General features: G+C 42.4%; 3 protein-coding genes across 9 annotated transcripts; 2 read left to right on the top strand and 1 right to left on the bottom strand.

Moving 5' to 3' along the window:
* The first annotated feature begins 512 nt into the window (after positions 1-512).
* On the top strand, positions 513-7,572 carry cyp1b1 (cytochrome P450, family 1, subfamily B, polypeptide 1). 4 transcript variants are annotated; one of them, XR_012929346.1, is made up of 4 exons: positions 3,127-3,511; positions 3,687-4,728; positions 5,458-6,489; positions 6,564-7,572. XR_012929346.1 is itself a non-coding variant. In XM_076050056.1 (3 exons), exons 2-3 carry the CDS (start codon positions 3,698-3,700, stop codon positions 6,062-6,064), a joined length of 1,638 nt encoding a protein of 545 aa, XP_075906171.1. In that variant the 5' UTR covers positions 513-635; positions 3,687-3,697; the 3' UTR covers positions 6,065-6,556. The 4 variants fall into 4 exon arrangements, 3 of the variants coding, with proteins under 3 accessions (XP_075906171.1, XP_075906170.1, XP_075906169.1); XM_076050056.1 differs by lacking the exons at positions 3,127-3,511; positions 6,564-7,572 and adding an exon at positions 513-635 and having other exon boundaries at positions 5,458-6,556; XM_076050055.1 differs by lacking the exons at positions 3,127-3,511; positions 6,564-7,572 and adding an exon at positions 573-684 and having other exon boundaries at positions 5,458-6,557.
* A 3,372-nt stretch (positions 7,573-10,944) lies between these two features.
* On the bottom strand, positions 10,945-43,598 carry rmdn2 (regulator of microtubule dynamics 2). Of its 3 annotated transcripts, none has more exons than XM_076050047.1 (11): positions 43,368-43,598; positions 38,026-38,447; positions 27,086-27,263; positions 26,864-26,966; positions 25,552-25,612; positions 16,396-16,471; positions 15,718-15,795; positions 14,288-14,386; positions 13,764-13,817; positions 12,737-12,817; positions 10,945-12,632 (listed from the first exon to the last, which is right to left on the bottom strand). In XM_076050047.1, exons 2-11 carry the CDS (start codon positions 38,436-38,438, stop codon positions 12,564-12,566), a joined length of 1,212 nt encoding a protein of 403 aa, XP_075906162.1. In that variant the 5' UTR covers positions 38,439-38,447; positions 43,368-43,598; the 3' UTR covers positions 10,945-12,563. The 3 variants fall into 3 exon arrangements, with proteins under 3 accessions (XP_075906162.1, XP_075906163.1, XP_075906161.1); XM_076050048.1 differs by lacking the exon at positions 43,368-43,598 and adding an exon at positions 41,203-41,328; XM_076050046.1 differs by lacking the exon at positions 43,368-43,598 and adding an exon at positions 40,069-40,320.
* Positions 43,599-62,251: 18,653 nt separating this feature from the next.
* cdc42ep3 (CDC42 effector protein (Rho GTPase binding) 3) lies at positions 62,252-69,168 on the top strand. Of its 2 annotated transcripts, none has more exons than XM_076050072.1 (2): positions 62,252-62,570; positions 67,376-69,168. In XM_076050072.1, exon 2 carries the CDS (start codon positions 67,610-67,612, stop codon positions 68,666-68,668), a length of 1,059 nt encoding a protein of 352 aa, XP_075906187.1. In that variant the 5' UTR covers positions 62,252-62,570; positions 67,376-67,609; the 3' UTR covers positions 68,669-69,168. The 2 variants fall into 2 exon arrangements, with proteins under 2 accessions (XP_075906187.1, XP_075906188.1); XM_076050073.1 differs by lacking the exon at positions 62,252-62,570 and adding an exon at positions 66,125-66,470.
* Positions 69,169-121,896: the final 52,728 nt, after the last annotated feature.

Genomic DNA, 121,896 nt, shown 5'->3' with positions numbered 1-121,896 from the left:
GTCTCAGCATCCAAATGAAAACAAATGTGGGCTTAATGGCTTCTTACACAGGAACATAAATCCTTGTATTTTGTTTTTTGAATTTTGATACTGAATGTATTAAAAAAAACAATGTCTCAGTGACAATACAATGTTGTACAAAACGTTGCCAACAATGGCTTAAATGTTTCTAGCTTAATAAAGTAATGAAAAAAATACCAAATAAATAAATAAATTAGTAAATGAATAAATAAATTTAACTTTTTTTTTAAGATCACAATCCCATTAGATTGTCATTCATATTCATATTGTATTAATGATAATTTACAATTTTACAAACAAAAAACATATTTAAAGGTGACGTTACAAATTAAATGACTCATTTCAAAAGAATATGTTATCCTTTAATATATATCTATAGCGTGCCTTGCAATACATAAACATATAAAAACAATAAGCTAATAAAAAGCCGACGGGACCTCCCGGGGTTTAGTTTACAGTCTGCATCCTATCAGTAGGCCAGCACCAGTTGCTCGCTCACCAGCTTGTCTCCACCCTCCTGTGTCCATTGAGGGTTCGAGAAAGAAGTTCACACTGTGTCACCTTGGAATAGGACCATTAAGGGACGGCAGCCAGGGTTCCCAGTTATTGTTTGGGTGTACTTTTCCAGTAATAATTTGGCATCTGATCCAGAAATTCAAGCAGGTTGGTGTCTAATTTATATAGCAGCCAGGTAATCACTCATAGTAATGTGTTGATTTTTTTTTTTTAACTAAATAATTTTCTGTTCTTAATGTCTACTGAAGCCAATTTTCTTCTTTAAACCGTTTTTGAATTTTTTTTTTTTTTTTTTTTTTTTTAGGTAAAAAGGTTTGTAACTGTAGTAGAAACTACTAGAAAATAAATGTTATATCCACGTGAGAAGATTGAAATAATGAATAATAATTATTAATAATTAATGCATAATGTCAAATATTGTTGCTACTATGTTCCACAATATATAGACATATTTTTGACACAAATCCACAAATGCACGCACATACAGAGATGGAGCCAAAGAGACGTTTGAAATAAAAGAAAAAGAGAGAGGTCTAGAAAGAGCGGCTGAGGGTCAGGGGACATCATCGGGTTTTTGCTCCGCCGCTGTCCGCGGTGCTGAAGCCATGCTGCCAGAACCCCCTGAACCACACCAGAACCGGAGCCGAGTTGGGCAGGAGAGTCTAGGCAGTGCACACAGAGACACCGCCGTAGGAAACCTAACCCGAAGCCACGGGAAAACAGCGCAATGAGCAGGTCTGACTGTGACTGCAAAGGCGCGGATGACGGATGTGGGAGGCTGCGATTCTAATCCAGCCTCGCCCCGGAGGCACCTAACGTTCAAATATGTCGGAAAATAACTCAGTTGATCAAGCTTTCGTCGCGCAGACTGGGAGCTTTTATTCTTATTGTGATTCTCATTATTGATTGTGATGTATTATTATATCTATTTTTTTCTTTTTTTTTTTAGAGAGAGAGGAGAGTCGACAAGTAGATCGTAGGGAATTAGTGGGTTCACCTCCTCCTGGTGGCTTGATAGAAAAGCGCACCCGCAAAGTGCAACTACGGCATCCGACACTGCAGGGTAACGATCACAAATAACACATCTCGCGTAATAATAAATCCGTGCAGCAACTTAAGTCAGCACTGCCGATGCAGGCAAGCAGTAACGACCAAATGGAATTCAATCAAAAGCAAAACGAGCACTTCACTGAGATGCACAGATATTTTTTGGGGAAATATAATTCACATTTCATAAAATCTAATTTCAAACAAAAACAAATGTTTAAATCTGACAAAAATTATGATTTCAATGTGGACTAGTAAAAGCTGCTTTCGTCAACGGCAGTCGACGAAATTGTGTCCCTGATGGATTTTACCTGGATGCAATGGGTTGTAACGTCACCCTCAGGTGTTTTCAGTCCTGATTGAACTACATAAGGTGAACCAATTGCATAACGTTTTTTTTTTTTTTTAAAGTCATGTTTTCATTCTTAGAAAGCTTCTAAAGTTTCTTGCTGGTTTCTAGCGAAACAGAGGGGAAATAATTCGAATGAATCGTCAAGATTGCATTTATGCATAATCTTGGACGTGCCTCTCTATTGATTTGGGAAGTGTGGTTCCTGTTTGGAAAGCTACAATTGGTCATATAAAAAGGTCATGTGTTAAAATGATGTGTTTTGAAACGTTCGTTTGATACATCTCAACTTTGTCTTCGTTTAACAGTTTAAACGTGGACGTGGTGGGAGCAACACGCTGAAACAAAATGTGACGATGTCATGAATAAAACGCCAGAGTGCTTTAGGCTCTTTTCAAAGGCAACTAGTTGGAAAAAAAAATAATTTCTTAAAGACAACTCAAAAATGAAATATTTTTCTTTAAAAACTGTTTATTTTTTACGGGAATACAACGACAATTAAAATAAAGAAAATACAATGACACTTCCAAATTCATCATTTTTATTATTATTATTATTATTATTATTATTATTATTATTATTCATAATAATAACATAATATTATATAGTTTTCTAAGAATGTTAACAGGACTTTTATTGTGAGTAATAATGACAGCAACAACAACTACAACAACAATAACTATAATACTACTAATAATAACAATACTACTACTACTACTACTACTACTACTACTACTAATAATAATAATAATAATAATAATAATAATAATAATAATAATAATAATAATAATAGATTTTATTTGGAACGCACTTTACATTTGAAATTTGAAAATATAAGAAAATTAGAGTTACATTAATATGAACGTCGTTAACAATACAAATAGGTGGTATTGGAATGGAATCGCCAAAGAAGAAAAGATAAATGCATACATTAAATCTTACGGAAGCTGTCTCCTCCTCCTAAAAGGAAAATAATAACAGTATGAAAACAACCACCACCCATCTAAGCTAATGCTTGACTTTAAACGCCCAGTTCAAGCAGCCGCACCTTTCGGCCTCCGCCAGTCGTCTGAAGAAGTACAATCGGGCTCAACTGTGTGTGAGAGTGGGAAAGGGAGAGAAGAGAGGAAGGTGAAGGAGGTGGCATTGGTGGGAGGGTGACACCCTTTGAAACAAACCTGCCCACTGGAACGAGCGCGCGCGCGTACACACACTCACACACACTCGCACACACACACACACGGATGCAGACGGGCCGTGATGCTGTGTTGTCGGGGAATAAATGACTTCACTTGCTGCTGCGGGGCTTCAAAGCGTGAGCCTCCTACTCACGCACACACAAACACACGTACTGTCTGCGGATGCACACTTTATGAGGGACTGCTCATACCGGGCTGGAGCGGGACCTGTCTCGGTTACCATGCCTTTGTGCGTAGACCAGGGGGGGGATCTCCCTGGGAAAGTGGGAACCCGAAGTTTGCAGACACAGAAACTTTGGAATATCTCGCTGTGATCGTGACGGCTGGTGACGCTGCTTTTCCTCCTCTGAACTCCGGACGTATTTCGACGCTTTTCCAGGTATCAATATCATCTAAACAAGAGCCGTCGAATCTTTTCATTTTTATTTTTTTTTACACGCTGTCTTAGGCCTCTGTACTTTCAAAACTTTTTTTTTTTTTTTTTTTTTTTTAAATAAAATAACCAACTTCTTATCACCACTGACTAACTTGAGATGGATGTCTCTTTATTACAGCCACCTGCAGGATGCACATGATGAATGTCATCATTGACCGGATTAACCCGACCACCGCGAGGGATCTGCTCGTGGCGTGCGCGGCCGTGCTGCTGTCCGCGCACCTGTGGCGGTGGCTCCGGCTCCGGCTCCGGCTCCGGCTGCGGCACCACTCGGGCCGCTCCCCGCCGCCGGGCCCCTTCGCCTGGCCGCTCATCGGCAACGCGGCGCAACTTGGCAAGGTACCACACTTGTACTTTGCGCGCATGGCGCGCCGCTACGGCGACGTGTTCCAGATCAGGCTGGGCGGCCGCGCCGTGGTGGTGCTGAACGGACCCACCATCCGCCAGGCGCTGGTCAAGCAGGGTCCCGATTTCGCAGGCAGGCCGGACTTCACGTCCTTCCAGTACGTCTCCGGCGGCAAGAGCCTTGCGTTCTCCACCACCACGGACTGGTGGAAGACGCACCGCAAAGTGGCGCATTCGACCGTGCGCATGTTCTCCTCCGGCAAAATGGAGACCAAGAAGACGTTCGAGTTCCACGTCCTGTGCGAGTTCCGCGAGCTGCTGCAGCTGTTCGTGCACAAGTCGCGAGCGCAGCGCTCCTTCGACCCCACCACGTACCTGGTGGTGTCCACGGCCAACATCATGAGCGCCGTGTGCTTCGGCAAGCGATACTCGTACGAGGACGAGGAGTTCCGGCAGGTGGTGGGCAGGAACGACCAGTTCACGCAGACGGTGGGCGCGGGGAGCATCGTGGACGTGATGCCCTGGCTCCAGTACTTCCCGAACCCCATCAAGACCATATTCGAGAACTTCAAGAGGCTCAACCTGGACTTTGGCATGTTCATCTTGGACAAGGTGATCGAGCACAGAAAGTCGATCCAGTCCAGCATCGTCAGGGACATGACGGACGCGTTTATCGTGGCGCTGGACCAGCTGAGCGAGAAGACGGGACGCGCGCTGTGGAGGGACTTCGTGGGACCGACTATTGGGGATATATTCGGAGCGAGTCAAGACACACTGTCCACCGCGCTGCAGTGGATCATCCTTGTTCTTGTCAAGTAAGCGGCTCTTCCTCTTAAAAATGATTAATGCTCCGACTCCGTGAGAGCTCAAAGAGCTCACGCATTTATCAGTAATAATAGTAATAATGATTTAAAAAAATAAATAAATAATGATAACAATAATGAAAAAAACCGCACCAGCTTCATTACAAAGTTGTGCAGTAGCTGACCTCACTGGTGTTACGTAACAGTGAGGCACAGGCAGGTACTTGAAGTCAGAGGGGAAGGAAGCAAAAATGAAACCCCTTGATTTGTGTGACTGATGCATGATGAATAATGACCTGCCATAATCAATTTCCCTGAGGTTGGCTGTTTTGAGAGAATGGCTCCTGTTTCTACTACAGCAGCATTAGACAGCCAGCCACTGTCTACCATTTCTTTCTTTCTTTCTATCTAACAAACAAACCCTCAGTACAGAGCTTGAATGGCTTCCTCAGTTAACGGATGCCATGATTGGATCTTAATGAGGTTATGTGATCAGATGGCACCTACAATGTGAGGTTGATGGTCTTTTTTTTGAAAGTTTCTTATTGAGGGAAATAGCCCCATGCTCTTTTTCTCTGACCTATATAAAAGAATAGAGGGTGTTCCATCTGGTCTATCCATCTATCTATCTATCTATCTATCTATCTATCTATCTGCTCAATAATATGTCAGCTATGGGTGAAAAGATGATTGCTCAAATGTTAAAAACGATCCTCTAAGAGCAGCTAATGTCACCTGTAGGTACCCAGAGATGCAGACGCGTCTCCAGCAGGAGGTGGACAGAGTGGTGGACCGAACCCGGCTGCCTTCCATCGAGGACCAGCAGCAGCTGCCCTACGTCATGGCCTTCATCTACGAGGTGATGCGCTTCACAAGCTTCGTGCCGCTCACCATCCCCCACTCCACCACCGTGGACACCACCATCATGGGCTACGCCATCCCTAAAGACACGGTGGTCTTCGTCAACCAGTGGTCCGTCAACCACGACCCGGCCTCGTGGAGCGAGCCGGAGACGTTCGATCCGGAGCGCTTCCTCAACCCCAACGGAACGCTCAACAAGGACCTGACCAGCAACGTGCTCATCTTCTCCCTGGGCAAGCGGCGGTGCATCGGCGAGGACCTGTCCAAGCTGCAGCTCTTCCTCTTCACGTCCATGCTCGCCCACCAGTGCCGCATCGACGAGGACCCGGCGAGGCCGGCCACCATGGACTTCAACTACGGCTTGACTCTGAAACCCCACAAGTTCAACATCCAGCTGTCTCTGCGCGACGACATGACGCTGCTGGACAAAGTCGTCGCGCAGCTCTCCCGAGAGAAAGCGCAGGAGGCGTCCTCACCAGACTCATGAACGCGCAAAAATGACAAAGAGAAAAAATAATGAAGGCTGAAACTCAAGAGACTGGCTCATATTCTGTGACTTAAAAAAAAAAAAAAAAAAAAAAAATCCAACAATATTTATAAGCTAAAATCCCTGTCGCTGATTACTGACTCGTCTTCAAGTGTTATGTGAAGTTACTGTCTTTGCTGTCACGGTGCAGCAGCCGGGGGAGAAGTTGAGGCTTCCTAGGGGCCTTGCTCAAGGGCCCGCGGTGGTCGCCATGAGGGTGGGTGGTGGACCAGCGGCGGTGGCCTACTTCCCCCAGCCAAATCTCCCGCTGGTCCGGGGATTCGAACCAGCGACCTTCCGACGATCACAAATTCGCTTGTCCAACCTCTAGTGTCAGATGGGAAGAGATGTGAATAGCCGTCGTTCACCTTGGGGGAGGGGAGAGGGTGAATTTTTTTTGTGAATGTCTTCACCACAGGAAAAGTGCCGTCTGACAAACTAGTCCACCACGGTTGTGCAGGACCGCATTTTGTTGCATGTCGGCTCCGACCAGACCTCAGCACAGCAATTTTGTGGCTACAGGAGTTTTTGAATAGCTGTCGCGACACACCCTTGTGATTTTAGTCTGAATGCCATTGGAGTGAGAGTTTATGAAAAAAGCAGAAATTATCAACGCTTCTGTCGATTAGGAGTGGTGGGGGAGGAAGAGAGATTTATTCAACACAGGCTTTCAGTACTGAAAAGAACTTGGCCACATTTTGTGCCCTCCTCCTCAGGTTCTACATCACTTGTGTAGTGATGTGAATCTATGAAAAACTGATGAATACTGTGATAGCAGGCAACAATACAAAACTGCTAAAGTACATAAAAAAAAAAAACTTTAAATGTTAAGTTCTATTTTCTAGTTTCTTAATTACATTTTAAAGTTTAGTTACTCAGGAATATGGCTTGTATAAGGCAAAAGTCATTTTATTTACACTACAAAATATGTATTTTAAAACTCAGCTATTGATGCACCTAAAAAAAAAACAACAATAATTTATACCAACAAAACACATTTGTTATATTTGAATTTCTTTATATTTATAAAGAAATGTAGTTATATTTGAATAGTTGAATGTTGTATGCTGCTTTTGTTTGGTTTTGTGTAAGTAGATGTACGGAACTAACTTATTACCTTTTGCGCTGTTTTACTAACGGAGGTATTTGTGCAGTCAAACTTGTCCAGACCATGGAAACCCCCTTTAAATTAAAGGATACTGCTCCAAAAGCTAAGAGGACTGCTCAGCAGAGTTTTGAATGGTGTAAAGTTGAGAAGTAAATCTTTGAGAGAGGTGCTGAAATAACATGGTGTGGTTTGGTGGATCGCAACAAATGACGGAGGCCAGTGTACACTCACGTCCTTGAAGTGTAGCTTTCAAGAGTGTTAAAGAAATGCCCATAACATAGTTATTTAGGCAGAAAGTACTGCATAGTTAAGATGCCAAGATGATACTGTCACCCTTTATCAAATAAAACAAATAACATTATGATGTGTGCTAGCTCTCTGTCTTTTTTTTTTTTTTTAAATAGAATTAAATAATACACCATAAAATGTAAAGATCCTATTTTTTACAGTCAAAGGAAACTATATGTGTAGAAAATATACTGTCTATGATAAACAAATGTTCCAATGAAAGAGTTCTTGTATAAAAAACAATACAAAACAAAAATCACTTTTTTTTTTGTTGATCCATTTACAACAGGTAATATTCAGCTCGCCAACAAGGGTGATAAAATACCCAGACACACAAAAACTTTTTACCTTTTTAATTACAGTTTATATGTGTGTGTATATAAAGAGCATTACTGCTGCACAAAGTTTTTTAGATCCTGGCTGCGTGCCGCATCCTCCCATTTCTGGCAGCTCGAGCTGACTGCTCAAACTGTACAAACAAAACAAGTTACTCTGTACATCTCATCCATGCAATGAGGATACATGTGGATGTGCATTTCCTATTGCACTTTATAGGGCCAAGGGGACTAGACTGACATATCAACAGCTACCAAAAGCAACCTAGAGGATTTTATGACTTAATAAGCTCGGGTCTGTCTATATATGTTTATTGTATATACATATATATATATATATATATATATATATATATATATATATATATATATATATATATATATACATATATATATATTTACACGTGTGTCTAAAAATGATCTTGTGGCATTTTGCCACGTCAGGTGGGAGCTAAAGGGAAGTGCTGGGAGATCCCTTTCCCTGAACAGCATTTATCTCACCCTGCCAGAACATCCGGTTCTTTTGCAGCCAGTCAGGTCAACTTTTGTGAGTGCGTGACAAATTCAGATAAAGCCGTAGTGAGTAGATTGCAGATATCACTCTCACTGCGGCCCCCCCCCCCACCCACCCCTTTTTCCGTGTGCAAAATTAACCGTGGGGGACTAAATAGTGCCTCCCAGAGTTGCGTGTGGCCTTGCTCAGAGTGTCATCTCCCCTCATTAAGGGAGCACGTTGGATTTTGTGTCTGTGCGCTGAACAAAAGGAGCCGAGCTGCACCGACAGGCTGCCAAATACAAGTGAAGTAAAGTGAGGCGACGCCGACAGTGTCGCTATTAATGAGCCCGATTCGGTCCAAATAGTGACTCGAGTAGTAATCGCAGACAGGATCAGCCTCCAGGGTTAATTGCTTTCATTCTGTTTTTCCATCAGATTACAGGAAGCTGCGAGGAGGAAGTAAGGTATTCCTACCATGCAGCCAAACTACAGATATGTTGCAGTTTGACAAAATAAAATAAAACAAACAAACTACAAAATGGGGGGGGAAAAAAAAAAATGTTACTCTTATAGTTTAGTAAAGCAGGTGCAACTTGTGGCTTTGCTGTACACGTGCAAAAAGGTCTGGTGAACTGCTCAGAAAGAGGAAATATCAGGTGAAGGTGCAGTGGGACATGCTCGTCTTCAGAGCCAAGACCTGCCAAGGCTGCATTAACAAGATTAGCAGCAGCCTCTCTGTTTAAGCTTGTATCCCGCCAAGGCCAGCGCTCACGTACGCGCCAACATCCTCTCGCTGTCGGCTACCAGTTGTGCAACTTTGACATATCTGAGATTAGACTGTGAATGGAAGGATACACAGCTGTCTTTGCAAAGCCTGGCAGGACGTGACAATTAGGGAATTCACTGGTGGTACAGACACACACACACAGACAAAAAAAAGCAAAAAAAAAAAAAAAAAGCTGAGATGCAGGCTAAGGGCAATGTGATAATGCAACGTTACATCTTGATCTGGTCTGGGCCAATGGGGGTCAGAACCACTTTGACCTGAATACAGAGAGTTCAGGTCAAGGTCATGATAAAGCTGAAGATGCAAGTGGAGATTTGTACGAGCTCTTACGAATGAGCAATTCACAGCGATGGAAAATAACGTAAGGTGGGGTCTCATCTTAAGGCACTTGCTATGTTTGCATGTTTGCAAAGCACTAGGTCCATAATTCAATCATATTTTTTGGCTAATTTATTTTGGAAGAAACAAAATAATATGATAAAAACAAGACAAAAAAAAAAAAAGATCACCACAGTCTTGGGATACAAGTGGTCAAGAAATTTGCACGATAAAACCTACAACATTTGAACAAGGGCAATTTATTTAGATGAATGCTACAGAGACGTTTGGTTAATTTGGATGGATTCAGTTATCATAAAAATAAATATTAATAGAATTTTTCTATTATAGTAAGTTGTAGTAAATAAATAATATAAAAGTTTGTAGCTCCCCTGAATTTGAATTATGTAATACAGTTAGATTGATCTCAAGCACATTTTTAAGAATGTAAGAAAGAAAAAAAAAACCCTAGACATTTAACACTTTAAAATGTAGGAATCATAATGAATCCATTGGATTTAACTCAGCCAAATAGGTAGACTTAAAGTGGTACGTTTACTTCCTTTTCTTTGCAATTATATTTGTAATTTTGAGCTTTTTTGGCAGCTACCGGACCGTTTACATCAGTTGTGAGGAAGGAGGGATATCCTGAGTGCAAATGTGATGATCAGAACATATCGCCGTTCTGCCGGTTGGTCTGTCAGTTAGCAGGAGGATCATGACTATGTAAAGCAAGTCATTTGTGAGGTGATGAATTAATAGGGGTTCCGGAGTAAAATGTGATGGTAACTCAGTTACCTGGTCTAGAAACAAAAGGTGTCCTGGGACGAAATGTATAGGGGTGTGTGTGTGTGTGTGTGTGTGTGTGGAGGTCATAGATAGATCGATAGATACATAGATAGGAGAAATTTGTATTTCTATTAGCTTAACAAGGGAACTAGTGTGATAAAAGGTATGCAAAGATCTAAACAATAGTAAATATAGTACATAGCATAAATTACAAAAAGTATGGTATAAAATAGAAAGAGAAAAAAAAACAAAACAAAAATAAAATCTGACGCTTCCTGAAAAAAATATATGTATGATGTGTATGTATGTATGTATATATATGCACACACACATATTGCATATATTCATTCTATATTGCAGTTGTGCATAATGACAGATGACAGTGTGTGGCATATTGTATGCTTTTACACACTTAAAGAACACTTACCACATATACACCACATATACCCCACAGAGAACCCACTTGTTCTATTCTCGTCCTCACCTACATCGGTTGGGATGAGTTGCTGCAATACGGCACTTTTATTGCCATTGCCATGATACATGCACATGCTTTTGATGAGGGTGGTCTGTAAATAGGTCCATGACCTGAAAAATAGTGATGATAGCATAAAAGAAGTTACATTATAACAAAATCAGCTGAATATATTGTGACTTTTAATTAAAATTAAATGTATGTGAAACAACGTTTTAAATTGAGTGAACACACGAACAAGAGAGTCAAATAACTGACATGTTTTAATGAGCAACTCTAGTACCACTTAGCCTTGTTCACAATAACCATGTGATTTAATACAGAACATTTATTGTATCGTTTTGAATACTAGCTTTAGAATCTGAAAAAAATACATTCATTTTGCTTTTAAACAAAAACCATTGTGAAGAAAATGACATAGAAATGACTGAATTTCCCATGAGTTATAGCCACAACATTTACCACAATAACAATTAATATTCAGTGAGTCAAGGACACATTTTCTTTTGGTCAACACCCGCTGTGTGAATTTTGTGTTTACAGTCCATTATAAATCAGATAACAGAAAACCCAACTCACCCTGTAGTGTATTTGTTAGCCACCCCTGTTAAGTACATGCAAACACCTGGTGGACAATTTGAGCATCTTTTCAAACTGTCAGTGGTCATCACTTTTCTATAGTTTACAATGCTTGTGAGCTTGTGAATATCCCATGTTATGCAAATGTGTCTTGAAGAATGATTTTGACCAATAACAGCTAGGTAGTAGTTTAAAAATCGGTCCTTTACTGCACTCTTGCATTCAATGTTGAGAATTGCCTCGTTCGAAGAAGAGTGACACCTGTCAGATTATCGATACTGGCCTAGATGCCATGCGGTTTAGAGACTCCTCCCGCCATTCACTGCTGCATTGTTTAGCCGACGTCGTTGAACTAAAAGCCAACATTGTTTTTGCAGCAGGAGGATGTGAACACAGGGCTAAGTGCGCTGCTTTTAGGGGATCCACTGAGAACATTGAGATAATAAATAGTGTGCAGCAGCTCTACTGGAGTCTCGGGTGAAAAAAGACCTAGAACTGATATGTTTTTACAGGATTAGAAAAACAGTACTGATCTATTCAGACTGTAATATAATGTCATAAATTCATTGAAATGTATCAATAGATTACTTTCATTCTTACAAACTTAAGAACAAGGGAGGGGGGGAACACAAAAGGAGACAGAGCTCCAGCTGCAAATGTTCCAGGAAATCATTTCAGAACAATTAAACCGCAGTTATGGACTTAAATGTCGTAAATGTCACATGAGCTGAGTAGCAGGAAGTAACGTTTCGTGGACTGACACCAACATTTACAGTGGAGTTTATCGACGTCTCTGGACCGATTGTAAAGTCAGCATATGAATGCAGACAAAAGTAAAACCATTGAAAAATAATAGAAGGGTTGGAATAACAAAACAAGAGAAGAATAAAAAGACGAAACAGATCACGAACAAGACTATAAACCCAAAAGGTCACAAGGCTCCCGATTTAAAATAAAATAAATAAATATAAAATCACTTTGTAATGGCTACATTTGCAAAAACCTCATTGCTGTGAGAAACCAGTTCAATAAAAATCCATTTATATGGTTGACTATTTTAGGAAGACACAATCGAATCACCGATTGGCTAAGACTTATATATATATATATATATATGTAAAAGTTTTCAAGCTTTAAAAAAACATGATAGACAGGTGAATTAAAACCGACACCCTAACACTGATATACACTGATTGATCTTCTAATTTAAAGCTTTCTCCACTCACAGAGTGAATCCACATCAAAGTGTTTTTACAATGCAATCTCAATCTCAAAATGTAATTCTTCAAGACACTGGTGTCATCAGTCCAAGCGCTGGGCAGAGTGAGGACAGCTCCTTTCGTGCCTCTTCCTCCTGCAGGGAGGCATTTCAGGTTCATTTACATCAGTTGACTGCTGGCACCAGAAACACAGAATATGTGACGAAGAGCAGAGGAGGGGCGTGGAAGGACAGTCTACCTCTTTGGAGGTGGTCGTCAGGGAACAAGCAGCTTCGCACATCTTCCGGGCCTTCTCACTCTGTCCCAGGTCTTTGAAGCACTGCCAGAGGGAAAACAGAACAAAACACACACAAGGTGCAGATGAAAACACAAGGAGGAGGGCGCACGTGGAAAACATTCATCTGGAAGATGAACTTCAGTGGCACACATTCACTGCTCCCTCCAATCGTTGTGCAAAATCAGGGAAATTTGATCGTTTGCTCTCCATTTTCCACCACTGAGCTCTTTCAGGACCGATCCCTGCCACCGCTCTCAAGTGCTCTCCCTCATTCAAAGACTTGCGTATTGTCTTGGTCCTTTTTCCCCATCATGCACTCGTCCCACAGGCTGAGCTGGTGATGGAGTGGGCTGCGGGGGCGTCACTAAACCCCTTTCTCAGATCTCAGGGAAGCAAACCACCCCCTCGAATTTTTGCAGCATCCGCAGTCCAATTCAATGGCCTTTCCAACACGTGATGCTTTAGTGATTTGCGATGTAACATCACTTGTTAGTTCCAAAGGACTTACAAAGTCTGAATAATGTCTTGTAATGTTATTCTGACAGAACTCCTGGGGTCTGATCTTTGAAGAACAGGTGGAGAAGCTGTACTTGCTGAAACATTAATCCTGATACGGGATGTTGAATGTTGGCTATGTATTTCCATTAAGGAATCTTTGGCCTCCTTTACTTGGATGGATGATGTTGTTACTATTCTGACTGTCGACTAGTCAGCGACTCAGCGACTATAGAAATAATTAATGGACTTGTTGAAAAACAAAAAATAAGCAGGCCATGTTCACAGTTACTTAAATATTTCTGATGCAGCGAGTCCTCCTCCACACATCTCCTGTACGTGCAACTCTGAACAGGAGACATGTGTTGTCATGCCCTCTTGGCTTGTGTTTTTGTATTTCTTGATTGTGCTGTGGTCGCAAAACGTCCCAGCGACCTTTTTCTGAAAGTCAGAGGAACTGCTGGGTTTCATAAGTTACGTTTTACTCACTGACCTTGGCCAGGAACACATAGTTGAGTTTGGAATAACCCGGCTGGATCTCCTCCACCTGAGGAAAGACAAAAGCACTCTTTTACAGTCTGGAGACCTACGTATTTATTGGATTATGACGTTCATGAATAAATCATGGCAGACTATGGAGGAGGATTTGCTCGAGGTCATAACAGCAAGTTGGGACAGGGACACCTTCAATCAAAAATGACAGATCATATACCAACAACTTGACATTGGCGAGGTGCAAATAACTTTTTCTTTTTCACTATATACAGTAAACATTTGGCATGTGGGAATAACAAATTAATTCTCTTCAACTGGAGCCAAAGTGCAAATGAACCTGTACAACAGTATTTCCATTGTCACAACTGCTTGATGGGAGTTTGAATGTGGTTGACAGGGAACTCCACTAACTGAACTCAAATGCAGTTCTACAGGGATTAAAAAAAAAAAAAAGGGAAGTCAATGATAAATTGACATTGCGATACTAAGTAAATAGATCAGCACCAGGCCCAATCACGATACCTTAAGGAAATTCTTTAATGCGTCTTCGACAGAGGAAGTTGGAGGCTCCCCAAATAAGGTCGCAGCAACTTTCCTCTCAAGCCACGATAATTGAGCCACCTGCAAAAAAAAAGAAAAGAAAAGTGGAAGATGAACTGCTGTAGTGTTGACTGGCAAAATAACATGAAAACATATGGAATCCATACGGATCAGAGTGATTCCAGATTCAATCTGGATGAAATTTGTTTTAAACACTTTCAGGAGCAAAAAATCCTCCCAAACCTTACAAATAAATATATCATGAATAGAAATAAAAACCAAACAATGTTCATTGATGAATTAAGAGTCATGTAATTGTACACTAAGCATGTTGTTTGTCATGTATTGGGATGTTAATCAAACTTTCAGCAAAAATGAAATTCAATCTTTCCACTGATTGCGCTAAAATTCACTGCTTCAAGACAAAAGGAGAAGCTTCACTTTAACGCCGCTTCCTCTTAATAATAAGCCAGGAGACTTCCAGCAGATCGGATTACATATAATTTGTCTCCAGTTTTTCATCCTCAAAATATTCACTGTCCTCAGTGTAACCTCTTAGTTCCATAAGAGCAGGTACTGGGTGGGTGCGCTGACTTTCTTTTTTCCCTTCCTCTCTTGAGCGCTTTGCTCAGCTGATAATTAAGGCCAGCGGAAAGCCGGGCAGAGCATGTTGTGTTCCTGCCCTGCACCATTCATCAAAGCCTTGCCTAATTGCAGGTGTAGCATTGCTCCGGTGTCAGCGCAGGACCTTTCTAGAAGACCCGCCAGCTGAGTGCAAACAGTGGATCATTGTTGAGCATTAGCTCGCCACAGACGGTGCGCCGAAACCCAACACGGAGTGTCAGGTGCCCCGCTTAAATCTGCGTCGTCGGCAAGTTTCTGGATCCAAGACCGGTGGCGATGAAACTCTCTGTTCAGGGCCCTGGCTGCTTTGCACGGTGAATAATGGGGGAGGGCTCTTAAGAGCAATGCTCGTCTAGATAGTCATGAAAGACTCATTTTCAAAAATTAGCAACCTCATCTTCATCTTCATCTTCATCATCTTCATCAAAATAATCTTTTCAGTTTTCAGATAAATAACTAAAATAAAAAATGAATAAATAAAAGAATACCTGCCTTAAAAATAATCAATAATCAATAATCAAAAATAAATCAAATTGCAATAAAATATGATAAAATAAAATAAAGCGGCTGGTGTAAACCCCGGATCGTCCTCTCAGCACCCAAAGGGGCACGAAAAACAACCAATGTTTTTTTGTTTTTTTGGTCTCCCTGACCAGAGGGAAAGGTTGCACAAACAAGGGAAACAGTGGGTGGGTGGGTTGGAAACAGGAGGCCACGCAGGCACGTTGACCCTCCGGAGAGAACAGACACGAGCGTCGGTGGCTCAGGCTCAGGCGGGGCTCACGTACAGCGTAGCACCAGCGGCCCAGCAGGTAGTAGGACAGGGGGTCGTGTGGCTTCAGCTCAATGGCTTTATCCAGATGATCCTGGAAGGCAAGAGCAGAGGGTGAGAGTGGGGGGGGGGGGTAGGAGGAGATTTCCACCGTTGATTCAGAAAGCGGATGCTATTTTCAGTACCGTCTGTTCTGACCTGATCTGTCCTGCTTCACCAACCCACAAGTATTTCACAAACACCTCTCTCTCTCTCACACACACACACACACACACACACACACACACACACACACACACACACACACACACACACACACACACACACACACACACGCAATCTTGCAGAGCGACCACACACTCCTGGCTGTCACGCACCCTCCCTCATCTTTTTTCCTTTTTTTTCCCCACTCCCCCAGCGCTCTGATTCATGGCTGTCATATCTTCCCTCGGCGGCACTCGATCTCGCTCTCTTTCACCTGTTAAGATGTTTTGGAGCTGCTGACAGAAGATAAAATGCTACGTGCTGTTGTTCCACACTTCGCCTTATGCAACCAAACAGCTGTGGGAGTGGCCAAAAGGGCTTAGCGGCACCACGAGGCATGAGGCGAAATGCACGGGAGAAGCAATGGCCACTGTTTGGAGCAACACGCACACAGGTAACCGCAGTGGTAGACGGGGTTAGCCTGGCTTACCTTGAAGACGTAGCCGTTCTTGATCTTGTTTTGCAGCGTGTCATAGTCTGTCATGACTCCACACATGATGGCATACCTGTAAAAAGACAACATTTTGTTATTTCATGGAGAATGAGCTTTTTACGACATGCGAGGCCTTCACTCAACTGACAGCTGCGTCTTCCAAGAAAATAACATTGACCAAGACTTTGTTGTTTTTTTTGTTTTTTACTTTTATTTGATTTTTACTTTTAACACGTCTGCTACATTAGGGCCACATTTAAACAGGAAGCGTAAAGCATTAAGGGAAAGAAAAGCAAAAGTAACTGTAAGACGGTCTCCTTTCCTATCTATCACCTTCTTTCTGGCTCCAGACTGCTACTGCTGGAAGATAATAAGGAAAACGTTTAAAAACGGGCTCTGAAACCAGTCAGAAAAATAATGTAGAGTGTCTGGCTCATATTTTAATGATTTTCATAGTGTCTGCTTGGAGCTGTTCATCCAAATGATCCCTTTTTATTTGTACTTTTCATCTGAAACAATGACATCATCACCCTAAGAAACTGCTTTTAAAACAAGACCTCATTGTGAACCTGGAAAAATCATTTGTCAATTGATCAAGAAAAGCAGCAGCGCACAAGTCCGCAGTGGTTCTGGCAAGCCAAGTTGGCTGATTAGACAAGAGTGACGCATCACCTTTCAGCCACGCCACCTTTTTTCTGGGTCAATAAAACAGAGAATCCAAGAAGGCCCAAAACACACCACCGACACTCAAACCCAATGTGCGAGAACTCCTCATTAGACCTCATCTGCAGAGATAAGCCGCTTTACCTTGTTCCCCTCACTCACTAATTAATGGGCCGACATGGACCAACAGACAGGTGGTGGGGAAACAAAAAGAAATCCGAGCGCCGGGGTCCGCTGGTCGACACGACGCCGCGGGTTCGGGGAGCGGAACCCTGATCAAAGTCTTTTCTTAGCGCGGGCCTGCGATAATCCTGCTGGTACCCTGTCAAACACAGCAGAACAACATAAACACCTTTTCATGAGAAGGATCAGCAGTTAGCGAGGTCATCCAGCAGCGCCGTCTGGAAGGGGAGGCGCTGACAGAGTCTGCGGGAGTGTGCGTCAAGTATGTGTGTGTGTGTGTGGTGTCTGGCATGTGCAAATGTTTTTTTTTTTTTTTTTTTTTTTTTTATAACTGGGAGTAAACTGCAGGTGGGCTACTTTTCTCTGACGGTCGGGATTGCGATTGCAAAGCAAGGAAGAGAATAATAAAACACCAAAGAAGTAAGATGATCTACTAGAATGTCACAGTAGTATACTACTATTATAGAACTAGAATGAATACAAACTAGAGTGACTGATTCTAGTTTGTATCATTACGGCAATAAATAAATAAATAACTAGAGTGGAAAGAGGAGATAGATCTATCAGGCCTTTGTGAGGCGTAGAAAAATCAGTGCTAATCATTGTAAGGGGGTGGTGTAGAAGAGTTTGCAAGGACAAAAAGCAAGCACGAACCCCATTGCTTGTGAAAACATCATCGTATCCTCTCCAAACAAAGGCGGATCAGTTGTGTCTAACTGTAGCTAAAAGGATGTGTGTTTATTTTTCCAAGCCATGTGCAAGGTGTGGCCACGTTGCCACCGGTTGGCAATGATGAGTGGAGAGCTCCAAAACATCAGAAGGGGCAGAGATGCTATCTGACTGCAGTTGTGCTGCCTGGTTTCCAATAAAAACACACTGCTGGGGTGTCAAGGCTCTGGGTGAATCCGTGAGCACATACTAAATATCTGCCACGAGGAAACCGTGCCAGGAAATTCTGTTTGCCCTTGGCCACCACATTCAAATCAGTTTACGCATGGCTGAAGAAGCACGCATTAGTGAAGTACTGACAGTATTAACTGATTCACTGTCTTAATTAGCTGCAGAATTGGAACAATGTGATCAAATCAAAAGCCAGTGATCTGAACCGTTCTTACCGCTAGCTGCTGAATTAAAGGACTATGCGTCAATCACTTTGTCACACCCCAAAATACCGACCAAGATAAGGGATGAATTGTTCTATTAAAAAACTTGAAAGACGTAACGTTATCTTAGGAATTTCAAAGTGAACTTCAATGAACGTTCCCGAGGTAGCCAAAGTAAGCTAGCTTGCTAAAATGGTAAATTCAACTGTTATATGTTCCCTTACAATCTACAGCATATCGTTATACAATAGCATAAGCTAACATTAGAATTTATTAGTACAAAGGTTTAAATGCAGAGTCGCAACTGAACAATAATGTTGCCAGGTTCAAAAGCTAGCATAGCTGACAACTAATTTTTAGTATAAATGCAAACTAAATTTCAAAATGTGCAAATTACACAGCAATACCATTCCATAGAAAAGCCCTCTGCTGGCCACTAAAAAGAATACACAAAATGGACTCAACCAAACTGCTCGGAAAAAACAAATCTTGTAATGAAAAACAAGCTATGAAGTGGGACACTGGGCGCTTCTATCAGATACATTTAGGGGAAATAAAGAGGACAAATATGAAGCTGGAATGGCAAATCTGTAGCTCCAACCCATACACAAAAACCCCACTCAAATTGTAGGTTTTTTGACGACGGTAGCAGAGAAAGTGTAGTTTGAGATGAGAAAGATGTTCTCACCACTTGCTGATACCTCAAAGCAGACAAGAAAGACTCTGAAAATCCCTGCTTTGCTCAGTCTCATTCCAGTTTTATACATTCATTTCTACAATCCAAGTGATTAATGTGATCATCTGCCGTGTGTAATTTACCATTTGAAGTCATTTTATCCACTTTGTCATATTAATCTCCCTAAATATCAGCCTGCTCGTGGGATTAAGTGCAATAAATCTAGCGGTGAGATGAAGGGGCGGAAGAAGACAGGAGCCGTAACGCCGAGCGCTGTTGAGGTGATGGGCTGTGGGAGGAATTGCTCAACACGCACAGTACCACAACAAACATTATTACCTCGCCTCTGATTGGCCAACTCTGTCATTATTCAGTGTGTGGCAATTTGGTGGTTACTAAGAGGTGCGGACTCTTCCCATGCTGGCTCCTCTATGAAGCGAGACCCATCAGGATTTTTATATTCTAATCCTGTGCTTCTGTCTCGGACATGTGTCAGATTTTTGTACATTCTGCTGAAGGCGGAGCGAGTGCGTGTGCGCTTGCTTGCGTGCCTCCTGTTATGCAACTATATCCATTGTCACTGTTCAGAACAGCAAAAGGGCCTTGAGCACATCAAGGCCTGTGGATGCGAAGGTGTAGGGGAGGCGTGTCTGCCTCAAGGGCAAACATGCCCTTGTTTATCGTCTGCTTTCTTCTGAGGTGAAATACTATCCCCGTCTAAGGCGAGGAACAGGAAGTATCACGAGGAGGAGCAGGAGGAAAGATGGGCGTCGCCCAAAGTTGACAGGTGGAAGATAAAAAGGAGAGTAGAATAGTTGCGCAAGGCCAGACCGCGTTTTTATTGCTGCGCACGTAAACAAATCCCCCTAACCCCCTTCATCTAACCCCCCCATACCCCCCGACGTCAGCTGATTGGTGGAAACGGAGGATCCGTTTTTATCCAACCAATCCAAAAAGAGAGAGCTCACCCAGGGCAGGACACCAGGCTTAAACTTGCACAGGAACAAGGGGGAGTAAGTTCAGGAATTCAAACACTGGGAGACAATGCAAGGATTTTTTAGCCAAGGGTCCGAAGTTAACGCAAATGCATCCCGTGTTCACAGCTACTGGGAAACATGGAGGGGGGGGTTTGCAAGAGGCACGCGCTCAAAATCAAAATTGTCTTTGCAGGGGTCACAGTGACCCCCGGCACACCCGGCCACTGACTGGCACCACGGCCGCAGGCACCCAGGCCTTAATCCACGGGGCCTTTGTACCATCAGAGAGGCACCGGCGGTCAGGGGATTTACACGGGCTCGCATTCGTCGCTGAAAAACGCACCCGACAAAGGCGGCAACGCAAGAATGCAATCAGGTCTCGTGGCCCGCGGAAATTACACAAATAAGCTTTGCGCTGGCTGTCATGGAACGGGAGAGCTCGGACGTACTTTCTTTTTCTTTCTTTTCTTTTTTCGGTCCGTCTCAAAGATGTTGCCAACCCAGCTAAAAAATAAAAAAAATCAATGCAGAAAGTTTTGTACTTATTAAATGTTTTTACTGTGACCTTATAGCAGTTGACTTGTCAACATTCCTTTGAATTAAAGGAAAGCAAATCTTCACCAATGTTAAAAATTCACAATAAGCTTATATCAGCTTGCTCCGACTGTCCTAGGGTCAAGGTTGGTATTACATTCAAATTCTTCTTTGAGTTCCTTGTTTCCATCAAGAACAAAATCCAGGCCAACCATCAAGTCAGAAACGTTATACATATTAAATACATACATATATTAATACAGAAAAGTAATAAATACACCATACGTCAATGAACAAAGACATGACTTGAGATGCTGTGGTGTGGAAGTGGAAGGCCTTGTGTCAAACTCCCCCGTCCTCCCCGTCCTCCACCACCACCACCACCACCACTACCACCACCACCACCACCACTGGCCAACACGTATCTCCACCCCTGGTTCTGTGCATGCGGGGGCACCACATCCATTCATCAGCCTTGGCCTTCAAACGAGCGGCTCAGGAAGGATGCCGTAAAAAAAGGCAACTGGGTGAGGTCCACAAATGTCTGGTGACTTGTCGGTGCACATCAGCCGTCTTCAGTGGGCAAAATCTTTTCTATTATTTTGCGTAATCCGATCTTTCACCGTGGCCAGCCGCAGTGCTTCGGCTGCATGCGAGCGACATCAAGCCTTGAGTAAGTTTCTTTGCGGTTCGGAGGTTTGATTGCACGTGAACACGGATGGCAGATCCACATTATTTGCGGAAGGGATTAAGAAACATATAATAGATTTAAGAATGCGCTTTGATATAAATAGTACGATATTGTGGAGGTGAATCTGAAAGTAGCATCTAGAGGCTGATGCAAGGTTACTCCTTTTGATTCAAAATGAGTACTTACAGTAAAATACAGCTCTTTAAACCTGTTAAAAAGTATACCCAAGTTTTAACTTCGGTGTCTTTTATGTTTTACTCAATACTGGAGTCTTGTCCAACTCTTACAGATCTTACATTTGGATCTTACCAATCCGCATTGCATTCATTGGGACTGATAAATGTATCCTTCAGTCTCAGCTCTACCTTCCCCTCAAACGTGCTGATGGCAAACTTATTTTTAGAATTATGTCAGGTTTTGAAGGCGACAGATGCTGAAGGTTAAGAAGACTGGTTGCGTGCTTAAAGGGGGCACAACCCATTAGGATGTCCCTAAAAGTGTCGTGAGGAAGGGTGAGACTGCTCCTCCTCCCTAAGTGAGACTTCCTGTTTGGAGCAAAACTCATTTGTGCACAGTGAGCTATGGAATACTGACTGCAAGCAAAAAAAAAAGTACAGTGTATGCTTGGCCTTTCTGGATTCACTTCTTAAAAAGTAGGACGAGCAGGTCAACGTAGACAGCATTCAGCTTACACTGTATCCTATCCTACAGAAGCTACTGTACATTTCACACGTAGACACATTGTGTTTGCCAACATCTGTGACTTGCCCTGCAAGCTGCAGATACAACAGAGTGAGTCTGTTAAAGCTGTTTTTCCTACCCCACCTGCAAAAGTTGTCAATAAACACGTCTGTGTTGTTATGCGTGAGGTCATGCCTCTATGGTGCAATGGCCCCATTAAAATGCACCGATGCAATTTCATTTGCTGCAAATTGCATTCTTTTTAAGACAGGCAGGTGTTTGCAGATCAAAAACGCTGGCCCGACACGACACAGAAGCGCAAAACTGGATCAACGTGACAGTTTGTGAGTCACGGAACACGCCTTCAAAGTAAAAGTAAAGGGAAACGTCTGATTGCACGTTGCTAGAAAGCACAGTTTTGGTACTCCGGACGAGCTCTACAAGAAAGGATACAACACACTGGGTAACATAAACACATGTGATCCCCTAACAGCTAAAAAATATAGGCTGAAAAATGAATTATGGGGCTTATGGGGCAATATACCCGTTTCATTTGTGGGCTCAACATCGAGAATTCAAGCCGGAAACCATTACAGCCATTTGACTCCCTTCCAGCTTTCAGGCAGCGCTTTAATGGGAGCAGATGTCAATGACAAAGTTTATAAAACCGCCCCTTCACTTTGTCTGCGGAGACAAAAGGAGTTTCAGTGGCAGGGCAGGACCTGGCTGGCACTGCGTCAAGAACGGCATCTGCCAAACTGTGACAAGTTGGGCGGCATTGCGGAAAGCAGGTGACACGTTTTCTCATGGCGTCTCACGGCATCAAACAGTTACCTCAGACATAAACTTCCTTGTAACGCTGCCCGGCACCGTCCACCCTGCACCTCCACCCCCTCCGTCCCCCACTTATACCTGCTCACGTCGCAGCTTTACCTCCTTTGTCCAATCAAACAGTGTTTCTTGCCCATTTTAAGAATCTTACAAATGCCAATAGTGGATATAAGATTAGGGATTAAGCCTCCTTAAGGCTGTTGCTCTTGATTAACAAAACAAACACGGCCTTATATTTCATTTGACGCGTCAAGTGCGGTGGAATGTGCATTCACTAATGCTAAATAATATCCCTGAGCAAACGTAGTGAGCGGAAGTGCTGGCACGTTGCTGCTACTCATGGATAACTGCATGAATGCAATGCGTGTGTGTGTGTGTGTGTGTGTGTGTGTGTGTGTGTGTGTGTAGAGTTGCAACCTGATCTTAACTTATTTTTTAATACAATTTTAGATATGCAAATGTCTACGCACACACACACACACACACACACACACACACACACACACACACACACACACACACACACACACACACACACACACACACACACACACACACACTTCATCCTCAATGCTCTCACTTATGGAAGGAGGTGTTTGCCCAAAATCTCACGATACATGGCCTCACTCATCCTTTCCTGAATACAGATCAGTCGTCCTGTACCCTTTGCAGAAAAGCAGCCCCAAAGCATAATGTACCCATGCTTCACAGTGGGTATGGTGTTCTTGGGATGCAACTCAGCATTCTTCCCCCTCCAAACACAACGCAAATGGCGTTTATACCAGAGAGTTCCATTTTGGTCTAATCTGACCACATGACATTCTACCAATCCTCCTCTGGATCATCCAGAGGGTCTCTGGCAAACTTTAGATGAGCCTTCGAGCACTGCAAGATTTGAATACATGACGATGGAGTGGGTTACTAATAGTAACCTTTGTTACTGTGGCCCCACCTCTCTTCAGGTCATTGACCAGTTCCCCTTGTGTAGTTCTGGGCTGTTTCCTTCCCGTTCTCAAGATCATTGTACCCGACGAGGTGAGATCCTGCATGGTGATCTTGTATTTACTCCATTTTTTCATAATTCCTCCAACAGTTGATCTCTTCCCACCAAGCTGCTTGCTTATTGTAGATTGGCTCATATCAGTCTTGTGCAGGTGTATAATATTGTACATTGAACATTACAGACCTCTCTCATCTTTTTAAGTGGGACAACTTGCAGAATCGGTGGCTGCCAAATGCTTTTTTGCACTACTGTGTAATATATACACGACTAGTCAAAAGTTTGGACACACCTTCTCATGCATTTTTTTTTTTTTTTTTAATCTTTACAACTTTCTACACTTCAGATAGATACTGGAGACATCCAATATATGAGCAAGAGATATGTAATTATGCAGCAAAATGACTGTATGTAATCTATCCAGGATGATCCAGAATTAAAAGTGTGTGTTGTTGTTTTTTTGTTTTTTTTTGCATGCGAAGCAACTTTTGCAGGCCGGGTACAAACACGGATCCCCAAGCCGTATCTGGTGGATTCTCCATCACCCTATTCAAGCTACGCACGTATGATCAGCAGCAGTCAAGTTTTGACATGAGCGCCGCTTCAAATGAGGAATGCACCACTTTGGGCCTGACACAAACACAAATGGTATTCGTGCCATCAGGCCCACTGTGAACAACTAATTAGAAGCTCTGGGAATTATTCCCGAAGTCACGCAGCAAGCAGGGAGGCATAGGAGAGCAAAGGAGCTTCTCCTGCCTTCCTCTTCCAGCGGCGGCTTAAGGTATCACAATGGTTGAATGAATAGGTATCAGAAACATAAAACAAAAAACATCTTTAAATCATGTTTACGAGTCCAGGGATCCAGAAGGACATAAGAGAAAAAGAGCTGGATTTCAAAAGCCATCGAAAACGTTCTCGTCCCTGCTGTCATGCAGCTTCTTTTCAAAGTGGTAAATGCTGCACACGAAACAAAGAAACGTGAATTATTAATATTATCGTATTGTTGTTATAACCTGCAGCCTGCACAAATGCAGGTCATTTGAGCTGAAGTAAACAGCTACTCCAGTACAATGTGCAGCACGTTTAGATGCCAATTTAAATTTAACATCTCAGTAAGAATCTTTACATGATTCTTTTATTGCAAGTCCAATTTGGTTTTACCCACAAAGCATGCAGGCACATTTCTTAAATCTCTTTTGACTTTCAGAATCCTTGCGCAAAATCTAATTCAGGCCAGTATGTCACATGAAACTACAGACATTAACAAGACACAGTGTGAAGTTCTTCTATTCCCCCTACCACATCTTTGAAACACTGATACTATCATTTTATATAGACTAATTAATCAGCAATCCATTTATCTTTTAATTTTTAAATATGTTTTTATATGACTGACTAGGCTCTTCTCTAGACTGATTGTTCCCGCATTCTGTCCAGAGTGGCTACTAAATATGAATAACCTTACAAATTGTTTATTTATTGTACAAAAAAAACAGTAGCATAGCAAGCGCTGTGATGTTGCTATGCTATAGGTACTTCAATAACCTAACAAACAACAGTTACAATTACTTAACTTGCTATTTTTTTTTTTTTGCTAATACTAAATGGTGAATTTGGTGTAAACTGGTAAAAATAAAAAAGCTTTTTATAATAACTTCAATAATTTAACAATTTATTGTTCTTCATTCTTCTTTGACAGTTTTTCTCAAAGCATTCATCACACGCGGCACAATTCAACAAAGCCAGGGGAAAGGAAGGAAGGAAGGAAGGTGAAAAGGAAGCAGGGAAGGCCAGTATTAATCCAAACCTACCACTGATGGCTGTCACCACAGGTTGGGTTCAAACTCACGGCCTCTTCGCCCACTTTTTTTCCTGAGAGGAAAGAAAAAGCAAATGAAAACAAAACATCATGGCATAGGTAACACCAGGCGATAATGATACTTGATACTGCACCGTAACACAAACTCACTCACAAAACTCGACCTGAGAACTTCTGGTCGCAAGATAAATGAAGAGAGCACGGATTAGGAGAGTCAAGTAGAGTGTTAACTGAGACAACACAACTGGGTGTAAATGAAGAAGCATCAGTAGTCCAGGGATTTAGAGGTTGGAGGCTTCCTGATTAAATTCTTGAAACGCCTGAACGGGCTAATTTCCATGCTAGGAACAGCTCTACTTGGGCCTGGCCTGGATTGCAAAAAGTAGACTTACAATGCATTGCAATGTCATTTATGTATGTTAAAGGTAAATATATTGCAACAGTTCTCCAATGGCACAGCCCCAAACAAGAAAGGCTTGATTGACACTTGGTTCAAACGACCCAGTTCTAATTTCTTTCTTGTCAAATACACAGAGCAGGTCTGTACCAATGTGTAAAAGCCTGCGAAGGAATGATTCACACACAAAAAAAAATAGTATGAATCAGTAGTCAAAGTAGAAAGATGAGAAAATTTGCTGGCACTGGGAATTGTATGTCACAGAAAATGCAATGATCGTTTCTAATGATGTGATTACACAAGCCAATCAACACATTATTATCTCCAATGAGCTCATGGGAGAGCTTTCTGTTTCTACTTTTCCTTCGTCGTCATCTTTCCACCGCCTTAAAATTCAGCCGAGCACGCCTGAAAAGGCTTTGGAAAAGCAAAGCTTTGTTCCTGCTTGCGCATTTATGTTACACTTTCAATCCGTGCCAGTTGATGAGATAAAAAAAGAAGAAGAGGGAAATGGGTCAACTGCATTGCGTGTTTGTAAATGCAGCTAAAGTATGTAGAACGTGGCTTTCCCAAAGCTGTCTAGAAAGAGTGATTAATCTAACATTGCGCTTTTTGAAAAGACGTGCAGTGGAATTGCATAACCTTTTCTTCTCCTTTAATTGCCATATCAAGTCCAATTTGGTTTTATCCACAGAGGATGCAGCCATATTTTTTAATGCCTCGTCTGCTGGTCAACAAACCATCCGTAAGTTTTATGCTGACAGCTGGTGGTTTGGCTGGATGGGCAGTTGCTGTTGTGATTCAGGGGCTCCCATCTCAAGAGGGATGCCCAGCACAAATGAATGAATGAGCGACTGAGTGAATGAATGAAGGAATAAAAGTGTAACAAGGAGGTTTAACGGATTACCAGTCTCTGCATGGGCCTTCTTCTCCTCCAGCGTGGCGCTCATGTCGTGGATGTCACAGTAAGCTCGGCTCAGCCGCCAGAGAAAGTCTGAGTTCTGTCCAAACTGCAAGAATGAATCCGAACAAAGGATCAAAGCGTGAAGTGAAGTGAACAGCAGGATTATGCACTTACGTTACAAAAAATAAAATAAATAATAATAATAACCACGGTGAAGCAGCTCACCTCGTCTCTCTGCTCCAGGAGGACGTCGAGACTTTCCCTCTTGTCCGACTCGGTGCCCTGGTGCAGTCGGTCAATCCTCTCAAGCAGGACACACAAGTTGTTTGTCGGTTGTTCTTCCTGCCCCTGTTCTGTGTTGCTTGGCTCTTCTTCGTCAGAATCCGTAAACGCGGTCATGTACCTGATAACACAAGCGAAAAGCAAATAAGAAAAAAAAAAAAACATAGCTTTGGTGAAAAAATAAAATTATGCAACCTGAAGAAGTGGTCCACATCGGCAAAGGTCATTAGAAGGACATTATTTAACTCAAGATAGTCATATATCAATAGAGTTCAGGAGGTTCCATCCACTGGCTGCATATAAAGATGGATGGATCGTCGTGACGTCACCTATTGGTTTGTAAATACCCATTTTGAAAGCTAGATTGCTTTCCCGTTCGTTTTGAGGCCGGAAGATGTGTGGGTGGTACTGGAGGTAGGCAATGACTGGAGCGTCCAAGATGGCGGCCCATTCATTTCAATGAAGTTGCTCACCAATCACATGTCCCGAAAAAGTTTTTGACTTCCGCATTAATGAGCCAATAGCACATGCGGAGCAGTGTCACTTTCCACCGTGCCTCTGTAACTCACATGATCTTTTGCCAATCAGAACGACCCTGGATAACGTCACTTACAGACACATCAGGACGAGCTGAGAAAGAGCCAATGATTTTTTTTTGCTGCAGTACCTCGAGTGGCCACTGGGAAAATAATTGTCCCGCCGCCATATTGCCAGTCCAGTATCCAGTTCTTATAATGCATCCAGAGTGAGTACAGGCTGTGCCCCCAATGAATGCCCATCCATTGGTAAGTTCACTACACTTGGACACTAAATTGGAGCCACGCCCACAACTTTTTATGCTTGATATTAGACCAAATTGGACCAAATTGACATCAGGGTCTAAATTTGTCTAAACTTCTATGTTTTTAAAGCAAAAAAACAGTTTGTAATGCGTGGCTTCAGTGCTCCATTTCATATTAACATCCAGTCATTTTTAGTCTTTTTGCAACCATTTTTGGCGGTCCCCGCTGGCCAATTGATAGAATGCAGGGTTTTGCCACTTCCGCCTTGGCCTCATTGCAGAAAGCAGAAGCTCCATCTATCTTTACATAAAGTGAGTGCTTTCACCAAGCCTGTGCAGACAGGGGTGTCAACTGGCTCCAAAGGATTGTGAATAATTACTTGATCACCAACCGCAAGTGAATTAAGTATGTCATTGTAACTTATCCCTCAATTGAAATAAAAGGAAGTGAGACTGAACTTGTCGATGTCTTTATTGACTAAAAACTACCTTGCCGGTTGACACCCTGTCAACCGGCAGGGTTGACCTCCCACGCCTCAGACTTTTGAGCAAACGACATCAATAATTACCCTGTTCCCAACGAGTTTATGAGCAAGTTATAATCTTCTGGCCACATGTTATTATCTTGTTCCCATGGCTTATTATTTTTTTTCCACTCCACCAGTGTCGTCTACGCAAGCAGCACAGCATCATTGGGTGATTTAAACGAGAACGCTTCAATCAGCATCCTTCCCTTCACAAAATGTGCAAGAGGCCTCAGTGAATATTTCATGTGTTGCAGATGCTGAGATATACCCCTCCAAATGCCAATAGCTGCCTCCTGCACAAGTTATCTATTTGTTTGATCTAAAAAAAATAAATTAAAAAAAAAGTCATAAACATATTTCATCCATTGCCATGCTGATAGATCTGTTTGAAATGTTGCACCTTTGACAGTTTTCCCACTAGGAATGAAAACACCTGAGTGCAGGAGGTTCTCAGATCAATTAAATCCTGTCTTAACAAGCACTCATATGTCTGTGTTTTCTGCCAGCGGCTGATCATAACGGCTCAATCTTCGCCGCCTGTTTACATGTTAAGAAGCGCAGGGTTTGTTTACACAAGTGCCGCATTTAATTGTTTATAAATAAGAGGCGTTCAACGTTACGGCACCTTCAGGCACCTCAACAAACAGAGGGGCAGACGGTTTGGGTGAGACATAAACCCACTCGCGTGAGATGTGTTTATGGGGCCCTTTCAACTCGCATAAATGTTTTTAGTGCTTCCATTAAAATGCAAGAAAAAAAAATGAAAATGAGATAAGAGAGCGAAAATATGCCAAGCCTCTATTAAGCGTTGGTTGCAGCCACACGTGCGTCATTGGTGGTTAAGGGAATATTTTGGGCTGTGAGCCATGGTTCGGGAGGGGCGGGTCCCAGCGAGCAACAGGCACAAAAAAAGAAAAAGGAAAAAGAAAAACAACAACACAGTGCACCTGACAGGAGGCTCATCGTGGAGCTTCTCCCTGACTCCGCCTAACAGAACACACCCCAACTCCATAGCGGAGGTTTAGGAAGTAAGGCAGAAATGTAGCTGAGAAAGTCATAACGACTGAGGGCCAATGTGGAGATAAGCTGAAGGGATGGAGGTGGTAATCAAATACAGAACCCACATCTGGTCTGAGAGCAATTTGAAAAGCACGTATGAAATAATGATAATAATGAATAATCCCATTTAGAGTGTTGACCTTGCTCTGAACTTTGGCGACCAGTGGTTGTCAGTTCAATTGGTGAGTCAGAATATTCTGGAGCCGTATCAGCATATCTACACTGCATATGAATATTTTAATTTTTCAAAAATGTATCAATTTATGGGCCAGAAATATTGCTTTCATGAATTGCATTCTCACAACCCAAGGCAACTTATTTAAAAATGTGTTGATTCTAAAATGCATTTATTTTGGGAGACAAACCCGTATTTTGTACTAACCTCTAAATCTGAAAAAATAAATAAATAAAAAAATTTGGTTGAGACAACTTCAGAGATTAAAAAAAAAAAATGCCAATGAGCTGCACGATTATTATATATGAACATATTATGGGTCAGCGGCAAACAATTAGACCCGACGGAGTGCTGAAAGACAATCACATTACGTTGGCTCTGTCTCATTCATTCACTCCCTCATCCATTCATTCATTCATCCCCGCATTCATTCATCTCCCTGTTTTCTCTCCCTCCCCGCAGTTGTTTACTCAGTGGAGCCGGAGAGACAGGCAGCGGGGTACTGAGTGATCAGCGAATTCCTGTCACGCCTTTCCACGCCTCATGAATCACCTCAGTTGCAAGAAAAAGAAACTAAGGTCACATTTGCATTCATGTCACCGTGTCTGCAGCGCGCTCATGCAGGAGTCTTTGCAAGGTGAGGTCTTGCCGTGACTCGGACGTGAGCGTCAACTGCAGTCACGTTCAGAGGGTGAGAGCAGACATCTGCTTGACATCTACAGTTCAACACAACTGGTGAAAATTCAAAGGAAAAGTGTGCACATGGTGTAAGATTCAGTGGTTTTTGTTCTGAATAACTTGCAGCCTTGTCCTAACGTAGGTTTGCAGCTGTGACACGCATGATGACTCACATTTTTGAAATGATCGAACGAGGTGCAAGTTTGACAACTTCTCGGTTTATGAATGAGACTCATCGTCACTGTTGGAATGCAACTGGAGTTTCAGAACTATTCATTCATTCATTTTCTGTATCTGCTTTTTCCTGCACTCTGGAGGCTATTTCAGCTGTCTCTGGGCAAAGGCAGGGTTTCACCATGCACCACCATTTACCAGCCTCAAGGAAGGACTAACAACCATTCACACTCGCACTCACTCCCATAGACAATTTGTGAGTTGCCAATTTGCCTCACGTGAATATTTTGGAATTGTGGGATTAAGTCGGAAAATCCAACGAGAACCCATGCAGACGCACCGAGAACATGCAATAACTCCACAAGGAAAGACCTCTGACCCACAACAGAGAGAACCCATGCAGACATATTGAGAACATGCAATAACTCCACAAGGAAAGACCTCTGACCCACAACAGAGAGAACCCATGCAGACACACCAAGAGCATGCAATAACTCCACATGGAAAGACCTCTGACCCACAACAGAGAGAACCCATGCAGACACATTGAGAACATGCAACAACTCCACAAGGAAAGACCTCTGACCCACAGCGTTCTCTGTTACCTGCATTTACTATTGATCATAACATCTTACATTGAACTCCACGCAAAACTAATTTACATCAACTTACAAGTTCGTCAGAGACTTGATAAGCGGTTTCAAACACAGCTGCTGCAACACTAGGTTTTATGTTTCACCTTGCGTTTTTTTTTTGTTTTTTTTTTTCAGTCAGCAAAATACATCTCCAAATAGCCTGCAGCTTTGCCGAGTGTCAACCGGAGGCATTCGGCGGACAGAACCCATGTGGGAAATGAAGGGATCTTTCAGTAGAGCTTAGAGGTGGCAAGTCTCTGAGGTTACACCGGTCAAAACAAAGCGGAGTTGCCATCCCAACAACAGCGGGCCCTCAGAAAACGCAGCCCAGCTTATTCAGCGTGTGTAGCTGTGGCGACGGCACCAATGAAAACCTGCCATACAACAATAGCTCGCCGGGAGAGCAGGTCCACTTATTTATACCACCCAACAGCCCCAAAAAGGCTCAGTGGGGATTGTCACTCCAGATGATGACTCCCACCAATGGGCTGCGGGACTACTGGACTTAAAAACATCCTTTGTTGTGGTAAAAGTGTCTGAGCAAAAGAAAAGCTCTGCCAGTCATTTACCACAATAGCGCATATTCAGCCACGAATAGCATGGAGTTGTGAGGTTTCATACCAAAGAAAAAAGAAAAACACATTTAGTGTTTTAAGAGATGTGAGGCTCATAACTTTGCAATGAAGAACACGTCGGTATCTCTGTTCTCGATAGTGAGCCATGAAACTGAATTCTGACCATGCAATTAAAACTTGAAGATGTTGATATGAAAAGCTCGGGATACTAATTCTTAAAAAAAAAAGGGGGGGGGGGGGCGGGTGTTGGCTCAATGATGACTTGCCATCAAATTTCCCTTCATAAAGGGAGCTGTCATTCATCAAGTACACAACAGCAGGCTTATGATGATAAATCCAATCAATCAGTGTTTGCATAGCTACAAAAAAAAAAAACTTTCAGGAAAATCAATATATAATATATGATGCTGTAGACAAACATCAGATATAAACAGCTGCAGTGCAGCATGTACCAGTGACGTCACAAGTCAAGTTTGACTTAAGCCTATAATCACAAAGCAGACAATAAAGTGCCTTTCCTCTTTCTAAACATTTCCCTGCGTGTTGATCAGGCTTGCCCGCTGCTAAACAAAACTCCTGCTCCAAATCTGCTTAAATAAACAACTATCCAATACCAGGAACGCAACTCCCACCCTCCTGCTTTTTGGAAAAGAAGAAGAAGCGGGAATGTCCTTGAGCTATGGCAACGTGATGTGAATAAACTCAGGGGGAACTGTTGGAAGGAACTACAAGTTCCTACATGACACTTTCAAATGAAGCCTCCGACAGCTTGGAACACAGACGAGGTGATTGATGCCCCCCACCCCCGCCGACACTCGCCCCCCTTTTTGAAACCTACGGTGAGGTAGCTCAGAGGAAGCTGTCTTGACACATGGGGGGCAAGTAAACAGCTGGATTTGCAGCTGCTCATATAAAACTGAGGAAGTTCAAAATATCACAATCGCAAAAACCATTAAGCTCAATGAAACGATCAGCCGTGGAAGAGTTTAAAAGCAGGCTCTTCCTTCTGTTCAGCATGCATACATCAAGCTCTGTGGCAGAGGCTGCTGGGGGATTTGTTGAAGGGTTCCATGCGCACATGGATGATGCCCCCTGTTGGAAACATTCCTTTCTACTAAAGCCTTTATTTGCTGAGGTTTAATCAAGTATTAAGGGTGTGATTATAGGTAAGATTATTTTCTAATATATCAAATAATGCCTTAATAGTCAGGAATGACAGTCAGCCACGGAACCTGACTCCCTCTGACATCAATCTCCCGCATTAAAAATCCCACATACTGATTCCCGTGTTATTATTTTCTCCGCAAATCATCACCTCCAGGAAACACGTTTAGCTCCTTGTTCATTTGCCATTTGGCTTTAGTTTTATGTGCTTTGCTGCGGTACCTTTGTTTGTCGTGCTATCACCGACCTGGGAGAAAATCAATGCCCTTCGTGACATCAAAAATAAATAATAAATAAACAGAACTACCAAAACTGCGTGTTTTAGCACATACTTTGCATGAAAAAGAGGGAGGACTTCATTCAGAGATACGAAAAACAAAGTAAAATGAGCATTGCATACAAGGGAACGGTTCTGACTCGTATTCTTAAATTAAGACATAAATTATCATCATCAGATATCATGTTGCGCTGCAAACGGCCGACATGCGAGTCAGAGACACTCGGCGATGCTTTTGAGTACGTGACAGAGTAAGAGGGTGTAGCTGGATTCTCTGGGGAAAATCTACACACTCCCTAAGGGGCTTAAATTTCCTCGCTGCGCCCTCTCGGCAACCCTGCCCACACCTTCCCATTTTAAAAAAACAACAGAGTGTCAGGAGAGGCTCTTTAATCATGGCGTGCATGCGTGAGATGAGATTTCTTCAGCGGGGAAACGCCTGAAGATTATGCCACACGGCCGATGACTGCGGATCAGTGCCGGCGAGCTGCTGGTGTGTGCTAGGGGGCAGCCTTGCGCTCTAATAAGCTAGTGCAGCCAGTGCAGGGGGAAGGCTTGAGCAAACACCAGGTGGAGGTCTCACTAAAATGTCGCCGCGCAAAAGCGCCCCCAGTGACACTGGTGCTGTCCTCCTTTCAATGACACAAGACATACTTGACTTTTTTTAAATGAAAAAAAATCTGCAATACAGAAATAAAATACTGATTCAGGCGATTTGGATTCTCACTTGTAGATTCAAGGATTGTTTGGCGCCTGAGAAACAAGAGCATAGAAACTCGAGGGGAAAAAAAATACTTTGAAAGGAATGTGATTGGAACAGGACAAAGACAGAATGTTTCATTAAAGCGCTAAATGTTTGCATGACCTCATTTATATTGTTATATTCCTAAAAATGACTCCAGGGCAAGTGTTGCAATGCTGCATGGGCAGGGAAAACAGTTTGACAGGAGTCACGTCGCTCTGAATTATGGCTCGCCGCAGACCTAAAAAGTGTGAGATTAAGACTTCCTAGACGCAGCATCATAAAATGAAGGAGAATAGTTTAACAAAGGTTAAGTGAAAGACAAGGCAGGACAAAATTCTTGCAAACGTACTCTGTTTTGAAAATGCATATTCATCAGTCAGACATGCCTGAGGTCTGTCTGGCTGATGAACGTTATAAAGCGCCGGCCCAATCAAAGCTGGGTTTTTTTTTTTATGAGATGAGATTCAAAATGATGGTAACGCATCTGTTATTACTGTTGCCCAAGTCTGGCGTGAGCTGAAGGTATTTGGCTCACGGTCAAGGTGGATGACTGGGCATGCGGCACTTGATTGCTCTCGCCGCAGCACCTTGGGCGAATTTGCATTCTGTGGCAACAGGGCTCTGGCACAGAGAAAGAGTTAGCAAGTTAAACTGGAACAGAAGGACGGCCGCAGGATTTCTGATCAGCTGATAAGACCGTCGGTTTGAAAATGAAATTGAAATCAGTTTACACATTGTCATCTTTAAAGACCCATCATGTGAGTGTTTTTTTTTTTTTTTTTCTTAATAAAAGAGTTTACGCAATCAAGTTCATTTGTATAAACAGTAGAAGCGAAGTGCTTGGGCTTCTGGCTGGCACTCACACCGATGAAACACAGTGATTTTAGCTTGTTTTCTGTTCTTAACATTGAAAGAAATGTACTACTTTATGCACATGAACATTCCCTGCAGAGTTGCATGTGTCCAAATTGTGCAAAAGTCATTCTGAAAGTGTTTACTTATGAACTGAAAGATTGGCTCTAGTCTGTCAACGAATTGCTCAGAAATGACAAGAGTCCATTTTTTGCTCGGCCCTCTTTTTCTTTTCTTTTTTTTTTTTTTTTTTTAGAAGATGTGAGCTAAAACATGCAGTTTTGCAAATTGCCGTTCTCTGTTAGAGTCTTGCTTCTGAGCCACCTGGTATTTTTGCATCACATGGTGGATACAAAGGATCAGCTTTGGCAGGAAGGTAGAAAGAGAGAGAGTTTTGTGGGATGCGGTAAATGGAGGGCCTGACTCTACACTACGACTAACTAATGAATTATGCGTGGCTGCTCTTGAGTCCTGGAAGACTTGTATAGAAAGATCTGTTCAGGGAAAAAAAGAAAGAACATACTTAACAAATGGTAATTGGTCCCAATGAGAAAAAGCCACACCACAGATCTCTGTGGCTGTGGCTGTTTCTTGCGTGCCTGCCACGTGACCACGTGACAATTAGTCAGCCCAAAGGTTGTTTGCCATGTCGACTCACAATAGAAAAAACAAAAACATAAACCCTAACCAAAACAAACACTTCAAAAGCACTTGTATAACTAGCCAAGGGTAGTAAAAGCAGTTCAAACTGCACAGTGAGAATCAGTTAGCAATTTTAGGAAATAGTTTTGCCTGATTTAATGGAGGTGTTTTAACACAGGTTACATCCACATTGGTGATTCAGTTATGGTCATAATGTTTGACCCGGCCAGCACAAGTGTAAGCTTGTGTTTACCCTGCCGCCACTGGCTAACAAGGGCGCAGAATGGAGGCGGGGTCCATTCCATGGCCGGTGTGAACCCGGCCTGAATATATAGACAGTACACACACAGACACAGACACAGACACAGACACAGACACAGACACAGAGACAGAGACAGACACAGAGACAGACAGACAGACAGACAGACAGACAGACAGACAGACAGACAGACAGACACTTTTTGCCGATATCCGATAAGCCGATATTGTCCAAACGGTAAATTTTCCGTCTCCCACATATGCAGGTGTTTTCCCCCAAAACTAATTTTAGGTCACATCACACATCTCGTTGTGGAATTAACACATTACCTACTTTTATTGTGATGCCTAACTAAACAGATGCATTCCACAAATGAACATTGTCTGTAGAAAATAAGAACACCACTTCAACTTAGGTTATGGAAAGGTTCTACATTTATTTTTTAACATTTTGTCTGATGGAGTGAGGTACAGTGCACAGAAAGGAAACAAAAGTGCACAGATATAGACAGACTTAGTCCTTAGCCGAGGGCTAAAAATGGGAAAAAAAAAAATTTCTACCTTAACTAGTTCAAACTTTAGTGCGCAATTATTTCCGTTCATCGTTCAGAATTTTCATTCTTTCTTTTCTCCAATACTTTGCTGTGAGCTATTATGTTAAGATTATTGACAGAGCCCATATAGAACCACAGACAGCAGTTGTTTTTGTTTTTTTTAAATCAATTTTAACACTGAAACTATGTCAGATTAATCTTCATATCCATTGTAGAATCATAATCCAACCATGTTTACAACCGCATTGAGAGGACAGCCCTCAGAATACTGGCATTTCCCTAATGCTTTGTTCAGTCCACACTGTAGCAGCTGCAGTGCTCATCTCTAAAAATATATTTTTTCATAAGCATGAGGAAAAACTTGCTGCTTGAATGGACTCTTTATTATGAATACAAAAACAGGACTGTAGTCTTTCAGGTGCAATGTTTTCTTTCTTTCTTTCTTTTCCAAACTTACCTGGAAACAACTCACATCAGATTGCATTTCAGTCACACTGAAAACAAACCCAAACAAATACTGGAAAAATTCACCAGCTCAGGCATACAACTGTAAATGCTACAGTTTTAAATTGCAGTAGGCTATACTGTTAACAACAAATCCAGAACATGTGCTGGCCTAACACACAACACAATCTAAGGTAGGAACCAAGCTGTGGTAAGAAGTGAAGGTTGTACCTCAAAGTACAATATTCAAAGTGCAAAACTCATTCATTCATCTTCTATACCCGCTTATTCCTATTCAGGGTCACGGGGGTCTGCTGGAGCCTCTCCCAGCTGTCTTAGGGCGAAGGCAGGGTGACACCCTGGACAAGCCGCCAGTTCATCGCAGGGCCACATAGAAACAAACAACCATTCACACTCACGTGCACACCTACGGACAATTTAGAGTGTTCGATTGACCTCACATGCATGTTTGTATGAGTATGAGTATGAGTATGGGAGGAAGCCGGAAAACCCGGAGAGAACCCACGCGGACACAAGTGCAAAACTTTTAAACATTTATCTTTTTCAAGCCAGTTGCATTACCGTCTGGGTCGGTGCTGACTTTTACATAAAATTCTATCAAAATGCTCGTACGGGTCTGTGCGATCCGAGCTACCAGTACTGCCTTCCTCGTCCATGTGTACCAGGATGTTGTTGTGACGACTGATAGTGATGTATTTGTTGGAGCGACAGACAGGCAGCTTGCGGTTGCCAGATTGGGTGGTTTTCCGCTAAAGATTAAGGCCTGTTTACAGTGTGTTTTGACCGGGGTTTCGCCTGGGAGGCTCTGGACACCTGGCACACTCGTGAACGGCGTTTACAACGCCGCTCACAAACGCCAGAATGAGCGTCTTCAACAGCAACGCGTTCAAACCCAAATAAAGAACGGTTCGTTCATGTTCGCTCAAAATATGAACAAGTTCATGAACGATCGTTCATTGAACGCTTTCGGGCACAACGCTGGATTTATTCATGCATGCTTGGCAAAACCCGGCATTATCAGGTTTTCATTATTGGAGGAAAACCCGATAACGATACGTACAGATATTACAAACAATGCTAATATCTGGCTGATATTATCGGGCGACCGATATTATCAGACATCCCTAGTATTGAGTAAAAATCAGGAGGATGGGGACCCGCCCACTACCTCACCCAATATTAACAAGTATTCTGCACAACGGCTGTATAGCAAAAAATGTGGTTGTCAACAGAGGTCAAAGTCCTGGTGATGAGCAGTGTGTGCATCGATAAACTAAGCAGCGAGGTAGAACTTGATTCTAAAACGTGTCTGGCACACTCACCCTCCTTCACTTTCCGCTTCCTCTGAACTGCGACCGCCGGCCCGCCTGGCCTCGGCGAGGCTGCCCGCTGCCCTTTTCCTCCGGGTGGGTGTGGCCCTGCTGTGATGGCTTCCTGACAGCTCCTCTCTGACGTGTTGCGGCAGCTCCGGCAGGGCCCTCTTCAGGGACTTCATCTCATCCTTTAGCTCAGACACGCAGCGGATCAGGGCCTCAAGACGCTCCAGCACCTCGGCCTGACCAGAGTGCAGACCCGGGCCGTCCACCATCATCACGTCCTGCTCATTACGGCGGGTGAGGTAAATCCCAGGGCATGAGGCTCTCCGTCGCGATTTGAAGCCTTGGTAGCACGCCACTGCTAAACCCACGCCTGCCAGAGCTCCCAGAATCAGCACCTTGCTATCGGCCAGTGACATCCTGCAGATCTGGACAATACAGACAGAACAAAGCCATGCAATTTGTGATTGTACTGTAACTTAAACATTAAAAAAAAATAAATAAATAAAAAACAAAAAGACAAGTAACCTTGGACATTCACACCATTATTTTAAACCACAAAATTAGAGTTCTAAATCAGCGTAATGTGCATGTATCTGAAGAGTTGAAGAAATACAGAGTGCCTGTAGAGCACCCACACAGACAGGACCCAGACGTGGGAATCATATGCACAACCTTCTCACATTAAGGCCACAGTGCTACTGAACCACCTTGGTGTCTGCCCATCCTGCATTTGTTTTTTTTCTTTGTGAACACCTTGTTAAGTAATTTGTTTGTCTGCATTACTAAAGGCCGCAGTAAGGGTAAGAAGATTATGAGCAAGTCAATATTTGCATCGCTTGCTGTGAATGTTATGTAAATAAGTTTTGTTTTGACTTTTTTTCCCCCTCTGGGTAAAAATAACTTTGACAATTTCAGAAGCTATTGCAGCAATAATTGTATTTTTTTTTTCTAATTTATGTAAACATATACCCTTAGATAGTATGATTTTGTCTGCATAGTAATTAATTCAATGCAAAACAAATTGTATAATTTGTCATTAGCTCACAATACAACAGAACAGGAAATTACATTTTGCAGACAAAATACATCATCACCAACAAACAGAATTTCACTAAACAAAAAAATAAGTAGATTTAAGTTTTGTCTTTGAGCTGCTGAATTTCGCACAAACTAACAAGGCAAATGTCAAGGATCAAAAGTCTGGGCACAAACATTGAAAGAAAATGGACACTGTCCGCTCTGTAGTCACAAGACAATCTTCTCTTACTTTGTTATGAAGTTTGAAAACTGGTTTAACTGCTTCATAAGTTTACTGTAAAATACATATTCAGGGAGCTAAAAGGCTTTAAAGAGTTTCTATTGCATGCTCCAAATTATCTTGGAGGATTAACAGGATATTGAGGAAAACAATCTACTAAAACAGTCAGCAAAGATTAGCAACACTGCTAACAATGCAATTACAAAAGAAAACTAAAACGAAACTAAAAACATGTTTAAATATGACGTTTGTCGTTATCAATAGGCGATTTAGGTGGTAAAAGGTCCATGATAAGGATTTCAAGGTCGACGGTTTGTTTGGACAAAATGATTCCAACAACCTGTGATCGACGTTTTGTTTCCATCTTTAAGCACGTATGTAGCAAACAAAAGCTAAAACGAGTGGGAAATTAGCGAATTAAATTATAATAAATAAACAAACATAACACCAAGCAAATATTCGAGGTGCTCCCAACTATATAAAGCCAACCCGCTTTTTCAATTTCATTGTCTGCAAGCTTCTCGGCCTCCTTAGACCTTGTCAAACTTCGACTGTGAATTTGTATTCCATGAAAAGATTAACTATGGTGATTGACAGCAAATGGCAAAGTCCAACCACTAGATCGGGGTACCTGATATATGGCCCAAAAGACATGCTAACACTCGTAACAAATTAAAACGCTTGAACAGTTAATATGGAATATATATTTTTCAGTTAAAAATACGTACTGCAAAGAGCCACTCATAATAATTTACACTGAAATAAGCACGAAGGTGACGGTAGAATACCTTACTGCACAGATAGAACTAGAGGCACTTCAGTCAGCTTGGCAGCTTGCGAGTGTAACCGTGAAAACAGACCGTGAGCGCCCAGGTGCCCGCAAGAAAAGTTCCGGATGTCACTCGTTTGCAAAGTCTTTTCTAAACCGCAAGAATTCTCAATCATCAATTCGTTGAGAATCAACTTCTTCGTTGGGCGACATTTCGAAAAAACACGCACAAACATAATGCGTTTATGATTCAGAAAATCTTTGTTCTCGTAGGATGCCTTCCTCACGAACGATCAGGGGCATATTGGCACAATGTCGAAATATCTGTGACAGTCTGCCCAACCTTCTTACGTTTGTAATACACGATTGATTTTCTCATTGTGAACTTTTTATGTGCATGACTTTATACCGTCCTGTTTCAGAAGAATGAAATAAATTATTGCTCCTTTTGCATTCAAAATAGAAACTTTCCCCCTCCATAACGTGCATGTAAATATGAAAGCCACAACATATTGTACTTGTTTGATGGTCACTATAATTAAATGTTTTATATATATAGTCCAGCCCGCTAAACTTGAAGAAAGTATTTAGTTAATAAGTAATAAAATAGCTGTGTTTCATAATTTTTCAGCGTTTTCAGAGTAATTTCAATAAAGATCTAAATAATCAAATACTCATATTTTGTTTTAATACTTTTGTTCATTTTTAATTGACATTAAACCACGTTTTCTACTTATTCCATGAAATATTTTATTCTAAGTGAGTCACAAAAACACTTCATCCATCTGTTCCTGCTACGGGGCCTCAGTCAAATTTTAGAACCCATTGTGGCCCACCAGTCAAAAAGTTTGCCCACCCCTGTTAAATAAAAACGAATAAAATAAATAAATAAATCGTGCATTAGTACTAAGTGAATATCACTAAAGCACACACAGTGCAATAAGAAGTAAAGCAGCTGTAGGAGTTATGGACAACCTAAACACTCATACTTTATGGATGCCTTCAATAAGCAAAGTTCTCTGACATAGCATGTTTTACATTGCATCAATATACATAACTCTATCCAGTGCATGCTTGATTATTATGATCATTCACATTGCATTTTAAGATGAAGTAGCTGTTTATTGATTACCATGAAAAGAAACTTCATTACCTTTGTTCCCGATATTGCTTCCTCTCACAAGTGTGTCCCTGCAGTTAAGCTGAACGATAGTAAACTGAGATTCAGAGTGACTAATCACATATTTTATCACATCAACCTTCAGCCTGCAGTTCTCCCCAGGTCATGTTTGAGTGTTAAACATAGAACTGCTTTTGAAGGACCAATGAAATGATGTTACGTTCTTCTGCTACATGCTTGAAATTTAACCACTCAAACTGATTTTTTTTTTTAATTATTATTTTTTAAACTGAAAAAGTAAATAAATAAATTCAACTCGATAACATCGGGAGTTGGTTCATGGAATATTTTCTTTCTGGGGCCATTATGTTGGTTTAATTTGGTAGAGCTCTGTGAGTTTTTCAAATGTTTTTTCTTCTCTTATTAAGCTGAATCAGATTTGCTGAGAAGCAAAGGTAACAGAAGGTCCCTTGCAAAACATGATGTGAGGATTTCCACCTTTTTTTTTTCTCCCGTGCTCTCTGAGCACTGCATTGTTCAGCAACCCACAGCCTCCATTGTGCCTGCAAAGGCAACAAAAGTCCACCTGAAACCCAGAGGCATCTTGTACAAAAGAAGAGTAGGGTAAGGAAAATCTTGGCCAAGGGTTCTGGGTCGGCCTTGCAAATGTAGATAAAGTGATAAGAGAGGCACACTGAGCCATGGCCTTGCTTCTATCAGTTCAGAAACAAGAGATAAGCAGATATTGTCAACAGTGATGTTTCATTTACCTACCACACATCATTTTGAAGCTTTCACACAACAAGGACAAAAAAATGAAAGCTGCCTTGGATTTGCTTTTCTGCACACAAATAAGCCAATTATAGGTGTCAAAGAGCATTTGGAAGGAGGATCAAAGCAAAGAAAAAAGACGTAACTTCAGACGTGCTTGGCAGACCACAGAGTATGAAGCCCTATTGTTCCATGTCGGTATAGAGGAGTGTTTCCTATTTGTATACTTGACAAACAGCTGGGAAGAAAGCCAGCATGTGTTTCATAAACAAGTTTAAAGAAAGTTTGATGATCCATTCAGCTATATGATGTGACAAGTGTTGTATAACAGGGAGGGGCGGTGGGGGAAGGGGGGGGGGGAGGGGGGACTCAAGGCAGTGAAGCATTGGAGGGGAATTGGGGAAGTCCAAGTCTCTTTGCTACCAGCTGTCATTCAAAAATTCTTTCAGCAACTGTCTCACTTTCACCAGTAAATGCATAAGAGTGCATTTCAGATGAACTTTAAGCTGAAAAAATATTGCAACTCTGATTAAAGTCTCAGAAGTTTTTTTTTTTGCATTGCATGGAATTGATTTCTGGTGATCAAACTATTATTTGAACTGGTGATCTGAAAATGGGAAACGAGTCAAGGGATCTTTCTTTAAAGTTTCAAGATTTGCACACAAAAACCAAACTGACATCCATTGAAAGGGTGACAAAACTAGTTGTGTGGCAGCTACACCCCGAAACCAACATCTTCTGGTGGGCTAACTTGATCTTTGTGTCTCCATCACTTTTTCAGGGTGTAGTAGGGTCACGCTCAGGCAGCTGGACTGGTTTTTGAAGATGTTTCATCCCTCATCCAAAAGGATTCTGAAAAATGGTCAGTCTACCTATTTTAAAATGCAGATGACCTCGACTGAGAACCCTCTCTGACTTCACTTTTTAAGTAGCTCTTCCTCACTTGAACTGAAGTTTCAGGGTGCATATAACTTGTCCAGAACTGTAAGTCACAGAAGTTCAGGAAAGGTAATGGTTTGCAGGTAAGTTTCAGAAAATGATAATTACAACATGGACTGAAAGCAAATTGGACCAGTGCCTGCTTTTCTTTGCATCAAGTAGTATTTCAACTTTGCTCTATTCCTCTGCTATGTTATTTTAATACATGGAAAGTGAATTGAAGTGAATTGGAAGAAGTGGGTATGGAAAATGGATGGATGGATGGAGATGACCAACACGCTGATTTAGCTGTCTGTACAGGTCAGGAAGAGCCAGTAGAAGCCCGAACAAACAAGACAATTACCGCAATGTTGGCTTCATTGCAATACAGTGGAAATAGGACCTAACCCTCCCTCCACCCCCATGCACCAACACATTGTGCATCACATTAGAGATGAAAGTGACAAAAGCCCTGTAGTAGAGATAATTATTCCTATTTGCTGACTTACTTTACAATTTGCTTCCTACGCAGCTCACACATCCACAGCTGGAGTGTGTTCCCATTGTTGCATCATTGCTCATGCAGGCCAAGATTCTGCTTTTTACCTGTCAGTTGTTTTCCACTTGGAATCAGTGTTGTCAGGTGATGCATAAGCCAACTGCTGGTAACAAAACTCATCATTTGCATCAAGACAAAGCTAACACAGGCACACAAAGCAAAGCACCTCACCTCCTTCATTAAAATCTAGTATTCCCTGTCTTGGAGTCACGACAATCCGGTGTGGCTGGAGTGTGCATTGATGGCAGGCATTGTGCTACCTTTAATGTGCTATTGTGCAATTACTCTAATGCACTTAATTCAGCTAGTGAGCACATTATAACCTATGCATGAACTCTGCCCAGGTTTACATATTGTAATTTTCTCTTTGATATTTTGTTGTGAGATTTTAAATCTTTTCTTTTGATGAGACCGTCCTTGCAAACCTCCTGTGAGTGATTTTCTATACAAAACCTACTGCTTCATAACAACAAACAGTATGATATTGCTGCTTATTGGTTTCTCCATAAACTCTGTGCTTAGTAGGATTAAAATGGCACTTCAGCAGAGGAGTAAGCGGCTCGAGTTCCTGACTTGAATTCTGAGTTGTTGCCCTCTGCGACTACCCATCGCGTGACCTGATCATTTTCTGCCCACGTCCCCACTGACTCTTTGGGACAATCAGACAAGTTGGCATTTCCTCCCAGAGCAGACACTCATATCAGTTCACAAATCAAATAGTGAGAACTTGGCCCTCCACATCAAAAGGATTTTTCTTTCTTTTTTCACGTACATAGTTTTTTTTAGTTTTTCGTTTCTTTGAAGAGTAGAACTTGTAAACATAAAACCAGGTTCAAAATGAACAAGATATTCTCTGGACTTTGAGCATTCCCGTGTGTTCTCCCAGTAAGTAAACACACAGTCAAACATTTGTCTCGTCCAAAAGATGACCTGAAAACCTAATTTACCATTGCACATTAAAACAAGGTACTGTGGTATTCTACGAAAAAGCTTGTTAGAAGGAACAGTCACGCTATGTGACGCTTCAATAGTTCAGTTTTAAGAAAACCTCTGCTGCTGTAGTTTGAGTTTATATTAGGGCAATGTTGCAGGTATAATATGACCAGCAGGTGGCGCCCAGAAACTAAAATTGGATCTCTTGGGGTAACTTGTGGTTATGCAGCACAAGGGAGCTTCTAATAAAACGCACATTAACAAAAAAAAAGTCATCATGCAGCAGAATCACTGTTGTGTACCACATTAATTCTATCGTTGCTGCTGTCATTGCATTGACCAAGACACACCTGCCCTTTGTAGTTTAGGCATAAAGGCACCACTGCCACAGATAATCTGCTTTTAAACACGTGAGTTTTTGTGCTGCTGGCCTTCAGACCCATTACTAAATCTGTATATTAATGTATGCTAAGGTGATGAAAGCCTGACTCACACGCCTCTGGAAACTTACATTATGTCTGCTGCTCCACTCAGACCAGACTCAGACAGTGATAATTGTGTGTTACAAAACAACATGATGGTGTTTAAGCACAAGCTTCATCAGCTTGTTTTGCAGAATCCTTCACTGAAAACATGCTCAACCTCAGGGCCAGAATGTCACTTAAAGCTTCAGGGTTTTAGAATTAAACAGTCCAGATGTCAGACAGATGTCAGACGTCAAACAGATGTCAATAAAATGAGACAAGACTTGCTAGCACATCCACAGGGCAGCACCTTTGAGCCAAACACTGATGGCCAGCAGGTTTATTAGTTTCAATCCTTACTCACAATGTTAGCATGTTTTTATTTGTAAAGTTGCTTTGGACTCTCCCACTGCTTCCACTTCCATCTTATGCTGCAAATAGTCTTGATGTTCCTTTGTTCTTATGCCTCACAGCAAGAAGGCTGTGGTTTGATTCTGGGCCTGGGGCCTTTCTGTGTGGAGTTTGCATGTTCTCTCTGTGTCTGCGTGGGTTTTCTCCAGGTTCTCCGGCTTCCTCCCACACTCCAAAAACATGCATGTGAGGTGAATCGGAAACTCTAAATTGTCCCTTGGTGTGGATGTGAGTGTGAATGGTTGTTTGTCTTTGTCTTCATGTGGCCCTGTGGTGAACTGGCGACTTGTCCAGGGTCTCATCCTACCTTTGCCTTTATACAGCTTCGCCCGTGACTCTGTACTCAGGAATAAGCAGGCATTGAAAATGGATGTATGAATATATATACATATATATGTATGTAAGAGGGCGACACGGTGGCGCAGTGGTTAGCGCTGCCGCCTCACAGCAAGAAGGTCGTGGGTTTGATTCCGGGCCTGGGACCTTTGTGTGTGGAATTTGCATGTTCTCCCTATGTCTGCGTGGGTTCTCTCCGGGTTCTCCGGCTTCCTCCCACACTCCAAAAACATGCATGTGAGGTCAATTGAACACTCTAAATTGTCCGTAGCTGTGCATGTGAGTGTGAATGGTTGTCTGTTTCTATGTGGCCCTGCGATGAACTGGCAGCTTGTCCAGGGTGTCACCCTGCCTTCGCCCTAAGACAGCTGGGATAGGAGACCCCGTGACCCTGAGCTCAGGAATAAGCAGGTATGGAAGATGAATGAATGATATATGTGTGTGTGTGTGTGTGTGTGTGTGTGTGTGTGTGTGTGTGTGTGTGTGTATTAGACTATTTGCTGATTCAGCATGTTATTAAAATAAAGATTGCGTGCAACAACAAAAAAAACATCTGGTTTTCTATTAAACATGTTGCTGATAAATAAGTAAATATGCTGTCAATAAATATGATCAAAATCTGTCTGGCAGCTTTGAAACCTGAGAACAAACAAAAAAAGAAACACGCAATTGGAGTCTGCCAACAGAACCCCGGGAGACTATCGAGCTGCTTCAAAGAGATGACTGAATCTATTGCTTCTCTATTGCCTTTTGATTAAAGTTTCATAGGAAGCTGTGTGTGTGCACTGCATCCACAACCTGTCTGTCTGCCCAGTAGGAACGCATAACAACGTGTAGGTCATCGGTTGAACAAGGTAGATTAATGCAGACTATCATCAATCAGTCCAATATCTTTACCATCCTGATGGGTAATGCAGGTGCAGCACAGATGTTAAATGACCGAACAGGTTACTGCAAGCATCAATCTTGTAACCACAGTTTGAGGCTGAGAAGATGCTTCATTACCTGTGACACAATGAAACACTGAGACAAGCACAGGCGCTTATTGTTTAAAGCCAGCCAGGCCAAACTGGGAAAAAAAACTCTGGTCAAATTTATCATTGTGAAGTTGTTGGACAGATGTTTGCATCACAGCGATTGGCTTTGTCGAAACAAAAAAGGGAAATATATAAAAAATGAATCCAAACATGAACAAAACACGACGATTGAATACCACAGAAAATAATACACAAATATTGTATTATTTCCTTTTAAACATGCCAGAATGTTTTATATCATGCATCATGCAACACCACAAAGAATTAAATGAGATCAGCTACGTAGCTACACTCAGTAGCTATGATGATACCGTTCATGTTTGGAAAGAAGTCATGAGGAACCCCATACAGTTAAAGCCATGCAGTGTTTTCATGCCAGTGATGCTGTATACATGCATGCATGCACTGACACTTCATTTCAGTTTAAGTGATCACTTAATAATTGATAGATTTTGCATATGCTGCTACTCCAGACTTGAGGTCTTTATCTTATGACATCAGACTAAAATTTGACAATGTTAAAAAATAATAAATCACAATGACAGCTATTTGCATATAATTAATCATTTAAAAGTGGGATGATAAATATATCATCTCCCTTTTTAATTGGTGACAATTCAAACTACACTGAAATGACCGAAACATGTAATAGTTGTAAATACAGGAAGATAAAGAAGAAGAATGCCACTTGTGGAGAAAAAAAAAAAAAGTCAACATCTGCGTTGTGTTGTTTACACAACATTGCCACATTGCGTCATATTATACATTTGCATATCATAGCTATGCATAAATATTATTGCATTTGTAAAATACACAGTAAAATATGTTCCCTTTGGCAGACTTTAATTGAAAATGTTATATAATACGCCCTTATTCGTGAGGCGTCCCCCTGAAGGATCAATCTGGATTGGATCGGGCATAATGTGAGCTGAAAAGGGCACCACATAATTTACTCTGTATGTGTTTTTGTTTTCCTTTTATTGTCACGCAAGTATCATGTAACAATCATCTGCGGCGAGGGGAAATAAATCAAGGAAAACTGCTGACTTTATGCTCATCAGTGAAACGCGGTAAGAAGAAGAAAAAATAATAATTTACCCATCACATCAAAAATAGTGGTCTGCTCTGTCAACGCCTTTCTTTCAACTTGACCCACTGGAAACCGCAAGTCAGAGGGAAGTCGCAGCTGGCGGGCCCCTCTGTGGACCACTCTGGAAGCCCGGTGCACAAACACACCAGGGTGGGGGGGGGGGGGGGGGGGGGGGATGGGTGTTGAGCTCCCTTTGATCAAGCACCAGCCTCCGTACCAGCATCGTTGAGGCATGGTGGTTGTGGTTCTGGGTTTGGGAAGGAAAAAAAAGCCAAAGGTTAGCGTTTCATTTCATTCACTCTGTATTTACATGGGGCGTGCACACAGAAGGCCCTTCCGGTGCAATAACTGGCTGGTATCGAGGTGAAAAGTAAGAAAGAACATTTTTTTGCTAACAGCAGGTTTTGATTGTCGATTCTTTGAGCCCTTTTACACACTCGTTGACTATTTTTCTCCCTCAGCCTTATTTGTGGGACTGCCATGTTGGAATAACTCAGGGCGAGCAAAACAAACATCCTCCAAAACGTGCACTCCAGTGGTACATTGGAGTGCACGTATACCGTAAACTGCAACAGTCAGCTGCAGCGGCTTGTTTTTTGCAGCTCGACGCTGTAAATCGGTGCGCAAAAAACCCGAACCGTGGCAAAACAAGACACAAAACAAGGCCACCAACATCTCATCTCTTCCATTCTCACCCAAAGCTGCAATTTGTCTCATATTTTTCTCTGTTGGGTTGTATTTCTGTGGTTGCTCAGTGTGAGCCACTGTAGTGGCATAGAGGCTCAGAATAGCCGAGGGTGGGGAGGGCCGGCCGGCCGGACCCGCATGTGGGCCGCTGAGCCCTCTAGTGTCTCGAAACCATCGGCCAGCCTGTGGAATGGAGGCAGTTTCCTCGTGCATGCCAGTGGTCAGAGCCGGGCCGAACACACCCTCAGCTATTTCTGGTCGGGACCTTTTTTCTCTCCCAATTATCCTGCCCTGGTCCTTTCTCTTTCTCTCTCTCTCTCTCTCTCTCTCTCTCTCTCTCCTCTCTCTCTCTCTCTCTCTCTCTCTCTCTCTCTCTCTCTCTCTCTCTCTCTCTCTCTGTCTCTCTCAATCTCTCCCTCGTCCCTTTTGGATTTCTAAACTATTCGCAAAGGCAGTGCAAGCATACAGGAGCATGATGATCATTGAAGATGGAAAGTGATTCTACAGTGTCATTGCAAACTGTATATCTATATCTACAGTTTGCAATGACACAGGACCTGTAATTACAGTACATTTCAAGGCCCTATAAGGTGAATGTTTCAGGGCTTTATTTTTAAATGATGGACTCCAATTAAGCTCCCTCAAAATAATTCACTTTAAACTTTAAAAAAAAAAGAACTTGACAGATCTCAAGGGAAAGTTTTGTAGCCCTCTGTTTACTGCCCCCCCCCCCCAAATAGACTGGCTTCCTGCTAAAACTGATGCTTTGTTTGATGTTGGATCGAGAATGAAAAGAAGGTGGCGAAGATGCCTGGCTGGGGGTGTCATCACTAACCTGAGAATGGTGTCCACTGTGCCCTTTGTGAGGTCACAGTGGGACAGAAATGTCCTGAAAAGTGGAGGAAGCAACAGGAAGAACTGATGGACTTTTTTATTTTCCTTGGTCAGAGATGCACTTTTTTTTTGCTTGAGAAGTCTTTCATGCACCGACTATACTTACAGAATGATGCACGCTATATTTTGGGGCTGCTTTGCTGCACACGCGAGACACAAAAATGTTTGTCTATTTTCCTCTCGTGTTGTAAACAGCTCGGTGGAAGGAAATGTTTAAATTTAAATGATAGAAATAAGACTCGGCTTAAACACATGATGCTATTTCTAGATCCGCAGAGGGGCCCGGAGGAGGGATAAACACACCCCATAGTGGTGTTAATTGCAGCGTCAGTCATCAGGGTGAAAATGGCCCTTTTTTTTATGATAACACAGACATTCCTGGTCTGTTACTGTTGCTACTCCCAGCGTCATGTGGGGCTGATTGAATCTATCTGGGTGAGTAATGGGTGTTTAGCCACGTCCGGACAGGGCAGTATAATCTGTAAGAAATTTGAAATATTTCCCTCTTTCCTCCCGTATCTGAATGTGTCCGCAAAGTGCTCCTGTGGGAAATATAAATTCGAACCGAGGTGGTGTCTAGCTGCTGGGGGAATTCTCCACAGCTCGACAGAGAGGGGGTACTGTGTTAGGAGCGGCGTCGGGTTAACGTTTGTTCCCCCCTTGGCTTTCTTTGCTGACTTAAACACGCAGCACTCAGCGACACAAAGGGCCATATGAGTGAAATATTACTTGTTTGCCCAGCTGCATTCCAGGGCACCTGGTGAAGCCCAAAGCACAGAAACTCATTGCAGAAGAATGCGCATCGGGACACTGTATTAAACCTCAACTGCTTCCATACCTTCAACCCAAACACTCCCTCTTCACTCCTCGTCATTGATCATCCTTTCCTCACTATATTTATCCCGCTTTAGTGGCCTTGAAACATGCCACCCTGAAGGTGCCGGACATGCATAGCATACATGACATACTGCAGGATACAGTACTCTTACACTTTCATGACCTAAATTGTCCATGCTGTCAAGCTTTACATATATCGAGTTGAGATGTAAAGAAAAAAAAGAAACCTTGCCGCTCACCCCCTCAACTGCCCACCTCAGCCCCCGCTGACTGGGACCTCGTCTCCGCGTCTGAGCTCCGTCACTTCTGTCCATCTCAGCGGCCGAGGGGCTGTGATTGACGGCCGGCCTCGGCAGCACAAAGTAAGAGATAAGCAGGCCCAGATGGGGGTGGTCATGTGGCTGTCGGCATGATTTAGCCCCTGAGTCGGGGACGTAGGAGCGACTCAGTTCACCCCCACTGTAGCGTCCATGTCAAATCCATACCACATGGGTGAGGTGTAGATCACTGTTTGAACCATCCGGCAGAGGGGATCGGTGTATCCAGATGGGGTGTTTCTCTAGATGACCCAGCTTCCGCGGGCCAAGAGGTTGGGACAGTTTACAGCGCAGTTAAATATAATGGAAAAAATATATACTGCCGCACTGTATGGCAGGGAGGGCTGCCAGGATGATCTTACACACTTACCTCTGCTTTCCTGCGCTGCTCTTTGTCTGACCTTATTGGCTTATATTTACTCTAACTCGCACCTTAAGGACGGCACCAAATTTCGTTGTATGTATACAATGACAATAAAGACATTCAACTTCAACTTCAACTTAGAAAGTTTAGAAGTTGGATTGCGTCATGCAGTAAAATAGAGCAGAGTAAATAAACGGCTGGCTGCTGCAACGAGCCGGTAACGCTGGTGGCTAATAGCAGTAGCCTGTCAGACCTGGATGAATAGAAGCTGACATGTGTCATTATTAATATGTTTCAGTAAATTTTGATTAGTAACAGGTCAGCATTAGTGTTGAAAACATGTCACACATGTCTGAGAGTGTTTGATTTCATATTCTCGCTGATAATTAAAAAAAAAAAGACTATTAGAATATGTGACCTCTAGCCAAGGCAAAGCAAAGCCAGTCGAGTCGGTGCAGTTTAGATGCTGCATTCTCATCCATTTTTTTTCTCTGTACAATATTTTCTTTCCATGACTGCAAACATTAGGGTCAATATGTTACAACAGCTTGACAGATAAACCAGTGTTTCAAGCCAAACTGTCATCATCCATCTTCCCTAATCTTAATAGCTCTGCCATGGTTCAGATACGTTTGGCTCTCATGCATACTGTTTGAGTTTGTGCCTCAGGTGCTGTGGTGCTACCGTTGTGGTCTGAGCCTACAATGATTCATGGGTAGAGAGAGTGCAAAAACAATAAAAAGAAAGAGGCACCCAGCAGGCACACATTGTACCCGGATCTGATAACAAAATACCAAACAGTTGCAGGGAATATTTTCAATCATCTTGGAACGGTGCAATATTATATGATTTCCTGGAATTTATCTTGTTAACACTTGCACATGAACCATCTGTACATATAGCCTTCAATGAAATTCACTTTGTAGCTTTGTGATTGGCTTGGTCTCAACTGAAGATTTTAACCAGAATGTTTGAAATTCATATTTTTTGGTATGTTTTAATCCATATCCGATTTCCTAACAGTAAAAGGATTATGTTCATTAACACAGTCGAGCACTGAGCCCACTAAGCATTAAGCAGTGTGACGTTTTTTTCAGTCAGGTGTAATTTACGTCAGCAGAAGAAGACAGAGCAACGTCACCATGTCAAAAAGGTGAAAATGTCACAACTGTCAAAAAAAACAGTGTGCCAATCCCTTACTGTCCTTATTTACAGGACACAAACTCATAAATACATTTGGGATATGAAAATCAAAACATCAGGCTAAACAAACCATTTAACGAACAAACACCAACTCACAGTCAAAAACATAGTCTTATATTCTGTGCAACACCTGCATCATTTAATCTCCCTCACTAATGATACAAAACAACAACAATATTACTTAGAAACAAGAAAATGTATTCTACAGACACACTCTGATGCCCACGATGAACATGTAATGGTGTTATTAACTGGGAAAAGATTAAAATTCACATTGAAAGAAAGAAAAAGTTGACAGGTCTGAAGTCTCAGTTTCTCAAATAATTTAAAAGTATCAACCAGGAGAAATTTACAACAGTTTGTTTTTCCAGGGAAAAGGCCTCTGAAAACTGGTAATGTTCATTCATTCAGTCATTCAACAACCTCTCGAGTCAGGTAGCAACCGCTCGACAATTTCATTTTGAGCACAGGGCGTCTCTTCTAGCCTGCCCATCTCTTGCCAGAGTCAGTTGGAAAACTCCAAACGTTTTTTCCACCGAGGGAAAAAAAAACTTCAATGCTGTTCTTTATTCTTCTGAGAATATTTAGGGCAGTTTGCATTTGTCATCTCCTGCCTTAGTCACAACTCAAAGGACACAAGTTAATAGATATGAGTCATCACATAATGTCATACTACTTAATTGAATTTTTTTTTTTTTTTAAATGTTTTTTTTTCCCCAGTAGCCTACTTGGACATGCTTGTGTTTATAAACACAGTCTGAAGTTAGTGGACGTCAACATTAAAATAATATGACAGTAAAAAACTGCTGGACTGAACTGTTAAGAATTAAAAAAAGATGATGAGACACAGTCGACTATTAAATTCGCAATGGACTTATTTGTGGTTGGTAACTTTTCGATTGGCTCGCCTTGTGAGTGACAGACCTCACACAGGAGAAACACACTAAAGGGCCAAAAAACAGCTGGACCAGTGTGATACACATTGAAAGCAATTGAGGAAATTAGATTATTTAAGCTGTTCTGCTGTTGTTGGTCAATCGATATTAGGTTTCCTTTTAGCTCCGGGGCCTTTCATTATCAAATGCGTTAAGCTTTTGGCAATGCCAGTCATGGTTAATGGTGACAGGCGTTATTAGATCCTCAGCTGCATGGTTTCCAATCTTGCAGTGTGTTCACAGGAAAGACCTGTCGACTCAAAGATAAATTTAACATCTCAACATGAAACAGAAGCCGTTTCATCTCAACACGAAACGGCTTCCGTTTGATGGCACCAGTGGCTCATGTCCAAGCTATCAAGTGCCCTTCCTTTCACATGATCAGCTCTTTTGTGCCACTGTCTTTCTGCACATGCTCAGTTTCACCACACGCGCTCGTCTGAGCGGCTCTGTGCACGCTCGCCCCCTCTGAATGCAGTAAGGCCTGAGGTATTTCTGGCATTTGTCTCGCCTCCACACAAGTTCAGAGGAACGGGACATTATAACAACCACGCGCAACAATCCTCCCGGCAGATGATTATAATTTCTAAGTCGGCGTGGAGAAACGTTAAGTGTGATAATATGTGGGACATGTACCGACATTACATAAGGTGGCGTGAAAGTGTGAATTGCTGCTGTGCTGCTGTTTCCTTCTGCAAGCAGGTTTGGACAGGTCACCAATGTGCTCACGCTGTCATCTTTTAAACCACAGTGTCAGCAGCTCCCTGTAGGTGGTAGTTGACAACTTTACATAACTTGCACACTTTGAAGAGTTACCAATTAATTCTGGTTGTTTTGAAATGAACGTCTCCTCAGTGTTACTTATGGGGCCTTATGCTTATGAGGATGACGCATTATAGACTGTTTGACTATGGAAAAGGCAGATGTGAATGATATGGTAAGATGTAATACAGTGTATATCAGGCAGTTGACACTAAACTCAAACTTGAAAACACGAAGAAACTCACTTCATTGTGGCATTAAATGAATCAAAGAATCAAAATGGTGAGCAAGAGCCTTATCTGTTCCTGTTTGTATAGGGGAGTTGATGGCACTGCTCTATGAGCAGTTTGAAAATCGTATGAGAAGAATCCATTTCATCTCTTTTGATACTGTAAACATAAACACTCCTGGGATTACATGTTTACACACCACTGGGTTTTTTTTCTTGATAATCTGAGTATGATGATAATCTGAATAATCTGAATAATCAGACCTCAGCATGTTGTTATTATGTAAGTTTTTGGTTTTAAAACAAACATTGTTTTTAATACTGGTGTTCCACAAGTCTGTGTTTCAGCACCCATCCTCTTTTCATTTACACAGATGAAATAACCAAATGACTGACTCTGCTGAATGCTGTAAGTGACTTGGCCTTGAGGTCAGGTTGGTGGATGTTTTCAGTGTTTTCAGGTACCTGGGCACTGACGTTGACCAGCTGCCCTTGTCACAATATGCTAATGGTGTTAATTAGCACGTTTTTGAACAGCATTTGAGTGCCTTAACATTGGATCCTGGTACACTCTACCCTGACGCCAAATGAAGTAGCAGAAGCTCAGAGGCGTTATTCTTTTTGTCCAATGGTCAAAGCACCGCAAAGCCATATCCACCTTTATTTAGTCTGTCTTGAAAACCAAGGAGCCAAAGCGGCTCATTGTTTACGCTCAACAGGTGTCAAGAGGAAAGACTGAATAAAAAGTAAGCAGTTGGCTAAAAATATTATATTCTGTTTTGGCTACTGGGGCTGTTATATCCACTTCCTGTTAAACGATTTTGGCCATACTGCTATTCTGGAACTTTAGATTTGCTTTGTAAAATGGTTAATGTTAATCCTAAACAAAGACATCCCACAGATTATTTCTTGAACTATCATGGATGGAGTGTGTAAGTATAGTACATGATAAAGTATGTAAAGTTGTGGATCTATAATGATTTCAACTTAAAATGTCAAATAGTTTTACAAATAATATGGAAGTCAAGCGTATTTTTTAAAAAAGGTGAATCCTAAATGTGATGATGTGCATTGCTCCGTGTATGTAAACTAAAAGTAAAAAAAAAAAAAGAAGAAATGCTTCTAATAACTGATACTATATTTAGGAAAAATACTGTACATGTTTCACTTGAGCGACATTTACAATTTAAAGGAGATAAAGTTTCAAATTAAAACCGCTGAGACAACAGCAGATGGTTTCTGGGATTTTTTTCCTTTTTTAAATCCTGGCTCAAACTTGTGCCTCTCTTTGCCATTCTGTGCTCTGAGCAGTTTTGGAATCAATCATACGATTTGCAACGGGACACAAGCCATGTGTGGAGCCGACACTAAAAAGAACAACAATGCCGGTGAATTCGGCAAGAACGCAATTCTATACGTTAAATTGCAGGTTTAAAGTCCAAAGATACGTAAATGCAATCAACTCAGTCGACGCCTCTGGTGAATTTCTTCTTTTTTTTTTTAAGATAATCTCACCAGATGTTACAGAGAACAACGCTGCTGCTGCTGCTGCAGAGATTCAAACCACACATACTTCTAAATCGAAAAACTGGCGAGCAGCAGCCAACATTCATGCACTCTAGTAATGTTCAGTGCCATAAAAAGACATTCAGAGATCATAAATACGCATCCGCATTGCTACATAAATCACACCATTAGGGATTTAAGACCCTTAACTGTTCAGTAGAAAAAAAAAAACAAAAAAAAAACACACAAGGTGTTAATGAGGTTTCGCGGAAACACTGTCATGCAAAATGGAAACCATGAGCCAAAAAACCATTCCCTTGACCTCTGGAATGTTGTTCACTGCGCAAACAGATGAGCTGCAGACGCACGTGTATTCCCACCAGACGCTTTGAGAAGCCATGCAACAAAAAAAAAAAACAGGAAGCAATCACTTGATCAGAAAGGAGATAGCTACTTGGTGATTGGTTTCGGGTTGGCGCTGCCCCCTCCCAACAGCGTCATGTGATGACCATGTAATGTACTCTGGGGTTCAGAAATAGAACTGAGCAGTCATTCACCGGGTAAAAGTCATTCGCGTCTCACGAGGAAGGCTCGATGGATTTGCCCGTCTCATGTGACCTATGATGCAGTGAAAATAGAGAAAAATTGACATTATCTCCTTGTTGGAGAAACTCGTTGGATAACAGCACATTCTGCATGTTCCTACACCATGGGATGTTTTTCCCTCAGGGGCTGAAACACATTAGCGATTAGGGATGGACCTCGCCAGAGGCCGTGGACCCTGTCCGTATGGTACATTGGCTCCCTCCAGATCTCTATCGGGGCGCAACACGAGGCTGACGTCAGTGCGCTAAAGATATGATCGTCGCTGCGTCACAGCCTCTGCCTTGCACCTTCTCCAACCAAAAAGTTAGCGCACACGCAAAGGCAGCCAGCCAGTTCCTCGGCACGACTGAGCAGCAGGATGCGGCCACCGCAGGCCGCGCGCAGGAGGGTGGCCTCTGGCATGGCTACTGGAATTCCTGTGGGAAGACTCACCCCCTACCGAGTAATGTATCGCTTGTTCTCTCCCACCTGGGATGTGAGCCAGTTGTTGACAACACTAAAGTGTGGCCTGATAGCAAACTGGAGGAGGGAAGTTTTTTTTTTCTTTTTTTTGCTACAGGCTTACAAGGATAACAAAATGGACATTCTTATATCTGGCAGTTTCAATCCACTCCTGTAGTTATTTTGTGAAGTGCAAGAATGTAAAGCTAGGTTAAGAGATTTTCCCGTCAAGCTTATCATCTGTCTCCATCTCCCAGACAAACTGCCTCAACTTTCCTTAAATGAGCCGCAGTTAATGCACGAACACAGTAATCCTGTGGAGGAGCAGGGAGATGATGTCTAAAGAATAAATTGTGAACACAAAGTTGAACTCAGTGGACAGAATTAGCATCAGCTTAGTTTTTGGCATAACAGTGTTTCTGGCCACTTAACACCTGTGCCCCATTTATTTTACTCAAAGCCTTTTGTTGTTCAACAACTAGATTCTTTCATGGCTAATTTGAGTTCTGCACAGCTGTTAGCTTTGTTTTGAGACTTAAGTCCTGCGTTAAAAAAACAACAACATGTACATCGTTATTCATGTAGTTTCTTTGAAGAAAATCAACATTTCATAAATATGCTACTTTGCATTTAGAATGTGCTGTCAGCGGCAGGGGGTATTAGTAGCACTGACAAGTTTGTATAGTCAAAAAATAATTATGTTTCAAGGTTAAAGGTGTTGTTCAAGTGACTTGTACACTTAGCTTGTAGCTGTTTGGATGCTTTGTAACCAATGCATTGCAGTAAACACAATATACAGTACATGTGTTTTCAGCAATGATTTGAAAGCAATAGTTAATTATTTTATCGCTACTTGCAGGAACAACAGTCTTCATTTTGAACAGACCACTGACATTGCTGACTTGTTCTGTGCAGAGCTGTCTGTGTTTTAAAGTGCAAACTTGTTTTGCCCTTGCCCTTGAACTCCACCTTTCGCCTTCTGCTGTGCTTGTCCACTTACTAAAATAGGCACAAAAGCTGAGGTGCTACCCCTGGTGTGTGTGGTCTGCAGTCATTCAGAATGGTGCGACAACATTCTGGGATATGGTCACAGAGGCTGTCTTCAGTGCTTAGCCTGCCCACAATCCCCTCCTCAGCGCTACCCGGCTGCACATCTCCCAGATTTAGAACACGGGCCAGTGTCCTAAATCTCCTTTCCCATCTGTGTGCTGCCTATAGGGTTGGGAGCATAGTGAAATGTTTCAGTGTCAGTGTGAAAATGAATGTGCACATGAAGACAAAAAGATGAGATATGATGATTAATGGAGCTATTGAGGCTGTCAACACGCGCCACCAATTACTCAACCAGCATCACAGATGAAACTTGTGATTGGAGCATTATGTCAATTACTATGTTTTTGAACACGTAAAAAAAAAAAAGAAGAAGAACCTCTTGGTTTCAGTGGCTTTTTGGGAGGGATGTTTTTGGTGGTTTTGTCCCCCATGGGTCACATACTGACATTTGACACGGACCTCTTTATCTCCTCCAGACGCAGACGCTATGTCTTTGGAGGGAATGCAGCCGTTTTTAAACCCCACAGCGCAAACATTCTGTTTAAATATAAGAGCCATTGCACAACGCGACGTGGTTTGCGTAGCGAAGGAGTTCCCGGGAGGAGTTGATTGGTGGGTCTCCTCAAGTTGGCTGCAAAACTATGCAAGCTTGGAGCCCCAGAAACCAGCTAATTTGAGGTGACGGCAGGGGCTACACCCTGAACATGTCGCCAGGCCAACACAACACTGAGGGACAAACAAACATCGTTCGCACCTACAGAAAACTTTATGCTGCCAATCAGCCTCTATGAGCATGTCTCAAGGAAGTTGGAGCTTCGCAAGAGGGCTGACACAGACACAGGGTATCGGTAACATTGACCATATTGACAAAGCCTCGTTTCTACCCTTAGATAATATGAATAATTCAAGTGCGAACCATCAATGATCAGTGCATGTTTCACTCTTGTAGGAAGCACAACAACTCCAAGGAAAGCCTTTAATGGACTAAAATAAACTAAAGAAACACCAGTCTTTGGTTTAGTTGTAATCAGTCTGTTGTAGTCTTGACCATACAAGAATACAATAGAGTGAAAATGTTTTAGATTCAAAGATTGATTTCCAAGAGTTCAATGTAAACTAGACATTGATATGGGCCGTGCATTTCTCGTCTAGGCCTTCAGTGAGGTTGCACATGGTTCTACCAAAATTAATACACCTCATTATACCATCAATACTGTAAAAACTCAAGAATAAATGCTGATTTTAGGTCATTAGTCAACACAGTTTTAATCAGTCCAACAAAATTCCGCTATGTGAGCTTACGGAACGAGTTTGTCCAGGAAGAAAACCCACAATGGAGAATAAGTTTATTATCGTATTTATGGCAAAAAGGTCACTTTTCTGAGTGTGTTTTGGCCAGCAAAGAAGGTCTCGCACTACTACCACTGACTATTACCCATCTGTTGTAGAGGCAATTTACTAACAATAATGCAATGCATGCATCAAATAATGCAGCACAGGTTTAGAACCTTAGTGGAACATTTAAACCCATTGCGCTAATTACAAAAAATTGGAATAAGCAGTAATTGTCTCACAATACAATATATGTTCCTTATTTCAGACACATAGTGAAAATACATCATGGCTGGATTTAAAGACCAGCGGTAAGTGCAGAACCCATTTGAAGACAATTTATAAAACATTGCCGTTTCAGATTCCTCCTTGGCGTCTTTCAGACAGCGAGCGATAATGACGCAGCTTACCCCATCACAGGTGTGAACACGTGTGTCGCAGCAGCCAGGGAAGCAGAGGGGGAAGAGGGGGGAGGGTATGCGGTGATGGGCCAATGTGTCGACTGAGCGAGGTGATAACACAAGAGCCCTCAGCAACACTTATACCGCGGGCGCTCGCTGTTCACCTCACGAGTTCGGACAGTTAGGGAATGAGTTACAAGCTTCTTTAAATCCTGTTTTCTCACCCCTGTTTGCCTGTACTCGACAAGGACAGGCTTGTCGGACTCGAGCTGGGATCGGTATGTGGCGCCACGCTGGGCGGAAGGGTTTGAACGGAACACCTCAAGCAAAAGCTCGCTCTGAATGCTCTCCTTGTGCGAGCGGGCGCAGACTTGAGCCAAAAGCAGACCAGAGCAAATAAGTGGAGAACTTAAAATTAAAAAAAAAAAAGAAAAAAGAAAGAGAGCAAAACGCAGTTTCTCCAACAACACAAGTCAATCGTGGGATGACACACACATTCCTGGCAAAAACCTTCTCAGTGAGGAGGAGCGCACCATATAGCTAAACACTGATGTCTGACAGATTTAGGAGGAATACTGAGGGGAAATTATGATGCCTTTTCTCTTACATTGGTGAACAATTTATTGATACTTGTACCAGCTGCTTCTGACTTCATAAATATCAGCCCCAACACGTTGTCTGGCATCACGTATACCTCACCCTCCAACACGTTGGCTCAAAACAAACGTGTCTGGTGCGATCGTCTAGAATCCGAGTTTGTTCCAAGAGGAATAAACAATGAATGCCCCCATCCCGGTGCTAGCGTAGCTGCCATTAGTCATTTCTGAGAACACGCAAGGAGGTGTGGGTGGGCTCGTGATTCATGCTTTCTTTTTTCACTTTCATTTTTTCCTCAGAACTTTCTCCTGAAAGATGATGAAACCGTGCACCGGGAACATCTGCGGACAAATGTCTCATTCAGTCAAATGCAATCCATCACCTGCGTGATACATTTTGCCTGATATAGACAATCAACTTAGCTGTTGTTGGATTTGTGGAGTGAGCAGAATTACCCAATAATTGCTCCAGGTATGTTCAGTTTGATGATCTAGCTTCCATTATAGTAGCCAGTTGCCACATCATTACCAGTGCACACAGGCGGGGTTTATAAAAATATCTGGCATTGCGGTAAAACAAACAAAAACAAGTAACATTTCCCATTCATTTTGAAGGGAACTACTAGCATCTTTTAGCAACTTTGTAGAAACCTTTGCATGCTACGCTCAACACAGGACAGAGATTTAATATCAACCAAATAGTAAACCCATTGACTTCTCGCCCTCCCGGATACGGTATGTGAATCGGTGCACTGTCCACTGTGAATAAACAATTGCAATGAGCCCTTTGCCGTATATTTACGCACAACTCCTTCTTTGTTAACAACTCCACGCCTCTCGACCGCTGAGCTGTTTGTCTTTGGGTGCAACGAGTATTTCCCTTTTTATGACTGCTCCCGGAGTTTCCCCCAAGACTTAATGGTCTTCCCTAATGAGAAGACTGCGTTGTGTGTTCTCTCGGCCGCACGGATGCCGCAACGACATCGCCCCGAGGCAATATGACAACACCATGCTAAAAAAGCTCCGTCTGCAACCGGTGATTAACTGCCGTTAAATAAACGCCTCTGTAGGATAAATAGAGGCTCCCTCGGCAACATTTCCTATTCCCAAACGCACTCAGGCCTTTCCATAGTGTTGTATACGGCCGGCTATTATCACAACACATTCGTCGCACTGCGTGCTGCAGCGTCTGAGGGGAGAGGATTTCTGGTCTACCGGGTTCACCAGACGGGAGAAGTGGGGATTCTGTGGTGTCGTGCGAAACAATGCGAGATGTGAGGGTTCACCGCAGCTTGTAAGGACATGCATCCGCCCCTTCCCTCAGCCAGACACATGCCCTGATTGAAATACAAGCACCCTTCCCCCCACCTCCTTGCACCTTCTTTGGCCCTTCTTTAATCCACTGTACAGGCGGAACAGCACACCTCTCCTCCGCTTTCCCCCGCCGCCTTTGGGAGGGGGTTAATGCAGCAACGTGTGGCATCAGCACTGGAGCTGCGCTGGTTACCAAGGTGATGAGTGCTACGATTTTTTTTTTAGTATACATACATACATTCACTTGGATCCAGTCATAAGGAAAGCATCAGTAGGACTTAATATAGATATATATACATATATCTATATGTATATATATACATATACATATGTATATACACACACATATGTATGTATATATATATATATACATATATATATATATATATATATACATATACAATGAGGTCACAAAATTCCCATTCCCCTCTGATTAAGGCTTATTTGAGATGGACCTGATGTCCAGCTAATGACTTATGAATGCCCTCTGCACGTGCTGCAGAATTGTGCTGCAGCTCAGTCATTACATTGGCGCAGCCACAAGCCTGCTGCAATTTGAAAAAAATAAAGAAATAGAAAACATGCGGCAGAAAATTTCAGTAACAGCTGGAACTGTGATTTTTCAATGCTGAAAAAAGACGGAGTGCAAACGTGTCAAAGACAGACAACGGCCGCGAGCACAGGATTTGGTGGGAAGGGTTTTAGTCGAGCGTGCGTTGTCTGCATTTAAAGAGGAGCTCTTATCAGATCAGGGGGCCGGCGATGCAGTCAGGCGGGGTTCGGCGAACTGCGAGGTGTGTGAGCGACAGAATGAACACACCCGATGGATGATCATTACTGGCAGGCTGGAAGAGGAGGAGAGACATCCCGGAAACCAATGAGACTCTCTCCTCCAAAGAACCCTCTTTTGTGATCCTCCAAAACCGCAGGAAACAAGGAGGATCCCCAAATGCCGCATAGCTGCTTCAAACATTCCCGGCTCCGGGTAAAGACAGGGAGGACTGACATGCACAGGTGCTGCTAGGGGGAGAGAGGAGAGGGAGAGAGAGAGGGAGAGGGAGAGGGAGAGGGAGAGAGAGAGGGAGAGGGAGAGGGAGAGGGAGAGAAGTGAGCAGGCAGAGAGAGGAGGAAGGGGTGGAGTGAAGGGAGGTATAGGAGGAGACTCGACTTGCTCCACGACTGAACAGGAGCAGGGTCTGCAGTTCCAAAACAGCTGTGGGGCAGACATCGCAGCCTGACGAAAGGAGGCTGAGGCAGAGGAGCGTCAACATGCCAGAGCGCTGAGCTCGCACATGCAACAGACGCGACAACCCCTGAGGCTGCAGCCTTGCGTGAGGAACCCCCGGAGATCCCTGGGAAAAGGTCCACGACATTTCAGCTGGGAGATCCTCCGAGTGATCGTTAGGTGAGTGGCAACAGAGGCGTCCTTTCATTTCTGACCTTTGGGATGAGGAGGCGGCATTATGCTGTTATTGCTGCTGCCGCTGCTGCTGCTGCTGCCGCTGCCGCATCTGTGTGTGCAGCTCATGTTATGACTGGAGAATCGCTTATTGCTTAGTAACAGCCAAACGTGCAGCAAAGCCAAGCTTTGCAGATGAGCATTTGCTCAGCAGACGCTCTCCTCCCGCATGTAACACCAGGGCAGAACAGTTCGGAGCAACACGATCTCCCGCAGGCATTTTTAGGTCTGGCTACGCACTTAAGGTATGTTCCTCTGAAATGCCTTTATCTCGTCTGCAACGGTTGGACTGATTTTACCAGTGGACTGGAAAGGAAAGGACTTCTTTGTTTTCAGGCCGACCCATACTGACAATCCCTTCATGTTACATCTGCTTTCGCTCAGCTTCCCACTGCTGATCCCCAAGCCAAGGAAAACTCTCAACTCTAAATGACGACCATGCTTGCGGGTGGCACCAACGGGGAAAGGCAGATTACCACAGTCAAACGCTCCACCCTGCTCTTGCCACCGATAGCCGGACCCCCAAAAATCTTGAACCTTTGCCTGTAATTGAGTTCTTTGTGCAACACCCTGTCCTGTAAAGCTAGCACAGCACCCTGCCATTACCTTTTTCCGAACAGCCTCAAAAAGAGAGGGTCTTTCAGCTATTCCGAGGCGTGCTAGAGGTTAAGGCCACGCTTAAGGAGGGAGGGAGGGGTGTTCGGAAACTTCTACTGAGGCTGCTTTGAAGGCGGCCGTGTCTTCAAACGCAGTCGGTTTCCCTGCCGCGCTGACGTCGCTACGCTGACCGCAGCTCCGACGCCGCACGCCTGCCGCAGAGTGAGAAATGATGAGAAATATGCTGGCGCGGTAATCGCATTAGGGGAAGGAATATTTAGGGGGTGGGGGGGGGTTGCACGTTTTCTATTTCAAAGAATGGAGCCGGCCGCGTGGAGCAGCTGCTCTCTCCTCGTGCATCCCTCGTCGCCGGTATTAGGGGGCACGAAAAGAGGCGCCGGTCGAAAAAGCCGTGGCAGTTGTTTTGGGCCGCGTCCTCTAAGAATACTCTGACCCAGTTGTGCCGCACGTGATGCAGAGGTGTCCAGAAATACCCAGACGGATCACGAGCCGTTAGCTTAATTGCCAGATGCCAGTCCTGTATTTATCTGCCCCCACGCTCTGACTTTAATCACCCTCTGCTCCCTCTGCGCCCCCCCCCCCACCCTCAATAATAACCGACCCCTCTGAGCGAGGCCCGATGAGGCAGAGCTCCATTTTTGAAGAGGCTGGAGGGGCTCCAGATTCCTCCGTATCTCTCGCCGACCCAGTGACACAGTGGCTGAAGCCCACATGGCCCCAGCAGATGGCTCAATTGGCTGTTCACGTGACGAGAGAAAGGTGCTGTCAGACTGGCACATCCCCAGAGGTGTAAATAAGAGGATGGACTCCAACCCCTTCAACTCCCCCCCCCCCCCCCCCAAGCGACTGCATTCTGCAGATGCGGCGGCGCCAGACTCAGGCTAGCCCGCACGTGCCGCGCATTTTATTTTGGACCAGCTCCAAAAGAGGGCTTGCAAATCCTGTCTCGGCTCTGATGTATACAAGAATACACCTGCTCAGCTAATACCGGCCTGCAAAGGCACAAATGAATCAATTGGGTCCCCCGTGGGATTTCCTCAGCTCCCTATAATTGATTCATTTTAGACTCAAGGTTAATGAATGTTGCTAACGCAGCCACTCTCATCAATGCAAATTTCCCAAAGCTCTCCTCAGATCATCCCCTCTCACCGGGCACGGCAGCGGAAGCAATATCGCTGCCCTCATACTTTCTTTCTGCCGGCCTCTGAGAATTCCAGGCGTGTTTGCAAGGCAGGCCAAAACGGAGCGACCAGCAGGGAAGGCTGACGTGAAGGTCAGACCTCCGGGCCCTCACCGTACCAGCTGAGCTTCTCACAGGCCATAAGTTTTGACCCGGGGTGGGATGCACAGCAGATGTCCCCTGTGTGAGGCAGGGAAGACTTGGATTACTCATTCGCTGAGGAATTTATGACAAAAGTTCAGCACAAACTATTGACTTTGGATAACATCAATAGCAGTTACAATGTCCTGTCCCATGGTTCTCTGCTGAGCTGACAGCCCACACAGACTTAGCGGGTATGTTTTAATTAAACACAGGCCAATAATCAATAGGTGCTTTTTAATAGTCATTCCAGCCAGCAGGGCTCCACTGACCTCCTATTCTTAGGAATAACACTCACACACATAGATATGTGCACTCTGAGCTCACAGGAAGCAGCTTCAGGCCTATTGGTGCATTTGCTTGGCCCCCACCCCACCCCACCCCTAAACCCCCTAGAGCCCAAATTTCCTACTGCAGCGAGCATCTGCTGTCAAGTTCACAGCAGATTGAGGAGCGACGTCGAGGAGGTGGAAACCAAAGACGAAAACAAGAAGCGAGACGGGAGAAGAAGTATTCCAGGGCAAAACAACGGGGGAAGCGTTTAGAAGCCCCCTCCACCCCCCTCAAACATTGCAGCAGTCCTCATCGTCCACCTCTCTCCCCCACCCCCCCACCCCCCAGTGTTGGCCAACTAACACATTCTCACACATGGCATCTATTAAAAAAAACAAAAAAAACAACTGCTATCTCTCACAAACGCTGCACTCAAACGTACCCGACGCTGCCAGGGAGCGCTGCATTCAGCATCCATTGGTGTTTGTCATCGCTATATATAATCCTCCCCTGTTGTCAGAGGTGGGAAGTAACGAAGTACAAATACTTAGTTACTGTACTTCAGTCGATTTTTCAGTTATCTATTATCGACTTCATTATTTCTTTTTCTGACAACTTTTTACCTTCACTCCCTACATTTGTACACAGATATTTGTACTTTCTACTCCTCACATTGGGAAAACACACTTGCATTTGTGTTTAAAAGTGTTTTTATAATTTGTTGTTGTTACTTGATGTGGAGCTATTAGCTCCACTGCCGTGGAGCAAATAGTAGCAAACGTAACTGCTGTTACGTAGTTAAATAGGTCACTCTGGTGAATTCAGTCCAGATTATTCTGCCACAACTTTTTAATTTTTGCAAAGTTTTCAACAAATATATTGAGAAGCGCTATATAAATCCAAGTCATTATTATTATTATTATTATTATTATTATTATTATTATTATTATTATTAATAATAATAATAATAATAATATTTCATCATTGGCAAAAGATAAATATGTTACTTTTTACTTCAGTATGTTTCAGAACCTGTATCTTCTTACTTTTGCTTGAGTTAAGGAGTTGAATCTGTACTTTTACAAGAGTATTTTCTTGACACAAGCATCCATAGTTTTACTTAAGTACTGAAAGTGAATACTTTCGGCACCTCTGTCTGCTGCTTGCGTGCCAATTACAGGTTGTTTTTTTTGTGAGTTCACGCTGGGATGGCAGCCTCACAGTGAGAAGTGTCAAACATATGCTTCATTTTTTATTTTATTTTCTGAAAGCCGGCTAAGCTCAAGGCTCCAGTGCGACAGACACGGCGGGGCTGCAGCACATCACCCAACAGGCCTGGAAACAAAAGAACCCGCGTTCAAAAAAACAGCTGTCACAGCCGTCCCAGTCAGCTATTCATATTCAAAACCTCCAGCAAGTGTCTGCGCCGGTGGCTTGGCGCTAATGTTGGTCGCTGAATAAACATAGCCTACTTTGAGTCGTCCCTGATAAGGTTGATGCAGTGCATCTCCGCGGAGGCGGCTGAGGCAGGAATGTGGATGTTTTCCCTCTGCGAGAAAACCTTTCTGGTGGAACTGACCGCCCAAGCACTTCTTGTGCTGCCGCACACTGTCAGACGGTCGCCGCTCTCACAAGTAAATATGTCTATAAATGGGCAAGCTCCACTCTTCACCGGTGCTCCCTCTCTATCTCTCTCCCATCCACAGCAAAGCACACACTCACTCCGCACATGCACACGCACACGCACACACACCGCTTCCTCTTTTTTCTGGGATGAACTCCTAATTTCTAGTGACTGATTTTCTCCTCTATCTAGTGAGCTCATCCCACGCTTAGCCGCCATTCCAGCATGTTGCTGTCCTCCTTTGTAAAGCTTCTTGAGGTCGGTTAGCAATCAAGCCTCTTTTAACAAATCCACCGCCTTACCAATATTTACCCATCGTGAGGTATTGTACGACCAAGCTGGCAACTGAGCCTTTTATTAAACTTGGACCTGACCCCTGGCCACGAAATCAGCTTCCAATCTGCAGTCCCCTTCTTCTTCTTAAGATCTTTTTGCTCCCTAATCCCTGACTATATCTCTCCAACACACCCCCTCCTCCCCCATAACCCCTCTCCGCCCCTCTTTCTCCATCTCCGTCTATCTCTGTGCGTGTCAGAGCGGTAGCTCATTCCTAAAACAGGCCGCCCCTCTCTGATCCTGCTCAAGTCCCGCTCCAAATCTGCGGCCCAGCTGTTTCACATTAGCACATTCAGAGTAGCGGAGGCCAAAAGGAGGCTCATGTGTGGAAATGGGAATAGAAAAGTCTTTGGATCCATGCCTCACACTCCTCTGCTCTGGCTTTAAGCTCACCTGATGCGAGATGAGTTTTAGGGCATTGCCCCTGACTTCCCTTGAATTTATTTGTGAGACTTGCGTGGGTGACAGCAAGTTCATTGCCACGAAGGGACAGACAAGAATCTTGTGCCCAACTTTTCTGCGCTGAGATTTTATTTGAAAATGAATGCTAACATCTTCTCTCTTTGGCTCTGATTTCAGGAACATTGCCATCTGACATTGCCACACAGTTGGACATCAAGCGCTCCTGGCTGGCTGGAATACCGTTTCCTGATCGATACTGCATTGGCTGAGATTAATTTTGGAGCCCTGCGTGACCTGGGCATTACTGAGAATGTAACTCGAGCTTCTGCCAACGGAGAAGTTAACATCCAGAACTTGAAGAGTATTTAATCGTTTCTTCACTGCTTATCTGAGAACTCTGCCATCTCAGCCATGCCAGCAAAAGCACCAATATATCTGAAACCCTCCAACAACAAAAAGGGGAAAAAATGCCGCCTTAGAGACCTTTTGTCCCCAGATATGATCAGCCCTCCTCTTGGGGACTTTCGCCATACCATTCACATCGGCAAAGGGGGTCAACGAGATGCCTTCGGAGACATGTCTTTCCTCCAGGGGAATTACGAACTCCTGCCTGGGAAGGGAGATGCAAATTATCAGTATGGCATCCAAAGTGAGTTCCTAAGAGCTAACAGCACCGGTGATGCTTTTGCTGAAACTCCCTCCCCAGTGCTCAAGAATGCCATCTCTCTCCCGACGATTGGTGGCTGCCAGGCACTGACCCTCCCCCTGATCCCCTCCAGCGTGTTCCCCATGCCACTGGAGCCGTTGGAGGACATAATCAACCAGGTAGCCCCCACGAAAGCCGACAGCAACGAGGAGGTGGAGATCCTTCAGATGGACGCCCTGCTGCGTTCCATTGACGTCTTCAACAGCAAACCTGAGCCTCCCTCGCCAGGCATCCCCACAAAGCCCGACGTCCTCTTGGACCTGCTGGAGAGCAGACGCAAGTCCACCAAGGCGGTTGCCAACGCCAATAAGATAAACAAAAGTGAAACCAGATTCGACAAGCCGGCGTCGTTTTACATCAGCAGCAACAGCAGCAGCAGCACCTTCAACGCGAACGGGAGCCTCAACAGCAACACGAGCAGCGACAGCTTTGACAGCCTCAGTGGTAAAGGGGACTTCCAGGACAAGATCTCCAACGGCAGCCACAGCGGCAACGGCAATGGCTACGGAAGCTTTGACAATGAGCTATCCACGGCCTTCGAGCAGGAGAAGTACAACGGGGAGTGGGTGGACAGAGACAGTGGCGTGGAGGAAGGTCGCATCTGCGACTTTGAGTTGGAGTTTTCCAAGGAAAAGAGCACATCGCAGGAGTCCCTCTCCCAGGTCGCAGGGTCATTCCTCTCACTTGAACTCGACCTCGGCCCATCCATCCTGGATGATGTGCTTAACATAATGGATAAGCCCGCAGTGAAGAGCAGGCCTTGAGCTGCGCCCAGGCGTTGGGGAGGAGAAAGGGAATTTTCGAACTACAGCCATGAGGAGACAAAGACTTACAAAGCTATCTAAAATCATTTCCGGATTAGGCGGAAAATGAGCAACCATAGAGAAAGCTGCTTATGTTTTTATTGTCAAAACTATTTTGGCTTCTATGGAGTGTTTGTTTTGTTTTTTTCTTAGTTGGACATACCAGTCGCATGTTTAGGGATGCATGTCTTATTAAGTTACAGCTAAAACACAGCCATTGTGCCTGTTCTTACAATTACTTTTTCACAATATATAAATAGGTTTGAGGTCCCAAGGTTTTTTTTTGTTTTTGTTTTTTGTTTTTTTACACAGTCCTGAACACATTGCATTTTGTTAGTTACAGTGTTTAACAAGGCGTTATGTTTGTTTGTCACACTATTCATTCACAACACAACCATTTTTGAAGTCTATGCATATTTGTGTTTTGCAAATTGTGACACAAATAAATTGATTTCGTCCTACACTGGTTAATTTCTTTTGAAGTACCTCAAAGTTTAATTTAAAAAAAAAAGAAGAAAAAAAAAAGACGACTTTAGGGAAGGCTGAATTCTGAGGCGTGGCTGTGGGGAAGATGGAGAGGACAGCACAGAGGACAGTGCAAAGGGCAAACGAGGCGTGACAGCGCAGAAAGACAGAATTGCCGATGGACAGAAACGGGACGGGATTTATTTTTTCGCCTCTGACATTCCGAGCATTCTGCCTCTATTGCCCTGCAGTGGGAGCACCGGTGGGCCGTCGTCTGCTGCGGCGAGGCGCCTGCACTGCTTGTTTGCGTGTGGAGGGGACAGGCAGATGGGGTGGGGGCGTGTCGGGGGGGGGGGGGGTCTTTGGAATTCCCTGCATTCCTGCTACAGAGCACAAATGTCCAGTGCCAGACATAAATCAGCTGTTTCAAGAGCAGAGGGAGGGCTTCGGTCTCTGAAACATGCTGCATGCAACGTGAGGCTGCGAAATGGGCGAAAGGGCCGCGGATAAACTTTGTCCGGCGGCGGTTAAAACGCTCCCGCTCCCGACTTGTTGATCCACCTGTGGTGTAGTAGGATCGGAACAGCTGTGATTACACAGGGACTGCACGCAGCCTCTTGAATTCAGTCTCGGAAGCGTCTTTCCTTTCCTGTTCTTCTGTCCTTAGGGGTACATGAGTAGGTCACAGCAGGGAAGTTTCCCCACCCGACGCCCACTTGCCGCGGTGTCGTACTTGTTTAGAGGAAACACGATCAACCATCCCGTCCCACATCCAGTCTCACTCAGCGCTCTTGTTTTTGGAAAGCTAATCATTTCACATGTAAGTAATTATCCAACTTTGATTTTGTTTTGCTCACTGAGCCGGTCAGTGCGGCAGACCTCTTCAAATTGCTTTAAGGTCTCAGAACATCCACAGGGGGAAAACCTCAGGCCGCCTGGCTGAGGCTTCTGGATGCACCGTGAAACCAGATGTTAGATGGGGGGTACATTTCCCCGAAGAAGACGGTCCGTGTCGTGTTAGATGTGCACTTGGAAAATCCCGATGGCAGTCCTGGAGAGTCAGCTGAGATAAAGCATCTCAGAGAATGACTAATGAGAACCCTTGCTGCCAAGGTAATTGCTATACTCAAGACCTGCAATAGTGCATTATTGACTTGATGACAGACTTCATTTTGACAGACCCTTCGTAAACTCCCTTTGGTGTGCAAAAGAATCTGCGGCCACAGCGCCAAGGCATGTTGTGTAACATGTATTGCGATACCAGGAAATACCAGCGTTTTCATTTTTTTTTTTTTAATGAAATCTAATACAATAACTCAACGCGAGTTCCGTTCTGGACACTGCGAGAACGCTTATAAAGTCAAGTGAAGGGCTTTATCTTGGGTACAGGGGGAATATTTCTGTTGTGCCAGAGTATACAGTCGGCTCACGTTACAGAGGTATGCATGTGGGACTGCTGTCAAAGCCCAGACACACAAATGACACAAAGACAGACTGTCCCATCTTGTTTATGGCTTCTCTGGAAGCCTTGCGTCAGAAAAATATCTGCTGAAAATCATTCTCGTAAACAGTTTCTCATTACCAGTGAGAGCCTATGCCTCTGCTCTAATTGCTCATTACACCCTATGATAACCCATGCAAACAGAACAATCAGGAGACACCAACTGACTCCCAAACAGAAAAATATTCCACTTATTGTGACCGCAACTGAGAAACATTGTCCTCGTGTTGTTCTGTTCGGTTGGTTCTGTTTTTCAACATAATAGGTCCCGAAAAAAAAAGGCTTCTTTGAGGCAAATATTTTTGTGCAACTGGTGTTACTGAAAACCGGGGGACCAACACCCAAATTGGTGATGTTAGCTGAGTTGGGGAGGTGACCAAGGGTGTTGCCGCTACCGGGAACCTTGTAATTTACCTTACCAGTTGCTTTTTTGACAAAAACAAAAAAAGACCTAATGCTAAAGTTTGCTCTTTTTTTTTTAAATTCCAAGCCAAAGTTTAGTAGAAAAGGGTAAAAAAAAAAAAAAAATACAGTTAACACACCTCGCAATAAGAATAAAACACGCTAATGTTGTTAATTCCTACAGTGCAGGCTACATGCCTTTGGAACATCTCACAGAGTTCCTCTAGCAGATCAGTGATCTAAGGGGGATACAGACCCTCAGTTCTCTGGGCTTATGCGAAGCTGTCAGTTCACAGATGAATAAGCTTTGGCCCCAAGGCCACCGGTGCCAAAGAAAGCACAGCTCAAACCCAGGAAAATTTTTCCACCTTACCTTCGCAACAGAGCAGCATAATGTGAACAGTGTCACAGAAGTGAGAGTGATTGTATGAGAGCTCAAAATGAGCAACGTCGGGAGCAGAAGAGCGATACCTTCAATAAAAACTTTCCCTCCTCTGTCCTCGGTGTCCTTGATGTGGACAGCAGCGATATGTGCAGCAGGTTAAGGTTCCTCTTGTCTTTAAAACAAAGGTAATTAAAACAAAGGTTCTATTCTTCACGGCAGTACGTTGGAGATTATTGGAGTGGCCAAGAATGCATCACATCTTACCCAAGATAATTAAATTACCTTTTTTTTAAGCCAGTAAGCATAGTGCTCTTCCTGACCTGTCACAAAAGAAGATATCCATTCCACTGAGGGTCCAAGACATATTGTGAGGAATAGAAAATACTCACGTTTCAAGTTACATGAAGTCTCATAAAAACAAATACCATCTGTGTTTTCATTTAATTATAGACATCTACAGTATATTTACCTAAAAAAAAAAAAGAAAAAGAAAGAAAGTCCACCTGTTATGAGTAAAGACTCTTTTTCTAAAGAATATTGCAGCGGAATGTGGATCCAGGAGGGTTTCATGATTTTACCCTGACATCACAGCGGGTGTAAGAAAGATGGGACATCAAGCAGGCCATCAGAAAACAGGGATTAACATTGGGGGGGGGGGGGGGGGGGGGGGGCGAGGGGTGGACTTCCCCCGATGGAATTTGCTGACGAGAGAGAAATCTTTACAGAATGACTGCTTTCTGTTGGACATGTAATTTAGTCTGATTCTGAGTGAAATTTATTGTTTGATATTTGTAACTAATGTGACACCATGGCCATAAATATATAGGTATGTATGTGTTTGTAGCATGGTTTAATAGCATCAGAAGCTGCTAAATCCTATGCACCGTTACTCCTTTCAGGGGCAAATGACTATTTCCATTACATTCATGAGTGGGGAGACATCTGTACTGCCAAAACATTTCAAATTCTGGATTTGAAAACAACCTGAATGGCCCAAAACATCTGGGGGTAAGAGGAAAAGAATGTGTAAAGGATTAAGGGGTGCACTGTTTCTATAGAACACACAACACTACAGTTACAGTACCCCCTATTCAGCCAACACACCTTGAAAAAAGGAAATAACCGACCAGTACATAAGACAATTTTTTCCTAAAACATTTTTTTTCAATATTTATTTTGCCTCCTGGAGAAATATCATTAATCACTAAGGAAAACTTTGAGAGATCCCAAATAAAAGGTCACGGCTACAGCAATTGGGCTCCGGTAGCAGAGGGCTCTTTGGGAACATTTACTTTGGGATTCATGAGCACGGAGCTTGGAATCAAGTGTTCTGCATATCTGCTGACCTTGCAGCGCAGAGCCCGAGCTGCCTTTCAAAAGACAACAACTGGAGTGAACAAAGAGAACTTATTCTCAGGAGTGAATAGAAATGAGCCAGCCGCGCAGGCTTGATGCAGCGCAGATTCGACAGAACTCACACGCAGTTTGGTCTGGCAGGCAGCAGATACCTCCGCTTTGCGCCTCTGTTGACTTTTGTTTGGCCAGGTTGCCATGGCGAGGAGGGTTTTGTATCTGCAGCACGTGAGGGCTGAGCTGAAAGGAGGGCAGAGATAGGATGGGGGAGTTAAACAGAGCTGTGTCACTTCAGAGACACAACAATATTTATGGAATCAAGCGCCGGCCCCATTGGACCGTGCTGCCACGCTATGTGAAGCAGAGCAGGAGCCGCTGTTCACTTACTGCCCGACGTTTACAATTATCTCGAGTCTAAATCCACGTTTTAAAGTTATTTGAAATGGGCACCATTTCCCGTGGTCCTTAAATCAAAGGAATTTCACCATCCAAGTCACACCCGAACCACATGCAACAACTTCTTACCAATGGCCATACCTACTCAGCCCAGGCAGGCATAATACTGCGGAAGGCAAAAGCATGTGTCTGCCCTGTTGCCCAGGGGCATGATAAATAGTAAGTAGTGCTTAAAAATGTACTAATGGAAGGTGCCACCAGTGGTGTCATAGGAGCTGTATAGGTCAGCAATGACTGCATTTTACTCCGTAAGTGAAATGCCTCACTGCATTAGAGAGCGCAAACACCTGTTTTTGCCATTACTCGGACATGAAGGAAAGATTAAAACTACGATGTGACGTCCCAAAGTTAGTATAAAACAATGCTACCATGTGCAAGCTCATTAAAGTAGAAAAAAGGTGAATGAGATTACACTACGCAATATATATCGGAAAAAAACAACAACATACAAGTCCGTATCTGGGGTTTGTGTTTCCTCCAGGTTTCATATAAAACAGATAAAATTGAGTGTGTTGGTAAGATCATGAAAGACAGCTAAAGGTTAAATACACATCAACAACTAAATAGGTTGCTTTGTCGCTACAAAATCACATCATATTCTCTCCGTTGGTGTGCAGCGGTGGACAGATTGCTCTCATTTGCCACATGTTCCACTGCTGGCTCGAGAAGGGCCCAAAGGCACGTTACAAACACCTGGCTAATTCCCACACATGTCGAATGTGTTTGCTTTCCTTTTGAGTCAGTGTGCGGGCTTAAGAAGTAAATCCGCGACGACTTTTTGTTTTACAGAGGGCATTAAGGTCACCTGCAGGTTTAGTGCTGGGTTTGGCATTTACAAGTGGATTCAAGTGCGATGGGAAAACAGCTTTCGGTGTGTGTGGTGGGACGCATGTTGGTGTGTTCAGTTCACTTAGGAGAGTTTAGATTTTCGACTGTTCGACCGGCTGTAAGGAAAAAAAAAATGTGTCAAAGCCTTCAGTCACTGATATACACTGTTCTGTCTTCCTATGACAAACAGTGCCAGGGCGCCCTCGCACGAAGCTTGCATTTGCCGTTGTGATGGACTTCATTTACGAAAAAAAAAAAAAAAAAAAAAAAAAACGACACTGCAAATAATTCATGGATTATTTATATTTACTTGGGCCTGCGAAGAATGAGAGTGTGACCGTTGGTAGGGGACAGTGAAGCCAGTGTCTGAGCTCTCCTTCTAAGGCAGCGGCAGGCAAACGAAAGGGGAAGGCAGAGATCACGCGCGTCCTTGTCTATATTTTGTCTCTTTCTCAAACTGAGGGCAGCAACCACTCCGTCTCCCGCTGTCCTCCTTCCTTCAACCGCCGACTCATATTCGGCCATAGGAGGTATTTATGTGTGTGCTCTTTGCATGCATTTCTTCTCAGACTTCCGTCCGAGGATTCCTTCGGTGGCGCGCAGAGCTGAGGGAGGCGGGGACGGCGTCCACGGGTATCTCCCGTTATAGATTTGTGTGACATCACCGTCTATATCTTCCTCTTCTCACTGATCAACAACATCTCTCTCACCCGCAAAAAATGAGAGCACTCCTCCGCCAGAGATATGATATTGAGGCCAAGTTAGTGAGTTGCACGTGGGGAGCGCTGATCATTGCTAAATGCATGGTGCACTCCTTATTTAAGGACCATGGGAGTTGGTCTATTTCTGTGTCACTGTATGAGTTTTTTTAGTTCAACTATAAAGCTGCAATCCAAGCAGCTGTGACACGTTTGATAACTTAATTTAAGTTAACAGTCCTTTTTTTTTTTACAAAGAAAAATGCTTTAAATCATTTGGCTGCTCACTTTTCCAATAGCAAAAATCGTTCTTATTGTTCTGCTCACAAAGGCGATGGATGTATTTCCCAGTGTCTCTATGAAATGTTGTAAAGTTCTGACCTGTCCCTCTGTCGCTCCAACAACGGCAGGATAAACTCCGCCGAGCACTTTCGAACCCTGGGGTGTATTTATAAATCTTCGAACCTTTCCACAGTGGCGGCAGGCTAGCTTCAATCTCTTGTTTATGTCCCTGGAATTGCATCCGGTCTCTTGATATCGCGCTGAATTCCTTTCATATCTACAAGACGGATGATCTGGCACTGAAATTAGAGCCCTTCCCCTTGACCATGTACTCATGTACTCAAACCTGTTTACGTGTATTTGTCAAGGATATAATACAACATCTACCTGTTGCAGAGAACGTGGAGTTCCTCAGGGTTCGGAACTCGCATTCCTTTTATTATGGCCGACAGGCCTCCAGATTCTGCCTTTTAAGGTAAGACCCCTCTCTGTTTCTCTTTATCCCCATGTGAGCCTTATCCTTCTGTCTCCGGGGGGCTCACCAGGTGCCCCCGCGTCTCCTTTTTTTTTTTTTTTAATAAGTTTGCCACTAGCCAGTCATGCAGTCACATCTGCAGGAGATTTCCAAGCAGGTTCCTTTTCTGAGGACCCTAAAAAAGAAACAGCAGCTGGGAGCCATTTGCTTAACACTTTGTTTGGAAGAGCCTTTTACACTTTCTGGTTTGCACGTTGAATGTTGGCCAGGCTGTAAAATAAAGCAGCACACTGCGTAGGGGAAAAAAAACAAAAAACTTCCCAGACCTCCTTTTAAAAAAAAGAAAAGAAAAATGAACAAGTTAATGAGTGACAAATGAGTGCTGATAATGTTCTTATGGAGTAAACACATCTATGCCCAGCTCTTAAAAGCTGCCTTGTGCTTCCACCATGCTGCGCCTGCTAAATGCATCTACGTTTATTTGAATGTGGGGGGGAAAGCAGTATAACAGTGAGTGGCTTTTTTTTTTTTTCCAGTGTTTTTGCACTCACAGGTGAATGGACAGTCAGTCACCTGTGAGGTCATAGGACCCTCCACTCTCTTCACATAACCCATTTAACTTAAAGGGGTTATAAACACAGTGCATCAAAGCTGGCCTTGCACCGCCTTGACGTAGCAAATTCAAAACTGCTTATCAGTTTTGATGCTTTTGCCTTTACGTACTATTTTATGGGGACGGCCTTACGACACAAAACTGCACAAAATCACTGGCTGCAGAAGGTGTCACAACCAGCTAAGAGCCCAAAGAGCAAAAATGAAAAGTGATGGACTTGGTGTGAATGGTACGAATGGCTCAACCTGAAAATCCATAGACTTTAATGCTTATCAAAATTGTCAACCTTGACTGTTTAAAAAAAAAAAAAGTGACTCTTTGGCTCTTTGTAATGACTCATCGACAAAAGCCAACACAGGCACAGAGCTGCGACTGGCTGGGGTGTCTCTGGGTAGCCTTTGTCCTACTAACACTATATATCAATTCAACCCCAAACACAAATATGCAAAGTAAGTGAAGAAGATTGTGGGTCTGGTTTAACAGACTGCATCATATTTATTTAAAAAAATAAATAAATACAATAACTTTGAATTTATCAGTTGCCAGCAACCATCGAGTCATCTTTTAATTTGCTGTCTGTGACTTACAGTAACTCAAGTAAGCCCTCTATAGGCAGCCCCCTGAATTACCAATTTGCTTTGACTTCAAATCAAAAGTTCCAACGACTCCGTTGTCCACGGCTGACTACGTTTACCTCTGCCGGCACTGTTACACAACGCCCTTGTCAATTCATCACGCAAAAACTTACATAACCGTCCTCTGCCAGGGGTCACAAGTCACAGGCTCTTCATCTTGCAAGAGAGGAAACCTCCCGGACGTTAAGTTCATGCGAGACGGTCGGGGCCAAAGGCAATGACCTCTGACCCTGTGTGCTCTTGGCTTCCAGGAGCTGATCTGCTGTCCATTTGTTTCCCGCCCCAAAATGCGAAATTGATGAAGTGCTGACATTCGATCAGATAAGAAACTCAAAGAACGCGAAGGTCTAAACACTGCTACCAGAAGAGTTGACTGCTCCCACTGGTGCTATCCACAAAGTCAAAAACATGTTCAGGAGAAAAGAAAAAAATGTGTACAAAACTGTCGACTGCAGATATTTCTGTTGCATCACAAGCTTGAGGAAGCTTGAAGCCAGTAGGATAAGTGGAAAGACAATATAAGAAAAACATTTTTATGCTTTTCCTTGTGTCTTGATTTTGTCTTCATATTCTTTTGATTCTATGGTTTGTGTGCGTGTGTGTGTGTGTGTGTGTGTGTGTGTTTGTGTGTGTTACCGAGAGAGGTCATCATTGCCTTCGTGGCATCACTACAGGCTGATTTCCAGGGATGAACAGAGACAACTCTTTGAAAATGCATGAATGACGAAAGATCAATTTTAAATGTGGGGCTCCGTATGAACATTATGCAGACAGAAACAGTCTCATTGGGAGCAGATGTGAGAAGCATGAATGCGTATAGAGGTTTCTGAGTCATTTGTTTGTATTGACAGGGAGAATTTAGCCTCTTTTCGAGCTGCTGGACTCCACAAGTGTTGTTAGTAAACACAGATGATTAGGAAATGATTGCATCCTGTTTCCATTTTCAGTTAATACCATGATCCAACGAGTGTTGGCACGTGGAAAAAATGTATCAGACACACAAGTTTATTTACAGTCTATGGGGCGCAATATAAATTTTAAGGAACTATGTTGGTACATTTTGCATGAATTATTTCTGCTCTAATTATGAAAATGATTTGGGACATGTTATTTCTCTTAAGTGTGGAACCAATTGCAGTACCACACACAGTGCTATTAGTCACTGCTTGGAATGTTTGAGTGCACTTGAAGTGTTCCTCATCCTGGTTTGTGGATTTCTTTACTCTGTCAAACACATGCTAAGAATTAAAAATGCAGCTTTTTAAATGCCCTGGGATTAAAAAAAACAAAATCCCTAAACATCTTTCTGTGATTGATGATTCCAAACGAACGCAACACTGTCATAATTCCCACCACAGATTTATGTGTATTTCTCCTCGCTTGTTTTGTAGTCCATGGGGGTTGGCAGCATTATTAACGAAAACATGATGACTGGGTAAGCATCAAGCAATTCAGAAAGCTTTTTTTTTTTCAAAGTGAATATTGTAATTAATTTAAGATCATTGTCAGGATGTATTTCTGTCAAGCAAAGTGATCATAGGTTTGATGATTGATTTTTATAACAAAGTAATTGTTGTCAATTGATCTAAGATTCCTATGCAACAAATTATTATAAATATTCAAAGTAGGGGCATTTTACACATCTGCCTCTTAAAAAAAAATAATGGGACGTCTTTTCCCAGTTGACTGCTTCATGATGAAGGAACCCCAACCTAAAATATATGTAAAATAGTAATGAGAGCTAAAATGAATGAATGAATGAATAAATAAATAAATACATTTTGTCTTCTTATTTAATTTTTTTTTTTTTTTTTTTAAACCCGAATAAAACAGCTGTAAAACATACATACAACATACAAACTAGAACCTCCTCTCTCAGGAGCCTCACACCAAAATGATGTCTCTTTCAGGTGAGTGGTGTGCGGCTCCCTCTACTGGCCTGATTCTTAAACAGCAGCCATCGCCTCAAGCTCCCAAAGACATTAAGAGGATTTTAGAGGATTTTTTTTCACATTAAACCACCCACAGAAGGGCCTTTTTGCTGATATTGAAAATTATTTGATGTCTGAAAAAATGATTAAAAAAAACAAAAAACAGCGAAACGTTTCGGGCTTGGGGATGCTTTTTGCAGCCTCGTGCATAAACACCTGTTTTAAGCCTCCCGATAAAATCACTTGTTCCACTTGTTTGTGCAAAAACAATGGTGGTCATAAGGGTGTCTTAGAGATAAAAGAAAAAAAAAACAAATAAATAAATAAAAACTTCAAGTACCTTCCGTGAGTTTACTAACTCACCGTTATGCATTTTTCAGACAGCTGATTAAATAAATTGTGTGTACTGACAGGTTTCATGGTTCAGTGCGACCGTGGAGGTTCAGCAGTGGCTTAGGCCCTTCTCCAAAGCTCTTTAACCAAAGTTTTGTTTTACTAATGAGATTATCTACATCTGCACTTCCCTCCAAAGCCGTGGGGAGGGGAGGAAGAATGAAAATGACTCAACTATTTTGTGGCCTGGCCTGATCCCAAAGCTTTTTGCATGCAACCTGTTAATTCGTCCAGCCGACTAACGACCTGTTTGCGTGCCAGTCGGTCATTAACGCCCCGCCAGAAACGATCAGCAAAACATGTCACATGCCCTCCTCTCTACACAGGTCATTCTATTCAAGGCTGAGCTTTTGGGACCCACATGGGCAATATACTGGAAATACGGGGGCAAATTGGCTGCAAGTATTAATTTCTACAAGGTTAATTAGCACTGCTTCAGTCGACTGAAACCATTATGAAATACTTCTGTAATTGAGGCACTGGGTCTTTATTCGTTCATAAAGGCCCAGAGTGTGGATTTTAATAGCACCTAATGGGAAGAAATTGTAAACCATGTTAATTACCATCATTCATTAAAACGTGTTTCTTATACGGTAGTGTTGTATTTATTTGTAACGTACCTACTCACAGGTGGACTCACTTACATAGTTAAAAAAAAAAAAAAAAAAAAAAAAAAAAAAAAAATGAAAATTGTACCTTAGCAACACTAAAACAGTTCATTGTATTTGATGCCATATATCTATTTTAGTGTTATACATTGGGCCAGGAAAATACTAAAATTATTATTTTATTTATTTGTATTTATTTGTATTTATTTAATTAATTATTTTATTTTATTTTATTTACTTTCATTTCTCCTACCATTAAAAATAATTTCAGCCTTAGTCGTATAATATGGGGAGATGGGTGGGTTGCAACCCACCAAATAATCCAAACCAGCCAAAACAACCCCCAAATATCTACCCCTAGATTCTCTAATTTAAGCAGGGAAGCAAGAATAGAATTTAATGTAGCATTTCGCTTCTCTTTTTATTCCTCACGACCCGACCAGAGAAAGAACAAGCCCGCACAACCGCTGTAAACTCCGCTCACTTCCGCCCTACGGCAACTCTGAGGGACACACCTCCTTTCTCGCACATCTGTAAACACAAAACAGTCTGTTTACAGTAGTTAATTAACGTACTGTTTATAAAATAGCTATTATTTTCTGGCGAAAAACGACTTCCCAAAAAGGGACAACCGCAATTTAACACCTAGATTGTTAAAATTGTTGTAAAACAAGATTATTTTTCTTTTCACCTATGAAACTTGAAAAAAAAAAAAAAAAAAAAAAACACCTCTAACATCTAGAAAGGAGATCGTCTGTCTGTGGCGTTTGTCACTTGGTCTTGACTTTCGGATTATAATTATTTTTCCACATGACCTTATTCATGTCCATTGCTTTAGAGAGATGATGTTGAGCTGGTCAAAGAAAATGGGCCAGCTCTGAAGAGTTGCAGGTAGGTGTTATATGAAGAGTTAGATGATTGAGTTTGTTGACAATGGGAAGGGTTTAACATGATAAGAAGTGGTTATGTTTGAATAAAATAAAAAAAACAATACGACAAACATGATTTTAGTATTGGGCGAGGCTTTCCATCAGCATTTTTCTACACCTTATTCATGTCTGCTTTCATCCTAGAAAGATGAGGTTGAGCAAGAGAGAGTGAGTTAGAGAGAGCCAGCACTTTAGAGTTGCAGGTAAGTCATGTGCTACATTAAGGGTTAGGTGATATATTCAAAACCCATAATTACTTAATTATTAATCATTAATTAATCATATCACTCATTCATTCATTTTCCATACCCACTTTTTCCCGAGCTCAGGGTCACGGGGGTCTGCTGGAGCCTATCCCAACTGTCATAGGGCGAAGGCACGGTACACCCTGGACAAGTCTTAATCATGTCAAATAATCATAATTAGTTGTCAGTGACTTGTTAAATTGGTTAATATATAAAACATAATTGGTAGAAATAAACCACTACCAAATCATTTAAAAACATTTGTGTTTGGATGTGTAAGAGGGTGTAAGCCATGTATTTGAATACATACGTTCATACTTTAAGATCTGTGAATGTTTTCATACTGATCTTTCTAGTATTCAGCACTAATCTGTACCTGTATTGGATGTTAAGCTTTGTGATATATATATTTTTTTTTGAGAGAGAGAATACATAGGAAACACATGTAAATTATGTAAATTATTATTTGTTAGAATATACATTTAAGGTTAACTTTGTAAAATACACATTCTGAACCACTTCAGGGCTAAAACGAGCTTTTGTTTTGTATAGAAAAAAATATGATTCTATGTTGCCGAGTAAATGTGAAAATACACACCAGTAACTGCTGATAGATTCATTGAGACCTCCTGCACTCACACAAGGCACACAACTTGAACACAAAAATGGTGCGTGGCTTATTTACTGAGGTCGAAACTCTGGTCAGGTTGCTCCTTGTACTAGTTTCATCCTCTGAAGCAGAGAGGAGCTTTAGTGCTCTTAGAAGGTTGACGACTCCACTACATTCAACAATTGCGCCAAAAAAGGCAGAACCATGTAGCGGTTTGCCATATCCATAAAGATACGGTGGACATCTTAGACAGAAAGTCTGTCTGCAAGCAGTTCATGTCTGTTTTCACAGAGACGTAAACAGGTCTTTGGTGCTTTTACTTAAGTAGTTGGAAAAAAATGTAAAAATAAATTAATTAATTAATAAAGGTTATTGTTCTTAATTTGATCAAGTTTTCAAGTACTGTTATGAACCGGATCCATAAGTACTAACGGTAAGAGTATCAGTATTGATTACAATTGATCACACAGCAACAGAAAATGGTATAAAGGAGCAGCGTATCTGACTGGGGCCTCAGAATCCTCAGACCTGCTTCATTAAGGAGGTGGAAATAAGAGGCCATTGCAAAGTTCTTTGGGGAACCGTAAAGGTGCTGGAAAGAGCTATAAGTGTAGTCCATAAGTACTTTCCTGTGTTGTGTGTAACCACTGGGTGGCACCCTGTCATTGGTGTCTTGGTGTCTTCGCTGGCTGTAATTTTTGTCTCAACATAAAAGCATAAAGCGTTTTGACAGGAGGCTTTCCCTTTCCCTCCCCCTGTCTGGTCCATCCTGAAGGAGTTGGAGTTGGAGTCAGCATCCAGGTACAGCACAATGCTATCAATAGAGAAGTTCCGAGCCAAATGAAAAACCACATTAAACTAAACTAAACAGTAAGAAGTCTGTCAGTGAAAAAAAAAAAATCATCCAAAAGCAAAACATTTTCCACCTCATTGTTGCTCCTCCTCCTGTAGTGCACCTGTTGTTTATTTCATTAACAAGAAAGAAGCTGAAACTGATAAACAACCTCCTCTGCTACTTAACTGACCAGATCAATATCTCAGAAGGTTGACTGATAGGTTGATATACTCTGATTAAAAAGTGTTCCTTTAATTTCTCTTTTCTTTCCTTCTTTCTTTCTTTCTTTCTTTCTTTCTTTATAAGGCAGTTTAAATCTGCGATTTTCAAGTCAGATTCTAAAGGTCGTTATGAAATCTTCAGACAGAAGTATAAATACTTTGTGGTCTGGAGTGTTTGATTCAAAGGACTCGTTTTAGGTTTTAAAGGTGTCCCCTCTCATCTCAGTTGTAAAATGTTTCCTGGAATTATAGAATCCAGCAACCTTTAGAGGCCTCAGACAACAGTGACCTGGATGTGTAAAAAGCGTGATACAGACATTCAATATGTGGTCCAGTGTTCTACAGAAGTTCATTAGATTTTTTTTTTCTCCCCCAAGAGCCCTCTTTATTGATTTATCTAAGAGTCTGTCATTTTGTGACTTGCATGTTATGGGGGGAGAAAGGAAGTAACTGACAGACACATTGATTTAATCTACAATTGTTGTTATTATTTGCTCACGAAAGTCATGAAGAGAAGAACAGTCGACACTTCCCGACTTAAAACTGTGTTTCTGTGTGATTTTAGCGCAGCTCCATTAAACCGACTATTATGTATATACATAATCATGTATGAAGTCTTAATTTGGTCCTGTAAGCTCACCTGCATCCTCGAGTTGTGAAAAGAAGAATCCTATAAAAACGAGGAGGAAAAGAAATTCCAGCAGCTCAGTCCTTGCATGCTAACTGATCCGCCAAAGCTCTGCCATGATCCGATGTGAGGCAGCTTTTCTAAATCATATAAACCTTATTAGAGGAGTTTAACAGTTCAGAAAGTGGAGCGATCACAATACAGCCACCATACGACTCAAATGTCAGCAAAATGTTGTTGTTTTTGAAATGTCCCCTAATCTCGCACGAAAACATTTTGTTTTATGTTTAAACCAATTTTGCAGACTTAGCAAGCCATGTGTTTTTTTGGTTTTTGTTTGGTATTAAGTGGTCACAGTGCAGTTTCCAGTGACAGTTCCAGTCAGCAATCCGGCCATATTGAGTTTTACAGTATATTATATATTTTGTGAGATGACAAAAGAGCGAAATTCTATAATGGCCGCACTTTCATGTAGAGGCCTTAAGAATTGAAGGTCCTTGGATTCAGATCACCAACTTCTTCTTCTTCAAAAAAAAAAAGTCATCAGAGGTGAATGGATCAGCTGCGTTAAAAACCTTATTTGTATTGTTTAGCCTTATGTGCCATCTAGTGTTCAAACCAACATGGTGCAATAGCAACTGTTCTGATACTTGGACATAAAAAAAAAAAAAACCCTGAAAGGACAAGTGAGAGTTTCAAAACATTTTATTTGTCTTTACCATCTGTCGTAGCGCCCTGCGATGAACTGGCGACTCGTCCAGGGTGTCACCCTGCCTTCGCCCTAAGACAGCTGGGATAGGCTCCAGCAGACCCCCGTGACCCTGAATAGGAATAAGCGGGTATAGAAGATGAATGAATGAATGAATCTGTCGTTGCCACAGGCTACTGCTCCCGGCCAGACTCAACATTAGTAAAACAGAATTATGCATTAGGGGCCAGATATTCTGTTTCTGGAGGTTCTGGTAGAGTTTATTGGATAAATCCTGATGGAAGCCGACGGCACTGTTTTCGAGGGCAAAAAGAAAAACAACGCCTGGAAGGAAAAAGTGTAATTTGGAGGAGGTGTGTTTGGCCGAGGAGTTCTCAAGTGCGTGTTGACTTTGCAGTCTGTGACATTTGGCGGCAACAGACACATGCCACGCAAACAGGGTGATTCGGATTGAAGTCCGCTGTCCGACTGTTTGTTGCCACCTTGCATACAAATAGACGGTGGATCGATAATGACACCATGAAGGTTACATAGTCTGGAAAGAGACGGACAAAGTGATAGCACAGATGTTACTCAAAGCAGTTTGGGCAGGACCAAAACAAAACTAACAAGGTTAAAATAGATCATTGTTTTTATGGGGGGGGGTAACGTTTTAGAATAGATAGATTTGTAAATGATCATTGCACAGTATTCCTGGACGTCTCATGGGTACCATGAGGCATGGCATTTTTCTTGCCTTAAGATCCAATAACTGCTTTAGTGGAAAAGTGCAATTCATCATATCTCTATTAGGAAAAAATTACCCATTCGTTCCATAATGCATGCCAGTGCTGGATGTGATTTGAAAAACCTGTTGTTTAAAAACCCTCTAATCTTTCAGCATCAGTAAGATTAGCGGGCAGTATCTTTGTTATGCATATATACATATTTAGGTTGTTTGGGGTTTTTTTTACCCTTTATTGCTTCTTTTAACTTTCGCAGCCTTCTGAAAGATTTCATCGAACCTTTGATCAACAAATCCACAAACCATCCAGATGAGCTGTTGATGCAACAACAACAAAAAAAAAGCCCAGTTAATGGAATAAGAGGAGAAAAAAGTGGCAGTGGAACCTGTCTGTTTCAGCTGTTAGCTCCTATGAGTGATGGGTAATTAATACTGCACACGTCCAAAACATTGCACCGTATGGCTCCACCGTATGGCTGCTCACATGGGTGTGGAATCACCTGCAGGATGTCATTATGAATTATGTCTGTATGGCTCCATTAAAGGTCAGCGGTTCCTAGTTACCCAGTCATAAGGGGAGGTAAGGGGCATCAGCCATGACGCTAAATTCAATTCAATTCTTTTGAAAAAGGCAAATAGAGAGAGAGAGAGAGAGGGAGAGAGAGAGAGAGAGAGAGAGAGGAGGGCAGGCTTTAAATGGCCATCAGCGCGGCCTAATCAATCAACGCGTGCACGCAGAGCGCGCGGCTCCTTCCGGCGGTTCAGACCGACTCTACCACACTACCCACCTCCGCTACTGTGCCATTATGATAAATCGCCAGGCTGCGGAGGAGACACGGGGTACGGTGTTGCCGTCCGCCTTCTAATCCTTGATTGATGGTTTTCATCAGCCGAAGACGGAGCAGCATTCAAACAGAAACTCACGATTTTCCTGCCGATACTCGCCGCGCTCTCAGACCTTCAATTCAGATCGATATCGATTGTAATATTTCTCTCCCCACTTGCCCGAAGAACTTGGGACCAGGCAGCAGTATGTAAAGAGCGAGATGAAGGTGCTGGCACTGGACCTCCTACTATAGCTCATGTGTGCATCCACCTTGTATATCAATCACACAGTGTTGGGAAGATTACTTTGCAAATGCAATTGGTTAAAATTACAACTTAACCTATTGAAAATGTAATTGTGGTCTAGCTATTTATATTACTTTATCAAAGTAATGTAACTAATTGCATTTGATAACATTCAAATTACTTTTCTGAATTTTGAATAAATGTTCTCAACTGTTTAGACCAGACAGTGTTTCCAGAAGTATTCAAAGCAGTTGTGAGATGTCAGACTTGTCATGAGGTTCGACAAAGACATTTTGGAGGTCAACATCTTGACAGCAGGCAAACATTTGCATTGGGCAGTTGTATTTGCACCCTTTTCTGATATCTGCGCAAAAATATTTTTTATACTTCCACCACTGGAACACATTTTATAATCACCATTGTTGTTGCTTCAACTTCAAAATCGCTCTCTTCTCTCACACCACTAACTTAACATCAAGGAACACGTCCTCTTTTACGACATCCTTAAATCAGTCTTTCTCTCGGCGTCCTGGCTTGGCAGGTCCAACCTCAGCATCCTCCTTTGTCTGCATTTTGAGTTCTGCCTCCCTGTATTTGTTGTTGTATTGAAAAATTAAATTGGGAGTCATCTGACTTTGCTTTCATTTATCCCTTTCATCGTTTTCAGTAACTAAAATGAAGCTTTTACTCTGTTGAGGACAAGAGGCGTTGAATGGCTTTTGGCTTTTATTAATCTTTGTCAGAAGCAATTTCAAGGAGCTTCATTGTCAGTCCACGAGTTCAGACCCCACGCTATCAACGATGAGCCTTTCAAGAGATTGTTCCACTTATCTTCAGACCTCTGATTAGCCACCCTGAGCCCTGACTCATTGTGCTCGGGGGTCACTTCTTGGTTTGCCTCAAGAACCTGCCTGTGTGATGGGATGTGTAGAAGATTATTTAAAAAGAAGTTTCTTCAGAGGCCATGGAAATGAACAGGTTCTTTTATTGATTTATTATTATCATTATTTTATTTTTTTAATAAAAGGTAATCAAAAATAAGGCATGCAACAGATGTTGCTTTAATAAATACAACGGCAACTTGCACAAACAGCCTCTGTTGTGAAAATGACTAAATGATAAGGCGGATGAGACAGAAAGGCTTGATGTTTCATTATCGAGACACATAATCAGCACAGACGCCGCTGCAGACAACTAGGACATGACAATACATGTGGTCTGCTGTTAGTTCAATAACACAGCCTAGAATAACAGCATAAAAGGCTGGAGACCCACCGTCTCTGACAACATAATGTTCTCAAGTGAAGAATATAGCAATCAATGCCACCAAGCTCCCACACACAGTAATTACATTTCTTTAGCGTCACACTGGGATTGGCGGGAATATAATTGTTTCTTTTTATGATTTTTCATTATGAGTATGAAACTGTGCTTCCAGTACACTAGAATATGTTTCGCAGCAGTAGTATTAAAGGGACATTAATTATCTTAGTTATCACAATGTTATTGTGAAGAAGAAACTTTTTGCACACAGCAATCCTGCGACTGATGGTTCCTAATACTCCACACAGAGACCGTCATCGAGCTTCACCCGCAGGCTGAGCTGTTTGGTTTTTTGGTTTTTTTTTTTTTTTCTTACCACCCACAGGTATGAGTGGGAGTAGGGGTGGACCTACTGATATGAGTCTGCACCAGTGAATCTCAGCTGACATGTCGTCCTCCACGCAGCCTCCCACAGCAAAAAAAAAGCAGAATCAGAAGAGAGAGCACAAGCAGCCGCCTCTCTTTCAGCAAAGACCAACTGAAATGGGTGAACAGGTTCAAATGAGGAGAAGGCTAATGGATTCACACGAAAACCAGCCCAAGTCTCAGAACGCCGACGGAAGAACCTGCCTGACTGGATTCACATCTTGAGTCATTTTTCCGGCAATACTCTGCACGGATAGCCCAAAGGGACGCACCTGAGTCAGTCTCTAATCCTCTTCATCCTCAGACAGGCAGAAGCAGAGAACTTAAGATTTGGTATTAATATGCTCCTCAGCTGTCATCAACCCTTTCAAGATTCTGCGACAGTAAAAACAACAACAACAACAACAACAACAACAACACTTGTGTGAGTTGTCTTTTATTTGATCTTTTCATCCTTTGTTTGTTGCTAAGAAATAAAAGATAAATGCAAAGAAAAGTTGAGACAGGCTCAACCGCCCAGCATGACTGTGGCCTTCAACGATCCATCACACATTGTGGGCGTCGTCCACTGACCCCTATCGACCATTTGGATGTGGAGGAATAAAAAACGCAACTTAACTTAATTAACAAGGCCGTAGTGGGGTTTTTTGTTTTGTTTTGTTTTTTCAATCTGTCACCACCCACCGCCTGACTTTGCACTGCTGCTGAGCCGCTAAGATCGTGAATTCTTGACACCATTAGTCATCTTGAAAAGCTCCTTTCCTTTTTGTTGACCAAAAAAAAGGAAGGTGAGAGATGCACACTTCCACCATCAACCCAGAGAAAAAGAACTGAATTCAAACTTGTATAGCTGGGAGGGTGACATGGTTTTATATGAGTCAATAGTATTTTCGCACAGAAAAAAAAAAGTTTTGGTGTAATTCCTGTCTCTCTGGGCTGTTTTACTGTGTCATGAGGCTCAATAGTGGTCTCAATCTGTTGATGACTGACATTAAAAAGAAAAGGGGGAAAAAAAAAAACTGGTCCATTTAAGAAGCAGGTGTGTCCAGTCATCCTTCAAATGTTGTTTTTTTTTTGCAAACATTAAGAATATTTACTAGCGGTTCCTTTCAGGAATGGCCACATCCAATCATCGGCCTCCATCAAACCCTGTCCTCTGCATCCTTTTTCCTCACACCACTAACTTCACCTCCTCTTTTACTACATCCTTAAATCTCTTCTCCGGTCATTCTCTCGGCCTCGTGGTTTGGCAGGTCTAACCTCAGCCTCCTCCTACACGCTTCACCTCCTTTCCACTCTCTCTTGTTGTTCTGGACTGTTTTCCCCTGGTTTTGTTTGTTTGTTCGTTTGTTTTTTGCTAGTCTCCCTTTAATGTTTTCTGAATGTGGCAAGGTGAAGAGGGCCCGGGTGGGCTTTGAACTTTGAATCTAAATCTGCTCTTCTTTTTCTCAAGTATTCGGAAAGAATAAATCTGCCAATTCAAGCACCATTCAAAATAGTTAGGGATCATTTCAATTATCTCTGTATTAGAATTACTCCTAAATCGATGATTAAGTGGAGTCAAATTATAAGCCAGTAATAGAATCAGTTTCGGAATCTATTAATAGATGGTCGACATTACCAATCTCCATGATAGGGCGTATCATACTTAAAATGAATGTTCCCCCGAAATTTCTTTACCTCTTTCATGCTATTCCTCGGTCCTCTTGTTAATTTCTTTTCAAAGATGAGGGGCATGTTTTGGAATTTCATTTGGAACAACAGACGGGCTAGACTTCGCTTATCTTTGCTCTATCTCCCTTATGACAGAGGAGGGCTCATTCATTCATTCATCTTCTACACCCGCTTATTCCTATTCAGGGTCACGGGGGTCTGCTGGAGCCTATCCCAGCTGTCTGAGGGCGAAGGCAGGGTGACACCCTGGACAAGTCGCCAGTTCATCGCAGGGCCACATAGAAACAGACAACCATTCACACTCGCATGCACACCTACGGACAATTTAGAGTGTTCAATTGACCTCACATGCATGTTTTTGGAGTGTGGGAGGAAGCCGGAGAACCCGGAGAGAACCCACGCAGACACAGGGAGAACATGCAAACTCCACACAGAAAGGTCCCAGGCCCGGGCCCCGGAATCGAACCCACGACCTTCTTGCTGTGAGGCGGCAGAGGAGGGCTGAAACTCCCAAACCTCCTATGGTATTACTCACTACTGCCTCTTGCTGGTTCTCACAAGAATTACCACGGTCATGGATGAGTACGGGAAGAAAAACGTCATCTCCTCTACCACTCAATTCGTCTTTATACTCAGCTAAATTAAAAGAATTAAAGTCAGTAACACATAACCCCTTTGTTAAAAACACCACCCTTGTATGGTATGAGGTCCATAAATATATAAATGAAATGCCTGTACTATCACAATTTACACCAATCTGGGGCAACAGTAATTTTACCCCAGACAAACAAGATTTGGGCTTTAAAATACGGGCAAAGAAAGGCCTTCGTAAAATAGCAGACTTTTTTTTAACAATAAAATCCTCGTGTCATTTGAAGATTTGAAACGAAAGTACGACATCCAAACAAAACATTTTTAAAATATTTGCAGATTAGGAGTTATATATTTAAGACTCAGAAATTGTTATCACTACCCACTCTTAGCCCTAAAAAGGAAATAGCAACAAATAAACATCCAAAGAGAGGACTGACCTCAAGTTTTTTATGCAGCAATCATGGAAGGATCAAAGGTTTCCTCAGATAATAAAAGACTGGCATGGTGTGAAAATTGAAATTTAGAAATTGCAATTGAAGACTGGCAGAAGATTTGCTTAAATTCTCAAACACAGTCAGTTAATACCAAGTTTAGATTACATCAATATAAGTGCATAATGAGAATATATATAATTCCGACCCAGCTAAACAAATTCAATCCCAATAATCCTTACACTAGCTAAAAATGTAGCAGAAAAGGCGCATTATACCATTGCCTATGGGACTGCCCACAGATTCAGGCTTTCAGGAGTGAGGTGATAGATATGATTCTGCATAGAAATATATTATAGCCAAATGAAATCCTGGAAATCCATAACGAAACCTAGTATAAGTGCCTGGCTTACAGGAGTATCGGAATCCCTCGCAATGGAAAAACTCACCTTCACGCTACAGAGTAAATACCCCATCTTTGAGGACGTGTGGAGATCCTTTATGCTGTTTTCAGAGGGAAGGAAAGCATTGGAGGCTTACTCTCCCTGTATGTAATTATTAACAACTGTGTCGTGTCTGTTTGTCATTGTTCTTTTCTCCCTTTGTCTTTGTTTGGTCGTTGTCTCATTTAGGTTACAGTCTAGATGGTATCTTCGTCAAGTCCAGGCCTGTTGTCTGCTTCGGTTCTGCTTTAAAGATTGGTAGAAGTCTCCCGTTTTAGATTTGATTACCATCCACTCTTTAAATAAATATATTAATAGTTTTCTTCTGCATTTTGGGTCCTGCTTCCAACAACTAACCTCACCTCCCGTGCCAACCCCCAAGTTCTTGAGATCCTCTTATTCGTGATATGTCCACTCCCTGCAGCATCACTGGTGTATATCACTGGTGTGATATATACCGGATACATAAAATTATTCTATTAAATTTGTAGAGGTTCCATTAGGCATATCTGGTTACCAGACAGCCGTGCAGTGCAGTTTGGATGGAAGTCTGATGTATTTCTTACATCTCTTACGTTATGTATAGTGAAAGTATTTTGGAATGTGGCAATTTTGCACTCAATGCCATAATATTTGTACGGAAATGTATGTACAGCTTGCAATATTGTAAATATTGCTGTCTGGATTGTGAAAAATAAGGCAGTACTTGATGAGAGGTTGTTTTGCAGTCTTCACCACAAACATCCTTCTTCCTTCTTCCTTGAGGAGGCACAAGAGCTCCAAACACGTCACTGGTGTAATAACATTGAATAAGTGCTCCTTCGGTGTGCTGAAGAGCATGTCGGCAAAACCAGCTCGGTATCTGCTTTCAAACGTACCTCCACCTTATTATCTCACCAGGCTGATACCTACGCTCACTTAGTGATGAATTAGCTTTCGGAGTGATAAGACTGAGGGCCGGTAATGCGTTTAAGATGGATTTAACAAGAGCAGCCTCCTCTTGGATGTTTAAGCAGATGACCAATTGCCTGTGAAATTGCTGGTTGGCTTATCAAAGGGGAAGCGAACCCACGAACACCCGCAGGATGTAATTTCATGCTGCAGCAACCCCTCTGTGAGCGCGGCTCGCGTGTTATCTGCTAGTCGCTTAATACTTTATTTTCTATCCGCCTGTTTCCATATACATATTGATTCTAAACGGATTCATCGGATGAATTATGGATATTTTCTGTCGGAGGGTTTCATCATTTTTTATTTTTTTTTCCTGCTATGACGCACCCTTGTGCTTCTCCAGAGGCCAAGTGGTTTGAATCAACAACAAGCGTCTCCAAAGTGTTTTTGTATCTCGGTGGGAGCTGTCAAGGGTTTGAGTGAAAGGTTGTATCAGAGGGAAGACAGCAACACGAACAATCTACTATCCAAGCTGCTTTTTTTCAAATTGCCCTTGAACGTCCACAGCAAAATGCCGGGTATCCAGTCGCTGGATATTCAGCCTCGGCTCAAATTTGTGGCAGTTCAAAGAGCGAGGGGTGACAGACACAACAACCGCGACCTCCCACAGCCCCGTGACGCACAATCCCTCGGGGGGCCGTGCCGGGGGGAGCGTTCGGGCTGACAGAGCGATTTACATTTTGCACGTCTGACAAATTAAGATCCAGAAGCCTGTCTGTTGTTCCGGCGGCCACCATCATCGCCCTGTCAGCTGAGCTCCGAATCCCGGAGTGGACAGGAGTGTGCGCCGGCAAACAGAGGAGTGCGTCAGCAGTCTGCGAGCATCTGGGAACAGTTTGTTCATTCATAAAGTGCAGGAAAATGTTATTGGCAAAAGAACAGGCGGTGCCGACGTCTCTGCATGTTGCGTTACATTATTTCATTAACGTCTTCTTGTTTTTGTCTTCTTCTTCTTCTTCTTCTTCTTCTTTTTTTTTTTTTAACCCAAACCCTTTTGCTTCCTGTTCAGTTTGGGTGGATGTCTTTTATTCCCCTTTTTCTTTTTTTCAGACAGACAGACAGGTAGATAGATAGATAGATAGATAGATAGATAGATAGATAGACAGATAGATAGATAGATAGATAGATAGATAGATAGATAGAGAGATAGAGAGATAGACTTGACTTTTAAATACACTTTATTTTACACATCCTGGCAAACAATGTTTACACACTGATTGAAAAAGAGATTATTCTGAGATGAAAATAATTTGCAAAGTGTGATGAAAGCACATTTGGGTACTAAAAAAAACTGCACTTTAAGTACTAAAAAAAAACATTATTATTAACGGAACACAGAACATTATTTATAGCCCACACCTCCACAAAACCAGCAAGGTTATCCATTAGCCTGTAGTAGGCATGCTCTACCCTTAGTCTGGCTGATGCCCTGAAACAGAGGACTGGGTCCGTCCAGCCAGTTGCCAGCATCTGATTCTTGCGGCTCTTCCAAATGGCCATTTTCATTTTGCAAAAATAAAATTAATTAATTATAGATAGATAGATAGATAGATAGATAGATAGATAGATAGATAGATAGATAGATGGCATTTTTGTCTCACTTTAAACTTAAATGAGCACTTTGTTGCTTTCACCCCTTTTCTACTTCAATCACGTGACCTTCACTGAAGAAACAATCCCACCTCCCATTTCCCTACCCAGTTCTTCTCAGCGCTTAGCTTTTGATTTTATTTTTTAATTTTTTTTGAGTAATAAGAAAAACAGACGTTTCTACAGAGCGGTTGAAGGCTAAGCGATGATTCCATTATCACTATTATGAACCTACAGCTAGTCTGGGACTTCACCGTCATGGCTGCAAATCACCTTTTGCTGAAAAGCGACGGGAGAGTGAGCAATTTCCCAGTTGGATCTGAATCGCAGGGACAGGCTGACCTCGTGGTGAAGACACACATGAGAAGCTGTGTTATTTTTATTCTAAACCGTATTAGGCCGCTTGCGAAGATGTGGCGGACACTTTTTTTTTTTTTTTTATATTGAACTCACGGCAGAAAGCACAAACAAGGGAGCCACACTGCAGAACATGAACAAACTCAGCCTCTGGCTGCCTTTTCTCTTTTTTGTCTTTTCTATCATCTAGACATTGATATTTTCCCCATTATCCCCAATTATCTTTCAGCTTTGAATTGCAACATGCAAATGTCTCTTTCTTTAAAAGTGTATTTAAGGCGCCACATACGGAAAAATTGAGATTACCATTTATGCTTTGATTGTAATATAGGGTATAATGAGTCTGCTGTCAGCACAGTGATGTGATATTAAATGAGATGACCTGAGGGGCCAGAGTCTTATATGGAAACTTCTATTTTTAGCTGCCAATCTCAGTCTCACATACATCCAATATGGATCCATAAAGAGAAGGCACTCGGGCAGTGCCATTAAAGAGCTGTGGAAGCCAAATACATTGGCTGTTGAGTGACATGGGAAAAACACTTGATGGATCACTGCGAAAACAATTTGATGAGCGAGAGAGAGAATTTTCTTACATCTTGGCTGGGAAAATGCCTCACGTCTTTACAAGAGCTCTAAAATTAGGGTCAGATTAAATGGCTTCCTAATGGGCTATGTCAACACTATGGATAATCGTTCATTAGTATTCAAGCTCAAATGTTAATTATATGGATGGAGCCACGAGTGTGTCACTGATATGAAGCTGTGTCAACAAGATAAAACGCCCAGCTTCCAGACACCATCAATTCCATTTTCTCACTATTTTTGGTTTCTGCATCTTTCAAGCGTTAGTCTGGAAAATGATGCAAAAACAAAGTAGGAAAAAGCACCATTACCGTGCAATACCGGACCAATCCTTTCTGGTGGTCTTTCACAGGCCTGCTGCTGGAAAAAGTGAAAGCGGAGACAAGATCTATTAATCATAGTTAGGCCGACTTCCTGCGGGGGATTAAGCTGAACAGAGGTAATTCTGGAGCGACGGGTTTAAGAGCAGAGTTCAGGCTTTCGCCCGGAACTGTGGCAGTAAGTGGGGCTGATGGACAGCTGCGCAGAGAGGGAGAAAGAGAGGGAGAGAGAGAGGGAGAGAAAGAACGAAAAGTCTTACCCAAATCCTTAAGGTTAAATTAAGTTCAGCAGATAAAAAAAAAAGCGCAAAGCTTTTCCAATGAGCAAACGTGTTTGTTGGACGGCTCCCACAGCTGTTGTTGTTGCTGCCCTCCAGATTTCACATGTACACAAAACGCTGTAGTTCATCTTGGTAAACTGTCTTCATTGTCATCACATGACTTGCCCGAGGGTGCGGCGTTTCACGTGGGCCGTTACAGCTGGTCACAGCGGCAGCAGATGGGGGACACAGCCAATTCCTTTTAAAGGAAATATTAACAGCCTGCAGCATTATTTATAAGTAAGTGAGTGACTTATGTAAAATAGTACCCATGAAAGTGCCCGCCGGTATATCCACTATATTCACTTTAACCTTGTAAAGCCTGACGCATCTGAAAATAGCCAGAAAACTGCTTTTTAACTCTTCAAACTATTTTTTTTTTTTTTTCACGTATCAACCTTCTGTCTGTACCATTCAGGGTTTTTTTTCCATTAGTAAAAAGTTGGACATGAGATGACCTTAAGAGGGCAAGCAGCAAAACACAGCAGCCTTCAATTAGACTCTTGTCAATGCTAGTTGGGATCAGATGAGAAACATCTGCCAATGGAGAAAAGATTCAATTCCTCAAGTTCCTAGTTCCTAATTTAACAAGGAAAAGCTGTCCATTTTTCACAAAACTGATATTGCTGCAGCATCTTTGACAGTTAGGGGATTTCAAGATGAGCGGCCCAGTAGTTGCAATGTGTTTTCCAAGACTGAGGAGGGGTGAGATGCTTGCTTTCAGAGCTTGGCAACATAGATGTATGAGATTCCTGAAATTAGATCCCTGTGATTAAGCTGCCTGGCAAGGGTTAGATGTTAATGGAATAAATTAAACTCAAATGTAAATTCAGCAATGCCAGGATAGGCTCAACATATTATTCCAATGTAGGATTCATTTGGTCTAGTGCACACGGTATATGCAGGTCTTGTTGTGGTTGTCAAAATACATTTCTTTAGACCTTGCACACTTGCAAAAAGTTCACATTGCAGCCTCAGGAGAGGTGATGGTGCACATCCCCGAATGAAATGGTGTGTGCCAATTCAGGTAGGTCAGCACAAAAAGCCTCTTTTAACAGTAAATTTGTCACAGCAAGAGAAGGAGTCTTTGCAGCCTGTGCCCATTCATGAGTGGCCACCACTCTCCCGAGCCACAAGGTGACTGATCCAAGGCAGCGCCATTAGCTATGCACTGAGGGAGCAACCATGAATATCATAAGTGTCCTCACAGTTTGCATAGGCAGCAACCATCCTCATCCTTCACCCCAGACAAATTGCACTTTTGGCTATGCAGATAATATAGTTAAATTTCGGCTTTTTATTATTGTTTTCTTATTAGGCAAATTTACAATTACAGTTAACATTTTCACTTCAAATTTTTCTGTATTGCATTACATTTGGAATGTCTTATTATATTCTTGAAACAAATGTGCATCCTTTAGCATACTGCCATAAATTCGCATTACATTTGCACTAGATCATACAGTATTTGTAGGTGGAAGTAGTGAGTATTTACATCAGGCACATTTTTAATAACACCAGACAGAATCAAAAGTACATTTAGTTTATTTGTACACCCAATGTCCAAAAACAGCATAGAAAACACAATGAAATTATATTTTAAAAAAATAACACTGAACAAAGAGGACGTAGAAACAATTTACATCCTCAGCTATGGCACTAACGATCAAAAGAGGTTGTTAGTTGAACTTAGAAAGACATTTCATTTCATTGGACATTGGAATCACACTTTCTTTTTATGCAGTTACAATCAAAAGAATGTCAATTACAACTGAGGAGCACGGAAATGGACCCCACTGTCGCCATATCCTGATGCCATAATTCTGGTGGTCTGCTTCCAATGCTAAACAGGGTTTGTTTAGTCAAAAAACTCCGAGCTGTGCAGGCCTGACAAAACTCGTGTTTCTCACTCAGTCTGAAGAGGATGCACAGAACTGGTAAATTGGACAAGTGAAACTCGTTAGTCGAAATAAGACAGAAGGAAAACGAAGAACGACGGGATGGAATAAATAAATACATATAGAACACAGAGAAGAAGAAAAATCACACACCTTGACTAATGTGTTAAGGTTTGCAGGAATATTATATTCCTCGTTGGCAACGTCTAACAGAGGCAGCCTGGAGGTTTTGGCAGTTAAAATAAATGATCCATTTACTCTGGCAGGAATTGAATAATGCAAGGAAGGAGAAATACCTCCTTAAATTTGCACTTATGATAATGTGTCTGTGTACGCAATAACATAAGAGCTTAAGAGCTTTCTCTTAAAAAATAAAGAAAAATAAATGAGTGAGTTGGAGTTCGGCTATAATCCGACATGAAAAATGGAACATCTACGAAATCCTTCAGATTTATTTGGCATGTCCTGAAGAATTGAGCCAAAGAACAAACATTTGGAATTGAGTTATGTGACAAAACGTGTATCTTTCAAAAAGTGAACCAGTCAGATTTCCTTTTGGCCAGTTAAGTAGGTTACTAGCACGACAAGGTGAACCAGCTCAACGTCTACAATGCAACACACTATTGGGAAATGTTAACAGCTTGTCTTTGCTTTCCTTTTAATGTCAGAATTTGGCTCTGACTTTGGCTTAAGCTCTGCCCTTTTCCTCCTTCAAGAATGCTGATGGGGCCTGCGATCCCTGGCCGACTCAAAGACAATTGAGAGTGAAAATTTTCAAGGCTGATTCAGGCGAGGATTCAGACTTGAAAAGCATGAAAGCGGCGTATGACCTTCCATAAACCTCAGCCTGCAATTCCCCTTGGCCTGCTGAAACTTCGAGAACAAAACAAAACTCTGAGTTCCACCCGTGCAACGTAAGCAAGAACCTTCTGTTGAAAGATTTAAGGGGATAATTTATCATCATTCATTCATTCATTCATTATTCCTATTCAGGGTCACGGGGGTCTGCTGGAGCCTCTCCCAGCTTTTGGCAAATTCGCCCTGCGCACAATCCCTATAGTTGTACGAGTAGGTGCATTACCTTTAAATAGCAACTGTTGTTTGTGTTTCGGGGGGGCCAGAGGTGAAAGTACACGTCTCCCTCCCTCAAAAATAATTACACAACATATGAAACAAAGGACAACCTTCTGTTTCAGAGGCTTTTTTAGAGCACCCACCCCACCCCGACAGAGAAGGGAGCACTTTTAGACGGGGTCGCGGATGTGGTCACAGCAGGAGCAGAGGCACAGGAAGAGGAGAACGCGGAGGGGTAGAAAGAAAGGAAGAGCCCAGGAGAACAAGGAGCAGAATGAGACACACGCCGTAATCAACACCTCTGGCAAGGAGTTGTCAGATGAGAGCATCCAAGTCCTTTCCAAAGGATTATCTTTTGCTCCGACCCACTCCACTAAACAATTTTAATACTAAGATTGACCTCTTCCATTTCTACAGGGGTTTACACCTCAAGGCATGGTACAAACAAAATGCCACAACATCTGTAAGCTCCATGGACACAGGTCAGGCAGACTCTTTTTCTAGTAGACAGCAATTCAAGCCAAAAGTCAATCATTTTGCCCCTTAATTCAGAATGCTGCATTAAATGAATTTTGATATTGACAACTTGTTTGAGGGTAAAAGGAAACACAAAAAAAGCTCTCTTTCTCTCTCTCTCTCTCTCTCTCTCTCTGTCTCTCTCTCTCTCTCTCTCTCTATCTCTCTCTCTCTTTCTCTCTCTCAATGAAAACGCAACTTTGGAAGCATTGTCTAAAGACGGTAATTTAGTGATTAGGGTGATGCTGTTGTTGTCTGGGCTAAGGAGATGTATGAAAAGAGGCATTTTGCCTGCTTAATACCACATAGTTTAATCAAGCCCTGCCTTGCAATCCAACTGAGTCACTTAAACAGGAACTAGGAAGAATCTTGTCCGAGGCAAAAGATATGGGTTGGATTACTGAGCATGAACATAGATTTTTGTGGAATCCAAACCCTAGAATGACATCATATGCCACCAAAGATACACAAAAGTGTTCCAGGTCGACCTGTGATCTCAGGAAATGAAAGCCTAACTGAACCAGTTTCAAAGTATATTGACTATTTTGTTAAACCATGTGTTTCTTCACTCAGTGCATATGTTCAAGATACAACTGATGTTTTGAAGATTAAAGAATTGCAAAAAGTAGGCTCTGAAGTGTTTCTTGTCACAATGGATGTGGAAGCATTATACACCAATATTGAGCATCAACAGGGTCTCCAAGCACTGGCACATTTTTTGAGGGTACGACCTTCATCTGAAATGCCACCTAATGACTTCCTTCTTTCAATGACAGAATGGACTTTAAGTAACATGGTCATTTTCCAGGAGAGGATCTACAAACAGAAGACAGATTGTTCCATGGGGGATTGCTATAGTCCCTCATACGCGGGTTTATTCTTGGGTAAATGAGGACATTTTATTTTTTAACTGTCATAAGAATGTGTTTTTCAAGTGCATAGTTTAGTGGGGTTGGTATATCGATGACATTTTCCTTCTTTGGTCTGGGTCTGAATCAGAATTCCACAATTTTTTGAACAGCATTAATTCAAATATTTCGTTGTCTTTAGAATTTAGTGCAGATTGTATTTTCTTGATCTTACCATCACTAAAGATGATTAAGTTTTTTTTTACATACTTCTTTGCACAGGAAGCCAACAGAGAGGAACACTATTCTGCATGCCAAAGGTTTCCACCCACTTTGTCTCACAGAGAATGGACAGTTCCAAAGAGCGATACGAATCTGTCATTGAGATGAGGTTTTTGAAATTACTTCTAAAAAAAAATGTTGTCAAGATTTGTAGAACGGGGTTATAAATACACTACTCACCAAAAAGCCTTTCCTAGAGCTAAAGACACGGAGAGGTCTGTATTACTTAATACAAATGTAGCCAAAGAGACAAAAGACAGACCAGTATTTGTCACTACAGTGCCGAGGCTTAACAAATCAAGAAAATCATGAGAAAAAATGGGAAATCAATGAGAGCGATGATCTTTTAAGCCAGATCTTCCCTGAACCTCCTCTTGTCAGCTTTAGAAGATGTCCTACTCTACATGACAAACTAGTCCACAGCTACCTTAAACCAGATTGCCAACTAGCGTGGTTGGGCACCAGCCCCAAGGGCTCGTATCAATGCCATCAGTGTAAGCACTGTGCCAATGTATAATGCAAACCAAAACCTTTCAGGATTTCTTTTTATCTCAAAAGCAATTCACCATTAACCATTTCATCAACTGGAAAACCACACTTGTCATTTATAGATTGGAATGTTCTGTGTGCAAGATCTTCTACGTATGAAGACCTAAACGTTTACAAAACAGACTGACTGACTGAACAGAAATATGCCATTCGCACAGGCCACTTAAATTATCCAATAGCAAGACACTATATGGAACATCACAACAGTAACCTGGCCACACTGCAGGTTTGGTGGAATTGACCATATCCCACTATCCATAAGAAAAGGTGATGGGCTAAGACAGCTGAATCAGAGAGAAAGATTTTGGATGAATAAATTGCAGGCCACTAAATACCCCAGTCTAAATGAGGATCTTGATTTTTCTGCATCCATTAGATTTTTTGGGTTGTGTTCTCTTTCTGCAATACATTGCTTTGTTTTATCTGATTGTAATGGTTGCCATTGTCGATTTCTTTTATCCATTCTTAACCATCATATTTTAAGTTTTGCTATAAAATGTTTACCACTGTTTTGAAAGAGTGACACCTGCTGGTTGCTCAATGTAATTACAATTATGACAACTGTCCCAACACCTTCTGATTGGTGGACATTCTGCTTAAAACCTCCTCTTCTCTGGAAGAACCGTTTGACTCTCTGAGGAGGGCTTGGTTGCCGAAACACGTCAGAGCTTTTTATGGTTTTGAGTGTAACCAAGCAGCTGCAATGAAGGCAGTTTAACTTTTCTATGAGAATGCCTTGAGGTTTCTCCTGTTTTTGATCTTCTTGGTTTTTCCCATCCAAAGAGCACCTCTAACTTACGACTTTAGAGTCCAGCAAGCACTCCTATATTTGTTTTCTTTTAATATGAAGACTGCTTTCTTGCATAAACCACTGGGAATGCGACACCTCAGACAGCGCCAGAGTTACTTACTTGGCTCAAACAAAAAACTTCTGAGCCTTGGTTGGTAAAGAAACCCTCATTGCTATCCACCACAAAGTCAACCATGGTCAGATCACATATGCTTTGTTTTCATGACAGGAGCAGCTGAACTTCACATGCGCTTTTGATGTTACGCCACCCTGTACCCAGCAGGTGCGTCTACAATGTAGTTCTAGCTATGCATTTGCACTTGAAAACAACTCTATGCTTAATTGTTCATATCATGTCGAGATTGAGAAGGTCGCAACTTGTCCAGAAGAGCATTTTGGAGTTGATTGGATTGTGTATTTGATGAGTTTAGAGGGAGGCAGACAAACAAACAACATGGACTGATGATTAAAGGGATTGTACCTATGAACAGGCCACATGAATGCTTGTATATAAAATAAAGTGTATTAAAAAGGATTTTGCAGTTTGAAATCAGGCAAGAGAGCAAATACTAGAAGCAAGAACAAAACAAACGTGTGGAGCATGAACATTGCATTTATTCACAGAAAAAAAAAAAATCTGCTTCAAGCCAAAGGTAAAAGTCCATTGAGAAAATGGCAAGATCAAGCCGAGAAAGGTTAAAATGAGGGATGCCAAGACGAAGGGGTTGGAAACCTGCACCTCCGGCCTCGAGACAAAAGGTCAGAGGCACGAGCACAGGGAGTCATGTTTTAGGAGCTTTTTTTTTTAAAATAAGTCAGCCACCTGAATCTTTCATCCAATGGCGTGTCTATTAATGTGATAATATACATATATACTGCACATATGCACACACATATATATGTATAAATGCACTCAAAAACTGTCATGCAGGCATCTATAATGACCCCCTTTTAACCCAGAACCTTTAACTGCAGTTCTCTCTGAGGCTTTGACCTTCTGCTTTTCCTTCCTACAGACCATTAGTGCCTCGCAGTCAGAGTCTCCAAGACTTTTACATCTAACAGCTCTGAGAAATGGCAAGCCTCAGGGTGCAGGAACTATCATCTGTCAAGGTAACAGTGGACAGTAATTAAGTCATACCCACAGATTGGCAGTTGGACAAGTCTGCTCTCCATCAAAAGTGTATGGCAGACCCCGCCACCACTTCATCTTACAATATTTTTGACAACCGCTAAATTAAATATTTGTTGTCTCCGTCGGCTTTGGTGATGTCCTTTGACACTTTCTAACTGTTTTTTTGTTTTTGTTTTTGTTTTGTTTTTTGTCAGCTAAAGAAAAAGCTCAGCTGTTCCTCCTGGGTTTCAGTGCAAATGCAATGCGAATTATGACTGCCTTCACGCGGGCCGGACAGAGACACGCAGCGGGCCATAGTTTGGGGACCACTGATCTATAGGGATTCTCTAGGGTTTGCAGAGAATCTTCCCAAAAAGAGAAGATATTCATTGGTAAGAACTGCTTGGTGACCATTGAAAGGAAGCTGTAACCACAAGTGTCAGTTGCCTGAAGGCCTGGAGAATGCTGTGTCTGGACAAACCTGTCCAACCTTAAAATCGAAAACGTCACAGGGCACTTTAGTAGCAGCACATATAGTCCTCTGTTTACAGTCTCCTTCAAAAATATCTATTTTTCTCTTCCTGATAAAATGAATTCTGTGGTATGAGTGCATTACAGCAGTCATAAGCCTTTGATAATTGGGTAAAAAGGGGAATAACAGTCATTTTCACTATATTCGCATCATGGGAGCTTTCTTAAAGTTTGGGGGAGATTATTGACTGCGATGCAACCCCCAAAAATATTTTCTTTATTTGAAGTCTAAGTAAAAGTAGTAAAAACATCACGAACAATAAAATATTTTAGTTGTGACTGTGTAACTATGCCCATGTAAAAGGTTTCAGCATAAGCATACAAAGTCAACTGTGCAAAAGATTCTGTGGTCCGTCTTCTCATCCTCCTCCTATTTTTTTTTTTATTTTTCATTACAACTGTCTTTTCCACGAGAGGTCAAACCTATGAGCTGCTACCTTGAGACATGATTAGAAAATACCAGAAGAGTTGTTAATAGTCACCACGTATCATGAACACAGTTAACCTATGACATGCTGCTGTCTGTGTGAGAAATGATGTGGGTATAGAGGGATGCACACATACCCTGGATGCAGGAGCAGCACTGCTGTTATGCTAACTGAACTGTTTTAATGTTAAGTAGCAACCTAGAGATGTTGTCAGCAAAGACTAGTGCAACTGTTTATCACCCAGTGGTTTACACAGGGCACTCGAGACGTTGTCGGCATACTACAACAGTTAATCACAGAGTTAATCACAGAGTGAGAGTTAATCACAGAGTGAGAGTTAATTACAGAGTGATAAAGTAAATGATGCTAAGAAATTGACATTGCTGAATGGATTATGTCTCAATGACTCATACACGTTAAATAACGAGACAAAGTGGCCGACTTCAGGGACCGGACATCCACTCTTCTCAACACACCGAGTCTCTATTTAAATCCCACGAGACTCTGGATGCCTACAGCTACATGACGGACAGTTCAGGCTCACCGGATAATGAAATGTTCGCAGCAGATCTTCACATTTTTAGATGATCTTCTCGCTCCAACTGCTTCTTGTGATGGCTTGCCTTGAAAGGGAGTGCGAGTTGATGGTTTTCTGTAAAAACCTGAGCGTTTTGTTGTTCTTGTCGACACGGTCTGTACAACCAACGGCACAATAACACGTGCTCGTGGCTCATCTGGCCGCTTCACTTCACAACCTGTCATGCACAGCGCAGAGACAGACGCAGAGATGGGCAGTGACGTCGACAGATAATCCCTGTATAAGTAATGACGCACACTTCGCATCCGCGTTTGACACTGTTGGCAGCAGATGAGTGTTTTTTAACTTGTCTTGGAGAATGGAAAATGACCGATTTACACGCTGCCTCGCGGCAGATTGCTCTCCCGCTTTTATTTACAGCCACCAGCTTTTACGCTTGACTCCCACGCCGCACTGAAACACGGGCGGGGGTGGACAGCCTATTATTTTCAACAGCCGGCAAAGTGACACGGAAAACGTGTCGACCACCACACCAGATCCAACGGTCACGTTCGCGATGGGCGTCTCCCGGCGTGCTGCGCTCATTTAACGCGCGTGACAGAGTGCGTGTGTGTGTGTGTGTGCGCGCGCGCAAGAGAGAGAGAGAGTCGTGGCAGGTGCAGGGACACATGAGCTCATCGTCGTCATTAGCGCCAGAGATTTTCATTAGCTGCGGCGAGATGAATCAGACGTCGATCTGCTTCACGCGTCAACTCATTTTCTCTCTCTCTCTCTCTCTGAGATTAAGGTTGCGTGCTTGTTTTGCGAAATTGGAAAAAGTTTCAGACAGACGCAGAGTGCAGCTTTGAAGAGGTCTCAGCAAAAGTGAGTGCTATCGCGAATGACAGGATGAAACATCCCCGGACGGGGGGGGGGGGGAGCAGGATCTTGTCTGGGTTTGGCGCGCAGCGAAACTGTTAAGGTTAGCGCGGGAAAGAATGTGTGTCAGCCAAACAGGGAAGCACAGTGTGTTCCGTGAGGAGGCTTAAGCAGAAAATGTCACCGGCAGCACGTCCACTTCTGGGCTAAAACTAGATTGGAGAAACTGCAAGGTCAGGGTAGTGCAGATGGATAGAGGGACACGTAACAAGAATTCCAAAAAAAAAAAAAAAAGAGGGGGAAAAAAAAGAAATACGCATTGCTCTGTCCACCTGGATTTTCTGTTCAGCGCCTCTGTTTGGGATGTAATGTTGAAACTTTTCGGAGGGGATGTTTAAGCACTTGGAGAGGGGACGCAGTTGTCAGAGGCTTTTTAAAATAATAGCTACATTTTTTTGATGATGGTCTCAAAAAGAGCCTTTATTTTCACACACTTTTTTTTCAAAATTCAGCCGTGTTATATAAACAAGCCTTGTTTTTAATTTCCGGGTCATTCATTTGTGTTGTCCAAAGTGCTTTTAATGTCTGTGTTTTATCTCGTGCATTTGGCCTTAAAGATGCTCTGAAACCCATCCCCACATAACAGCTGCGTGAACAGAATCATTCACGTCATTTGTGAAATTCCCACCCTTGCCGTCAAACTCCTCTCAAAACCTCGCGGCATCACCGTGTTGACTCGTCGGCTTTTCCTCGCATGTGTCGCCGTTTGCCCTCCTAATCCAAAAGAGGCCCGACGCTGCTTAGCATGCCACGCGCATGCTGCCTCTGCCGAGATGGAATATTTCCTTGAAGAAGCTTTCCCAACTACCCTGGCCAACTCTGTTGGTTCGCTGGCGTCAGCACATTCACGGGGAAATGACAGTTTTGTTCACGCGCGTATGCACCCACACAAAGATGAGCGGTTATGAATTGCAACATCATCCTCCATGCGGATTTCTTCGCAAGCCTATTCAGTCTATTGCATGGGTCGCTATTCCATCAGTGTGCAATCAGTAAGGCCAGCAAAGGTGACCTGGTTTTGTTTGTGAACCAATATGCCAGTCACACAGGCAGAAAACATTGAAATGAGGTATTTTACGAAGAGCAGCTCTGGAATTGACACAAGTGCCAATATGCAACAGTGAATATGTGGCAGAGTTCAAGGTGAGCTCTATAATAAACAGTAAACTTTAATATGCGCACATGTTTTTCACTTGTACTGGTTAATCAATGATGTGCCCTGTGAGGGAATGATGGATTATTATGTTACACTTGTTTATGAATAATCTATAAGACTCTTTGCTATTTTCTTCCCTCTCCAGGGCAGACGTGCACCTAAAGGAACGCATCGATTATCCCGCTGTCTGGCTGCAAAACATTGTCCGGCTCCATTGAGAACTGTAATGCCGCTCCAAGGCTCCATTAAGCAGCCGGAGACGGAGTAGATCATGGGTAAAGGGATGAGGTGGACCTGAATGTAAATACGGCGAATGAAACGTAATATCCATCATCGTGGCGACATCAAAACGTAGGCGCGCTCGGCGTTAAACTGAGAATAGGCGTGACAGATTATCTGCTAATGACTCTGCGGCAGAAATTGGTACCGTGTCAGCAAGCGCTCCCGGTGGGCGAGGAATATGTGCGTGCGTGTGTAAAAGTGGGAATAGGTTCGGGGGGGGGGACTGTACGTTCAGAGGACAAGCTTCTCAAGGACAAGATCGGCGAGATAGAAACAGCGGGAGGAGGGGTGGGGCTGTGAAACAGCGGGAGGAATAAATGTTGTTTGTCCTCTTTAGCTGTATGTCCTCAGTCAAACGAATGGCCCTGTTTCAGGACACGGACCCCTCCTTTAAAAACCCATCTGAAATCACAGCAGATATTTAAGCCAGCGGTGCAGTGATGATAACATACTCCTGGATAATAGCAAGATAAAATAAACACACAGTAAGAGATTTAGTGATACATACATCTGATGCCCCTTTAATTTGACCTGTTTTGCGACAAAGGCAGGATATTGAACATGATTCAGGCCGCTCGCTTCAACTAAAATGACTGAACACACATTAAATGGCGGATTTAATAAATTATAATGAGTGATTTAACATACCGGCCTATTGTTTCTCCGTGTGGTGGAGCTGTTACAGGTGGTCCAAAATGGGCCAATGATTGTCGTGCACTTTGTGTCACTTACTTGGTACTTTGGCGAGGTCACCGGAGACAAAAGCAAATTATGATAGAACCAAAATCAGTTTTAAAGAGTTTCTCTTGTGGCCTGTGTGTTGAAAGTAATTTGCGTGTGAGAGCCATTATGAGCCTTATGGAGCCATGGAGATGAGAGGAGAATGAGGAGGTGGGGCTTTGTTTTGGGTGACATGCAGCTCTCAGTTGCGCTGTATAGTGCTGACGGGGGTGAAAAAAACATTTGTCTATAGCCACTTTAATATACAAGTAGAAACACAGTTCTACTGATATTCTCACTGCTTTACCACTGATTTTTTTCCCCCATAATCTCAGATTACTTCACTGTTTTGGAGTTCATCTTGGCATCCATCTTATTTGTGACTTATTTGCGGGTTTCTGTCCCCTCCTTTAGCCTCCCATGATTCACCTCCTTCATCACACTTGAGTGGAGGTGGTAACGCTAAAAGCAGCAGGCAACACCGCTGAGACAAATGAAGCCGGGGGGAGGGGGAGCTCCTGCTGTAGCTGCCCGCTTCTCACTTCTAATGAGCCAGTGGGCACACACACACACATATATATATATATCTGCATACACAGGCACATTGTGGTCTGCCATTCTGTTCAAATGTGGAACCCACAATGAGGTCAAAGGAAAGTTACTTTGAGCATCAAAATCACTGTCACACATACAAAGTAATGTGACTACTTGTTTCAAAGTTCCATCTCATCTGAGCTGTGGGGAAAAAACAAATTTGGTTTTAGCATGTACTAAAACATGGACTAAACTAAAACAAAAACGTGAAAACTTATTCAGTCTTTTTTTTTTTTTTATCCAGTTTGAGTGAGGAAAAGCGGACAGAAAGGTAATTTTTCAAAATAATGCACAGTCCATTTGGCGGCTTTGGTCTAATGATTATGTAGATACGGCCGTTTCTGACAAAATGCACAAAATATTGAGCAGACAGGAAATTGAGCAGACAGGACGCAAACAAAGTATTCAGCGGGCACAATGTGATTTGCCAAAGGTGAAACAGACTGCAGCTGTTGGTTTTGCTCAACATTTTGGCATTTCACCGATTGCATTAATCCCAATTAGATAGATAGATAGATAGATAGTGAGTTTATACTGCTGTCGAGTGCTTCTCTTGCACACCCACTGCTACAAAGTGAGCTTTGCTGCAAACGTTAAAAGATTTAAAAATGCCAGCCAGAGTGTCTGAGCAGGTGTTTCACATGGACAGAAGTGAGGATTTTATTGTACGCATAGAGCGGGCGGAGAAGAACAAAGCGAGAGGCAGCGAACAAGCAAACAGCCGAAACATATTCCGCTGTAAGAAAAAATGATGTTTCTATGTCTTGTGAATAAACACTTTCGATCACCAGCTAGAAACCCGTGAAGTCGTATTCTGCTTTCGATTGTGTGATACTGCATCTCAGATCATATTCACGTCACCAAACTGGCCACATCTTCTCTGACCTTTCAATACGCTCAAGCTCTAGACACTGAAATGATAAAATATATTTGTCTGATAAAATATACAATATAGATATGAGTCTATATTCCCCAGTTATCGATGCAGAAAAATGTAATAATTCACCTTGATGGCTTCCTGTCAGAGTCTCATCAAAAATACATGGGGGTCTTTGAACTTCAAAGCATATGGGACTTACCTGCAGGCTCTTACGAGGGACCTTAACGCTGGAACTCTTAATATTTCTCAGTTAGTATAGCAATAACTAGGATCTTTGGCATTTCTTCAAATGCAAAAGGGCTATGTTAACATTTCCGGTCAGGTTGTAACTGTCGCAGCTCGCCGACAAAATCATCTGAGTCTTTGGTAAGTTTGACCCTATTTTTGTGTTTTCACATACCCACATCCAAGGCAGGCACATTAATACCACACTTCCCTGGGTTTTGATTATTTCTTTGTCTTTTTTGTCAGATCTGTGGTCAAATATTTCAATTTTTCCAAAGCTTCTGGTAGCAATAATCGGGAATCTCTGCAGCTGATGCTTTCGTTTTTTTGTCTCCCGACGAAATGTCCCTTTAAGGTGGTGCGCGTGCATCTCTTCAGGTAGCTCGACGTCCCGCTGATAGAACATGACAGGTTGATGCAGCGCACAGATTAAACCGAAATAGTTCCTCGATTGCAATCAACCGCTCTGACATTTGCAGCTGTAATTCGAGTGAAAAAAAACAGCCGTCTGTCCTACACAATTCAGTGCCGAAGCAGCCTTCAGCGAGCGGACCATGAGGTGAATCCCTGAGTGGAGCTTAAAAGAAGAGCAACCAGCAGTGATGACTGCTTTTGTTATTTATTTATTATTAATAATAATAATAATAATAATAATAATAATGTTTTTTATTTATAAAGCACTTTTACAGGTGCTCAAAGTCGCTTTACAGGTAAAATAACAATAGAAACAATGCGAGAGATTAAAAAATTAAAAACGATTAAAATAGATGTAACACAAGAATAAAATCAGTTAAAAACAGACAGGGTTGAGAGGGCAAATATGGGCTGGGAGGTGTGGTGGGTAGGCAAGTCTGAAGAGGTGGGTAGGCAAGTCTGAAGAGGTGGGTTTTGAGGGCAGACTTGAAATTCCGTGCAGTTTCGGATGTGTTTGGGGAGGAAGTTCCAGAGGGTGGGGGCGGAGACACCGACGGCCCGGTCCCCCAGGGTTATTCTTATTATTTTCCCACTCTCTTTCCTGGCACAGCTGCTGTTCTTCTCTGACCTTCTGATCTTCCTTTAAGACGTAGCATGGACAGCCGTCTTTTGACAAGAGAAAAGCAAAAGCAATCACTTGAGTTGGAATGAATAAAAAAATTTTCATAATGCAGCACGTTGCGTCCAAGAACTAATGGATTTTTCAAGGACAAAGGACACTTTCGCCTGCACTGGTCCATGATCATTGCTATCGCCCTCAAATATTTATCTCTGACAGACCAATGCACAGCATGGACAAGCAATTTCCTGTAACAGCTATTCTTTGTGGAAACATAAAAGGGAATGCATGGTCCTTTTTAAGATCTCCCCTCATAGAATTGAGACTTAGTAGGCAAGCTGGGTGTAAATTTCTCAGCAACACCTGCTGAGGGCCATCGCCACATGTTTTGCCTTTAGTCTGTGAAAAATGTATCTCACTTAAGGAGGTGATGATTGTGTTTTTTGTTCTTATTTTTGTATTGCAGCAAAGTAAACATTAATTCATACCATTATAGTCAATCCATGTATTGGTTTTAACATGGTCCTGCAGAAGGTTTCTCTATCCAACTCTTGTTTATGCATCTTGTCCTCAGACCTCCAAAACCAGTTGGATTCCTTTACAACTGAATATTATAGAAACTCCTACTAGCTGCTGTTAGAATCCATAGGAAGTAAATCCAAGTGTAGATGAGATTCGTTTATGTTGAAGTAGCAAAAGTTTCATTAGAACTGGTTGTCATTTTTCAGGCTAGAAAAGATGGAACTAAAACTGAGCGTAGCATTTATGTTTTTTTTTGATAGGAAAGATGTTTGCAGTTTGCTCAACACTGGCAAGATTTTAGGAAGTTTTGAGCTGTTGCAACCCAGATAAACAAGCTAAAACAAACCTGATTGGCCTGCATGAATGCATCAGTTTAACCTGCCCTAATGATTCCTGCCAATTTTTATGAGCGTTTAGCCAATTGGTCTTGCGAAACACTACAACTAGTATGCCAGATTTCCATTTTAATATTTGTTATTTTATCTTTATTGTCCAACAAATGGATGTATGGATCCATGAAGTGAAACAGATAAAGAGAGGAGATAAGGCTGTGTCCAGGCCCTCCTCACATCACGTTTGGGTGATTGGATCCACTTCCTGTCTGGGTGCCATTTTCCTGCCAGTCCGATTGTATCAGCGTTGATTCCTGGTTTTATTTTCTTATTTGATATGAGCCTCTGGTCCTTACGGGATGTCACCATGTCACCCATGGTGAGAAACCCTGGATAAAGCTGACCTGATGATTTCTTGATATTTATGTAAATAGTAAATCTTTTGCACCATTTGCATCTGATTCCCATGTTTGTTTGTTTTTTTCAGTGTCAGATGGTTGACACAAAGTGCAGCTGTAGGCTTTCAGCTGTAATCACATGGTTGAAAGTGACTATTTGTGAGGGGAAAAAACACTAAATGGCTGGAAGTGATCAAAGAGTGGTGGGGTGGCACCATCACAGAAATAGGATCAACGAGTCACAGGCAGAAAAAAAAAAGTCTCTGATTTTTTTTTTTTTTTTTTTTCCCTCATCTTGTTTCTTTTTTGAGAGGAGCGTCGCACAGAGACATCAAACAACAAACCCGTGTTTGTGTGAATGAGTCTGAAAAACGCCATTCACAACAATATTCTATTGTACCAGTACGGGGGGAGGAAGGGGGGGAAAAATCCAATCCCTTGACGCGGACATCAAAGACACGTCCCAGCCTGCTTCTTGAAAGTGTTACTCAAACATGTGCAGAGACCTCATCCTCCCATTGGCAAACCAATCCCTAATGAGGTTAGGAGACTTCAAACAGGGCTGTGACTCAGCATGGATTCTGCAAACGCGAGATGAGCTCAGCGTTACGGACCAGCCTCCATCTCCCACTTGGCATTTGCTCACTCACGCAACTTGACCCAGCTCGAGTTTCATTGATAAGATTTTGAGGGGCAGATTCTCCCTGACAGAGTCCTCGTGTTCTGCAGCCAAATGTGACTGCTGCCAGATGTCTGCTCACGTAATAAGTTATGTGTCCTGTTTGTTGTGTTCTGAATGATTTTGGTCATGGAAGAATTTTAACAACATGTATTTTAAATGATAGCGCGATGAAGGCTTTAGAAAAACTTATTTTACTGGGTAGAGTTTGGCACCCTGATTGCCCATGATTGAGAGTACTGTCAGAAAACCTTACATGGGACCATAATATGGAGGAAAAAAAACTTGAATAAAAAAAATATATAAAATATGATTAATACATATAATTACTGCCAACTTCCTCCCTCTCACAATGACATTTTAGACCAGTGTAAAAGTGGATCTTCTTGCACATCCTGCTGTTAAAGTCTTTATATTTTCTTTTATATTTTTCATTCATTGATGCTTCTTTATTATGTGTGGTGGGAAGCGTTTTGTTGACTCTCTATCAGATCATTAGTTCTTTGTCAAAAAAGGCAGTCAGAGCTGGACTCCATGAACAAAAGAGGCAATATGCTATCTTACAGACAGAGAAGCTTTTGTAAAAACTACATTCTCATCAATGAGACAAATGTTCCCGATGTCATGTTGGCTCTCCAGTCATCCACATCTGTCTCATGAGAGAAATGAAAGCGTTGGCACGGACCTCGCACACACTTACTGGCGCAGCGGTAGGTGCTCATGTTTTACACTGAAAAGTGAAAGCGATGCATGTCAGATAGATTTAATAACACAGATGGCACACAATCGCTGGGATGTGATGCCAGAAAATTCATTCATGCTGAAAACTTGGCACCAAAATGTGAAACTCATTCATCACCCCAGAAGCGACTGCATTCATTTGTCTCTTTGAAGCCTGATTGCAATGGAGACACCCAGGGTGCAGAAATCAGTTCCAAAAGTTTTTTTAATTATTATTTTTAATCTCTTGTTGGCAGTGGTTGAAGGAATCACAAAAGTTTTTTTTTTTTTTTTTCAATCATCATTATTATTATGGAGCACGGACTGTTCTTTTACATTTTCACTATCAGAAAATATACATCATCAGATCCTGTTTTTTTTTTTGATTGAAGAATCTAGCCACAAAAATAAAGTGATGTTGGCGAAATAGAGTGTTTTTATGGCTTTGCAGCAGTGATAGATAAGAGTCACTCAGAGCTATAGCATATAAACCATTCACAGACTACATCTAAACTGGAGCTGATATTTATTGATTTATTTAGTTTTTCATTTATTTATTGATTTTAGGAGGTTTGTGCCTGCTGATTTTAAGGCTGTGTGACACCAGTTGGTTAAACTACAGTGTAACAGGCAGAAAGTGAGAAAGTGGAGAAAGTGTGATCCACCTACATAGCAGAACTTCTGAGCCCTCAATTTCTCACAACTGGTGAGAAACAAAAGTCACAATTTTTTGTTGTTGTTTGTTAGCAGACATAGTTAACAGACCAGTTGCACTGATAGAATTTCATCTTCAGGGTAATCTGAGGATTTGTTGCTGTCCACTAACCTGTGGTGGGCCGACAGGGCCAGCAAGGCCTTCTTTGCTGGCCTAACCATACTTAGAAAAGTACATTTTATTCTCCATAGTCTGTTCTTTTCACATCATAAAATATCCACTTGGTTGCGTTGCTTCCATTGTCGTATTACGGTAGAGTTTTTAATCCAATCATATTTCTGATAGCTAATGTTGCCAGGTTCCATGAAATCTGCCATAGGCCAGCAGAGCCAACATAGCAGACTAGTGCTAACATGCGTCAGACAAAGGATGTGTATGTTGAGGTTAAAAGGGGAATATTCTGAACATGAAGACAAATCTGATTCCTCTCCTGTTTATTTCAATTGTAAATAAAAACTGAAACCTCCAGGAAGTCTTTCTGCCTTGCTTGCAGCCCTGCAGCCCTCCCTCTGGCTTCAAATCAACCTTCTAACCTCGTCTCTTTCGTACAATGGGGGAGATAGCTGTGCGGTGGTGTTGGTAACCTGGACAGATCAGATGGCTTCAAAACTCTTGATTGTCCACTATCTGGTTTCACCCCCCCCCCCCAGACACACGTCTTTACACTTTCGAGCCCTGCAGTGGTCCGCCGGGTGGGAATGGAAGTCCGTAGCATTTTGAATGGTCCGTCAATTATTCCCTCCACCACTAGGCTACCCTGACATATCAATTCACATGCTGGTAATGCTGGTGCCTAGACGGAACTTTGCAGGATTGTCCCATAGCTTCTCCAGGGGATCCTCACTCAGTTTCTCCAGTGCCGTTATTTACACGTTGCCATCTGTCAGCATTGGAATGAACTTTTAAATCTTATTGATCAATCGTCAAAGCTAAACACAACACACATCCTCATTTAAGCTTCATGGAACACATTAATCCATGAGCATCAGCATGAAAACATCACCACACACAAAGGTTTCAAATGCTGTTTTGGAATAAAGTGCTTTTTTTTTTTTAAACTAAACAAACTCTCAAAATCTCCACCAGTGACTGTCTGACATTTACCTGACTTTTTAAAGCCCTGGCGCTTCACTTTCAGGATTCCTCATCACATATACAGTTTCTATATTGACTGACTGTGACGTATACTAATCCCGGATTTTCATCTCTCCCCGCTGTGACCTTTTGTCTTTCATTTCCTCACTGCTGCAAGACAATATGGCGAGGACGGTGTCAGCAATCAAATATTCACTAGAAGAGGCTGCCATCTGCCACACACCCGCCAGCTCTTCATGCATGGCCTCTGGTCGAGACCAAACTACATTCTTCAATATCTGTTAAGCCTCATTAAATGATTGTTGTTTTCCTTTATTCCTGGGTTACCGGTTTCAGTCTGTTGAAAAAATATTTCTATTGCGATTGCTCGCACGTCATTCAAAGCAGCTGGTTTAGGTGTTGCTTGAAAATGAATAGGCGGAGGACAGGTGAGAAAAGGTAAGTGTGAATGTGAAAATGGGTTTCTGGAAGTGGCAACATTTATATAGGCGGCTGTTTTTCAGAGAAGGTATGCAAATCTACTTGCTGATGTCATCGCTGCAGTGTTGTAAGTGTTATCCTTAAAGGAGGCTCTTCCTGCCTGCGTCAGACAGTCAAAAAAAAAAACCTTGTCTGAACTTGTAATCTGATGAAGTGTGTTAAGACACTGACGGGTCCAGCACATTGCAGCCAACTTGCCAATCAGCCAGATCCCCTGAAACTCAATAACTGCAGAGAGAATGTCCCCCTGCCACTGACCTTACTGCAAGCAATCAACACAGCCTCCCCCACGAAGCTGAGTGAAAAACGGAGTGCTCTGTACTCCACGACCAGAGTCAGCAACTGGATACTAGGCTCTCTCAGCAAACCACTGACTGATTGAATTGGCACTCCCACCTCGTCTGCTCTCGTGCGCATACACAAATCCCATCCCGACCCCAAGGATGTATGCTCACCTCCACCTATTCTTGTTCTTTGCCCACAACTGTCACCGCAAGCATCTTGATCAAAAACAAACAGAGCTCAAATAAGGCGCAAACGGTAAAGGTGTGCACATGTACCATTCTGCTGATTACCATTAATCACATTAGCATGCATTAAACAATAACAAATCAAGAAGCTGCTAGTTTTATGAGAAATCAAAAGTGCTCCACCGACATGCACTTTGTACAGTGACAGTTAAATGCAAAGGCTAAAGATTTAAAAAATATATATATTTCCTGATTCACACATTACAAAGGACCAGTGATAAGAAGGATATGTTATGCTCTGGGGTATTTTTGGCCTTCAATGGGACTTTTAAGTCTAAATAAAGCTTGACACATCAACAACTTCACTTGCAAATTTTCTTTGAATATAATAGAAAGCAACAAATGCAATTACATTTTTTTACTAATTAGTGACAGGACATACCTGACAATGGACAATGGCTCAACTAGAGTGCAATACAACACTCTGTAACTATCTTTCTTCAGTACCAATTATTTATGTACATGCCCTTTTGAATTTCAGGGTATTAGAAGAAATGAGATATTTTCATTCAGTGCACACGTAATGACCCTGATCATTCTATGTATGAAGTCTAATCAGTAGGGGCATGTCATTTTCTTTTGCAAATCAATGTTTCGTACTCATATTAAGAGGCTCCCGTTCTGTACAGCGGTTTTGCAGACTCCACTTTGCAATGTCCTTGTGACATGTAGCACAGGAGCTGCATTACGACCTGAAGGCCAGTGCCAAAACAGATTTCATGCTGACTGAACAGTTGGTGAACTCCACTTTGCTATTTTTTTTTAATTTTTTTTTTGATTTGCAACAAATAACAAACACATTCAACATTACACAACAAACATATAATCTACACATACATTATACCCCCCTCCTTTCCAGTCCTTATTCCCTCTACTTGTTGAACACAGTGTAGTATAGAGAGTTTATTAAATAAAACAATAACCAAATACCAGACTGTTAATCACGACTACAGACTGGACATACAGAATTACCACAGAGATAACCCATGTAAGCAAATGTGTATGTCATTGTGCCTGTACATTGACTTAAGCTGGCAGACAACTCTAGGCCACCTACCAGTTCTGCCTCCAAAAATGGAAAATCACAATTAGGCTAATTAAAGCCTCGTAGAGACGATAGCTATAATTGTGTGCGTGTGTTCTACAGATGCCACTCCAATTAATGTGCCCACTTATCATTTCTGAGTCAGCACTTTTAACTCACTGACAGTGAAGGACATTCGAGATGACAATGAGAGTCACTTACTGTGCATGTTAGGAAGGGATGTGACGTGGGCATCGTCTGCAAAGTCGGTAGTTGTACATTTGTGGAGACTGCAGAAAGCCAAGCAATGAAATGAATAGTCATCTTCTCACAGAAGATTGAAAACAGCAGCAACAGGATATAACCAAGTAGTTGGGGTGATGGGGTGAGCCATTGGTCATGGAACTGGCAAGGAGAAAGAGATGACACCGACAGCTCCCATCAGACATCTGGTAAATGCTATGAGTGCCCACGAGAGCAGGAATCCGCTGCACGAAGATTGCATTCGCAAATACAACAAATAACAACTAGGATAGACACTTAGGCTTGACACTTTCAGGATAGACCTGTACAGTGGATGAGTGAGTCATGTCTGCACTCGTGAAGGTGAGAGTGCTCTGCTCTGCAGTAAATTCAAAGCTCTTCGCAGTATTGCACAAACAAAAACCTCCGGAGATGTCAGTCACATCGGAACAAAAGGTGAGAAACCCTTGATGTCAGTGTTCAAACACAAAATTGACAGAGGGAGGAAGTCAAAAAAAAAAAAAAAAAAGTGAAATGCTGCTGCACTGATAGTGATTTAGAAAATATCTGCGCAAAGACATTTAGGTCAGGAGTCAGGGGACAGGAGGAATCAATTTATCACCGTGACAAATGTTGAAAATGAAGCACTTTCACATCATCAATTGAGTCATATGTTATATTAGGATTCAGAGAATTCTGCAACATTTTATTGTATATTTTGCAAATTATCATGTTTGAACGTGGTGTAGAGATGCATTCCGTACTAGACAGTTTATTTGTCTTTTTTAGTCAAGAAATCAAGAAATACAAATTTACCCTACCAAGCTATTTTAAGTAGCTTGGTTGACATTTTTATAAGTCAATTTTGGGAGGCAAGTAAATCACAAAGGTTCTCAAAAATAAAAATAAAAAATAAATTTCACTATATTTACTATACTGACACCAACCTCTCATCTCCAGTTTCCCGTGTGTCGTCTAGTCTTTCTATTCTTTGTGCAAACTGCTTGGCATCCTAGAACACAGTAGTTCATCCAAACAATAAAGCTGATTGTTATTTGCAGGTGCATGGATTTTTTTTTTTTTTTATGTCAAAAGCTCAGTCTTTGCCACTGTAGTTGATAACGCTCCTTTGTGCTGTCATCTGTGGAAATGCCGCTGTCCACAGCATTATAGATGCTCTGTATTAGACATGAAGCCAAGGTTTACGTTCAAAGCTGGAAGGATCTTGTGTGCTGAGGCTAAACTTCAAAAGAAAGAAAGAAAAAAAAAGAACAATAAGTGCCATGAGAGGTTCAGAACAAGGTTTATAAAAGGTCTAGACTGACCAGTACAATGCACAATGGAACATGTTTTCGATTTGCTCCAGGTTGTTGGTGCAGAGTCATGGATAGAGTGAGGGATATTTGCAAAGGACACCTTTCAGCTAGAATGGAGATGCTTGTTAGTTCAATTCACACATTCAGCTCCACCAGAGTGACGGCCTCAGAGTGACAGTTCTATTAGTGAGCCTGTGTTCTGTCTTTGTGGTTTCCGCGTTTCAGCCTTTCTCTCAGTCCCCGGCCTCTGCACTTCGTCGACTCAGTCTGGTCTGCTTTCCGCCACCATCTCAGACTTTAGCAGCTGGATAAACCTTTTACATTTGCATCAAGGGGAGGGAAGCTTGTATTTTAGGAATGGTGACACGAAATGCACAACCGTATGGTAGAAGTACTTCATTTATTTACATATTTTCAAAATGCATTTATTTTTCAGTGTGGGTTCTCTCCAGGTGCTCTGGCTTCCTCGCGGTCCAAAGACGTGCATGTTAGGTTAATGAGGTACTCAAAACTGGCCGTAGGTGTGAGTGCGAATGCCTGCTTATCTCTCTGTGTGGCCCTGCGATAAACACCTGTGGCCGTAGACAGCTGAGATAGACTACAGCAAACCCCTAGAACCTGAGTCCAGGGAAAGGTCGAAGGTGGAGGAAGAGAAAATGGATGGATGGATGGATGGATGATTTTATTTCTTCAGTGGTGTTAAAAATAAAATAACTTTGGATGTGTAATGATCCATTTCAAATCACCACCATAGGCCTCAGGCACTACATGATCGTGATGACACTTTTTATGCAAGAAAGCAGCGGGTGCAATATCAGCCAACAGCCTGGCAATAAAACCCTGTTTGGACGTATGCCTTGGCACGACACAGAAACCTCCAGGGGTGGATAGCAGATCTGAAGCGCTGAACAGTACCTCATCGACTACATCCCCGTGGCTGCAGAATGTACAAGCAAATTACCTTTTAATGCATCTCGTTTTGGAACGTTTACACGTTGTCGCTGTCATTGAAACTGCGAGACATGCCTCGGACTTTATCCGTTTATTGTGAAAGCGTGTTATAGTTTAAGGTGAGAAATCACTTATATTTGATCAGGAAGAAGGATAGTGTGTCATGCTATCAGCCTGAGACTATAATGAAGTTGGATTTTGCAGGGGCAGATTCTCTGGGATTGGATTTCAATTATAGTGGCCTCCTTGTGGCAGGAAATTATAACTTGGCCTTGTGAATCATTAAATTAATACGCCTAATAGTCTTAGGCTGTGCATGTGTGCTTCATATGCAAACGGCAACACAATTCCTCATTGGGGGGACTTTTGGAACATTTGATGCAATAGCCACTTGTTATCGTCTTGAGTTCATCCTGTCTTGCAATAACCCTGAAAGCTTTCTTTAACATCTCAAAGAGCATGGGACTGCCAGGGCTCAGGGAGATTTACTCTCTTATCCCACGGAAACTCATTGATGTCCTTTAGAAAATCCTCAAGGATACTTTTTGGATATTAAGAAGAGGAATAAAGATACTGGTCTCTTTCACTGAGGTGTATAGCGAGATAATGAGTGATACAATCCAATGAGAGAATGGATTGTATCTAAATGTTATATGAAACCGAGGTTGTAAAAAAAGTAGTGACAAATGGAAGACAAGCAATTTTTTTCCACAAAACAAATGTGCAATTAAGAGTAATAGAGTATTCTGAGATTCTTGTCACATGCAAACATTTAACATTTAGAAAAGACCAAGTAAAGCTAAAAATGTCAATGAATATTGTCCTGACATTAATCTAAGTTAAGATGAATTGTTTATACTTAATGGCACTCAGTTGAAACAAAAAAAGAAATGAAAAAAGTTCTCAATCCTAAACCTGAAACTGATGTACGTATTACAAAAAGATGATGGTATCTACTCTTAAAAACTGCTATTTAGTTACAATAATTTAAAAAATAATGTATATCATTATAATAATATTATATTTGCAGTAAGAGTATAAACATGTGTCAAGGGTCAAAGATTTAAAACTAAAACAAAATGAACTTCTCCGAGTCGGTGGGGAGATCCTGCCTCAGGTGGAGGAGTTCAAGTATCTCGGGGTCTTGTTCACGAGTGAGGGGAGGATGGAGCGTGAGATCGACAGGCGGATCGGTGCAGCGGCTGCAGTGATGCAGTCACTGTACCGGTCCGTCGTGGTGAAGAAGGAGCTAAGCCGAAAGGCGAGGCTCTCGATTTACCGGTCGATCTACGTTCCCACCCTCACCTATGGTCACGAGCTTTGGGTAGTGACCGAAAGAACGAGATCGCGAATACAAGCGGCCGAAATGAGTTCCCTCCGCAGGGTGGCTGGGCGTCCCCTGAGGGATAGGGTGAGAAGCTCAGCCACCCGGGAGGAGCTCGGAGTAGAGCCGCTGCTCCTCCGCATCGAGAGGGCCCAGCTGAGGTGGCTCAGGCATCTGTTTCGGATGCCTCCTGGACGCCTCCCTGTTCAGGTGTTCCGGGCATGTCCCACCGGGAGGAGGCCTCACGGAAGACCCATGACACGCTGGAGGGACTATGTCTCCCGGCTGGCCTGGGAACGCCTTGGGGTCCCACCGGATGAGCTGGAGGAGGTGACTGAGGCCAGGGAGGTCTGGGCATCTCTGCTGAGGCTGCTCCCCCCGCGACCCGACTCCGGATGAAGCGGCAGAAGAAGAAGAGAAGAAGAACTTCTTAACAGTGACAACGCTGACAACAGTGACTTAACAGTGACAAGGAAATGGTGGAATTATTGCATGGTTTCTTCTTTTCCTTAGAAATTGTGGCAACTGAGCGGCAAACACCCACATGAAAAAATGACAACTGTGATATTGAACTGTTAAACATACACACACACACACACACACACACACACACACACACACACACACACACACATTTAAACGTGTAGGATAAAGTGCGGGCATGTTATGCTTGTTATGTCTGTTGTGTTGTGTTGTGCCATATTAACTGGGTCAGATGAAATTATTCACCCTTGTCTTGACTCTTTTAGTCTCGTTAGACTCCAGCTGTGTATACTTTTATGTTTAGCATTTGAAAAGACCCAGGCATTGATCACCTTTTTCAGAGAGGCATTGACGTGCTCGCCTAAAGGTCAACCCATTTCCTTGGCCACCTTCAACTGTAGACAATCTTAGTGAGCACTCAAAAATTTGTTCACCTTCCAATGTCGTGCTTTTGATTTGCCGAAAGGCGAACAGCCTTCATGACGGGAGTTGCCTTCCTGCAGGCCTAGAAAAGTCACAGCGAACAGACTAACACCTTTAGTTGGGCATGCAGCCGAGTGGGCACGCATAAAAGTGTTTCTAATGACAAAACGTGCTGCTGGGCACTGATTATTACCTGCTCGCCGGAGCTTCACAGTTTACAAGAAACGCAAGCCAATTTACTCTGCAAACTACCACGGCGTGGAAGATGTAGCGTAATTATCTCAAATGACGCATACCCATGCGAGCGGTGGTAGATCTTGAGCAGAGCTTTGCAATGTCAGAAACACTCATGTTTTGTTATGGAGGAAACCTTTTAAAAAAAACAAAAAAACAAAAAAACATATATATATATATATGTTACAGGTCCGATTCACAGCACACAGAGTTAAACGCTACATAATTGTAACTCAGGGGGAACAACGGTAGTCGCGCACATGCACAAACTGGCGGATGTACTGAACTAAAGTCTCGCAGGCTTAGAGATTACCTTAAAAAAAAACATACAGACACAGATTTCTTAGCTCTGTTCAAATGAGAAGGTGGAGGGCCAAAAACGTTTGCATTACTCAACCGAAAAAAAAAACAAACAATGAGACACGAGTGATACAAGTGCCGTCAAAGATGCTTTAAACGGGGGTTTGACCTAGTTGTAAACCTCTGGCCTGAGATGAAAAGCAAAACTCTGACACAGCCACCTCTCTGTAGACAGATTATGACAGCTGCAAAGCAACAAAAAAAATAAAATAAAAATGGCTTAGAGAAACGTTGACGCGTCTGCAAAAGGAAAGTAACATGTATTCTTGCAAAACTCCTGTGACTGTTCGCTGCATTGGAATTCTGGATAACAATGGAGATTGCTGCTTCCACATGTATTAATTGAATCGGCTGTTCAGGATAAAATACTGTTGGCCTCAACAGTGTCATGTCCAAATGCGTAGCTGTTTTGTTTTTTCCAGCATTTGAAAGACTGTTATGTAGCTGATCAGCTGCAACAGTCTCTCGGTGGTCAAAAGCAATCATAACACTCAGCATGATGTGCAACGTCTTGGACAAAATTAAGAACTGTCTGTCTGAATGAGAGCAACTGCAGTACGCAACTGCACCTGCACACTATGAATGAATGTCTCTGATTGAGCAGTGAACGTAATAATAAAACGTTCCTAGAGTCTGATTGTGCAGGCGTACAATTCCCCACACGCTCTCTCTGGTCTCTCATGTCATTTGAGAGGGATCTGCTATTTTGAATCAACCTGTAGGCACTGAGAAATGAGGTCAGATGACAACAACACTGTAGGAATTCGACATTTCAGCACCGTGACATTTTTGGCCGAGACACAGAGCGAGATGGCTGGCAGATCAAGAGCACCTTGGAAACAAGGGTTGGACAAAATCGCTTGCAGTTTTCTCCATTTGGTGGTCTGTGCATTTGAGGATGTGTCTGTGTTTGCTCTACTTTTGCTAACATTTGTCAATGCTACAAAAGAAGTGCACAGTCAGTCTGAAAAATGCTCCTTTTCCTTATGATGCCTCATTTTCAGTTGTTCAAAAAGCATTGTATTATCCTGAA

Source organism: Nelusetta ayraudi, unplaced genomic scaffold (assembly GCF_046127955.1).
Source record: "Nelusetta ayraudi isolate G7.1 ecotype Tasmania unplaced genomic scaffold, CSIRO-AGI_Nayr_v1 ptg000122l, whole genome shotgun sequence".
Taxonomy (NCBI): Eukaryota; Metazoa; Chordata; class Actinopteri; order Tetraodontiformes; family Monacanthidae; genus Nelusetta; species Nelusetta ayraudi.
The sequence above is the reverse complement of the archived record's forward strand: the minus strand, read 5'-3'. Positions and strand labels throughout refer to the sequence as shown.

Coding starts and splice junctions, on each gene's coding strand:
- rmdn2 (XM_076050047.1), bottom strand. CDS start 38,438: ATGTCACTGGCCGATAGCAAGGTGCTGATTCTGGGAGCTCTGGCAGGC. Junction 15,796..16,395: donor AGAACGGCTACGTCTTCAAG/GTAAGCCAGGCT, acceptor CTTGCCTTCCAG/GATCATCTGGATAAAGCCAT. Junction 12,633..12,736: donor TGACGACCACCTCCAAAGAG/GTAGACTGTCCT, acceptor GCCTCCCTGCAG/GAGGAAGAGGCACGAAAGGA.
- cyp1b1 (XM_076050055.1), top strand. CDS start 3,698: ATGCACATGATGAATGTCATCATTGACCGGATTAACCCGACCACCGCG. Junction 4,729..5,457: donor ATCATCCTTGTTCTTGTCAA/GTAAGCGGCTCT, acceptor TGTCACCTGTAG/GTACCCAGAGATGCAGACGC.
- cdc42ep3 (XM_076050072.1), top strand. CDS start 67,610: ATGCCAGCAAAAGCACCAATATATCTGAAACCCTCCAACAACAAAAAG.